The 144,179-nt window shown below is 46.7% G+C and overlaps 1 protein-coding gene across 2 annotated transcripts; it reads left to right on the top strand.

Annotated features, from left to right (window-relative positions):
• The first annotated feature begins 3,532 nt into the window (after positions 1 to 3,532).
• Positions 3,533 to 119,870, top strand: SPTLC3 (serine palmitoyltransferase long chain base subunit 3). 2 transcript variants are annotated; one of them, XM_077316120.1, is made up of 12 exons: positions 3,533 to 3,984; positions 71,523 to 71,714; positions 74,345 to 74,499; positions 78,893 to 79,041; positions 85,496 to 85,620; positions 88,773 to 88,866; positions 92,884 to 92,989; positions 94,405 to 94,624; positions 96,280 to 96,406; positions 115,717 to 115,852; positions 116,339 to 116,468; positions 118,057 to 119,870. In XM_077316120.1, the coding sequence occupies exons 1-12, from the start codon at positions 3,874 to 3,876 to the stop codon at positions 118,168 to 118,170; spliced, it is 1,659 nt and encodes a 552-aa protein (XP_077172235.1). In that variant the 5' UTR covers positions 3,533 to 3,873; the 3' UTR covers positions 118,171 to 119,870. The 2 variants fall into 2 exon arrangements, with proteins under 2 accessions (XP_077172235.1, XP_077172227.1); XM_077316112.1 differs by lacking the exon at positions 3,533 to 3,984 and adding an exon at positions 25,069 to 25,567.
• Positions 119,871 to 144,179: the final 24,309 nt, after the last annotated feature.

The following is a 144,179-nucleotide window of genomic DNA, read 5'->3' on the forward strand; positions in this document are numbered from 1 at the left end:
TACACAATCAGCAACACTCCTGCAACACTCCCGCAAAAACCGCTAGACTCTTGAGAACAACCTGCAACACATCCGGAAAAGACATGTGCGTTCACAATGTAGCGGTAGAAAGAATGTCCCTCCCAAATTGCTCACACTGCGCTTCCGGTGTCGCGATCGCCATTTTTCTCCCCTTAAACCAGCAAAAGCAACGAATAAGCGTTGCTTCTTTGGCTGAAATCACTCCACAAGCAATTGTCTGTAAAGTTTCCAAACACAATACAGCCCACCCGCCACCCCCCTTCGACACTGCCCATAATTTCAGCCAGGAATAGCAGGGGGGGGGGGATTTTTTTCTTCTTTAAAAGCGTGCAAACTATTAAGGGCCAGCTCCTATGCCAGCGGAAAAGGTCTCTCTGATACATGGAATTAACGAATATGCGTTGCTACCGGTGTTTTGGAGTTTTTAAAAAAAGAGTTCTTAAAGGTAAACACGAACACAACAGTTAATTGGCTGTTCTGGTTGATTGATGGCCAGGGGCGGGAGGAAGCACGAAAAAATATAGCCTCCTCTGTTGTGATTTCAGCAAGACCGGAAACTTGTGTGTTAGGAGAACAGTGCTAATGGGAGAGCCTTTTTTTCAATAGAAACGGCTGTGTGCATTACCGTGACCTGCCGCTTTTGCCTGAAGTGCTTTTCAATAGCGCTCAGACTTAGCGACATTGCCCTTTGTGTGGAATTGCCCTCAGAATTACAGACATGGGGATCCCCTGGAATTTCCAGACAACAGAGATCAGTTTCCCTGGATGGGGGGTAGGGGGATAGGCGCTTTGAAGGGGGACCCTGTGACACTGTATCCCTCTGAGGTCCACCCCTAAATCTACAAGAGCTTCTCAACCTGGACCTGGCAACACCATGCATATTCCTTATTTCTCAGATTCAAAATCCATTGAGTTGCCAGCCCCCAGATGGGGCCTGGAGATCTCCTGGAAAAACAACTGGTCTCCAGCCAAAATACAACAGTTTCTCTGGATAAGATGGCTGCTTTGGAGGGTAAACTTTACAGCAATTTGTCTTTCCCTACTCCAAAAGCATGCCCTCCCTAGGCTCCACCCCAAAACTTCCAGGAATTTCCAAAACCAGAGTTGGCAACCCTAATGATGATAACTTTGATTAAAACCAAGCTGAAAGAACACAACAAAGGCTTTTGGAGATCTCAAAACTGTGTCCCCTCCTCTGTGGAACAGTCTTAATAAACAGGCCTGGGAATCTTTTACTGCCTAGGTCACCAACCTCCAGGTGGGGCCTGGAGATCTTCTCGAATTACAGCTGATCTCTAGACAACATAGATTAGGGAAAATGGAGTCTAGTGGCACTTTTATGACCAACCAAGTGTAATTTGGGGTACCGCCCATTTTCTGCACCATTTTCGGCACCCGCCTGGACATCGTAGTGCACTAAACTGATTATTTTGAGGGGCTTTAATGTCCACATGCACAAGCATGCCTCAGGGCACAGTTCAGATCTGGTGTCAGCCATGGTGACACTGGGGCTCTCCACCCATCAAGCAGGCCACACCCTGGACCCGATCTTTGTGGTGGCCTTGGAAGTGCATCTGATAGCAATTAATGCTGTGCGATGGTCAGACCACTAAGTCCTGAGGGCCCAACTCAGGGTCCCACCCCACTTATATCCCCCCTTATATAGCCAGGGGGTGCTGTAGGCCTACAGAGACTTATGGATCCGAATGGATTCCTGAATGCTCCATGGGATCCGAAACCTCCTAGCGATTCACTAGACGAGATGGTTGCCTGAAAGTGAACCCTTCAAAGATGGAGGTCCTGTGTCTAGGTAGGAAGGGACCAGCCGAGGAAGTACGTCTGCTCAGTCTGGACAGTGTGAAGCTTAGTTGTGCAGATGGCCGGGAATCTGGTAGCGATAACTAATGCTTTCCTTTCCATGGAGGTTCAAGTCCCTAGAATAGCTCAGTGGGTGTTTTCTGTCTGTGCCAGGCTAAGCTACTAGTGCCCTCCCTGGCCCCAGATCCTTTAGCCACAGTCATCAATGCAACCATCACCTCCAGATTGGACTCATGTAACTCGCTCCATGCAGGCCTTTTCTTGTCCCTTCTCCAGAGTCCTCACCAGAACACCCCGGAGGGCTCATATATGCCCTGTGCTCAGGCAGCTGCATTGGCTTCCAGTGGAGTTCTGGATTACATTCAAGGTGCTGGTTTTGACCCTTAAGGTCATTTCCGATCTGGGCTCTGTTTACCTCTCGGAATATATCCCCCAAAGATCACTATACTCTGTCACTTCCAACATGTTAGTGGTTCCTGCCCCAAGGCAGGTCCACCTAGCCTCGACCAGTGCTAGGGTCTTCTTGGTCCTGGCTCCCAGAGGTGGAATGCGCTCCCAGAGGAGAGATGGGCCCTGTTGGAACTCATCAACTTCAGCAGAGCCTACAAATCAGAGCTCTTCCGCCGAGTAAAACCAGGGATTCTGGTTGGGGGGGGGCATCATATGGGCATGGGATTGGGCTGATCCTGCGTTGAGCAGCGGGTTGGACTAGATGGCCTGTGTGGCCCCTTCCAACTCTGTGATTCTGTGATTCTGGGATCACTATGGTTGTCAATTTCCTTCATTCTGCAAGGGGTGGGACTAGATGGCCCTGGAGGTCCCTTCCAACTTTATGATTCTATGATTCAATGAGGCCAGGTGACAGGGAACATCTAGAAGTCCCCCCCGCCCCCAAAATGAAAAGGATGTCTGTTGTTTGTACCTAGGCAGGATCAAACGGAGCAATGTTAGTGGCCAATGTGCAGCTAGATCCCATCTGCTGGATCCAGCCAGTTTAAAGTGAAACTGACCAATAGCACACATCCGTGTCCCTGGCTGTATATAAATTGGGCTTGTTGGTTCTTGCGCCCTACCTCTTGTGCCCTGCTGGGGTCCTCTAGAGCAGGGGTAGTCAACCTGTGGTCCTCCAGATGTTCGTGGACTACAATTCCCATGAGCCCCTGCCAGCGTTTGCTGGCAGGGGCTCATGGGAATTGTAGTCCATGAACATCTGGAGGACCACAGGTTGACTACCCCTGCTCTAGAGAGTGCAGATGCTTCTAGGGTAACAGCGCCTCTAGCTCCCTCTAACAGTTGCTAGTTATATGATTATATCTTATATCTATGGCTGATTTTATCGCGGGCAACGCTGCCCCATTATCCCAATGCATAATGTAATAGTAATAATCCGCTTTCATCCCACACACACTTCTTCCGATGCCCGCGCGATTTGGAAGTGGAGCCCAGGGAGGCCAGGCACCGCGGTGGGATCCGAGGCCCTAGAGTCCACCCCCGAAGCCAGAATCGTGTTAGTGATGTCTGCATGAGCTGCCATCCCGGGGGGTGGCCAGGGCCTCCCTGGAGCATGGCACCTTTCCCTCCAGGGACCCCCCAGCGCCAGGATGGCCACCAAGACGCCGGGGCAAGCGCAGCAGATGCAGCCGCAGCCGCAGCCGCCAGCGCGCCCGCCGCTCGGTGGGTCGTTCGGTCGGCGTCCCTCCCCGCTGGCGCGGGGCCAGGCTGCCGACGGAGGCGTTGGGCCGGGATGGTGCCCCGAGGGCTCCCCGCCTCCTCCTCCTCCGCCGCCTTTTATCGCGCGGCTGCCGGGCCGGCTTTGCACTGGCACCAGCGGCAGGAGCAGCGGCGGCAGCGGCAGCGGCAGCATCAGGAGCAGCAGCAGCAGCGGGCCCGCGCCGGCTCCCAGCAGCAGGCGAGCGGTCCTCGGGGTGCGAGGCGCGCGTGGCTCCCTTCCCAGGGCAGGAGGGGCGCGGCTGTGGCTCGGCGGAGGGACTGCGACGCTGCTCCGCATCGGGGGCCTCGCGGCCGGCCAGGCCAATGGCTCACTCCACCGCCCTCCCGAACGGGCACCTGAGCAGGCGGCAGAAGCACCAGCGCTCCGTCCAGCGCGACGGCCGCAAGCGGAACGGGCTTTGCAAGGAAGTCAAGGTGAGCGGCGCCGGCTTCCTGCCTTCCAGCGCGGACCTCCGCGGGCGGCCAGCAGAAGCACTCGGCTTGGGCGTTCACGCGTGCCGCGGCTCGTGGGAACGGGGGTTTGCCCGCCGTTGCACCGCTTAGCCTTGCAACCGGTTCAGGCGAGATCCTCGGCTCGGACCAGCCTGAAGGGAAGCCCTTCAAGTTGCCTGGGATATCCCCCCCCACACACACACACACACCATACCCCACGTGGGTTACATCTGGAGGCCTCCGAATTTTGCTCAAGAGCAGGCAGTGACTTCTTTGCTGTGCCCCCCCCATGCCCAAATAAGGCCGTGGCCCTTCAGAGCCAACTTCCAGAAGTCGCACATGTTTGAGAAGATGCCTTTGGGTTTTGAAATGGTTTCGCTGGCTCAGAGGGAAAGGTGATGGGCTGCTGGAAAAATAAAAGCTCTCCATTTCGCTGCCAGATGATGGAGGGCTGGCTACAGTCCCAGGGTGCCATTAAGACCAACAAAGGTTACATCTCACACCTGAAATAAATCTTTGTTGGCTTTAAAGGTGCCACTGGACTCGAGGTTTTCGCCTGGGTAGGTACCTTTCTCCAGAGACGTGTACACCCAGAATTAAAGCGTGTTGTCTGGAGGGGCCCCTGGACGCAGTCTTGGTTGATTCGGACCAGCAGGGTGACCCACCTGAATCAACCTTCCGGTTGGCAGGGTTTACGAAGGGGAGCTAGAGAAACTGCGCTGGGCATTCTGAACAGTGATTCCGTTTTGCTTTTTTAATAAATGATGATTCGGTCCAAATGGAAAAGTTCCCAAAGGTGAATATGAAATGAAAGAGGGAGGGATTGCCCATGACTTTGGAGGCCGGCTGATTCCTCCTGCTTCCTCTGACGTATGAGACAGCTTGTGCTGGGATAAAAAATTACAACTTCAGGTGCATCTAGATATGGCCCAACATGGTTATCCATCTGATCGTTAGAAAGGTTTCTCATTCAGCCTCCTCCAATGTATCCTCTTCCTCCGGCTTATCTGCTTCTCGACCATCCTGTTTCTCTTCTGTCACCTGGCAAAACAGGTCTTTGTTAAACTTTGAAAAACAGGCTATGTCGGGGGGGGGGGGGAGCTTATAATTCTCTAGAAACAAAATTCTGCTTCCCTTTTCTTCCTCACTGGAGAGAGAGAATGGAGTAGCCCTAGCACTCTTGTCTTAAAATGACGATGTTGTTGTTTTCTAAGTCGGCGCGGTTGGTTTGGTGGAGTGACTTTCATTCATTAACTGGGGCTCAGACAGCATCTGGCACTTTTGCTTTCCCAACCCTCCGCGAAGGCCAGTGGGATGATGCACTGTGGTTGAGTTGGAGAAGCTCCAGACATCAGAGGCTTCCTCAGCCTCTTCCTATTAGGCCTGCATGCTTGGCTGTGCTTGCTCAGGAGCCACTCCCTTTGCCGGGCCCAAGGGGTGTCTTAAGGGCGGTTCTTCCTCGCTCGGCGGCGTGAAAATCAGGGAGGAGAGAGGGCTTGTGCAACTGGAGGAAAGATGCGCACAGGGGAACCTGATGTGGCTTAATCTGCTGCTCTACTGACAAAGTAGATTGATGGGGCAGTGGAAACATAAACTGGGCTTGTAGTGGTTAAGAGCGGCGGCATTGTCTGATCTGGAGAGCCACTCCTCATGCAGCAAGCTGGGTGACCTAGGGCAAGTCACAGTTCTCTCAGAGCTCTCTCACCCTTGCCCATAGGTCACAGGGCATCTGTTGTGGGGCGTGGAATGGGTGGTGATTGTCAGTTGCTTTGAGACTCCTTTTGGGTAGTTAAAAACAGAGTACAAAAAAAACCCCAGCTCTCTTTCAAATGGGACTCTGCTGGCGTCTCACAAAGGGAGTTTTGGCTCTTGAAGAACTCCCCCCCCCCAGAAAAAAAACATGTTAGTTTCTAAAAGAGCGGTCCCCAACCCCCGGTCCATGGACTGGTACCGGTCCGTGGATTAGTTGGTACCGGGGCGCGGCTCCTCCTCATCCTCCTCCCCGGCTGCTGCCTTGGGGGGCTGCCCTGCCATTCTGCTGCCGACTCGCCTTTGGTGCTCTCCAGCAGCTCCCCCTCAGCGTGGCACTGCGCAGCTGCTGCTGGCAGTGCCCCCCAGCGAGTGCCGGGAAGTCAGGGCGGGAAAGCAAGTGGAGCAGGGGCTCGGGTGGCGGCGTCCCTAGGCAGGACTACCCCCCCCCCCCGGGCCTCAGTAAAATTCTCAAGCATTGATCGGTCTCCGGTGATAAAAAGGGTGGGGACCACTGCCCTAAAGTACTTCTGAACTTGAATCAAGCTACTCAGTGGGGCTGCTCCCCATTTAATCTAAAGTGAGCTCCTTTTGTTTGTACACTGTCTAAAATCTCCAGCACATTTTTATACAAGGGTTATCCCATTTCCCTACTTATTTCTGCTTGGCATGAGACCTGTATATTTGGATCAACTTTTTGTTTGCAAAGGGAGTCTTGGTCTTTGTTTTTCCTTCTCCGTCCCCAGTAGTCTTAAATGAATCTCAAATCCTGTTTTGAATCCAGCACTGTGTAATCCAATTGGGAAGATTTTCACATTACTATTCTAAACTGAATGTTATTTGTTGTTGGCCAGATTGTGAGTAAAATGAAACAAGGATGGGGCGTTCATGCAGCAATTTTTCTACAATTAATTTGGCATCTCTGCAGCACTAGGGTTCTTCCAAACAGTGCCCCTCCCCCCTGCCTTTTTTGCAATCTTCTTTATAGGGTTTTTTTAATGTTCTAAGTAGAAGAAGAGTTGTTTTTAATATCCTGCTTTTCACTACGCAAAGCAGCTTACAATCCCTTTCCCTTCCTTTTCCCACAACAAGCACCCTGTGTGGTAGGTGAGGCTGAGAGAACTCTGACAGAACGGCTCTGTGATAACACTTCTAACAGGACTGTGATGAGCCCAAGGTCACCCAGCTGGCTGCATTTGGAGATGGGAGGAATCAAACCCGGCTCTCAAGATTAAAACCCTTAACCATTAATTAATTAATTAGCCATTAAAACTCTTAATCATTACACCACACTGGCTCAGAGCACTATAAGCTCTAAATCAATATACCTGTAGTGGCACCCTTGAGATGCTGTGACTTCACTGACTTAACTTGAGTGACAGCATCTCAAGGGTGCCGCTATAGCACTAAAGTGCTACACTGGTTTAGCGTTATAGAGTTCAGAAGGGATAGAAAATGGAAGAAAGCTTTTCCCTCAGAAGTGACTCAACCACCCTTTGCTAACCCAACGGATGTGTGTGTGTATGAACAGGCAAATAAATTGCTCCAGGCACTAAAATTGGTCTATCTATCATGGCAGAGACCCTCTTGTGGCGCAATGTGTTAAGGCATCAGAAATGTTGTCTGAAAGCTTTGCCCATGAGGCTGGGAGTTCAATTCCAGCAGCCGGCTCAAGGTTGACTCAGCCTTCCATCCTTCCGAGGTCGGTAAAATGAGTACCCAGCTTGCTGGGGAGGCTGGGGGGTAAACAGTAATGACTGGGGAAGGCACTGGCAAACCACCCCGTATTGAGTCGCTAGAGGGCATCACCCCAAGGGTCAGACATGACTCGGTGCTTGCACAGGAGATACCTTTACCTTTTTATCATGGCAGAAGAAATCCATTAGCAGCCGGTTACAAAAATGGAATGCCAGGGCAGTTTGAAAATGGGAGGAAATACTTCACTGGTTGGCAATTAACTTTGGAATTTGGCGTGACGTGAAGCCGTGATGCCCACTGCTTTAATTGGCTTTAAAAGGGAGTTAGTTCAATTCAAGCAGGATTAGCGGCTATAAACCAGGCTGACTCAGTAGATCTTCCATGGCTGGAGGCAGGAACCCTTTGAAGGCCAGTGCCAGCAGGGGCCAATGGGAGATAGCTCTGCCTTCCCTCTCCTGTCTCTACGCCTTCTAGTGGTAACCACGGTGTGAAAGAACATACTGCATAGGGCCTATACTAAAAGGCACTGCATAACTGGTGGGAAGAAAGGCAGACTTTGAGTGTTTGGGACCTCCGATAAGTTTGTGTTGCTCCAAAATGGAATTAAAAAAAAAATCTTCTACTTGTTGCATTTTCCCCTGTCTGGATACCTTGAGAACAGCTTCAAACATGGGGTTGTCAGCTCTAGGTAGGAAAAAGCTGCAGTTTTGGGAGGTGGTGCCTGAAGAGGGCAAGGCTTGGGGAGGAGAAGGAACTTCAATGGGTCTGAATCCATAGAGCAGGGGTAGTCAAACTGCGGCCCTCCAGATGTCCATGGACTACAATTCCCAGGAGCCCCCTGCCAGCGCTGGCAGGGGCTCATGGGAATTGTAGTCCATGGACATCTGGAGGGCCGCAGTTTGACTACCCCTGCCATAGAGTCTACCTTCCAAGGCAGCCCTTTTCTCCTGGTGAACTAATCTCTGTGGCTTGATGGTTGTAGTTGTAGTCCCAGGAGAGCACCAGCCACCCCCTGGAGGCTGGCAAACCCCATACATGGCCTGGCGTGGACTAGGAAGGATGCACAGGCCCCTCATCATGACATGCACATAAATGAGGGATAGAATTTGTAAGCAAATATTAGGTAGTAGAAAATTCAGAATAAAATATAATGCAAACATTTCGTTGTGTGCAATAGCCATACAGCAGAAAATAGACTTAACAGTCTAGGTTAAAACAATGTTAAAATTAAACAGCATGTAAAACAAAAGATCCCCCTGTAAGTCACCTTTTATAGATCCTTAAGTGAGCATTTTGAACACTGTATACTTGGACACGATATTTGGCAACTCGTGTAACAGTTTAGGCTTTTACTTTCCCATAGGAGAAGTTTAATTTCCCCCCTCTTCTGTACAGCTGAGAATGTTTTCAAGTAGAGGCAGAATTTGCCTAATTGCAAGAGCAGAGTCTTTCTGTTCTTGACACTTTCTTATAACATCTCTCCAGGACCGCAAAGCGTAGAACTAATCCCCTTGCTAATGAGAAGGCCCTCCTAAGATGTTTGGCTTCTAATAAGGAAAGATACATTCAAGTCCCGTTTTTTGGCTGACCAGCAAGGTCTGTTTGGCACTCAGAGCCTTCTATCCCTTGCTTTACCACAATTTTGGCCCGATCTATTGCCAGTGTGTGGAGTGAGAATAAAAGGGGAACATGAACATTTGTTGCACAAACAACTCTTGGACAATGAATTTTTGGGCTAAAACTAGCTCCCGAGGAAAGCAGGATTAGGTAGAGGATAACTTCAGAAGAAAAATGGGAAGGGGGAATGAGTGCTTAACTGACATTATCTTGTTTCCTTTGACTCCCTGGTTACTACCCCACACATTTGATGCCTCACAATCAGTTCTTTACCTCAGGGATAGTCACCCTGTGGTCCTCCAGATGTCCATGGACTACAATTCCCATGAGCCCTTGCCAGCATTTGCTGGCAGGGGCTCATGGGAATTGCAGTCCATGGACACCTGGAGGACCACAGGTTGAGTACCCCTGCTTTACCTGGCTAGTTGCTATGGAGCTCTAGCTATCTCCAATTCAGAAGGGGAGAACTTGTGTGAACCTTAAACCCATATTCCATCTGCCTACCATTACTGTTGGCTAAGGGCTGTTTCTATCCAATCACTCGTGTGGGTTAAGGATAGTCCACATCTCTCATTCAAGCCGGTGCACCCCTGGTAGGCCTGTCTCATTTCCTGAGTCAGAGTCTGAACCTGAGAGGACAACATTAATGCCTCTGAATGCCATTACGCAGGCTGAGTAAGTACGTGGTTGAACATGGGCCGTGACTGTCTGTTGTAGAGGCCCCCAGCCTTGTCAAGCTTGTGGGTAGTTTTGGAACTTTGTGGGTAGTTTTGGAACTTACAGTCCCGGACAGGAATTTCCAGGTCCTGACGGCTCATGGCTGTGATGCACTTGCCTGGAGAAAGATCAGCATTTACCGCTGAAATTAGCTGGTAAGAAATGACCCAAAGGTCTTTCAGATGAGTAGCTGTGTTGGTCTGAAGCGTGGGCAGAATTACACATACAAAGAGTGTGAAACACAAAGCTGCTCAAAGAATGAAATAGTTTTATTATGAAGAGAAATCACTTTGTAAAGCAAGGGAAGAGAGAGAGGCCCGACTAATTATTCTGTTATCTTTCAGTCTGTGGTGGAGTCAAGCAGGGAGGAAATATGCTCAAAGGAGCAGGAAGTCCACAGTGAGCCTGCCAGGACATAGGAGGAGAGTATTTGAACAATATCAGGAAGTTTCTAATCTGTATTAAATACATCTCTCTTTTAATGCCCTTAGTAGGATATTCTTCCTATGTTTTTGAATCATGTACTCTAAAGATCTTGCATATTCTAACATGAAGCAATAGAACAAAGTTTGTGTCCGGTTTAATTCTGGACATAAACTTTTGTGTACATGAACATGTCTTCAGCTATCCAAAGTACGTGCACGTGAAAAGCCTATACTCAGAATTAAACTTTGTTGGTCTTAAAGGTGCCACTGGACTGACTGCATTCTAAAACTCTTTGTTTTCTGTTGTCCTGCACTTGAGAATTCCTTCCATGCTTGGGATCACAAAGCTGCTGGATGTTCCCTTTGATCCTGCTAGTCATGGGCAAGTCTCTGTCTGCCACTCACCCTTCTTATCAGTCAGAAGAAGAATAAGAATTGGTTCTTATATGCCGCTTTTCCCTACCCGAAGGAGGTTCAAAGCAGCTTACATTCTCCTTCCCATTCCTCTCCCCACAACAGACACCCTGTGGGGTGGGTGAGGTTGAGAGAGTCCTGATATTCCTGCTCGGTCAGAACAGTTTTATCAGTGCCGTGGCGAGCCCAAGGTCACCCAGCTGGCTGCATGTGGGGGGAGCGCAGAATCGAACCCGGCATGCCAGATTAGAAGTCCGCACTCCTAACCACTACACCTAACTGGCTCGTCGTTTTGTAAATCTTCAGAATTCCTTGGAGTCTGTGCTGTCTTAGAGTGACTGACATCATGTCACTCTTGGGATCACTGGAAAATCTGTGGGTTTTTCATAGAATTTCTGGTCAGTTCTAGAGCAATGTGATGTCCTGTCCAGTTTTTCCCAGAAGTGACGTCAAAGCTCAGGCACTACCAGAACTCCACACATCCCCACACCCAAAGCACCCTGATTTTCAGGTTGTGGGTATTCAGCAGGTGGATAATATAACCAATGGCAGGGTGAGAAGAAAGATTACAATTATTCACGTTTTTTTGAATTTGCAGCAATAATAGAAGGTGAATGTAGAGAAAAGAGTTTGATTCCAGTGGCACCTTTAAGACCAACAACGTTTAATTCTGAGTAAAAGCTTTCATGCTCATGTACACAAAAGCTTCTACCCAGAATTAACCTTTGTTGGTCTTAAAGGTGCCACTGGACACAGGCTTAGTTCTGTCGCTTCTAACGCGGCTCCCCACTTGAAGCTACTTGAAGTTAGCAAGCTACTTGAAGTTGAGAGCCAGTTTGGTGTAGTGGTTAGGAGTGCGGACTTCTAATCTGGCATGCCGGGTTCGATTCTGCGCTCCCCCACATGCAACCAGCTGGGTGACCTTGGGCTCGCCACGGCACTGATAAAACTGTTCTGACCGAGCAGTGATATCAGGGCTCTCTCAGCCTCACCCACCCCACAGGGTGTCTGTTGTGGGAAGAGGAATGGGAAGGCGACTGTAAGCTGCTTTGAGCCTCCTTCGGGTAGAGAAAAGCGGCATATAAGAACCAACTCTTCTTCTTCTTCTTCTTCTTCTTCTTCTTCTTCTTCTTCTTCTTCTTCTTTCATAGTTCCAGAGTGTTTAGAGCAGTGGTTCTCAACCTGGGGGTTGGGACCCCTTTGGGGGTCGAACAATCCTTTCACAGGAGTCGCGGCAGGGCGAGCAGCCCTTCTCTGCAAGGGGATCCCAAAGTGGCCAACATTGCCCCTCTTCCATTTCATCCACACAACAGCCTTGCGGGGTAGATTGAGATAGAGTGTTCATCTGTCTGGAGCAGTGAAAAAGATGGGCATGGTGGGCGAAGAACTGAGGAACCCTGGGGGGAAACCAATTTATATATAGTCATGAACAATGGATCTTCACGCCATTGGTCAGTTTAATTTCTGTGAAAGAACACTTGCATAATTTCATGGTTGGGGCTCACTACAACCTGAGGAACTGTATTAGGAAGGTTGAGAACCACTGGTTTAGAGGCTATACACGTTGGGAAACAGAGAGGTTCATAAGGATGGCATATTTTAATGCCATCACACTCTGGTTTGTGGTATGAGTTTTCCCTCCTCCACTTACATACTTGGTAAAGAAGTTTCCCCAATTCCTTGATTGAGTACACAGGGTCCAGTTGCTGATTCCCTCTCCCCGCCCTCCCGCAGTAAGTAGCTTCCTGGGCCGCAAGCTTGCAGCCTGGGAAGTTTTTTACTGCGGGGGGGGGGCGGGGAGAGGGAACCGCGGCCCGGCGCCATGGCCTTCGCGGCTCGGCACCGGGCCGCGGCCCGCAGGCTGGGAACCACTGCTCCAAAGTATCTGGAAGAACTGGTCTCCATAGTCTGGAGATGAACTGAAATTCCAGGGAATCACCAGGCCCCGCCTGAAGTCTTGATTTCTTGGACGTCTTTGTTCTATGCCATTGCAAAGTAAAATGTTGGCGTCCCTCATCCTTGGAGGCTTGGCAAAATGTAAAGAAAAGTCAGGTATTTAGATGGATAGATGGGAAAAATCTGTGTATTTTTTGCAACCATTTTTTCCTGATCTTTGGAAGCCCAGTGCTGGGCCACGGCTCTCTCTCCCCCCCCCCCCCCCAACTCGCAGTGAGAAATCTCCCAGGCCGCAAACTTGCGGCCCAGCAAGCTTCTTTTTGCGGGACAGGGGGAGCAGGAAGTGTGGCTGCCAGCGCAAACGCGCATGTCAAGTCAAGTCAGATTTTATTGCATGTAGCCATAGGCCATTACAATACAAAAGGAAAATATAAAAGGATTTAAAACATTTCAAATCAGTAATAAAAAGAATGTGCAATCTCAGACAACAATCACTTAACATCATAAAAACATTTCCAGACTACATATGTCCACCTATCCTAAAGCTCCTCTAGGTACTTGCTCTCTGCAGCACCACTCTGGCCCTTATTTTCTTTGCTGCAAGGGCAAATAATGACATTTTGTTAGAAACAAATAAATTAGTATCAGCTAACAAAAACACAAGTTTTTCCTGTTCGGATTTATCATTTAGCCCATCTAGTAGGCCAGCTAGAAATTTGGCCCTAGGATCTATATACAATGGGCAAGTGAGAATGTAATGTGGGAGATCCTCCAGGACTAAAGCTCCACAAATACAGAAGCATTGATCTTTTGGTGTTTTATGGTATCGCCCACTCAGTACAGCTGTTGGCATTGTTTGAAATCGCATGGAGGTAAAAGCTACTCTGAGACTATGAGTTGAAAGATAGACTAGATAGGAAGATCTCAAATGGTTTGTTTTGAATAATTTGTACCAGGGTGAACTTTTAGATTGCAGGATTAATGATCTATCAATCAAGGCATCTGAGATAAATACCCAGTCTCTGAGTTGGTTATTATCTCCTGAAGAGTTTAACAGGTCATCTGGGATGGAATAACGTGACAAAATGTTATTTAAAAATCTGGAGCGAGAAGGATCTTTGGCCAACAGAAGCTTAAAAGATTGTTCACTAAGTGAATTTGAACTTGATGTTCCATGCTTCCATTTCTTCCATACTTTTACAATGGCCAAATGTATGCGAGCCCTAATTGAGGGCAGGCCAGTTTCTGCTCTGATAAGAGCTGCTGATGTTCCCTTTGGAAGGACTAAGATGCGCCTGAGAAAAAGATTTTGAATAGTTTCTAAGCTGGTAATAATATCTTCCTTCCAACCCCAGATTTCAGCAGCGTACAAGAGGTGAGGGACGACCTTGCTAGTAAATAGTTTCAAGGCTGGGTCTATAAGATGTCCTCCCTTTGTGTAGTAGAATCTCAGAATAGACCCAACTAACCTCAGTGCAGAGGACTTGATGGTTTCTAGGTGTGCATTCCAATTCAGGGTATCTTTAAATGTGACTCCCAGATATTTGAAAGAGCTACATTGTACAATAGGGTGCCCGTGTATACTCCAGTGTGATTTTTTGGGTCTTTTTCTAAATACAATTACTTTTGTCTTCTCATAATTAATGTTGAGTGACTCCTCCTTGCAGTATGCACCTAGTTCTTGCAACAGCCTTCTTAGTCCCATTTTAGTAAAAGAAATTAGGGCCATGTCATCAGCATACAATAAAATGGAGATTTTTTGTTGGCCAAGAGATGGTGGAAAAAAATGGGGACCGGAAAGCCTCTTAACTATGTTGTTTATATACAGATTGAATAGGAGGGGAGCCAAAACACAACCCTGTTTGACTCCTTTATTTGTTGGGATTCTGTTAGTTAAAGATCCTGATGTTCCTATCCTGATTTGGGCAAGTGTATCTGTATGTAACTCACGTAATAAAGAGAGTAGCCGTCTGTCAATGTTTGTTCCTTCTAACTTTGACCATAAGCGGTTTCTATCAATGGAGTCAAAAGCTGCCGCCAGGTCAACGAATGCTACATATAATGATTTTGTTGGGCCATTTATACCAGAAAAGGCTAGTTGATATAAGGTTTGGCAGTGATTGACTGTGCTAAGACCTTTTCTAAATCCTGCTTGTTGGGGATGTATAACCTGATTTTCATTCACCCAGTCTTCCAGTTTATGTAGCAAAAACTTGCTATACAATTTTGCTGATATATCCAACAGGCTTATTGGTCTGTAGTTTTGTGGATCCGTTCTGTCACCTTTCTTAAAAATAGGGACAATAATACTCAACTTCCATCTAGATGGCATTAGACCTGATTCATTTATTTGTGTAAAAACTTTGGCTAGGATAGGTGCCCACCATTCTGAAAAGGCTTTAAACAAATCTGGGGGAATCAGATCTTCCCCAGGCGCTTTTCCAGAGGTCAGTGAGAAAATTAATCCCCTAATTTCTACCTCTGTTACTGGGGGCCAAACTGGAAGGTCTAAGATGTCAAGGAAAGTATTTTGCATCTGTGACATGTTCGGTGTAGATGAATTAACTCCAAAAACCTTGCTAAAATACTCAAACCAAACTTTCCCTGGAATTTGTGCTTCAAATTGACGCAGTGAACTACTTAAACCATTAGAGACCAGTTCCCAGAACCGAGGGTCATTCTTTTCATAGACTGCCAATTCCAACTCATTCCATAACTGTCTAGCATGATCCATTTTCTTTTGTTTAAGTAGGCGTTTATATTGAGATCTGAGTTGAAGAAGATGGGGCATTAAAACACCAGAGTTACTACGCCTAACCTGTCTCATGCAAGAGATCAAGGCTTTTTTGAATGCTTTGCATTCTTGATCAAACCATCCATTGCTTGTATAAGGTATAGCTTTTACTGGTCTATTGTTTATTAACAGTGGTTTGAGGCGATTGACTATAGTCTCATAGCATTTAATAGCGTCATTACTAGGATGTAAAAGAGTTAATCGCAGGGACTCCCATTCTAAATTTTTAAAGGTTTGAAGTAATTTGTTGTTTAGTTGTTCAGACCATTTAACTCTTCTGAATCCTGGAATGGTATCTTCTGCAAAACCTTGTACTGGTTTCAGTAGGATATTATCACTAGTATACAACAATAGTCTCAGAGGACAATGATCACTCCAAGGGCAATTACCGACCTCAAAATAAGATACTAAATTCAATAAACTAGGCGCACATGCAGGTCCGCACATGCACGGCAGGTCCATGCAGGTCCATGCATGCACGTTTGCGGCCGCGCATGGCGCAAATGCGCAGGTGCGGACCTGCCACACATGCATGTTTGCGCATGGGCTGCCACGCATGCGCTGCAGCCGGATTGCCCTCCCCCCTACCGGACCACAGTGTAATAAAGGTTGCGGAGCACTGCAGTATATGACTAAGAAATGGCCTGGCCTATGGAGATAAGGTGAAAAACGGAAGGTAAAGGTCACTATGCACAGCAGCAGCTACACCAGGCTGCTGCTGGGTCCATAAGCTGGGGTGGAATGCCCCACCGCTCCCCGTGTACGCATGGGGGAGGGAATCCCCCGGCATACGTGGACTGCCCTGGCGTAGCACACACACGCACTACGGCAGGGCTGGAAAGCCCAGTGCACTGCCCGGTGGTGGCAGTGGGGGGGGGGTAGGAGCCGGGGGGCATGGGGCCCCTAGTGCATGATGGCGGGGAGCATGCTGCTCTCCCGCAAAGGTGGGGGTGGTGGGATGCCCTGGCCGGCTCCACATAGCTGATGGGTATGTGGTGTCTTCCGATTATGCACAACACTGGCCTGACCTAGCCCCCGAAGGCACCCACGGCATCTCAGGGAATGCGGAATCCACGTACCCTTACTGCGGGCCATTCGAGGGTCTGAGTCGGGACAGGGCTGGACACCGCCCAGTATGGCAGCAACATCAGGCATAATCGGGGATTAGCCCCGCAGCCCTGTCGCTGCCAGCCCAGGCATTCCACCCCGTGCATAATGGGTATTAAAGGTAAAGGTATCCTCTGTGCAAGCACCGAGTCATGTCTGACCCTTGGGGTGACGCCCTCTAGCGTTTTCATGGCAGACTCAATACGGGGTGGTTTGCCAGTGCCTTCCCCAGTCATTACCGTTTACCCCCCAGCAAGCTGGGTACTCATTTTACCGACCTCGGAAGGATGGAAGGCTGAGTCGACCTTGAGCCGGCTGCTGGGATTGAACTCCCAACCTCATGGGCAGACAGCTTCAGACAGCATATCGCTGCCTTACCACTCTGCGCCACAAGAGGCTCTTTATAATGGGTATTAGGACCACTGTTATCACAACTTGGAACAGAATGTAGACGCAGCACTTTGCATTAGGAGACTTACAGTGCCATCCTAATAGATACAGGTGGATCTCCATGTTGGTCTGAAGCACTAGAATAAAAATTGAATCCTGGGGCATCTTTAAGACCAACAAGGTTTTATTTGGGGTATGAGCTTTCATGTAGGTAGCTGGAGAAGTGTGAATGCACATGAAAGCTTATACCCAGAATTTAGGGATGCTGGTCTCCAGGTGGGACCTGGGGACCCGCTGGAATTACAGCTCTTCTCCAGGTGACAGAGGAGAGGTCTCCAGGTTCCCTGGGAGAAAATTGCTGATTTGGAGGGTAGACTCCATAGAATTGTACACCACTGAGGTCCTTTCCTGCACCAAATCCTCCCTACTTCTGACTCCACCCCCAAAGTCTCCCAAGTATTTCCCAACCCAGAGCTGGCAACCCTACCAGAGTTAAACTGTTGTTCTTAGACACACTTTGCTCCAGTACCATCCTAAACAGGTCTCCTCGTAATCCTACCATGGTATGCTTAATGGGGCTTACTTCTAGGAAAGTCATTGCACAAGGGGAAGGGGCTGTGACTCCATGCTTTGCATGCAGAAGGCCCCAGGTTCAATCCCTGGCTTCTCCAGTTAAACTAGGACTAGGCAGTAGGTGATGTGGAGGCTCTTGATCGGCTTGAGCCCATGGAGAGCTGCTGCCAGCCTGAGTTGACAGTACCGAATAGGATGGACTGCTGGTCTGATTCATATAATGCATCTTCCTATATGTCCATGTGTACCCTGTTAAATAGATTAGGGTATCCATCTATTGAATCTAGAGTTGTTTTGCTTGCTCATATATTGGCTTCTCTTCTGTCGGTCCTCTTTCAATACCTACATCTAGCCACGATGGTACAGCAGTTCCAAGGAAGGAGTAATGCTTTATAAGCTGTGGGAAAATGCACCTCTTGTTTTCATGGAATCACAGACGGAAGGACCAAACTACTTTGGATTCCCCCTGCTGCCAGAGAAGCCAATCTCTGGCTTCTGGGCAGTAAGGTCCCTTGGAAAGCCTATGGGAAGCTACCTATGAGCAAATACTCATGCAGGGCAAACATTTATTTTGTTTTACATTCTTTCTACCTCGCCTTTCACCCTAATGGCTACCTAAAGCAGCTTATGTAATTTCCCTCTCCTCTATTTTATCCCCACAACAACCCTGTGAGGTAGACAACACTGGCCCGGTAGGCTGTCATTCCCCAACCCAGCTCAGTAACAAAATGACAGCAGTGCTGAGGTATTTGGCTTTGCAGGGAGCAAATGTCAGGCATGAAATAATCAAGCAGCGATCTCCTTCTACACCCTCTGGAACAGTTCAGCAATGACCTGTATATAGTGGGGGGAAAGGAGGCAGCCTGATCCAAGCATCAACAAAGTTCCTGGTTCCTCATTATTCCTTGAACTTGTTCCTCGTTATTCCTTGAACAGCCCCTTAGAACTCTGAACAGCAATCAAATTGTCGAAGTTAAATCTGACAGCGGCTTGAATTTTACCCCCCTGAAAATGAGTGTTTGAAGCTGTCAGTCGCCTGACTGCATCAGACATGTTGTGCAGATTTAATTCCTGAGAACTTGCACAGAGCATGCAAAACTGGGCTGGTAATCCAATTTTCAGCTAGTGGTTGTTGTTGTTTTTTTTTTAAGTAGCTTGAGCAGTCTGTTAGTCAACCGTTGGGCAAACTTCTCTGGGCTGCAGATGTGCTGTGAAGACTAAGGAAGCGCTGGTCCCTGTGCTTCTATTAACACATATATGCGTTGCATCAGCCTTCCATAGCTAACCTTCCGATAACAGGTGTGGGTGTTCTGAGCTGTTCCAGGGAGGTGTCAGAAGCTACTGGGTAATGTTGAGCTTAAGGCAGAGAACTACTTTTGAGTAGCAAAGGAGAGCATCTCCTCCCAAAACAATGCACTTCTCTAGAGGTGACTGTCGTTCCATGGCGATTACACAATTGTCACTGAGCTGCAGAAGGGAGGTTGCTCCATCAGCTTAGTCAGGGGGAGGGGATGGGACAGCTGTTCTCCATTACTGTGGGAATAACCAAGTAATAGCAATGCTATTAATATTAATAGTATTAATATTAATATTAATAGTGGGAGTCTTCAGATTGCCGAGATCCTCGCAGGAGAGAAAGGAAGCTCTGGAGTGTGGACTCTATGGCAGTGGTAGTCAACCTGTGGTCCTCCAGATGTTCATGGACTACAATTCCCATGAGCCCCTACCAGCAAACGCTGGCAGGGGCTCATGGGAATTGTAGTCCATGAACATCTGGAGGACCACAGGTTGACTACCCCTGCTCTATGGCATCATGCCCCACTGAGGTCCTTGTCTTCCCCAGGCCCTTTGAAAGGCTGTCCCTTAGAGTAGTGATCCCCAACCTGTGGGCGGCGGACCACATGTGGTCCGTCGACTAATTGGAGGCGGGCCGCAAAGGATGCCTTCTTCTCCCCCCCCCCGTCCCTTTACTTCATCCCCCCAGCCCTTTACAACACACTTTGGGTGTCATTGTCTCCCATCACTCCCAGATGGGACTATCTCGTTGCAGAGAAACAAGCTCAGGGTTCCCATTGATTTTTCATTGTCATGAGTTAAAATTTCCATGAAAATAAAATGTTCCTTATGTTCATTGTTGTGGCATGTCTGTATCTTATTTTGAAGGGATGTTTAAACATTACCATAGCGATTAGAGAGCATTAGGGCAGTGGTTGAGAGTAGAGGAGTAAACTACCCCCCCCCACCGGGCCTCAGTAAAATTGAGTGGTCCCCGGTGATAAAAAGGTTGGGGACCACTGCCTTAGAGAGCCAGCTTGGTGTAATGGTTAGCAATGCCAGCTTCTAATCTGGTGTGCTGGGTTTGATTCTGCGCTCCTCCTCCATGTGTATCCAGCTGGATACCTTGGGTTCGCCACAGCACTGATGAAGCTGTTCTGACTGAGCGGTAATATCAGGGCTCTCTCAGCCTCCCCTCCCTCACAGGGTGTCTGTTGTGGGGAGAGGGAAGGGAAAGCGAATGGAAGCCATTTTGAGACTCCTTCGGGTAGAGAAAAGCGGCACATAAAAACCAACTCTTCTTCTTCTTCAGTAATATCAGGGCTCTCTCAGCCTCACCTCCCTCACAGGGCTTCTGTGGTAGGGAGAGGAAAAGGAAGGCGATTGGAAGCCTTAAATATCTGCAAGCAAATCAGACCTCCAGTAGCCAATCAGGAGCCTTGCTGGGCAAAAGCCGCCCCTGGCCCCACCCAGGCATCTGGAAAGGGCCCTCTGGTACCCACAGACACCATATTGGGGACCTCTTCCTTTAGAGCAGTGGTCCCCAACCCCTAGTCCGGGGACTGGTACCGGTCCGTAGATCAGTCAGTACCGGGCAGTGGCTCCTCCTCGTCCTCCTTCCCGACTGCTGCCACGGGGACTGCCCTACCACTCTGCCGCCAGCTCACCTTTGGTGCTCTCCAGCGGCCACCATGGCTGGGGCTCCCCCTCGACATGGCACTGCACAGCTGCTGCTGGCAGCGCCCCCCAGCGGGTGGCGGGAAGTCAGGGGTGCCAATGGGAAAGCAAGTGGAGCAGGGGCTCAGGCAGCAGCGATGTCCCTTGGCAAAGACTACCCCCCCCCCGGGCCTCAGTTAAATTGTCAAGCGTTGACTGGTCCCCAGTGATAAACAGGTTGGGGACCACTGCTTTAGAGGAGTTGCTCTTATCCCTCACTAGACCAGAGCAACACTTCTTTAAAATATATTCTTTCAGTTTTCAAGTTCTGCAGAACCAGCAATAGAACTGAAATTTTGTTCTTATTGTGGGTTACAGTGGAGCCTGCACTATCTGGTTTCAAATTCCAGTCATGGTAAGCAAAATTGCTAGAGAAACCATCTTTTTATTTCAATTGCAAGTAAGCAAACCTTGCTTTTTAAATCGAAATCTGTGTCTAAAAGTATGGGTTCCAGCCTTTATTAGTGACTGATAGCAGACTTGGGGTGTTAAAAACAGAACTCCCACAAGCAGTCCCTTGGTACCATGCAGGAGACCATGTCTCTTCCCTTACATAAATGCCCCTAATGAAACAAAAATAATTTCTTGGCCTTCAGGATGCGACAAGACTCCTTTGCGTGTTGAAGCACAGTGACCTGGGAAACTACAGGCTGGTGAGTCTTGTTGCAGGGAAGATAATGAGCAGATTGTAAAATGGGTGATCTACACACAATTTGTTGTCTGGAGGACAATTTGTTGATCCAGAGAAACAGGTCCCGCCAGATCGATCTGGTTTCCTCCTTTGACCGAGTGACAGATTTACTAGATTGTGGAAACTGAGTTGATGTTGGTAATCTGAATTGTTGACAAGGTTTTCCATGCTGTTCTGATGGACAAACTGGAGGACTGCAGACTAGATTTTTGGATGGCTAGGTAGATAGGGAATTGGTTAGAAAACCACACCCAAAGATTAGTTGTCAATGCTTTTTCATCGGATTGGAAGGAGGTGAGCAGTGGGGTGCCACAGGGATTGGTGCTGGGTCTGGGACTTTTCAACACTTTAATCAATGATCTTGATGGGGTGGTGGTGGAGGGGTTACTCATTAAATTTGCAGCTGACACCAAATTGGGAGGAATAACTAACACCCCAGAAGATAGAGATAAAGTTCAATGAGATCTGAACATGCTGTAAAAATGAGCAAATGAGAACAAGGTGCAATTCAATAAAGAGAAGTACAGAGTTCTACATCTGGATCACAAAAATGAGAAGCGTGCATATTGGATGGGAGATACACTTCTGGGTAGCAGTGTGTGTGAATGAGATCTTGGGGTACTTGTGGATTATAAGTTAAATATGAGAGGACAATATGGTTCAGCTGTAAAGAAGGCAAATGCAGTCTTGGGCTGTGTCAACAGGGGCATCACACTGAAATAGCAAGATGTCACAGTCCCACTATATACTACATTGGTCAGACCGTACCAGGAGTACTGTGTGCAGTTCTGGAGGCCTTACTCCAGAAAGGATGTGGACAAAACTGAGAGGGTATGGTGGGGAGTGACAAGGATGATCTAGGGCCTGGGGCTGAGGGACTTGAGAATGTTCAGCCTGGGGAAGAGGAGGTAGAGAGGGGAAATTATTTGAAAGGTTGTCACTTAGAGAATGGCAGAGAGTAGTTCCTGTTGGCAGCAGAGGATAGGACCCACAGTAATGGGTTTAAACTATGTGTGGAACAATATTGGCTAGGTATCAGGAAAAAAGGTTCAGCGGTGGAATTGGCTGCCTAAGGAGGTAGTGAGGTTTTCAAGCAGCAGCTGGATAGGCACTTTTCATGGATGCTTGAGGCTGATCCTGCATTAAGCAGGAGGTGGACTGGATGGCCTGTATGAACCCTTGCAACTTTGTTGGCCATTCCGCACTTGAAAAATATAGTGAAATGATTATCTTTTGCAGACACCATATTTTTGGCGTTTCTCACAATGTCGTCAATATCCAGCGTCCCAGCAGCAAAGTGGTAGCGACATCCTCCATTTTAAATCATTAGTTGGTGAATCGCATAAATTGGCGTGAGCAAGATGAGAGTAACCAGCATGCCACACGCCAAGGAAATGTAAAAAGCAAAGCAAAATAAAAAAATTCCCTCACCAGTTAATACACAAAGCATACCTCTCTAAAGTCCCCCCCAAAAAAATCGTGGTCGAGATTAATTTTTAAAAGGTTCAAGGCGCATGATTGCAAAAGAAAAAAAGCACTATGCATCTATGATTAGAGGAAAGCGAGAGAGCCAGAAGGTAAGGAATGGCCGGAGGTGTGTAATTTTTTGGTGTTATGCCATTTCGCTGGCGTAACACTTTTTTTAAATGTGTGGAATGGCCCTGTGATTCTATGATTCTCAGGGAAGTTGAGCCATGGAGTGGGATTCCTAGGGAGGTGGTGAGACCCTCCTCACTGGCAGTTTTCAAGCAGCAGCTACTAACTAGACCCATCGTCGTGCCTCTGCAGTTGGCCTATTCATCCCTTCGCAGCATCAAGGAATGCATCGTTGTTAGTTGTTGTTCAGATGATACTCCATTGAGCAGTGGTTTTGCAGTACATGGCCTGTATGACCCCGTCCATGAATCTATTTAGACATGAAATGTCCTGCTTGGCAATAGACTGCAATGGAGCTGGAGATTTTTGCATGCTCTGCTTTCATTTCCTAGTCGGTTGCACAGGCTGAAGATGCTGGAGGGACCTGTAACATCACTGTGGTCAGGATCTTTTCATCAGCCAAGCCCGAAGGCCATGTCATCAAGAACACTGAAGTCACCTGTGGCTGACTTTGCCGTGCAGATGTGCAGGAATGTTGAAAGGCTGCTTCGGCTTTCATCTTTTGGCAAAGATCGCTCAATACTGTATTACAACACACAGTATTGTGTGACTAGCTTTGAGACTTGACTCCCAGATGGCATCTGTGGCCGGGAGTGTCTTTTCCCTGGTTCACTGGATGCCCCAGCTGCATTCTCTGGTAACCTCCAGGTTGGCCTCTCTTAACCCCCAGATTCAGTGAGAAAGTTGCTCTCAGTGCATTTGGCATGTGTGGATGCTCCAGAGGGCAAGGTTGAGGCTGTTGACTGGTACCTGTTCTAGAGAAGCTGACCTGACTACTAATTGGTTTTTAGGCTGAATTGTTAGTACTGAGTCTGAGCTGTACATGCAGTATAGCCAACCTCCAGGTGGGGCCTGGAGATTGTCTAGAATCTTTCTCTATATAAGGTAAAGGTAAAGGTATCTCCTGTGCAAGCACCGGGTCATGTCTGACCCTTGGGGTGACACCCTCCAGTGTTTTCATGGCAGACTCAATACGGGGTGGTTTGCCAGTGCCTTCCCCAGTCATTACCGTTTACCCCCCAGCAAGCTGGGTACTCATTTTACCGACCTCGGAAGGATGGAAGGCTGAGTCAACCTTGAGCCGGCTGCTGGGATCGAACTCCCAACCTCATGGGCAGACAGCTTCAGACAGCATTTCTGCTGCCTTACCACCCTGCGCCACAAGAGGCTCTTGTCTTTATATATGGAGACCATAAAAATCAGTTTCTCCTGGAGAAAATGGCCACTTTGGAGGGTAAACTGTATGGAATGATAGATACCCCCCTGAGGCCCCTCCCTTCCCCTCCCCACACCCCACATTCTCTACGCATGACCTCCAAATCTCCAATTTCTCAACCCAGAGTTGGCAACGTTACTTAAACGCTCTGGGCCCCAGATATCTGGAGTGTGCTAGCTTCTATCTATTTCCCATATTTGTATGGAATACCCCAAACCTGTATGGAGATGTCGCCATTTCACAGATATCTCCCCAAACCTCTCTGAGCACTTCCTCTGGAGTGGCAGGTAATACATTAATGGCATCAGCAGCCTGTCCGGTGGATCTTTCTCTTGTCTTCTCATTCCACCGAATGAAACATAAAGCCTTCCAACCTACTAAGGTGCCTTCCTTCAATTTAGGTGCCTCTTCTAAGACCCCTTTGAAGCAGGGTACTTTAAAAACAAAATTCCTTCCTTTTAGACTTTTCAACATGGTTGTGAAGAAGGGTTAGGCTGGGAGAAAGTAATCGGGTTCAAAGGTTACATAGATGACCAGCAGCTTGATCTAAGCTTGCCTTCCTCCAGGCGGGACCTGGAGAAAATGGTTGCTTTGAAATTTGGCTTCTATGGCATCGTACACCACTGCGGTCCTTGTCCTCCCCAGGCTTGACCCCCAACATGGATCCCTCCTGCCCTGCTGGTGGCCCATGGGGTGGGACTTGACAACCTGCACCTCCGCCTGCATCGCCCCAGTCTGGGGGGGGGGGGGGCATTATACTGACCGCGTGTATTACAGCTCATCAGCAGACTATAGCTAGCAGTTCTTCTGGAGAAAGAGTGGACTTTGTACCACTCCAAATCTCCAGGACTGTCTCAACCTGGATCTGGGAATGTTTAACCTAGAGGGACCGGACCACCCTCCCCCCTGCATCCCCTCCCCCATCTTTAGGAATGTTCCCATCCTAAGAAGGCACTGGGCCAAAGTTCTAGGCCAACGGGTCTTTTCTCTGTGCAAGCTTGGATTGTAGCATTCATTGTTCCTGGCTGGCAACTGCAGGGCCCTGTTACTATGGGAACTCCTCAAGGCCTTGCTGTGGGCCTGGCAGGCTTCCCTCCAAAGGGGGTGTCGCCAGTCACCCCCCTGCAGGGTGGCCAAAGAGGCGAGGGGAAGCCTCAGTCTCCTCTCATTGTGTGGAGGTGGGACCAAGAGGAACTCTTCCTCCATTTTGCACAAGGAGGGAAATTACGTAGGGGAAATTACGCAGGAGACTCGCCTGCAGAGGAGGCAGGCCTAAGCAGAACAGCCACCAAAGCCTTCTGACTTTATCAAAAAAACAGATGGGGGTGAGAGAATTAGAAAAATGGGGCGCTCCAGACCCGAAGGGCGAGGCGCCTCCTCCTCCCCCCCCCGGGGAACCGTGGAAGGAAGGGCTTGCACGCGTGGGAAGAGGCGGCGTGGCTTCCGCGCTGGGCGGGAAAGAAGGCAGAGAAGTCGCGACCAGGCGGCCGAGGGGAGGCCGCGGGAAGAATGGGCCGAGGAGAGGGAACGGAGAGCAGAAGCGATCCGAGCAGATGGGAGCAAAGTGGGAGGGGTCCTTTGACGGCAGAAGTGGAAGAGCTCTGTTGCATCAGCAGGAAGCGGCAAAGCAGGTAATGGCAAGGGAGTAATGACCCTCAGGGATGACCAGTGGCTGGCCCTTGGAGACACACTGCCCAGAAGGGATTTCCAACTCGGGTGTAGTGTTGGTGCCGTTTTAAAGATGAAAGTTAGCTCACTGGGGGACCTTGGGCCAGTCCCGCTCCCTCAGCTTTAACCCGCCTTGCAGGATTGCTGTTAGGGCGAAATAGAGGAGAATGGCTTGAACTGCTTGCAGTCCCATGGCGGAAAAAATGCAGGGTCTAACAAGAAGATGTGAGAATGCAGTTGCATGCTTTTATGGGTGCCCCTTGGAGAGAAGAACTGGATAGCTAAGCAAATGCTTATATCGGTGGTAAATTCACCCAGAGTAGTTATTTCCCTTCTCCATCCCAGTTACTAAGCTAAATTTGGTCTTTTAAAGGTGTTACTGAGTTCAAACTTTTATTTAATGAGTTTGTGGTACCCTGCTTTTCCTCCAATGGGAACCCAAAGGGCCTTGGAAATTTTCCAAAGCAGCCATTTTCTCCAGGGGAACTGACCTCTGTGCCCCAGAGCTCACTCATAATTCTGGAAGGTCTCCAGCCACCACCTGGAGGTTGGCAGCCTTATGTGCAGGTTAGTTTACTCCCAAAAAATCCATTTCCTCCACTTGTAAGGCCACTGACAGGGGAAATAGCCTGCTGTGACATGCTGTTCCTTGAAATGCAAAGCTGGAAAACAATTTGAGTGTATACTTGCCAGACAACATGGTCTTCACTTTTTGGTAAGAATTAATCGCAGCATCCCGTGAAGAACCGGGCGGGGAAAGTTGTGTGCCTGCTACCAGAGTTCTGTAATAAATAGCCCCATAATTGTTGCCTTTTGGGGATTTCTGTCCGTTGTTAATTACTAGTATCTGATCTGTAGGCTTCAGGCCTGCTGCCCAGGTTGTTTCCAGGCTGAATTCTTAGGCCAGGCTACCTGGAGGACTGTCTCCTCCAGCAAGGGAGAGGGCTCTTTCAGGGTGGATCCTTGCCTGTGGAAGGACACTTTCTCTGAGGCTTGCTGGAGCCGAAAATGCAATCTATTCATTGCCAGACTAAGACATTTCTTCTTACCCAGGTTTTAATTAAAGGGCTGATTTAAAAAAAATTGTTTTCATGATCTGCTTCTCATTCTAGCCTGAGAAAAGTTTTATGAGCCTCGTATAAATCTCTATGTGTTTTATGGTCTGTTGTTATGGAAGTTTATTTGTTAGAATATTTATGTTGTTCTATATTCTTCGGATTTCACTTTGTAAACCACCTCCAGCGTGTTGCATTGAGAGAGATCACAGAAATAATCTCAAGGAAATTAAAATGTTTAGGAACTGTCTGCATGCCTCTAGATAGGAAGCCAGATTCCTAGGTGTCTACTAGCCTTGTTGATCAAGATGTCATGATGCCTTCAGGAAAATCTGCTTAATGCTAGCTTCTGACAGATTTTTACAGATACAGGGAGTGCTCCAACAACTGCATGCATAGGAACAACCAAATCTGTAAAACCCAAAACAAGTGGATCTTGCTTGTGTACCTCATGATGGAATTCTTGGTATTTTGCTTTCCTCCTAAGGTTGCCAGGTACCCCTGGGCCACTGGCAGGGTCGGGGTAGAGCTGCCAGATTCAGGTTGGGAAACTCCTAGAGATTTTGGGAGGAAGGCTGCAGAGGGAAGGAAGGACAGTTCTGCTGTCGAACTCAGGGGAACTGAGCTTCACAGTCTGGAGATGAGCTGTAAATCCAGGAGATCCCCAGGTCCTGTCTGGAGGCTGGCATCCCTATTTCCGCCATATACTTTTCACTGTTACTATTATTATTTACAAAATTTGTACCTCATCTTTATGTCCTTTTGAAGGGCTACTTAGGCGGTAAACAGTTTAGAACTTACATCATTAAAAGTCGCATTAAAACCAACCCCTCTCCAAATACACATAATTAAAACAATTAAAACACAGAATTGAAATACATAAGAAACAATCAAACAGTGATTAAAACACAGGATGGCGGGATGATTGAGGGAATGCCAGATGAAGCGGACAGCAACAGATGAGGACAGCCGAATCTCACTGGGAAAAGCATTCCAGCATTTTGCTGCCAGGGCTGAGAAGGCTCTCTCCCCGGTTGATATCTCCCCAGTGTCAGAAGGCAGAGGCAATCAAAGCAGGGACACCAAGAAGAACTGTAGTGGCCTTGCTTAAAACGTTTCTTCATTTGCTGCAGGGGTTGGTAGCCTTTCTAAGGCTGCAGCCACGTTTGGAATTCTTTTTTTTTTTCATAAGCTTTTATTTTATTTTATAATACCCGAGAGAGAGAGAGAGAAGGGGAAAATGTGGGACATCATAGAATCATAGAGTTGGAATGGACCTCCTGGGCCATCTAGTCCAACCCCCTGCACTATGCGGGACACAACCCTCTAGCTCATCCACTCTAACCTGCCACCCCCTTGAACCTTCACAGAATCAGCCTCTCTGTCAGATAGCTATCCCAATTTGGTTGGATGTAGATGAGAAGGCATATTGTGCCAACTAACCATCTAACAAAAAAGAATGCTGAGCAGTACATTTTGATCAACTGACCTTACAAAATAGGCTATTAGCCCTCTGCCCAGTGTTGGCTTGTACTTTGAGGCTGCGGTAACAAACCATGACACACAACAAAAGCTTCCAACAAGCTCTTCTCACATTTTACAGATGTCCCTCTTCCTTTAAAATAAAAGATTTATTTTTATTATATGAAAAGTGGAATAGAAAAAGAAGAAAATGAAATAACATATTACAATAAAATCACTGCCAAAATTCAATGTTTTTTTTCATTTCCTTAGTTTATACATTTGTATACTATTTTTATATAGTCTATGTAATGATGCTACTGCTCTTGGAATTCTTCTGTGGGTCTGCTGATTACACTTGTCAGCTTGGCCATAGGACATAGCTCTCCGGGTTTATCTAACCAGGCCGTAATCTTAGGCATCTCCTGTTGTTCCCGGAGCTTTGCCGTTACAATTCTTACTGTAGTGGTTGCATGGGGGAAAAAATCTTCAGCCTGACATTTGGAATTCTGATGCTACCCAGTGGGCGCAGTTACAGCTTAATTTAAGTAACACAGGGTAGAGCCTTGCGTTTTGGCTCCAAGTGCTGCCAAAGTAGTTTTTAAAAATCTGCACAGCCAATCAAGTCTCCAGTAGTCGACCTCACTAGCCAAAAAAGAAGAGCTGGGCTTTTTGCAAAAAGGTCAAAAGGTCCTTGCAAAAAGGTCTTGGCATTTCTAGTTAAAAGGCTCAGGTAGAAAATGATTTGAAAGACCTCAACTTGAAACAATGGAAAACTGTTGCAAGTTTGAATAGAATGGCCTTTCTGAACTTTTTATCATTAAGAAACCCCTGAACCATTCTTCAGGCTTCGAGAAACCCCCATAGTGGCACGATTGTGCAGAATATGGTTCAGAAGCAGTGCTGTGGACATGCCCACCCAGGGCCCCTCCCCTTCCCACCCCCTCCAGGCCCATCATTGGCCATGGAGAGGGCAGGTTGACCTGACCATATAAGGTCATATCACCCAATAAAGGTTTAACAAATTAAAAAATACATTAAAATTAATTAACTTCTACCTATTCAGGAAACCCTTCCAGGGCCACCAAGAAACCCCAGGGCTTCACGAAACCCTGGTTGAAAAAGCCAGGTCTAGGGAATAGTGACATTGACATGTGTCCATGTAACTTTTTGTAGGGCCAAGCCCAATAAGACCATGCTACAGAAATTAGTGGTAGATCTTATCTGCAGAGGTTAGTAGGGCTGCAGAAACATCTATGCCAGCTCTTGTGAAACTATACCAAATTTCTCATTCTGATCCAAATGACTGGGGCTGTGTGACCTAGTTTTGTACTGCAAATTTGTACTGGTGCATTTTAAAACCCTGACTGGCATGTTAGACTAACATTAAAAGCCACTATCACAATATGAATATTGTTAATTTAGACTGGAGAAACCTGAGTAAGAAGCTTGCTGGGCAACTTTGGACGACAGCTGTGTCTCAATCTAATCTAGCTCAAAGTTAATTAAAGGTAAAACATTGTAGCCTCTTGAAAATTCCCTGGAGGGGAGGACAGGATACCAATATTTAAAAAGTGGCATAAGCTTTTTATAGGCCTATGCCTACTGTGACAGGTCTCTGCAGTGCTGTAGTACAAATTAATTTTTTGGCTGTTGCCTTATTTATTTAATGTTTATATCAAGGAAGCTTACAGAAATCAGGGTCTACCATGCCACATAAAACACATTTGAAAAAACATAACAAGACTACAGTTAGTATGTCAAATACATACTCAATTATATCAATATATCTAATTCTCAACATGGCAAAATTTGTGAATACTTAAATCTAGAGATTAGGACCATGAACAGACAAGGCATAACCAGGCCCAACATAGCTAAGAGACGCCTATCTGAATATGTTCCTCCGAGGGCACTGGATTCAGAGTCTGCAAATTGTCTGGTAGTTCCTGGCTCCAAAGAAGTCTGACTGGCCTCAACCAGGGCCAGGGCCAGAGAACATCATGGCCCTAACAGAAATATCACAGTTCTGTAGGGCCTATAAGATGGAGCTCTTCTGTCAGGCCTATGGTTGAGTCACCAACATAAATTGAAAGCAAATTAGATAGCTCTGACCTTCTTCCCCCCAAAGAAGAACATCAATGAAGACACCACCAGTTGTTGTTTCATTATTTTGTTAATGCTTTTAATGCTTTTAAATTTTTACTGTATTCTTGTATTTATCCATATTGTGAACCGCAGGTCCGATAAAGACAGTTGATAAATGTGTTTAATAAACAAACAAACAAAGGTGGGTGAGGCTGAGAGAGCCCTGACATTCCTGCTTGTTCACAGAACAGTTTTATCAGTGCCGTGGCGAGCCCAAGGTCACCCAGCTGGCTGCATGTGGAGGAGTGCAGAATCGAACCCAGCATGCCAGCATGTCTGCACTCCTAACCACTACACCAAACTGGCTCTCAACAGAGTCTCAATAGAGGAGAACTGATTGTTTAAAGTATAAAGATATATTAATTACTATGGGCAACTAAAAAGCTGGGACTTATTCAAAAATGAAGGGAAGAGTATTGCCTGGTTTGAATGTCTGCAAATAATGGCAAAACTGAAATCAGAGCTAGAGGGTTTGAGAAGCCTTATTGGTGAAATGACAGCATTTGAAACTATTTTATTTCAAGCTAAATCCCACATCCAAGGACAAATACATACTCTCTTGTTGAAATATGAGACTGAGACTGAGCAGATAAAAAATTGTATGATTAAGTGGATGCAGAATTTAAACCATAATCTCTCTCTCGAGGAATGGGAGCAGCTTTGGAGGGAAAACGTCAAATTTATGAAACATCAATTATTGAGGGAAAATTTGTATAAAATGTCTTATAGATGGCTTATAATGCCAAGTGATCAGCAAAATGTCCAAGCAACATGATGGTAAATGTTGGAAGTGTTATAAAAAGTTGGTTCTTTTTATCATATGTGGTGGAATTGTAAGATGGTTCGGAAATTGTGGATTAAAACTCATGCTATATTAGAAAAAACGTTCAGCATTAAATTCCCTATGTACACTCATTATATGTTTTAAGCTTTATTCCTGCGAATTTCCCTCGTAATGCTGAAGAACATTTTCCTAGGCAACAATCGTGGCGAGAATTGTAATAGCCCAGCATTAGAAACATTATGAGTTACCTGAGGTGACAGATTGGCTCAACAAATTTGGAGAACTAACCTGATGAGCGTAGTAAACAGGAGACCTGAAGAATTTCAGGATCATTGGCACTTCTGTGTAGATTACATGGATAAGTAGGTTTGAAATTTGTATTAGGTTAGAGAAGCAACAGAAGAGTATAATCATTTTTGTAATATCTCTTTCTGTACTTTTTCTTTCTCTTTTCTATATGTTTAATCTGAAATTAATAACTATGGGGCAGAAAGAATCTCTACTTCCTATTTGAAAAAAAACACATCCAGCATGAAATTATCCAATCAGGAGGGATCAAACATGCCACGCCTGCACAAGCACACACACATGCAGTAATTTCAGTGCTGTAACACTACCTGGTTTTTTCTCAATGGTAGGTAGAATATCCCCCTTCAAGGATCGCTGCCTTGCCGTGGCAAGGGGGCTTGCGTAGCTCAGTGAAGCTATGAGCTATGCCGTGCAGGGCCACCCAAGACGGACAGGTCATAGCTGAGAGCTCTGACAAAAGGTGATCCACTGGAGAAGGAAATGGCAAACCACTCCAGTATCTTTGCCATGAAAACCCAATGGACAAGTTCAAAAGGCAAAACGATATGATGCCAGAAGATGAGCCCCTCAGGTCGGAAGGTGTCCAATATGCCACTGGGGATGAGCAGACGGCTAGTACGAGTAGCGCCAGAAGCGGCTGGGCCAAAGCCGAAAGGACGCTCAGTTGTGGAAGTAACTGGTGGTGAAAAGACAGTCTGATGCTGTAAAGATTTTTATTCCATAGGAACCTGGAACGTCAGATCCATGAATCAAGGCAAGCTGGACGTGGTCAAACAAGATATGACAAGACTGAACATTGACATTTTAGGAATCAGTGAACTAAAATGGACAGGAATGGGTGAATTTAATTCAGATGACCATCAGGTATACTACTGTGGACAAGAATCTCGCAGAAGAATGGAGTAGCCTTCATAATCAATAAGAGAATAGGAAAAGCAGTCTTGGGATACAATCCCCAAAATGACAGAATGATCTCAGTTCGAATCCAAGGCAAACCATTCAACATCACAGTAATCCAGGTCTATGCCCCAACCACTGCTGCTGAAGAGGATGAAGTTGATCAGTTCTATGAAGCCCACAACACCTTCTAGAAGCAATGCCAAAAAATGTTGTGCTTATCATCATGGGGGATTGGAATGCTAAAGTAGGAAACCAAAAGATAACCGGGATAACAGGCAAGTTTGGCCTTGGAGTACAAAATGAAGCAGGCCACAGGGTGGTAGAATTTTGTCAAGAGAATATAATGGTCATAGCAAACACTCTTTTCCAACAACCCAAGAGACGACTCTACACGTGGACATCACCAGACGGTCAATACAGAAATCAGATTGACTATGTGCTCTGCAGCCAAAGATGGAGATGTTCTATACGGTCAGTAAAAACAAGACCAGGAGCTGATTGTGGTTCAGATCATCAGCTTCTTGTTGCAAAATTTAGGCTTAAATTGAAGAAAGTAGGGAAAAGCACTAGGCCCCTCAGGTATGAACTAAATCATATCCCCGACGAATATACAGTAGAGGTGACAAATAGATTTAAGGAATTAGATCTGATAGAGTGTCTGAAGAACTATGGACGGAGGTTCGCAACATTGTACAAGAGGTAGCAACTAAAACCATCCCAAAGAAAAAGAAATGCAGGAAATCAAAATGGCTGTCTGAAGAAGCTTTACAAATAGCTAAGGAGAGAAGGGAAGTGAAAGGCAAGGGAGAAAGAGAAAGATAAACCCAATTGAATGCAGAATTCCAGAGAAAAGCTAGAAGAGATAAGAATGTCTTCTTAAATGAACAGTGCAAACAAATAGAAGAAAACAATAGAATGGGGAGGACCAGAGATCTTTTCAAGAAAATTGGAGATATGAAGAGAACATTTCATGAAAAGATGGGTAGGATAAGGGACCACAATGGTAGGGACCTCACAGAAGCAGAAGAGATTTAAAAAAGGTGGCAAAATTATACAGAAGAACTATACAAGAGCGAGCTTAACATCCCTGATGACCACAATGGGGTAGTTACTGACCTGGAGCCAGACATCCTGGCCTTAGGAAGTCTGAGCAACAATAAAGCTGCTGGTGGTGACAGCATTCCAACATTCCAGTTGAACTATTCAACTATTCAAAATCTTAAAAGACGATGCAGTAAAAGTGCTACACTCAATATGCCAGCAAATTTGGAAAACTCAACAATGGCCACAGGATTGGAAAAGGTCAGTTTACATTCCAATCCCAAAGAAGGGCAATGCCAAAGAATGTTCAAACTACCGCACCATTGCACTCATTTCTCATGCTAGCAAAGTTATGCTCAAAATCCTACAAGCTAGGCTCCAGCAATATGTGGACCGAGAACTTCCAGAAGTACAGGCAGGATTTCGAAGAGGCAGAGGAACTAGAGATCAAATTGCCAACATACGCTGGATCATGAAGAAAGCTAGGGAGTTCCAGAAGAACATCTACTTCTGCTTCATTGACTATGCTAAAGCCTTTGATTGTGTGGAGCACAACAAATTGTGGCAAGTTCTTAAAGAGATGGGAATACCAAAGCATCTTATTTGTCTCTTGAGAGACTTATATGCAGGTCAAGAAGCAACAGTGAGAACTGAACATGGAATCACTGATTGGTTCAAAATTGAGAAAGTATACAGCAAGGCTGTATACTGTCGCCTTGCCTATTTAACTTGTATGCGGAGCACATCATGAGAAAGGCAGGATTAGAGGAGTCACAAATTGGGATCAAGATTGCAGGGAGAAATATCAACAACCTCAGATATGCAGATGATACCACTCTAATGGCAGAAAGTGAAGAGGAATTAAAGAGCTTGTTGATGCGGGTGAAGGAGGAGAGTGCAAAAGTTGGCTTGAAACTCAACATCAAGAAAACAAAGATTATGGCATCCGGCCCTCTGGATTCCTGGCAAACAGATGGGGAAGAAATGGAGATAGTGACAGATTTTATTTTCCTGGGCTCCAAGATCACCGCAGATGGGGACTGCAGCAAAGAAATTAAAAGACGCTTGCTCCTGGGGAGGAAAGCTATGGCAAATCTAGACACAACCCTAAAAAGCAGAGACATCACCCTGCTAACCAAAGTGCGTTTAGTCAAGGCTATGGTATTCCCAGTTGCTATGTACGGCTGCGAAAGTTGGACCATAAGGAAGGCCGAGCGTCAAAGAATTGAGGCTTTTGAACTCTGGTGCTGGAGAAGACTCTTGCGAGTCCCTTGGACTGCAAGGCGAACAAACCGGTCAGTCCTCGAGGAGATCAGCCCTGACTGCTCTTTAGAAGGCCAGATCCTGAAGATGAAACTCAAATATTTTGGCCACCTCATGAGAAGGAAGGACTCCCTGGAGAAGAGCCTAATGCTGGGAGCGAATGAGGGCAAAAGAAGAAGGGGACGACAGAGAATGAGGTGGCTGGATGGAGTTACTGAAGCAGTAGGTGCAAACTTAAATGGACTCTGGGGAATGGTAGAGGACAGGAAGGCCTGGAGGATTATTGTCCATGGGGCCGCGATGGGTCGGACATGACTTCGCACCTTACAACAACAAAAGGTAGAATATATACTCTGCAATTCCCAAGAGAAAATCAGGGGGGGGGGAAATGTGCAGAGGCACAGGATTCACAAAAAAGCCACACCAATTTGAATTCATTGACAAACAGAGCTTTCTGGTTTTCCAACTCATAAGCTGTGTGTTCAGAAAAGGTCTAAATTAAGAGTTTATTCCTGGGTATAAACAAGAACTGAGAGAGACCCAGCAAGTTTAGATGCACAATTCTTCAAATAGATTGAAACACTTTCATTTTTATGCTAATTTACTGCTTATGCCGTTTGATTCTAACTAGCCCTTCCTGGCAACTAAACCTCCCCTCCCCAACGGGCATGTCCTTTTCAGATACTCACTTTATGTGGGAATTTGAAATAAAATCATAGCCCCCCCTCTCTGGGGGAAATACTGAGGTTACCAATAGGGTTGTGTGTGTCCTGCATAGTGCAGGGGGTTGGACTAGATAACCCAGGAGATCCCATCCAACTCTATGATTCTATGATTCAATCAAATAACCAAATATTGTGGCATAGCATGCAAAGTATGACAAAATTGAGTCATTGGAAATTGGCCCTAGGTAATCCTGATACGTTTTTATAGTTTTATAATGTTTTAAATGTTTGATTTATAAGAGTTTTTACTGTTGAGCATTTGTGCATTGCCATGATTTGCTAGATCATGGTTTTGAAAGTTGTGTGGGTTTTTGTAGCTGTCGTGGAGGAAGCCGTATTACATAAATCTAAATCTAGCCTCTGTGTAAGGTTTTAGGAAGTCTTTTGCAATGCATCTGAAGAAGTGTGGTAGGGTTGGGCGCGGTGGTGTCCAAATCGGACGTTCCAGGCCGACTTTGTTGATCTTAAAGGAGCTGGCAGACTCAGACTTAGTTCTCCAAAGTTTAATCCTGAATATATGTTTTCGTGTGCCTGCACTCTAGGGTTTTACGCGGCAGTGTCTGAATCGGCCGTTCCATGCTGATGCAGCCAGTGCCACGCCGCAGGAGGGAAGGGGAAGCGTGAGCACTGGTACGCAACTTGATGGAGCTCCACGGCTGCATGTGTGCGCCGAGTTGCATGCTGGCACTGGAACGTCCCCCCCTCCCCCCATGGTGCAGCACTGGCTGAGTCGGCCTGGAACGTCCGATTTGGACGCTGTCGCGCAAAACCCTAGTGTGCAGGCACACAAAAACTTATATTCAGGATTAAACTTTGTTGATCTTAAAGGAGCTGGCAGACTCATACTTTAGTTCTCCTGTGTGTAGCGTCCTGTACATTATTGGCGGGTGCTGCCACTGAAGAATAGTATTCCAATATTGAGCAAGGTTGAAAAACTCTGGCCTTTGTGGGGAGGATGGTCCAAATGCCCAACCCACATGGTTTGACATATGACTTGGCTCAGGCAACTGGAGCATCATCTGCAGGGGAAACAGGCTGAACAGTTGCTTTAACACCTATCCTCTCTGCCATCATGATTGCAGTAGCATAGCAGAAAATAGTTGCTTTGATCTTTATGGCATTACTAGAATTAAAGCCATTGTAGCTGATACAACAAGCGCTAGCGGGGGGGGGGGGGGAGGAAAATCGCAAAGAGAGAGGCAGGTAGAAAGGAAGACAGTAATTAAGATAGAGAGAGCTTGGCATTGGGAAGAGTAAGGGGAGGGGTTGTTCAGTCTGTAAGGGCATGAGGTTGAATATGTGCGTTGTGTGGGGGGCTGTGGTGGTGTGGTGACAAATGAGATCGTGGGTGTGGAGAGATGGGTGTCAAGAACCTGTGGGTTGGAATGTCCGTTGAGTGTGGGAGAGGACTGACCTTTGGGAATTGTGGCATAATGGTTAGAGATGAGCTTTCCAGAGCCATGTCTTCAGATATGTGAAGGGAAAATCAGACTGGAGACTCTTCTTAGGGGAAGATTACATGGAGACCCATTCCTCCCAGTTCTGCGTTCAACCTCATTTCCCTTCTTGTGTGAATTAGGCTACACACACTGAAATGTCCCCCTGCCCTAATCCACATGGGGTAGTCACAGTATACAGGTGTCTACCCTGCTCCTTCTTTCTGCATTTTTTTACTGTTGATATAATGTTATGTGCCCATATACTTCTTTCACGTTTGCTCCTTAGAAGAAAAAGAGCTGGATATTTTTGTACCTTGCTGTTTACTACCCAAGGGAGTCTCAAAGCTGTTTACAAACACCTTTTCCCTCCCTCGCCCTACAATAGACAACCTGTGAGGGATGTGGGGTTGTGAGAAGTCCCCACTTCCAGACTTCAAGGAATATGTTTAGACCATGGACAGCCAACCTCCAAGTGGGGCCTGGAGATCTCCTGGAAATGCTGTTCATCTCCAGACTTTAAAGATCAACTCCCCAGGCAAAAATAGCTGCTTTGGTGGGGTGACTGTGTAGCATTGTATCCCACTGAAATTTAGGGATACCAACCTCCAGGTGGGGTATAAGAATCCCCTGGAAGTACAGCTCATCTCCAGGCGGATAGGATGAAGGGAAAGGTCTCTCCCCTCACATGCATCCCTTCAAAAGGTATGCCCACAGCCTCAGACACAGTCTGTTGCTTGGCTGGTGATGTCTGCCCTTCTGAAGCCTGAGGCCTACTGCTGGCAACTGCAGTATCTTTTGTTGTCCACAGGGACAAGTTGTTGCCTAATGGAAGTGGATTACCTAGTTTTCCCTAGTCTACTTTCCTGTAAAGCTAACTCCACTTGAAATTCTGGGCCACTTATGCCTTTGACCTTACAGGACCTTCCTGGCAAATACTGGTTTTTATTTACCATGCCAAGCTTGAGAAAAGTCACTTCAGTTCCCATGTCTCTTCAGCCATTTACTTGTTCACTATTTATAGTTTCAGGCTGTAAATATTCTATATTTAGATCTTCCTGCACTTTCCAGACTCGCAGGACTGATGCTCTGTCTGAGCCCCAAAATACAAATATTTGCTGGTAAGGGCTTGCTGAAGCCCAAAGCCCAGGAGGGACACACCTGCACCACTCGACTCGAACACCAGTCTGCATCATCTCCAGATCGCTGCTTATCTCTAGATTATAATTATAATGATCAGCTCTGCAGGCAAAAATGGCTACTTTGGACTCTGATACTAAACCAAAAAAGGAACAAAATCCAACCTTAACAGGTAGGAACTCAAAAGTTGAGCTGAACAATAAAAATAATGTAAAACTTGTTAATTATTTATTATAGTGCACAGTTAAATATAGAATAAAAACATCTTAAAAACTATACCGAACTAACAACACATAGGACCAAACGCGTTTCGACCCTTCCGGGTCTTCCTCAGTGGTCAAAATTATAATAATACACTATATAGCACTCTCTATAATGCGTAGCTGAATGGTTGAGTGGGGACTGTAACTTATGGCTCCAACCAATATGTATAAATCATATCCTTTTTGGAGACCAAGTCCTATGTTATGTTCCTAAAGTCACCACTCTTCGCTATCATTAAGTTCTGTACTCAGAGTATATTCTCATGTGCATCAGAAAAAGCTATGGACTTTGGACTCTGAGACATTGTACCATTTTGCAGTCCCACCTCCAAACCACCACGAATATTTCCCACTCTAGCCAACCTCCAGGTGGGTCCTGGAAAGCTCTTGGAATTACAGCTCATCTGCAGACTATAAAGATCTACTCTGCAGGCAGAAATTGCTGCTTCGGAGGATGGACTCTGAGGTATTGTAATGTTTTGAGTCCCCACCTCCTGTCCTCAAGGAATTTTTCCAACCCTGGGTAGCCAGCCTCCAGGTGGGGTCTGGAGATCTCCTGGAATTACTGCTCATCTTCAAACTGTAATGATCAGCTCTCAAGCCATAATGACTGATTTGGAGGGTGGACAGGGCTGTTGTGCAAAAGAAACATTTGAGGCCCCCTACACAGGATGTTGTGGAGATGAAACACTTGAGGCCTACTGCACAGGGTGGTTGTCCAGATGACACAGGAGGCAAAAGAACTTCCACAACAGCATCCAGTTCCATCTGCACAACAACCCTGTGCAGTAGGATTCAAATCTACAGAGAGTTGCTTGGCTGCCTCTTCCCTCCAGCAGCGAGGTCGGTCAGAACAATATTATAAGTGATTAAAATGATTTGGATGAGGGAATACTTATTAAATTTGCAGATGATACTAAACTGGGAGGGGTAGCAAACACAACTGAAGACAGCAACAGAATACAGGATGATCTTGATAGGCTCGAGAAGTGGGCTAAACTGAATAAAATGAAGTTCAACAGGGACAAATGTAAAGTTCTGCTTTTAGGTAGGAAAAACCAAATACACCAATATAAGATGGGGGAGACTTGTCTTGCCAGTAGCACGTGCGAAAAGGATCTAGGTGTCTTAGTAGGCCATACATTGAACATGAGTCAGCAGTGTGACTCAGTGGCTAAAAAGGAAAATGGGATTTTGGGCTGTATCAAACCGAGTATCGTGTCCAGATCACGGGAGGTGATGGTACCGCTTTACTTTGCTCAAGTTTGGCCTCACTTGGAGTACTGTGTTCAGTTTTGCGCACCCCAATTGAAGAGGGATGTTGACAAACTGGAATGTGTCCAGAGGAGGACAACAAAGATGGTGAGGGGTTTGGAGACCAAGACATATGAAGAAACGTTGGGGGAGCTTGGTCTGTTTAGCCTAGAGAGGAGACAACTGAGAGGAGACCTGATAACCATCTTCAAGTATTTAAAAGGGTGCCATATGGAGGATGGAGCAGAATTGTTCTCTCTTTCCCCAGAGGGACAGACCAGAACGAATGGGATGAAATTAATTCAAAAGAAATTCTATCCGGAAGAAGTTAGAGCGATTGACAGTTAGAGCGATTTCTCAGTGGAACAGGCTTCCTCGGGAGGTGGTGGGTTCTCCATCCTTGGAGATTTTTAAACAGAGGCTGGAGAGCCATCTGACAGGGAGGCTGATTCTGTGAAGGCTCAAGGGGGTGGCAGGTTACAGGAGATGAGTGATAGGGATGTGAGTGTCCTGCATAGTGCAGGGGGTTGGACTAGATGACCCATGAGGTCCCTTCCAACTCTGTGATTCTGTGATTCTATGATTAAGTGAGAAGGGGCTCTTCTGTGGCCTCCCTGCCAGCCAACTGTTTGGCAGAAGGGAAAGCTTTCCCCCCACCGTTAAAAGGAAAGCACAAGTCCCCCCACAGACTCCTCTGCATTGCTCTCGGAAATGCCTCCCTCGCCTCAGTCAGGAGCTGTTAGAGGCGCCTTCCCAGCAGGCCTGAAGGGAGGGGGAAAGAGTGCACTCACCAGCCACCTGCCACAGGTAAGAAAATAAATAAATATTGACCATGACTGGTAGAAGAATCAATGAGGGTGGAAGAATATTTAACTACCTTCAAAGGATCCTATTCTATCTACCCTAACCTGAACAGAGTCAAAGTGAGCAGAGTTGTTGGATGTGACAGGTAGGGGCGGGAGATGCAGCCTGATTGGGCTAGTTTGGCTGTTGGGTTCGAGTGCCAGTGGGGCCTGGTCTATCCGGACATGGACAGGGCCCAGACAGGTCCCAGACAGTCTCCGCCCAGGAGGGCTTTTCACAATTATATAATAGAGCAAAGATACTCGTCTAAGGTCACTTCCCTCCTGAGGCTCCACAGCTCATGTTTCCAGAAGTTTCCCAACTCAGACTAATTTTTGTTCGTTTATGCTGGGATTTGTACCCTGCCCCTTTTAGCGTCTGTATAGCTAGATTTTCCAGTTTCATCTGTCAATGCTGCAGAATAATTTGGTCTTATAGTAATGCTCAGTGAATATCCATGGTTGGTATCATGCCTACTGAACAAGCCCAGCACCAGGTTTTAATTGACCCCAGGCAGAGTGTTCCCAGGGCTCTGGCAGCTGCACCACCTTAGGGCACTCTTGCACTTGTCATCATTTTAACAAGTTCGCTGTTCAGTGCTGCACAAACTTTAATTCCTTGTGTACGGCTAGTTCCATCAACACTGCTGTTAGAATTCCCTAGATTGGAGTCACTCAGCCCTAGTAGAAGAGGGTTAATATCAGGGTAGATTATCTCGGAATGCTTTAAATTAAATCAGAGAACCCTAACCTTTTTTTACCCTGTGGGCATCCTTGGAAGTCTGACTCTATATGGTGGGTGCAGCTGCAAAATGGCTGCCATTGGAGACAGCCAACTCAAAAATGGCTGCCCTGGCTTACCTTCATTGTGTTTCAGTGCTAGAGCCACTGCTTGTCGTGCAGAAGGTCTCAGGTTCAACCCCTGGCATCTTCAGTTTAAAAAGATCTGACAGGTGATGTGAAGGATCTTTGCCTGGAGAGCTGCTGCCATTCTGAGTAGACAATGCTGACTGATGGACCAAGGGGAGGGGTCTGATTCTGCATACGGCAGCTTCCTGTGCATATGCAATGATGATTCTTGTGTTTGGGGTTGTTATTGTTGTTATGTGCAAAGGTGTGTCCGACCCATCGCGACCCCATGGACAATGATCCTCCAGGCCTTCCTGTCCTCTACCATTCCCCGGAGTCCATTTAAGTTTGCAGAGTGTTTGGGGTATCTGCAGCCAAAGCAACATCTAAGGGATTGCCTGTCTGATTAGATCCCCCAAAGAATGCTATGGTTGGCTATGGCCAACCAATTGGTTGTCTCTAGCCCCAAAGAAGTGTGACTGGCCTAGACCAGGGCCAGGGCCTTTTCAGAACAGGCTCCTGGAGAACATCAAACCCCTGATAGAGCTAGTGCAGCTCTGCAGGGCCTGCAAGATGGAGCTCTTCCACCAGGGATATGGTTGAGGCCAGCATGCCTAGAAGAGCAGAACACCAGATGGGCCTCCCCCAGCAGCTCAGGGGCTCCTATGGGGATTCAACAAGCAATGACTCAGTGCAGGATATCTGTTGTTTTTGTAGTGTTGTATAATGCTGTACGCAGCCCCAAGATGACAGATTCAAGAGGGGCAGCCTGTAGATCAGCGGTTGTCAGCCTGGGGGTCGCAATCCCCCAAGGGGTCATTTGACCTTTCCCGGGGGTCATGGCGGTGGTGGAGGCGGCATGGCACTGGTCTCCTTTGTGCTGCCTTGGAGCTCACCGAGGTGGCGCCGAAGAGGCCAGCGCAATGCCGCTGCTGCCGCCACCTTTCCTGTCACGGCACCTTCTCGGCACCACCTTGATAAGCTCCAAGGTAGCACGGAAGAGGCACCATGCCGCCGCCACTCTGGCTGCCTCTGCTGCTGCTTTGCGACCCCTATAGCGGGCGCAATGGCACCGTGTGCGCGCACATGTGAGTGCACACTGCCGCTGCCACCCTTGCTGTAGGTGTCACTGTGCGGTGGTGGTTGAGAACCGTTGAGAACCGTTGCAGTAGATAATCAATCAATCAATCAGTTTCGTTAGTTGGTCAGTTATACAGACAATTATCCACCAATTTTCTAAAAACACATGCAATACTCCACATAAGGTATTGACAGTCACTAGAGCCTCTTGTGGTGCATGGTGGTAAGGCAGCTGACATGCTGTCTGAAGCTCTGACCATGAGGCTTGGAGTTCGATCCCAGCAGCCGGCTCAAGGCTGACTCAGCCATCCAAGGTTGGTAAAATGAGTACCCAGCTTGCTGGGGGGCAAAACGGTAATGACTGGGGAAGGGAATGGCAAACCACCCTGTATTGAGTCTGCCAAGAAAACGCTATCAGAAACATCTTATAGATTGAGTTGAAATTAATTGATAGCCATAGGCCATTTCAAACAGATTAAAAGGAATGTACAAAACAGATCAAGATTTGAATATAAAACACATGAGACAAAAGAAAATTTAAACATTGTCAAATAAATGTCTTACAAAATATTGTATTATTAACCATATAATAATGATAGGATTGGGGCCCCCCTCTTGGAAATAATCAACCTCTCTCTCTCAACATCCATTGCTGAAGAAACCATCTCTGGATCCATGGGAACCTGCCAACTACCACCCCATCTTGCATGGAGTGTTTATGAGGGAAATGGTAGAAAGGACTGCCACGGACCAAATATCAGCATTCCTGGATGAAGCTTCAGCCCTAGATCCATCCCAATCTAGTTTCTAGCCTGGCCATGGGGTCGAAACAGTACTGGTTGCCCTTATGGATGACCTCCATTGCCAGCTGGACTGAGGTGGGTCAACACTGCTCATATTACTCAACTTCACAGCAGCATTTGACTTAGTTGACCATCTGCTCCTAGCTTGCCTCCTCACCAATGTTGGGATATGTGGAACTGATCTCCAGTGGCTGATCTCCTTTCTCCAGGGTTGTGGACAGAGGGGAACAGTTGGAGAGAAACAATCAAACCGCTGCAAACTCACATGTAGATTTAACATCTTTATGCACCCTCTTGGCCATCTGGTATGGAGGTTTGGACTTGGGTGCCATCAATATACAGATGATACCCAGCTCATCCTCCTGATGGATAGTCACCCTAATGTCTTTAGCCAGATGTCTGGAAGCTATGACAGTATAACTCAAGTAGAGCCATTTTCCAAGATGGAATGCCTTGCTACAGTGATCCATACAATGGTCACTTCTAGGCTGGCTTTCTGAAACTCACTCTATGCAGGCCTACCTTTATCCTTGACCTGGAAACTACAAATGGTCCAGAACATACCCGCCAGTGTTCTCACAGGAACACCTTGGAGGGCCTATATCCAGCTCATGCTCCAACAGCAATAATGGTGACCAGTTGAATCCCATTCAGATATGCTCACTCCACAGGGTTGTGGTTGTGATGTTACTGTAAATTTTTTTTCAGAGAATCAGATTTTTGCAAATCATAGAATCATAGAGTTGGAAGGGGCCATACAGGCCATCTAGTCCAACCCCCTGCTCAACGCAGGGTCAGCCTAAAGCATCCAAGAAAAGTGTGCATCCAACCTTTGCTTGAAGACTGCCAGTGAGGGGGAGCTCACCACCTCCTTAGGCAGCCTATTCCACTGCTGAACTACTCTGACTGTGAAAAACTTTTTCCTGATATCTAGCCTATATCGTTGTACTTGTAGTTTAAACCCATTACTGCGTGTCCTCTCCTCTGCAGTCAATGGGAACAGCATCCTGCCCTCCTCCAAGTGACAACCTTTCAAATACTTAGAGGGCTATTATGTAGAAACATAATCTGCTGCTGCCTCCCACCTTAAACAGCCGCAGGAGAAATGGGTGCGGTGGTGGATGGTGAGAGCGAGCACTGAGTCCCATCCACTGTGCTGCTGCCACCAACTTTGCCACCCATCTTCCAAGGCTGGCCCCGCACTCCTGATGGGCAGCGGAGGCGGCACAACGATCGGGGCTCAGCGCCAGGCTTGGCCCAGCTGCTGCCTCCACCACCCATCTACTGTGGCCAGCCCCACCATCTACAGTGCGAGTTTAACAGGAAAAGATGTGGCAGCTGGCCAAGCATGCACTGAGCCCTGCTTGCTGCACTACCGCCGCATGTCTTGCAAGGCCAGCCCCATACTCCTGACATCTTCCTTTCCATCTACTGGTCTACTTGCTGGAGTGGGACAAATGGATGTCAGGTCTATAGTTATTTCCATTTCAGGGAGCACACCATTAGATGTGTTTCCACATCAACAAATGTTGGCCTATGTTATAATTACTGTAGACGATGCCATATTATTGATGACACAGCTTATATTGTATTCTGTTACAAAACTCACATTCTCTGTAAACCACCCTGATCTGCAAGGGAGGGTTGTGTGTAAATCTAAATAAGATTTTTTAGAATCATAGAATCATAGAGTTGGAAGGGGCCATACCGGCCATCTAGTCCAACCCCCTGCTCAAGGCAGGATCAGCCCAGAGCATCCTAAAGCATCCAAGAAAAAAAATTTTTCCTGATATCTTCTGGAGTATTTGCCAGTCCTCCCAATTTGGTGTCATCTGCAAACTTGATGAGTGGTCCCTCCACCCCCTCATCTAGATCATTAATAAATCTGTTAAAAAGTACTGGACCGAGCCCTGAGGTACCCCGCTACTCACCTCCCTCCAGTCTGATGAAACACCATTGACAACAACTTGTTGAGTGCGGTTCTCTAACCAATTCCCTATCTACCTAACTATCTGAAAATCCAGATTGCAGTCCTTCAATTTATCCATCAGAACATCATGGAGAACCTTATCAAAAGCTTTACTAAAATCCAAGTTAACATCAACCAAATTTCCACGATCCAGCAAACCTGTCACTTGGTCAAAAAAGGAAACCAGGTTGGTCTGACAGGACCTGTTCGAGACAAATCCATGCTGTCTTCCTTGGGTCACCACATTGTCCTCCAGATGTTTGCAGATCGCTCCCTTTAATATCTGCTTCATTATCTTCCCCACAACAGAGGTCAGACTCACTGGTCTGTAGTTTGCCAGGTCATCCTTCCTCCCTTTTTTGAAGATCGGAATAACGTTTGCTCTCTTCCAGTCCTCCGGGACATCTCCAGTCCTTAAAGAGGTCCTGAAGATGATGGACAAGGGTTGTGCAAGTTCTCTGGAAAGTTCTTTGAGCACTCTCGGGTGCATTTCATCCGGCCCAGGGGATTTGAACTCATCCAGTGCAGCTAAATGCCTCTCGACAACCTCTCTATCCATGTTAACCTGCCACCCAGACACTGTCCTTTGGCTATGGCCATCTCTAGATGTGCCTAAACACTTTGACCTGTGGAAAAAAACAGATGTAAAATAGGCACTAAGCCTTTCTGCTTTCTCTGCATCTTCCATTAGAGTTTGTCCATCCGCACCCAACAGTGGGCCTATTGCCTCCTTTACTTTACGTTTGCTCCTCCCATAACTGAAAAATCTTTTCTTGTTACAATGGGCTTCCCTGGCCAATTTTAGCTCACTCTCAGCTTTGGCCTTTCTGATGATTGATCTACAGTGCCTAGTAACCTGTAGGTACTCTTCTTTAGAGCTCTGTCCTTCCCTCCATTTCCTGAACATTTCCCTTTTCTTTCTTAGTTCCTCTTGAAGTTCTCTGTTCTTCCAAATAGGCTTCTTAGAGCTCCTGCAGTGTTTTCATCTTTCTGGGATAGTCGTTGATTGAGCGTGCAATAGCTCTTGTTTGAGTAGCACCCACCCTTCACATGCTCCCTTCCCTTCCAGCATTCTCGTCCATGGTATGACACTCATCATATCTCTGAGTTTATTAAAGTTTGCCCTACGAAAATCCAACATCCGCGTCTGGCTACAAGCTTCCTTGGCTCCCCATCTCAAAAGGAATTCTATGAGGACATGGTCATGGACATGTTGGTATCTAAATACTGGAGCGCCTACCCCTTTCCTTTCTTTTGATTTGACTGTTATGGAATTTTACCTTTCCATGATTTATCCTTGTCAATTGCCTCACTTTTCACAGAGCTGTCTGGTTGTCCAGCCCCTCATTGTATGTATGTATGTATGTATGTATGTATGTATGTATGTATGTATGTATGTATGTATGTATGTATGTATGTATGTATACACACACACACACAGATAGAATATAATCAACATTTTAAAAACTCTGTGCAGCCAATCAAGTTGCCAGTGGCCAGTTATAATCCTTGTGGGCAAAAGCGTCATTTTCTAAAACCGCTTGACGAGTACTAAGAAAGGTACTGGCAGGCACCGTGGAGCCCATGGGTACCATGTCGGGGACTCCGACGTGCCACGAGAGAGTGATAAGCATATTTGCTGTGGCTGTTGCTATCCAAAGCCAGCTAATTTGCTAATGCTCAAGAAGGCACAATTTGTATCTTTTGCTCTGGCCAAAGATGTTCTGGGATTTGTTGTTTATCTAGAACAGGCTTTCTTTTTATTATTATTATTATATTTTTATTTTCATCATCTTATATATGATAGAAATAATTGGGATTGCGCGATTCGGCAGCCAAAGTGGCAATTTCCACCCATAACAGCCAGCGCCGCACCGCCCTGGCTGCTACGGGTGGGAACGGTCTCTTTGGATGCCGAATCGCCCAACCCTAGAAAGAATACTAAAACAGTAGTAAAATAAATCATTTTACAAAAAACAGGGAAAAAAGGAATGCTCCACAACCCCCAGGCCAGGGACAGGTACCAGTCCGTAGATCAGTCGGTACCGGGCCTCCTCGTCCTCCCCGGCTGATGCCTCGGGGGCTGCCCAGTGGTCGCCATGGCTGGGGCTCCCCCTCAGCGTGGCACTGCGCAGCTGGCAGCGCCCCAGCGGGCGGTGGGAAGTCAGGGGCGCCAGCAGTAAAACAAGTGGAGCAGGGGCTCAGGCAGCGGCGGTGACGTCCCTTGGCAAAAGACTACCACCCCCCACCCAGGCCTCAGTAAAATTGTCAAGCATTGACTGGTCCCCAGTGATAAAATGGTTGGGGAACACTGCTCTAAAACAGTGGTCCCCAACCTTTTTATCACCGGGGACCACTCAACGCCAGAGACCACTCACCGGGGACCACTCAACGCCTTTTACTGAGGCCCAGTGGGGGGGGGGGCTAGTTTACTCCTCTACTCTCAACCACTGCCCTAACGCTCTCTGATCGCTATGGTAATGTTTAAACATCCCTTCAAAATAAGATACAGACACGCCACAACAATGAACATAAGGAACATTTTATTTTCATGGAAATTTTAACTCATGACAATGACAAATCAATGGGAACCCTGAGCTTGTTTCTCTGCAACGAGAGACAATGACACCTGAAGTGTGTTGTAAAGGGCCGGGGGGGGATGAAGTAAAGGGCTGGGGGGAGAAGAAGGCATCCTTCGGGGCCCACCTCCAATTAGTCGAAGGACCACATGTGGTCCACGGCCCACAGGTTGGGGTAAAAAGGTAAAGGTAAAGGTATCCCCTGTGCAAGCACCGAGTCATGTCTGAACCTTGGGGTGACGCCCTCTAGCGTTTTCATGGCAGACTCAATACGGGGTGGTTTGCCAGTGCCTTCCCCAGTCATCACCGTTTACCCCCCAGCAAGCTGGGTACTCATTTTACCGACCTCGGAAGGATGGAAGGCTGAGTCAACCTTGAGCCAGCTGCTGGGATCGAACTCCCAACCTCATGGGCAGACAGATTCAGACAGCATATCGCTGCCTTACCACTCTGCGCCACAAGAGGCTCTTTTTACAGGTTGGGGATCGCTACTCTAAAACACAGCTACTTGTTAGACTTAAGATTTCTGGAAATTATACAATACAGTAAAGTGTGCTCTCCCCCCACCATGTGATGACTCTTCATGTTTTATTTAAGAAGTTCAAATAAGGGCCCCATTGTTCTCGAAAGACATCTTGTTTTCCCATTCACAATCAGTGTTAGTTTTGCCATTTTGGCTAGGTCTTCCAGTTTATCTAGCCAATCGTCTATTGAAGGTAATACTTGCGACTTCCAGTTCTTGGACAGTACCAGTCTTGCTGCCGTTGTCACGTAGAAAAAAAATGTTCTAGTCTGAGTTGGAAGGCACTGTGATGGTAAACTTAGCAACATAGATTCAGGTTTTAAAGGGAATTTTTTAGCCAGGATTTTCTTCAGGATAGTATGAACCTTAGCCCAAAATTTATAAACTCTTTCACATTTCTACCACATATGAAGAAAGGAACCTGCTTGATCTAGACATTTCCAACATTTATTATCAGAACCTTTTGCCATATTTGCAATTACCTTGGGAGTCACATGCCACCTATAAAACATTTTATACCAATTTTCTTTACGAATGTTGCTATTTGTAAGCTTGGGAATTCTAGACCAGACACGGAACAGGCTTTCTTAACTAGGGTTAAACATTTATCGGGTTATATGACCATATATTGTCATGCTGACTCACACACCCCCATCCCAAAATAGTCAATGATAGGCCGGGGGAGAGATAGGAAGGGAAAGGGCTGATCTAGAACTTACTTTTCCTGTGGCTCAAGCTCTTCCTAGCATTCCTGTGTTTTGTGTCATTAGGAATAGAAAGTTACCAATGGCATGTAATTTGAGAGACCTTTTCTTTTTGCATGTGCCAGATCTACTAATTGTTCAGTTGACTGCTTACCCATTTGAATTGAGTTCCTCCCAGTTTATCTTGATTCTATATAATTATCCTTCTAGATGATGTTCCTTTTCTTTGTTGTTAATATTATACATGCTGCCCGTACTCCTGTAACAACTACATCCATTTTCGATGCCTGTGGCAATCGCCCAACAGTTAGTTACTTGCTTTGGTTGGCAAGTCTGCTTCTTAAGACAAGAACATCTGGACCTCAAAGAAAACTTATTGCAGGTCTTATTAGAAGAAGAAGAAGAGTTGGTTCTTATTTGCCGCTTTTCTCTACCCGAAGGAGGCTCAAAGCGGCTTACAGTCGCCTTACCTTTCCTCTCCCCACAACAGACACCCTGTGGGGTGGGTGAGGCTGAGAGAGCCCTGATATCACTGCTCGGTCAGAACAGCTTTGTCAGTGCCATGGCGAGCCCAAGGTCACCCAGCTGACTATGTGGGGGAGTGCAAAATCAAATCCGCATGCCAGATTAGAAGGCCGAACTCCTAACCACTACACCAAACTGGCTCTTTCATTACTGTAATTTCTGTTGATATCTCTCATTACTGTGATATCTTTTGATATCTTTAATTTTGGATTTGGAGGCAATCTTCCTGCCTGGTTAGTTGTTGTTGTTGTTTTTTTACAGGGATGGCCAAAGTGTAGCTCTCCAGATATCCATGGACTATAATTCCCATGAGCCACTATCAGCATATGTTTCGAGAAGATAGTTTCAGAGATTAGTTGCATTGGTCTACAATAGAACAGCTGGGTCTGAGTCCAAGAGCATCTTAGGAGCCAACAAGATGAGGGTGTTTGAGGGGGAGGGTGTATTTTTGAGAGTCAGTGCTTTGTCAGACAAAGGAAGCTTTGACTCCTGAAAGCTTATAACCTTGAAAAACTTGCTGGTTCCAAATGTGCTTGTTCCGAATTTGCAAAAGTTCCACCTGCTCCTGCAAAAACCAATGGAGTCGCTACGTCATTGTTGTCAGCAGTTTTGAATGGCCCATATGTACAAGACTTCAAGAAATCATAGAATAATAGAGTTGGAAGGGACTTCATGGGTCATCTAGTCCAACACTATGCAGGACACTCACATCCCTATCGCTCATCTACTGTAACCTGCCACCCCTTTGCCTTCACAGAATCAGCCTCTCTGTCAGATAGCTATCTAGCCTCTGTTTACTAATTTCCAAAGATGGAGAAACCACCACCTCCCGAGGAAGCCTGTTCCACTGAGAAACCGCTTTAACTGTCAGGAACTTCTTCTGGATGTTTAGATGGAATTTCTTTTGAATTAATTTCATCCCATTGGTTCTGGTCTGTCCCTCTGGGGAAAGAGAGAGCAACTCTGTTCCATCCTCTATATGGCACCCTTTTAAATACTTGAAGATGGTTATCAGATCCCCTCTCAGTCGTCTCCTCTCCAGGCTAAACAGACCAAGCTCCCCCAACCTTACTTCATACGTGTTGGTCTCCAAACCACTCACCATCTTTGTTGCCCTCCTCTGGACACGTTCCAGTTTGTCAACATCCCTCTTCAACTGGGGTGCCAGTTGAAATGTTGCAAATCATCTGGTGTGGGTTTTCTGGAAAGGCAATCTTTTTTTGATTGTGTGCATTGGCAAACAACACTAAATGGTGCTTATTTTTTCTTGTAATAGGTTTGTATGCACTTTACGCAGAAGCTTGGTTTGCTTCTTAATTTGGAACAGAAATCGGGCAGAGTTGCTAATATTGAATTCCATGGTGTTTGTTTGGTACAGAAACTTAAATACCTACAAGGACTTATGGGGGTCATCTCATTTTTGTCTGTATCTCCTTCCCTCCTGTTTCCTATTTTTATCCTCTTTTGCCATGTCCTCCCCCCTTTCCCAGCATACATCTCCTTGCATCATTCCTCTCCCCTCCATTTTATCCTCACAAAAATCCTTGTATGGTAGGTTGTGCTGGGAGTGTGCGACAGGTTCAAGGACATTCAGTAAGCTTCCATCGCAGAGTGGAGATTTCAACCTGAGTCTTCTAGATTTGAATCTCTAACCTTTATATTACACTGGTTTTCATGTAGTTGAATAGTAGCAAACTGCAAGGCCTACTAGTACTACTGCCACTTTTCTCCCCAGAGTGTTCTCCTGCAAAGGCTGAATCAGATGTGGGAAAGGCTATGCCCTTCCCACTGCCTTTTACTGATAGAAACCAAGGCTTGAAGGCTGTAAATATTGCTGTGATTCCCTAGCATCCTCCACAATGGCCACAACAGATGACATTCATTTTTTTAAGTGCTGCTTCTATTATTTTGAGCGGGTTAACGCTCCCCCCCCAATATTATTCTGAGTTTTTTTCTGAAACTTTTGTTACACATGTAGAAAGATCTGTCTTGTCTGTTTGTCGCTCCGATCTCCAGATTTAAGTACCCACAGAGAGACCCATGTTGAGGATTAGATACATGCTGTTGGGACGGCTAGAGCCGTTTAGTTCAGACAGTTTTCTCTGTTTATGCTCAGATGCATTCCTTATATTCCTGAGTCAACTGATGATTTTGGACATGGGCTTCTCACACTAGTCTGTTTTCTTTACAATTTACCCCAGACAAGTAAACATCTCCTCCTACTTATAGAACCTAACAGGGAGAAAATGCTAGTAATCTTTTTTTTTTTCATTTGGAAGTAGAGGGAAATTATAGATTTATTGAACGCTTGTGGCTGCCAGAGGATGGTGTTTTTGTATATTTCAACAGTACAATACAATATAATATGACCTATCAGCCAAGGGTAAGGTGACCAGATTGTCCCACTTTTGGAGGCAAATTGTACTTATGCTGAAATTTAAAATATATATTACAGTACTATTTTTGCATTCTATGCGTTCTATGAAAAATTTTGTTGCTCCATATAGATCAAATTTTTAATCAAGACCCCCCCCCCCCCGGTCAATGGTGTCCCGCTTTACCAATGTTAAAATCTGGTCACCTTAGCAAGGTGTCCCCAGCCTTTTTGAGCCTGTGGGCAAATTTGGAATTATGACAGTCTGGTGGGCACGGTTACAAAATAGCTGCCGCAGGAGGCAGAACCAACCCCAAAATGTTAGGGACCAAGATTGCATATAAAGCTACCATTACCTCTTCAACATTTCAGGCAGAAGCGCTTTATTGACTCTGCACAGCTAATTATTTATTTTATTCATTCAGCTTCCATACTGCCATACTTGGTGTCTAAAGGTTGCTTACATATGTTGTAAACCACCCTGAGCCCAAGGAGAAGTGTGATATTAAAAAATCAGTCAATCAATAGCCATGACAACTTTCTAAAAGCACTTGGTGACACCACGACGCTCACAGGCCGTGAGGACCCCTGCTCTAAGCTACCTTGTTTAGTATTCCAATCAAAACTGGAAGTGTTGTATCTTTAGATGATTTATGCACGTATAAAATGCCTCATTAAGTGAACTGAGAATCATTGAACGGTGCTTGCTTTTGCTCACTGCAAAAAGAGAACTGAGGTTTCACTTTCACTCAGGCCTTGCGGGGTTTGTGGAATTCTTGGGAGCAATTTTTTTGTTCTCTTTGACGCCTATTGGGCTACTGTAATGAACAATCTTGAAACCACCTGTTCCCAAGTCATCCGTTTTGATTCAGAACTTAGTCCTGACTGAACTTCATGTCAACCCAATCTATTGAGCGCAAGAGTGACGTGTAACTGACTGCCTTTTTTGGCAGGCACCTCCCGCGTTTCCTTCTCCCTGAAAAACCGGTCTTTGGGGTGTCGTTGCCTTCCGGTGTCTGGTCATGATTTTCCACATGGTAAAGCCTGCTAGTCCTTCCCTGTCCCATCCCACAAGTTAGCAACTAATACTTGTTCCGTTGTGCAATGCTATACCCTCAAAGGCAAATAAAGGAATGTTTTGAATTTAATTTCCAGGAGGATTTGACACCTTCCACTTTGTTTCAGCAACCAGAAGCATTTGGTGCTTGAATCCAAAATACTCAGCCCTGGAATCCAGCCAGAACGGGCTTGAGGTTGAAGGGAACTCTTTATTATTTGCCTATCATCTGCCTGTTATAGACTTGCGGCAATGCACATTTTAATAATTCCCCAAAGACACAGTATTAGTCTCTTAATTCTCTCAAAAGCCTCCCTGTGTCTGATTGGGAGTATGGTCACTTTTGTTCCACCCAGTCATGATTGATGTATTTTCCTGAGTACCTGGAGTACATGATGTATTTTCCTGAGTACCTGGAGTACATGATGTATTTTCCTGAGTACCTGGAGTCACTATTCAGACCATTTTATATATATCCCAGCCATTTGATTCACCTAAAATGGCCATACTCCCAATCAGACAGCTTCCTTCCTTCCTTCCTTCCTTCCTTCCTTCCTTCCTTCCTTCCTTCCTTCCTTCCTTCCTTCCTCTCACACCCCATCTTCCTGCCAACAATGTAGTTCCCCCCTTCCCGTGTATGCATTGTTTCTACACCTTTGTCACTTAGGAGAGGTGTTGGCAGAGATTACGCAGATATGCTTGCTGGATCCAACCCCAAATCTAAAAATATAAGAGCTCTGCTGGATCTCCCTATCTAGTTCTGTGTCCTGTCTCACACAGAGGCCAACCAGTTGCTCTGGGCAGCCAACAACAGGGAAAAGAGGCTGAGTCCTTCATAAAAATGTTAGAAGAGTCCTGGTGGATCAGACCAGTGGTCTATCCAGTCCAACCTCCTGTCTCATGCAGTGGCCAACTAGTTCATTGGGAGGGTTAACAACAGGGCAGAGAGGCCAAGGCCTTCATAAGGACATCAGAAGAGCCCTGCTGGATCACATCCGTGGTCCATCTAGTCCAGCATCCCATCTCACAAGGTGGCCAACCATTTCCTTCGGATGGCCAACAACAGGTCATAGAAGCGGAGGCCATCCCCTGATGTTGCCTCCTGACTCTGGAATTTGAGGATTAATGTTTCTGAATGTGGAGGTTCCTCTCAGTCACCATGGCTAGTAGCCATTAATAGATTTTATCTTCCATTAATCCATCTAGAGAACGTAAGAAGAACCCCACTGCAGGGGTAGTCAACCTGTGATCCTCCAGATGTCCATGGACTACAATTCCCATGAGCCCTGCTGGCAGGGGCTCATGGGAATTGTAGTCCATGGACATCTGGAGGACCACAGGTTGAATACCCCTGCCCTACTAGATCAAACCAGTAGTGTATCTAGTCCATCATCCTGACTCACAAAGCAGCCATCCAGTTCTTCTGGATGGCTAAAATCAATCTGTCTAATCCCCATTTAAAGCTGTTTATTCCTGCGGCCATCACTACAGCCTCTGGCAGTGAATTTCACATTTTAATCGTTATGTGTAAAGTACTATTTCCTTTTGTCCATCCTGAACCTACTGCCCATCAGTTTCACTGGATAGCCCTGAGCATTTTTCATTGCATGCATGGACTCCGGGGAATGGACAGGAAGGCCTGGAGGATCATTGTCCATGGGGTTGCGATGGGTCGGACACGACTTCACACCTAACAACAACAACAATGTAACTTTATACCATTCAGTAGCAGTATATATAATTTTAGTTCTTCAGCAGTTGCTTTCTATACTGGTTCCGACACTGAATTAAAGGGCTCTTTTGATAACGGTAATGGGATTATAAGAACCTAGAGGCAAAGCCCGTTATATCCAAGAATACAACGGCGCTAGAGTTTGGCAGTGGGAACAGGAAGGGGAGGAGTTGTCCAGTCTGTAAGGGCATGGGGTTGAATGTGTGTGTTGTGTGGAAGGTTGTGGTGGCATGGTGGCAAATGAGAGCATGGGTGTGGAGATATGGGTGTCAAGAACCTGTGGTGTGGAATGTTCGTTGAATGTGGGAGAGGACTGACCTTTGGGAATTGCGGCATAGTGGCTACAGATGAGCTGTCCAGAGCCATGTCTTCAGATATGTGAAGGCTCAGACAACTGAGAGCACGTGGAGAGAGCTACTGGGGAGAGTTGCTGCTGACCAGGTGAGGCTATTGTGCTGCCTGGACGAGGTGATTGCTGGGTAATTGTTGGGAGGCTTAAAAAGGGCTGCTCCTCGCCAGAGGCGCGAGCCTTTGGCGCGAGCCGAAGGGCGAGAGACAAAGGGGTTCTTGGCTGAGCAATTAGAATCAGTAGATTATATTTCCCTAGTACTTGCACTGCCTAGACATTACAATGGAACTCCAGGACACTCATCCCATCATCTGCAATGAGTGTGACATGATTGCCTTCCTCCCAGAAGACAAGATGGACTACAGCTGCCCCAAGTGTAAGCTGGTAAGACTTTTGGAGGAAAAGATTAGGGGATTAGAAAACAGAATTATTACTCTGACCCAAAGTAAGGAAGGGGAGGAGTTCATAGACCAGAGCCCTCCAACTCGGAATAAAGACAATACAACTAGTCCTGAAGAGGATAAGGAGATTGACCACAATAGGGAGCCTCTGCAGACAGTTCGGAAAAAGACTCAACGGCAAAGAGCGAGACAGTTCTCAGGGCCTTTGGAGCTCCAGAATAGATTTCAGGCCCTTGCAGAGGAGGTGCAAGGGTCAACGATGGAAGACGTCCCAAAACAAAGTCCAAGACAAAGGGAAGAGGCCACGGGGACAGAAGGAAATGGAGTTGAGAAATAAAAAAAAAAGGAGAGTACTGGTAATTGGAGACTCCCTGCTAAGAGGAATGGATCGCCATGTGGCTGGGCCCGACCCCCTAACCCGAGAGGTGTGTTGCTTGCCAGGGGCGAAAATTAAAGATGTTTCAGAACGGCTGCCCAAACTCCTCAAATCTATGGATCGCTACCCATTTGTGATGGTCCATGTGGGAACGAATGACATGTCCCTGAATACCATCGCTCCTATTAAAAAAGACTATCAAGATCTGGGGAGGAAGCTCAAGCAAATGGGGGCACAAGTGGTATTCTCTTCAATCTTGCCTGTCAAGGGAAGAGGAATGCGTTGGGAGAGGAAGATAATGGAGGTGAATCACTGTCTGCGTAGTTGGTGCCGGCATGAGAGATTTGGTTTCTGGGACCATGGGATAGGCTTTCTTGAGGAAGGCCTACTAGCACCTGATGGACTGCACTTATCAACACTGGGGAAGAATGTGTTTGGCAGGAACCTGGGGAGATTCATCAGGAGAGCTTTAAACTAAAGCCACTAGGGGAAGGAGACGATCAACATAGGGAGTGTATGGAAGGAAAACGATCGGAGGCAGCCCAACCAGCAAGGCCAGCTCATAGGGAACCAAAAGTTAAAGGATTCAGATGTCTTTATACTAACGCCTGAAGCATGGGCAATAAAAAGGAAGAGCTGGAACTTCTCATGCTGATGGAAAGGTATGATCTAGTAGGCATCACAGAAACTTGGTGGAATGATTCTCCTGACTGGAATGTAATGGTGGATGGATATGAACTGTTCAGAAAAAAACAGAATAGATCGAAGAGGTGGAGGAGTGGCACTGTATGTGAGGAAAGGGCTTACCTATCAGGAAATTCTAGTGGAGGAGAGCATATCTACAGTGGAAAGCATCTGGGTGAAAATAAGCGAGGGGAAAACAAACAGTGTGGTGGTTGGTGTCTGCTACCGACCACCTGACCAACGAGAGGATGTGGATGCTGCACTTTGTGAGCAGCTTGAGAAAATATCCAAGCGGCAGGACCTTGTCATCATGGGTGACTTCAATTTCCCAGATGTGTGCTGGGAAACAAACTCTGCGAAGCGTCCTCAGTCATGCAACTTTCTGACCTGCCTGGCTGACAATTTCATTTATCAAATGGTAGATGAACCCACAAGAGGTTCAGCCATACTGGACTTAATACTGACCAACAGGCAAGAGTTGGTGGATGAGATGAAGGAGGTGGGGACCCTAGGGGGAAGTGACCATGTCCTCATAGAATTCCTTTTGAGATGGGGAGCCAAGGAAGCTTGTAGCCAGACGCGGATGTTGGATTTTCGTAGGGCAAACTTTAATAAACTCAGAGACATGATGTCATACCATGGACAAGAATGCTGGGAGCATGTGAAGGGTGGGCGCTACTCAAACAGGAGCTATTGCATGCTCAATCAATGACTATCCCAGAAAGACGAAAACACTGCAGGAGCTCTAAGAAGCCTATTTGGATGAACAGAGAACTTCAAGAGGAACTAAGAAAGAAAAGGAAAATGTTCAGGAAATGGAGGGAAGGACAGAGCTCTAAAGAAGAGTACCTACAGGTTACTAGGCACTGTAGATCAATCATCAGAAAGACCAAAGCTGAGAGTGAGCTAAGATTGGCCAGGGAAGCCCATTGTAACAAGAAAAGATTTTTCAGTTATGTGAGGAGCAAACGTAAAGTAAAGGAGGCAATAGGCCCACTGTCGGGTGCGGATGGACAAACTCTAATGGCAGATGCAGAGAAAGCAGAAAGGCTTAGTGCCTATTTTACATCTGTTTTTTCCCACAGGTCAAAGTGTTTAGGCACATCTAGAGATGGCCATAGCCAAAGGACAGTGTCTGGGTGGCAGGTTAACATGGATAGAGAGGTTGTCAAGAGGCATTTAGCTGCACTGGATGAGTTCAAATTCCCTGGTCCGGATGAAATGCACCCGAGAGTACTCAAAGAACTTTCCAGAGAACTTGCACAGCCCTTGTCCATCACCTTCGGAACCTCTTTAAGGACTGGAGATGTCCCGGAGGACTGGAAGAGAGCAAATGTTATTCCGATCTTCAAAAAAGGGAGGAAGGATGACCCGGGAAACTACAGACCAGTGAGTCTGACCTCTGTTGTGGGGAAGATAATGGAGCAGATATTAAAGGGAGCGATCTGCAAACATCTGGAGGACAATTTGGTGATCCAAGGAAGTCAGCATGGATTTGTCCCCAACAGGTCCTGCCAGACCAACCTGGTTTCCTTTTTTGACCAAGTAACAGGTTTGCTGGATCGGGGAAATTCGGTTGATGTCATTTACTTGGATTTTAGTAAAGCTTTTGACAAGGTTCCCCATGAGGTTCTGATGGATAAATTGAAGGACTGCAATCTGGATTTTCAGATAGTCAGGTGGATAGGGAATTGGTTAGAGAACCGCACTCAAAGAGTTGTTGTCAATGGTGTTTCATCAGACTGGAGAGAGGTGAGTAGCGGGGTACCTTAGGGCTCGGTGCTTGGCCAGGTACTTTTTAACATATTTATTAATGATCTAGATGAGGGGGTGGAGGGACTACTCATCAAGTTTGCAGATGACACCAAATTGGGAGGACTGGCAAATACTCTGTTCAGTTGAATTGTTTTATAAAATAATTTCTAGGAAACTGTTGGCCCCTCTTTGCAGGGCAAGAGGCAGTGATTTTCCATTACTTGTCTCTTCAAAATGGCCTGCACTTCTTTGGTGGCCTCCCATCCAAATAATAGCCAGGGCGGACTCTGCTTAGAATCTCAGACAAGATTCAGTAGCCTAGGCTATCTAGGTCCAGGCCAAATGTTGGTAATGTATCAATAATACACTAATTTAGAATAACATAAGAAGAGCCCTGCTGGATCAGACCTATGTCCATCTGGATCAGCATCCTGTCTCGGTAGCCAAGCAGGAAGTCTGGATGAAAGATGACCCATGGAAATAATCTAACTGTAATGTATACTGGATACAGCAGAAATCTGTCCATAAAAGGACAAACATGTTTGTCTGTATTAAAAGCCAGATAAGGGGACCAAGGTGTCATAGGAAGTTGAAACAGTGTCTGTCCACCAGTGGAGATGTGAGGACATTTCAGCAAAATCATGTAGTGATTGGAGGGGTTTTTCAGCAAAATCATAGAATCATAGAGTTGGAAGGGGCCATACAGGCCATCTAGTCCAACCCCCTGCTCAACACAGGATCAGCCCTAAGCATCCTAAAGCATCATGTAGTGATTGGAGTGTGCTTTTCATTGTAGTCCTAGATGAAAGTATCTTGGAGAAGGATTTCCGTCAGCAGAACATGGCTTTCTTGCCTCCTGCTGCCTCCAAAGACTCCTGAAATGCTACTTCTGGAGTATGGGGAGGACCCCCTCCCACTGAGTAACACTATGATGAGGCATCCCTTCCACTCACAGAAGTCTTAGGCTGTTCTGATCGCCTAAAAATGATTCTATGGCATGGGAAAAGGTGTGGAAAGGAGCAATTAAAATGATTAAGGGAATGGAACACTTTCCCTATGAGGAATGGTTAAAGTAAGCTAGGGAGTAAACTGCACGGAGCTTTTATTCCAATCCCAGTCTATTCAGTCCCTGCCCTCTACACAGAACGCAATTTCCGTTTGGATTTGGGGTGATCTAAATTTTCCTACCTTTATTGTGTGATATCTTAGAGTGCTTTTAACGCTCAATATTTTTCAAATCCGGATTGGGAAAGAAAGCTCCGTGGTAGAGAACCTCTGATCATGTGACAAGCTTGCCTGGTCATGTGACAAGCTTGCCTTAAAGGAGAAGCCCCTAATTTCTCTCAACTTCTGTCGGTCCTGGATTGTTTCTCCCTTCTCTGCCTTCTTCGATCCTCTCCACCACCACCCCTCCAAGAAATAAATAATGTCTCTTACCAGCTTTCTGAAGAGGTATAGTTTGTTTTAGAGCCTCTTGTGGCGCAGAGTGATAAGGCAGCAGACATGCAGTCTGAAAGCTCTGCCCATAAGGCTGGGAGTTCAATGTCAGCAGCCAGCTCCAGGTTGACTCAGCCTTCCATCCTTCCGAGGTCGGTAAAATGAGTACCCAGCTTGCTGGGGGGTAAACGGTAATGACTGGGGAAGGCACTGGCAAACCACCCCGTATTGAGTCTGCCATGAAAACGCTAGAGGGCATCACCCCAATGGTCAGACATGACCCGGTGCCTGCACAGGGGATGCCTTTACCTTTTTTATAGTCTGTTTTATATATATATAAAATATATATATACTAGAGGCAAAGTCCGTTGCACCCAGGAATACAACTGGTGCTAGCCATTAGGATGGGAGAGTGGAGTGGAGTGGTGTTCTTTGCGTGACTGCAGATGTTAGCAGGGGTATTTTGTGCTGTTTGTGGTGGCATGCGTGTGATTTAGGGTGTATGCGGCCAAATCATTGCTTAATGAAACTTGAAAACCTACTTCCCCCCCAAAGTCTCACTGTTTAGTTTCCTGTAAACTCTTTGTATGCGAACTCCCAAGCTAACGCCACTTGAACTTCTGGAAAACGTATGCCTTTGATTTCATAGGACTATCCTGGCAAATACTGATTTTTATTTATCAGGCCAGGCTTGAGCAAAGTCAGCCCCAATATCTCTTGTTTAGTTGCTTGTTTATCATTTATGGGTAAAGGGCTTACATATTCCTTATTTAGAACACCCTGCAGTTTCTGGACTTGCAAGACCCTTGCTGCTCTGTTTGCACAAAAAAATAATGTCTGTTGCCAGTAAGGGCTGGCCAGACCCCACAGCCCAGATTGGACACAACTGTGCCACCCCACCCCACCCTCAGCCTGCAAGCCTGTCTTGTCTCTACTATCACTGTTTATCTCTAGACTATAAAGATCTACTCTGCAGGCAGAAACTGCTGCTTTGGAGGATGGACTCTGAGGCATTGTAATGTTTTGAGGCCCCACCTCCTGTCCTCAAGGAATTTCTCCAACCCTGGGTAACCAGCCTCCAGGTGGGGTCTGGAGATCTCCTGGAATTACTGCTCATCTTCAAACTCTAATGATCAGCTCTCAAGCCATAATGACTGATTTGGAGGGTGGACAGGGCTGTTGTGCAAAAGAAACATTTGAGGCCACCAACACAGGATGTTGTGGAGATGAAACACTTGAGGCCTACTACACAGGGTTGTTGTGCAGATGAAACAGGAGGTCAAAGAACTCTTGCAACAGTTTAATCTGCACAAGAGCCTTGTGCGGTTGGCCTCAAATGTTCAGAGAGTGGTGGAGAAGAGAAAGTCGTGGCTTGGCTGCGTCTGCCCTCCAGCAGTGAGGCCGGCCACAGCAGTACTTTAAGTGAGAAGGGGCTTTTCCGTGGCCTCCCTGTCAGCCAACTGTTAAGCAGGAGAGCTCTCCCCCCCCCCCCTCCAAAGGAAAGCACACAGATTCCCCTGTGTTGCTCTTGGAAACGCCTCCCTCGCCTCAGTCAGGAGTTCTTAGAGTGGGGTTCGGGATCCTGAGCAAGAGCTGTGTTTGGCCCTAAGTGGGGGATAATGCACCAGTATGAGTATGGAACTAGGGTTTTGTGTGGTGGCGTCCGAATCTGCTGTTCTAGGCCGATTTGGGCGCTGCCACACACAACCCCATTTGGAACAGATCTTTAAAAGCTCCATCCTATAGTTATACCCCTTTGTCCATGGGAGTCCATGCAGTTAGGTTTGTCATTTGCCCTGGTCACAACAGATAAACCCCCCATCCGTGGTGCCAATCCCTCACCCTTGAGAAATTAAGGGATGAAAGAAAAAATGGACAGGAAATAGCCTCCACGGTGATGTTCTAGGGATTTCCCCATATCTCTGTCATAGAATCATAGAGTTGGAAGGGGCCACACAGGCCATCTAGTCCAACCCCCTGCTCAACGCAGGATCAGCCCTGAGCATCCTAAAGCATCCAAGAAAAGTGTGTATCCAACCTTTGCTTGAAGACTGCCAGTGAGGGGGAGCTCACCACCTCCTTAGGCAGCCTATTCCACTGCTGAACTACTCTGACTGTGAAATTTTTTTCCTGATATCTAGCCTATATCGTTGTAGTTTAAACCCATTACTATGTGTCCTTTCCTCTGCAGCCAATAGGAACAGCATCCTGCCCTCTTCTAAGTGACAACCTTTCAAATACTTAAAGAAGGCTATCACGTCCCCTCTCAACCTCCTTTTCTCCAGGCTGAACATTCCCAAGTCCCTCAACCTATCTTCATAGGCCCCAGATCATCCTTGGCCCCAGATCATCCTTGTCGCTCTCCTCTGTACTCTTTCAATTTTATCCACGTCCTTCTTGAAGTGAGGCCTCCAGAAGTGCACACAGTACACCAAGTGTGGTCTGACCAGTGCCGTATACAATGGGACTATGACATCTTGTGATTTTGATGTGATGCCCCTGTTGATACAGCCCAAAATGGCATTTGCCTTTTTTACTGTTGCATCACACTGCCTGCTCATGTTTAGTTTACAATCCACAAGTACCCCAAAATCTCGTTCACACACAGTGTTACCTAGAAGCATATCCCCCACCCAGTAGGCATGCTTTTCATTTTTCTGACCCAGATGCAGAACTTTACACTTCTTTATTAAATTGCATCTTGTTCTCATTTGCCCATTTTTCCATTGTGTTCAGATCTTGTTGAACTCTATCTCTGTCTTCTGGAGTATTTGCCAGTCCTCCCAATTTGGTGTCATCTGCAAACTTGATGCGTAGTCCCTCCACCCCCTCATCTAGATCATTAATAAATATTTTTAAAAGTACCGGGCCGAGCATCAAGCCCTGAGGTAACCCGCTACTCACCTCCCTCCAGTCTGATGAAACATCATTGACAACAACTCTTTGAGTGCGGTTCTCTAACCTAGCGATCCCCAACCTGTGGGCCGCGGACCACATGTGGTCCTTCAACTAATTGGAGGTGGGCCCCGAAGGCCCACCCAACTAATTGGAGGTGGGCCCCTTCTCCCCACTCCCCAGCCCTTTACTTCATCCCCCCCAGCCCTTTACGACAGACTTCATTGTTGTGGCATATCTGTATCTTATTTTGAAGGGATGTTTAAACATTATCACAGCAATCAGAGAGCGTTAGGGCAGTGGTTGAGAGTAGAGGAGTAAACTACCCCCCCCCCCATCGGGCCTCAGTAAAAGGCGTTGAGTGGTCCCTGGTGAGTGGTCCCCAGCCTTGAGTGGTCCCCGGTGATAAAAAGGTTGGGGACCACTGCTCTAACCAATTCCGTTACCCATCTAACTATCTGAAAATCCAGATTGCAGTCCTTCCATTTATCCTTCAGAACATCATGAGGAATTTCCCCTAATCTCTATGGTCTTTACCATAGATTAGGGGAAATTCCTCGAACACCACCAGAAAGTGATGTCAGATCTTCCACAAACTCCAGGCTTTCTAGGCACCACCCTCAAAATCTCCTAGCATTTAAGAAGGCAGCCCTGGCAACTCTTGGGTGTAACTCTGCTTAGAATGGCACTGTGACTCATATAAGTATATATATTGAGTATATATACTAAGTAGCCTATTGGAACTGTCCATAGAGTTTTCATGGCAAAGATACTGGAGTGGTTTGCCATTGCCTTCTCCAGTGGATCACCTTTTGTCAGAGCTCTCAGCTATGACCTGTCCGTCTTGGGTGGCCCTGCACGGCATAGCTCATAGCTTCACTGAGCTACGCAAGCCCCCTTGCCACAACAAGGCAGCGATCCTTCTATGAAGCCCTACAACACCTTCTAGAAGCAACGCCAAAAAATGATGTGCTTATCATCATGGGGGATTGGAATGCTAAAGTAGGAAGCCAAAAGATAACTGGGATAACAGGCAAGTTTGGCCTTGGAGTACAAAATGAAGCAGGGCACAGGCTGGTAGAATTTTGTCAAGAGAATACAATGGTCATAGCAAACACTCTTTTCCAACAACCCAAGAGACGACTCTACACGTGGTCATCACCAGACGGTCAACACAGAAATCAGATTGACTATGTACTCTGCAGCCAAAGATGGAAAAGTTCTATACAGGCAATAAAAACAAGACCAGGAGCTGATTGTGGTTCAGATCATGAGCTTCTTGTTGCAAAATTTAGGCTTAAATTGAAGAAAGTAGGGAAAAGCACTAGGCCACTCAGGTACGAACTAAATCATATCCCCGACGAATATACAGTAGAGGTGACAAATAGATTTAAGGAATTAGATCTGATAGACAGAGTGCCTGAAGAACTATGGATGGAGGTTCGCGACATTGTACAAGAGGTAGCAACTAAAACCATCCCAAAGAAAAAGAAATGCCAGAAATCAAAATGGCTGTCTGAGGAAGCTTTACAAATAGCTAAGGAGAGAAGGGAAGTGAAAGGCAAGGGAGAAAGAGAAAGATACACCCAATTGAATGCAGAATTCCAGAGAAAAGCTAGAAGAGATAAGAATGCCTTCTTAAATGAACAGTGCAAACAAATAGAAGAAAACAATAGAATGGGGAGGACCAGAGATCTTTTCAAGAAAATTGGAGATATGAAGAGAACGTTTCATGCAAAGATGGGTATGATAAGGGACCAAAATGGTAGGGACCTCACAGAAGCAGAAGAGATTAAGCAAAGGTGGCAAAATTATACAGAAGAACTATACAAGAGCGAGCTTAACATCCCTGATGACCACAGTGGGGTAGTTACTGACCTGGAGCCAGACATCCTGGAATGTGAAGTCAAATGGGCCTTAGGAAGTCTGAGCAACAATAAAGCTAGTGGTGGTGACAGCATTCCAGTTGAACTATTCAAAATCTTAAAGGACGATGCAGTAAAAGTGCTACACTCAATATGCCAGCAAATTTGGAAAACTCAGCAATGGCCACAGGATTGGAAAAGGTCAGTTTACATTCCAATCCCAAAGAAGGGCAATGCCAAAGAATGTTCAAACTACCGCACCATTGCACTCATTTCTCATGCTAGCAAAGTTATGCTCAAAATCCTACAAGCTAGGCTCCAGCAATATGTGGACCGAGAACTTCCAGAAGTACAGGCAGGATTTCGGAGAGGTAGAGGAACTAGAGATCAAATTGCCAACATACGCTGGATCATGGAAAAAGCTAGGGAGTTCCAGAAGAACATCTACTTCTGCTTCATTGACTATGCTAAAGCCTTTGATTGTGTGGAGCACAACAAATTGTGGCAAGTTCTTAAAGAGATGGGAATACCAGAGCATCTTATTTGTCTCTTGAGAAATTTATATGCAGGTCAAGAAGCAACAGTGAGAACTGAACATGGAATCACGGATTGGTTCAAAATTGAGAAAGGAGTTCGGCAAGGCTGTATACTGTCGCCTTGCCTATTTAACTTGTATGCGGAGCACATCATGAGAAAGGCGGGATTAGAGGAGTCACAAATTGGGATCAAGATTGCAGGGAGAAATATCAACAACCTCAGATATGCAGATGATACCACTCTAATGGCAGAAAGTGAAGAGGAACTAAAGAGCCTGTTGATGCGGGTGAAGGAGGAGAGTGCAAAAGTTGGCTTGAAACTCAACATCAAGAAAACAAAGATCATGGCAGCCGGCCCTCTCAATTCCTGGCAAATAGATGGGGAAGAAATGGAGATAGTGACAGATTTTATTTTCCTCGGCTCCAAGATCACTGCAGATGGGGACTGCAGCAAAGAAATTAAAAGACGCTTGCTCCTAGGGAGGAAAGCTATGGCAAATCTAGACAGCATCCTAAAAAGCAGAGACATCACCCTACCAACAAAAGTGCATTTAGTCAAGGCTATGGTATTCCCAGTTGCAATGTATGGCTGCGAAAGTTGGACCATAAGGAAGGCCGAGCGTCAAAGAATTGAGGCTTTTGAACTCTGGTGCTGGAGAAGACTCTTGCGAGTCCCTTGGACTGCAAGGCGAACAAACCGGTCAGTCCTAGAGGAGATCAGCCCTGACTGCTCTTTAGAAGGCCAGATCCTGAAGATGAAACTCAAATACTTTGGCCACCTCATGAGAAGGAAGGACTCCCTGGAGAAGAGCCTAATGCTGGGAGTGATCGAGGGCAAAAGAAGAAGGGGACGACAGAGAATGAGGTGGATGGATGGAGTCACTGAAGCAGTAGGTGCAAACTTAAAAGGACTCCAGGGAATGGTAGAGGACAGGAAGGCCTGGAGGATCATTGTCCATGGGGTCGCGATGGGTCGGACACGACTTCGCACATAACAACAACAACTAAGTAGAGTTTGGGAGACAGTTGTTGTGAGATGGAAATAACATACTGAATGGTGGAGGCCTGGGTTCAGGTTCCTCCTTTACTGTGTAGTCTCCTTTATTGTGTAGGATGTACCAAGTTTGCAATATCTAAGCAAGGATTTGCTGGTAATACTGCATTCCTTTTCTTACTCTAATATTACAAATCTCAGGGATTTCAGATTTACTTAAAAAACCCTTAAAAGTCATAGGTATAAATCCTTGCTTTTCCAGACATCATTTTAACCACATGGCTTGAGGGAATATCTCATCTACCCTGTTGAGCAAGATTCCTGTCTGAATTCCACTCACATCCCCCCCCCCCAAATTGCTGCTATTGAATATTTTGTCTTTGATGACTTTGTTTTGTGAGTTGCTCAAAGGGATCATTCATTTCACACTTCTGTTTAACTGTGTGTGTGAGTTAAGTGCCATCGGGGTGCTTCCAATTTATGGCAGCCCTGTGAATTAGCATCCAAATCGTCCTGTCCTTAATAGCCTTGCTCGGGTCTTTCAAACGGCTTCCTTGATGGGGTCAGTCCATCTCATGCTGGGCCTTCATCTTTCTCTTATGCTTTTAAATTGTCTTCTCGTGATTAAAGCAGTTACTCCAGTTTGGCCAGATCCAGGTCTGGTCTGAAGTAGAACAAAGTAGCACATTGAAGACCAACAAAATAAATGTTATTCAAGGTACAAGCATTTGTGTGCATCAATTAATTAAATGAGGACTGTTTTTAAATGTTATGGTTATGTATTATTATGATTTATTGTTTAGGAACTGTTTTACTGTTATGAGGAAGTGTCTGTTGAAAGCTGCCACGAGTTGGCAGGCCAGGAACAACAGCATATAAATTCAATAAACAAATAAATAAATTCAGACATAAACGAATACACACGAAAGCTTATATCTTGAATAAGACTTTGTTGCTCTTAGAGGTGCAGGTACAGCAGCAAAGCCCTGACCTCCACAGTCCAGGCTATCCTGATCTCAAAAACTAAGCAGGGTTGACCCTTATTAGTATTTGGATGGGAGACCTCCAAAGAAGTCCAGGGTTGGTATGCAGAGGCAGGGAATGACAAACCACTTCCATTGGTCTTTTGTCATGAAAATGATACAGGGTTGGTTATGAAAATGATACAGGCCAAACTGTGGCTCTCAAGATCTCCATGGACCACAATTACCATGAGCCCCTGCCAGCATGGACATCTGGAGAGCCACAGTTTGGTCACTTCTGCTGCAGACCAAGATGGGTGGCTGACTTTGTCTGCAGCAGCAGAAAAGAGCAAGAGTCCAGGAACAGCTTAAAGACTTTTCACATAAACAAGGTAAGTTTAATGAACAAGCTGTAAATCCATGTATCTGCAGTAAGATGGTATAATGCTCGAACTTCTTCTAACCTTCGTCCCATCCCTCGGATCACTGGAGTAGAAGCTAGGGTGAAAAAACCTCCTCCAACGCTGATGTCTATCAATAACAAAACCCCAACTCTGCAAGTGTATTTCGCAGAGCACAGAGTAGACCTGGCATGTGTGATGGAAACCTGGGTCAGGGAGGGCAAAAAAAGGGAGTCTTTTAAAGAAGGGTTCTCCATCCTCCATCAGTCATAGACTGCAGGGCGGGGAAGAGGGATGGCAATCGTAATCCGGGAGGATTACTCCTTCAGGGCTCTCCCTGCGTTGACAGTACCAGGAGTTGAATATGCTCGACTTTGGTGGGGCACATCTTGCTTGGCCATCTGGATGGTATACTGCCCACCCAATGCTTCACCAGATGTCCTGCCAGCACTGCTGGAGGTGGTTGTGGCCTGGGCACTATATTTCCCAGACTATTAATCCTGGAGGACTTTAATGTCCATGCCAAGCGGCCGTCCTCTGGAAATGGACCGGATCTTGTGTTGGCAGTAGAGACACTAGGGCTCTTGCAATTTTTCACCAGCCATACCCATCAGGTAGATCACACCCTGGACCTCATATTCGGCATGAGGCTGGATATGGAACTGATGGTGGTTAACACTGGTGAGACCACTACGCCCTGAAAGCCCAGCTGCGACTACCACTTTTTCATTTGAATGGCAAGCACATTTTAGCTCGCCGGCAGTTACTTATGGATCCAGTTGGATTCCAGAATGCTCTGCAGGACCCAGTTCCTCCTGGTACTTCTCTAAATGGACTGGTCAATGACTGGCATGACCAGTTGCTGGCTGCCATTGATGAAATTGCCCCCCAATGTCCTCTCCGTCACCGTCCTAAGCATGTTCCCTGGTATATGAAGGAGCTCTGCAAGAAGAAACAGAAACTGAGATGATTAGAGCAAGTTTGGAGGAAGACTCGTGACGAAGCTTTGAGAACATCTTACAGCGGTCCCCAACCCCCAGCCCTGGGATTGAGACCGGTCTGTGGATCAGTTGGTACTGGCTGCGTCTCCTCCTTGTCCTCCTCCCCAGCTGCTGCCTCAGGGGCTGCCCTGCCACTCTGCCATCGGCTCACCTTTGGTGCTTTCTGGCGGTCACCATGGCTGGAGCTCCCCCTCAGCAAGGAACTGCGCAGCTGCTGCTGGCAGCGCCCCCCAGCAGGAAGCAGGGGCACCGGCAGGAAAACAACTGGAGCAGGGGTTCAGGCGGCGGCGACATCCCTCAGCAAAAGACTATTTATTTTATTTTATTTTTAGATTTATATACCGCCCTCCCCGAAGGCCTCACTGAAGACTACCCCCGCCCCCGGCCTCATTAAAATTGTCAAGTGTTGACCGGTCCCCAGTGATAGAAAGGTTGGGGACCACTGTTCTAGGATGTTTATGAAAGCCAATGAGACGGTGGTGAAATCAGTAAAACTTAACTTTTACTAAATTTTCATTACATCTGTGATCTCGCGCCCAGAACAATTGTTTAGGGTAGTTTGGTCACTGACTGCCTTAGAGGAAGAGCACCAAAACAATAATCAATTGGAAATCAGCTATGAGGCATTTGCAAGCTACTTTGCAGATAAAAATCTCAACTCTCCACCATCACCTTCCATCAACCTTAGACACTGAAAATGAACTAGTGGCCCCTTGGCCACCTTTTGAGAGAAACTTGAATGACTTCAGACAGCTCTCACTGACTGAAGTGGTCAGGTTTCTAACTTCAGCACGGCCAACCACATGGCCACTAGATTCTTGTCCCTCCTGGCTACTCAAAAAAGCCGACGAGAGGATAAGAATCCCCCTCCAGGAGATAATCAACCTTTCCCTCTCAACAGAAATGGAAATGATCAAAAAAATGGGCTGCCACGGTTGATCATTTTACTGCCTTCTTTAATGTTTCAGCAGTCTCCGGAAATCTGCTGGGTCTTCCAACTAGTGTTCCTCGATGGCCCCCGGTATTGGCTGACTAAGTAGAGGAATTAATTTTGAACCTCAAGATAGGCCAAGCCCTGGGTTTGTAAGGTTTAACACGAGGCCTGACTTTCTCCCTCAGAGGCTTGTTGCATATGGTTGGCAGAAAAGAGGACTGGGTTTTTCATTTCTCCTCTGCTCAAAAGGAGTCACTTTCATGTTTGTAAACTGAAAACGTGTGGCTTCCCTTGGAGTTGCATTTGTTATTCAAAAACATCATAGGTCTACTTCATGCCCTAAGATCTCGATGACCATTGGTGTCAAGCAGGGCTGTATTCTAGCTCCCTTATTATGTAACTTGTTCATTAAAGATCTAGCGCTAAAGTTAGATCCTATTTACAGTCATCATCCAAAGCTCGAAAGCTCATTCCTTGAGTAAATCCTTGTTGGTCTTAAAGGTGCTACTGGACTCTGATTTTATTGTGCTTCTTCAGATCAACACAGCTACCCATTTGAATCTATCCTTATTCTATAACATCAATAGGTCAGAAATCATCTATTATTGCTGCTAACTGTACTTCATCTATCATTTAAATGTTAAACTATTTTTATCATTTTATTGTTTGTTGTAATGAACGTTAGAACTTGATTCTGTTGTTCACTTTCTCAAGATGGGGAGTGCAGGGGGGGGTATACAAATCAAACAAGCAAGCAAAGCATATTTTGTTTATTTCTGCCAATTTTCAATCCCGCATTACTAACCTCATTAAAAAAAAGTGCTGATGGGCATCATTGTTGGGCTGTGTTTAGGGCATCCATTGGCCTTAATCTAGCCCTGCCAACTACAGGGCTTTTGTAGGGATAAAGTGGGGAGGGGAAGAGGACAATGATGAAACCTACTTTGGGGGCCCCTTGGGGAGGAAGGGGGAATATATAGAGCAATCCTGAGCAGATATATAGTGGTGTAAAGCAGTGGTCCCCAACCTTCTTATCACTGGGGACCACTCAACGCTTGACAATTTTACTGAGGCCTGGTGGGGGGGGGGTAGTTTACTCCTCTACTCTCAACCACTGCCCTAACGCTCTCTGATCGCTATGGTAATGTTTAAACATCCCTTCAAAATAAGATACAGACACGCCACAGCAATGAACATAAGGAACATTTTATTTTCATGGAAATTTTAACTCATGACAATGACAAATCAGTGGGAACCCTGAGCTTGTTTCTCTGCAACGAGATAGTCCCATCTGGGAGTGATGGGAGACAATGACACCCGAAGTGTGTTGTAAAGGGCCGGGGGGGATGAAGTAAAGGGCCGGGGGGGGGGGGGGGGAGAAGGCGTCCTTCACGGCCCACCTCCAATTAGTCGAAGGACCACATGTGGTCCGCAGCCCACAGTTTTGGGGATCGCTAGTGTAAAGTGTCATCAATTTGCAGCTGAACCCCTTTAGCTTTCCAAGGCAAGAGATTAACAGAGGTGGTCTGCTATTTCTTGCCTCCTCAATGACCTTAGATTTCCTTGGTAGTCTCCAAGGGCCTAACTCTGGTTAGGATTCAACTATAAGTCATGTGTGTATGCTTAACAGTTGAAAATCACTGTCTGAATAGGTGGGGGGTTGAGTCTAGTGGCACCTTTGAGACCAACCAAGTTTAATTCTGGGTGTAAGCTTGTATATGCATGCATATTTCATGTGTCTTCAGGCATTTGACACAAAATCTGATACCCAGAATGAAACTTTGTTGGTCGTCAAGGTGCCCCTGGGCTCAGACTTTGTTCTCCTTCTTCAGAACTGCACAGCTACCCACCTGAATCTATCCCAGTAGAACAAATGTTAAGTCCAGTGACGCCTTAAGACCAACAAAGTTTAATTCTGGGTATAAGCTTTTGTGTGCATGCACACTTCTTCAGATTCAGAATCTTGTGGGTCTGTTACAAAACAGCTAGCCTGTGCATAGAATCATAGAGTTGGAAGGGACCTCCTGGATCACCTAGTCCAACCCCCTGCACAATGCAGGACACTCACTTTAGAATCACAGAATCATAGAGTTGGAAGGGACCTCCAGGGTCACCTAGTCCAACCCCCTGCACACTCGCAACCCTATTGCTCATCCCCTGTAACCTGCCACCCCCTTGAGACTTGAGACCAAAATGGAGAAGCCACCATCTCCTGAGGAAGCCTGTTCCACTGAGAAACCTCTCTAACTGTCAGGAACTTCTTCCGGATGTTTAGATGGAATTTCTTTTGAATTAATTTCATCCCATTGGTTCTGGTCTGTCCCTCCAGGGCAAGAGAGAACAACTCTGCTCCATCCTCCATATGGCACCCTTTTAAATACTTGAAGATGGTTGTCAGATCCCCTCTTAGTCATCTCCTCTCTAGGCTAAACACACCAAGGGTTTCTGCACTGTGTAATTCTTTGTGTGCAAGGATTCTCGCCGTGACTCTTTTTCCCCTTTTCTTTTTCAGGAGAATGGTGTAGCAAATGGCGGCTTCTACAAAAGACCATTTAAAGAATCCTTTGAACAAGCGCCCATGTACGTTAATGTCCTTACATTCATTGGCTTTACAGTAGGGACTTTATTCGGCTACTTCCGTGACTTCTTGAGAGGCTTTGGACTTCAAAGATGCAACTTCGCTACAGAACGAGAAGAACAGAAAGTACGTAGGATTGAAACGGCCAGGGCATTTCCTTCCTTTTGCAGGGAAGGGCATGATGTGTGCCGTGGACTCAGTTGCTCCCTCTGGGCTGTCACAGGGAGTAGGAGGTTGGAAGGGGTGGGGGTGGGGGGGGGGTTAGGGCTGAGTGTGCATTCCTCAGCTAGCAGTGGGGGTTCTAGAGCGGGGGGTCCCCAGTGCGCTACATAGGTTGTTTTTTTTTTCTGGAGGCCACCAAATGTTTTTTTTTTTTTAAAGTAGGTGAAGCCATGTAGAGCCCTTACCCAGCAAGGCTCATGATAGGTCAAGGGAAATTTAATGTTCACATTTAAAAAAAAAAAAAGCTGCTTTGGCTGCTGCAGCTGCTGCCACAAAGCACAGAGATCTTCACTGAGTGACCAAAAGTAAGCTGCAGTAGCCATTTTGTGGGAAACATTTTGTAGCTGCCCCCCCCCCCCCAATGCTACATCAGAATTCCAAGGTGCCCTGGGGCTCAGAAAGGTTGGGGGGGGTGGCCTAATTATATGTGCTTTTTAAGTTTAGCCTTCCTGTTTCTTCTTATAAGGAACTGTTTGGAATGAGACTTCGTTACCTGAAACATCACCTTTCCTGACCACTGGGACCGCCCCCAAGCATAGTGAAAAGTGGCTGGGTTAGAATATCAACTGGAAAAAGAACATTAACTGAGTTATATATAGTTTATGCAAAAATGGCACACACTGCCTGGTAAACTAATATTCTGCAGAGTTCTCCTCTTCAGGTAGAGGAAGTTAAGCCTAGAAGTGGTTATACTATGGCTGCTTTCACGTGCAGTGGCTAATGTACTTTCAGTACAATTTAGCAGTGGTTTGCAACGGGATTTTTCCAGGGCAAAAAGGAAAATCGACTTGCAAAGGGTCACTGAAGTGTATTGACAGCTTCAGTGTGTGTGGAAGCAACTTATTTGTTGTTTCCCTCAGCCAGGGAAAGGTGGCAGGGTGTTGCATCTACACATGTACTAGCCAGTGAAGTAGGGGAGAAGGTGGGGCACTACAACAACCTGACCTGATGTTTCTCCCCCAGATATTAAATAAGAAACAGTTTACTTGCAAGTTTCCAGATCCAAGCCTGGGCCTTCCCTGAGTCACCAGCCCACAGACCTTTGGGTACTTCAAGGTTATATGCACACAAGAAATCAGACCTTCATAAAAATAGATAATGGTTTATTAAATATTTTAAGAAATAAGATATCACTTATTGCACCACAGACTCTGCAGTTCAGTAGGAAGAAAACAACAAGGCTAACTTTCTGCCTAATACGTTCAATGACTTGTATTAGATGGCACACTTTCTTAGAAGAGAAGAAGAAGAGTTGGTTTTTACACCCTGCGTTTCCCTGCCTGAAGGAGTCTGAACGGGGCTTACAGTCACCTTCCCTTTCTCTCCCCACAACAAACATCCTGTAAGCCCAAAGTTACCCAGCTGGCTGCATGTGGAAGACCAGGGAATCAAACCCAGCTCGCCAGATGAGAAGTTGCCACTCTTAACCACGACACCAAACTGGCTGTTCAAGGCTGAATCTGTACTTACCTTGTTTATTCCGTTGTGGATCCTGCTGAATCCAGATCAATTTGAACTCGGGTCTTCCCCCCCCCCCTATTGAAACAGAAAAGTGTTCTGTACGTGGTTAGGGAAGCTCAGAAGGGGAGGGGAGAGCCAAGCACAGCAGGAGCCTCTTTTCTTGAACGAGGCAGGCAGGGGATTGGAGACAGCAGAGGAGGGAGAAAAAAACCAAGAGGCAAATCTCTGCTGAGAGAAGTTTAGGCTTCTGGAGCTTCTGCTGAGAAAAGTTAGGGCTTCCCCTTTAAGCCTGGAAATCAGGAACGGACGCCCTGGCTAATTAGGGCTTCTCTACCACGTTGCTCAGCAGCAAATTCAGAACGCGCAGAGCTCTGCATGCTTTCTCATGCTTTCTCAATCCAATTCTTCAAATATTGAGGGTTATATCCACTATAGGATATTGCAGGATAAAGGTAGGGTCACTCCAGATCAATCATGCTTGTTGCAGAGGGAAAATTTAAATCGGACAAAATAAAAATGGAAATCGCATTCAGTAGAGATGGCAGGGACTGAATCGACCTGGGATTGGAATAAAAGCTCCATGCAGATTCAGCCCAAGAGTCCAAGCTACATGCTTAAATGTTCCTTCGCAGTTGGACTTTGCGATGTAGCAAAACATAGCAAGACCATTGTACAATCATAACATTAACATGATTTCCCCATGGCCTAGTTATAGTCTATGGCCATCTGCAACCAGGTGGTCTCCCAAACGCAGTCAAGGAGCTCGCTTGATGGAACTTTCCAGAACATGTCAGCACCCACTCCTGCTTCCCCCTCTCAACCAGTTACAGAACTGAACACAGGTTATCTGGACTGGCCAATGACTATATTCTTGAATCTGGCCTAGAAGAAGGTAAGGACGTTGACGGCAAGGAGTTACAAATACGGAGCAGGCCAGCTCATATTGACACGAACCCTTGGGGGGAAATCAGGGTGCCCTGCTTTGCAACATTTCTTTTTTATATATATACTGTAAGTCTGTGCAATATGAATGTCAGACAAACAGAACTATCTTCTTCTTTTTCAAAATCTAGGACTTTGTTCCACTTTATCAAGATTTTGAAAACTTTTATAAAAGAAACCTCTATATGAGAATAAGAGACAACTGGGACCGGCCTATCTGCAGTGTTCCTGGACCACAGTTTGATATGATGGAACGTGTTTCTGATAATTACAACTGGACATTTAGGTGAGCCTGGAACCACTTTCTCTGTAATGGTGCTAGATCAAGCTGTGTTAGACTTGTTTGTAGCAGTAGAAAAGAGCAAGCGTCATAGAGCAATATATAAACGAACAGAATTCTTGGCAGAGTAGGAGCTTTCATGACTTACTGCTCACATCTTCAGATAGATCAATATGGGCAGGTATTTTAGCCTGTCTGTAGCAGCAGAAAAAAGCAAGAATCCAGGAGTACCTTAAATTTGTGACAGGGGAGGAACTTTTGCTCACTTCTCAGAAATTTTGTTAGTCTTTAAGGTGCTGCTGTATACTTGCTCTTTTTTACTAGAGAATCTTTTTTTTCCCTTTGCCTACTGAAACACAACATTTGCTGGTGAATATACTAGGGTGCTAAGCAGATGCACACATGACCAAGCAGATGCTGTGCCACTGAACTAGGCCATAAAAGGCGTGGAGATGTGAGCTGGCCATAGAAGAGGAGAAGAAGAAGAAGAGCTGGTTCTTATATGCCACTTTTCCCTACCTGAAGGAGGCTCAAAGCGGCTTACAATTGCCTTCCCGAGGAGTGGTGGCGGTAATAATGCCGTGTGGTCTTCAGAGCGGGGATATCATCGCAGGTGCTACTGGCAGCCTCCTCGTTCCCTGAGCAGCCAAGCTACAGCTGTACTGCTGTGCTGTACCAACCGGTAGGCAAACTAGCAAGGTTGCCGAGGCTAGAGCCATTTGAAGAATACACAGGTCAACTTCAGCTCTAGCTAATTTCAGCTATTGTGCAAAAAAGTTAACGTGCAAAGCAGGGTGTAGTAAAGTGGGTAAGAGGGTAAGGGGAGAAATTGAGGGAAAAGAGGAGGGGGAAAGGGGTGATGTGATAGCTGTGTTGAATTCCGTCGTAGGTAGCCATGTTGAAGAGTGGGCCAACGTGTTTCCTGCAGCTTTAGACAAGGACTAGAGCAGTGAGCAGTGAGAAGGGGACGACAGAGAATGAGGTGGCTGGATGGAGTCACTGAAGCAGTAGGTGCAAACTTAAATGGACTCCGGGGAATGGTAGAGGACAGGGAGGCCTGGAGGATCATTGTCCATGGGGTCGCGATGGGTCGGACACGACTTCGCACATAACAACAACAAGAGCAGTGAGTTCAAATGACAGGAGAGGAAGATCCACTTAAATTCTAGAAAGCGTTTTCTGATGGTGAGGGCTGCTCATAAATGTATTCTATGAATATGCTGCCTCGAAGGGTGATGGAGACTTCTTTGTTGGATGTTTTGACAAGGAGATTGGATGAGCACCTGTCAGGAGCGTGTCTTTTTTAAGTACCCGAGAAGGTGGAGGGCTGGACTGGATGTCTCTTTGTGGCCTCTTCCAGCTCTGTGTGATTCTGAGATGTCTAGCAAATTATGTGGGAACGAAGTTCAATAAGCAGAACTGTTGAAGTAATGTGAAAGGGGAACTCTTTCTGCAAGGCTTGTTTTTGGCAAGTCTACAGAAAGCCATAAATATTTCACATGACAGCAAAGTATATTTATACTTGTCAACATGTGCTTTTACAGATACGAAGTATCAATGCAGTAATCAAAAGACATCTGCCCATGTCTAAAAGTTGTTTGTCACATTGAATAAAAGGTTATTCTTAGTGCCTTAACAACAGAACAACAGAACCCTCTGGTCTTTGCCACTGAGCTCCCCTTTATTGCAGTCAAGTCCTGCCTGCTTCTGGAATCTCCCTGTTGTGTCCTTCATTGAGAACTGTGACTAGCACACCAGGCAAACAAGCCTATTTGGGTAACAAAAATTATGCTGGCTGCACCCAAAAATGGTCAAAAGAAGGTAGGCAAAACATTTATTGCAATAGAAGAGAACTCCTAGAACTCGGGCCAGAAATGAGTTTGACACGTGTGTTCATACTTTATACCTTTTGAGTAATTATTCTCAATTGCATATGCATATGTCATATAACCACATCATTGTTTGTCCATATAACATCCCTTACATGTATACAATCTATGCAGTACACAAGTTTTGCTTAAGACAATTTTTTTATTAGTGACCGCATCAGCTGAGCTTTGTGGTCACCTTTTTGAAAGCAGGCCTTCTCTAACTTCCCTTTTCATACTCTGCTCTGTCTGTTCTCACCCTCACCTGTCTTCTGACACAAGCTTTGACCACTTCCTATTTCCCCATTTTGCCACTAAAATAAGCTCAGAGCATGAAATAACAGTTCGCAACTGGGCAGGAAGATTACTATATTAGCTCTTTGCAACTTGGCCTTAGCCAGGTTAGCCTGAATCTTTACCTGCATTGACCCTTCAGTAACACAGCCCTTGGAGCCAGAAGTTGCTGGAACATCCTGGGAAGGAGGCCATGAGGAGTCCTGGGGGATGACATCAGTGCAGAAGGCCTTGGCAGTGTGCGGTTGGCTTGGCCTGGCTCAGCTACTTCCCCACTTAGGAGGCAGAGCAAAGAGGTTACTGCATTTGGCCCACCTGACAGAAAAAAGAGTTGGTTTTTATAACTCACTTTTCTTTACCGGAAAGTGTTTCAAAGCGGCTTCCAATCGTCCTCCCTTTCTTCTCCCCATAGCAGACACCCTGTGAGGGAGGTGAAGCTGAGAGAGCCCTGAGATTACTGAAGGAGAGTTGGTTCTTATATGCTGCTTTTCTCTACCTGAAGAATCATAGAATCAAAGAAACATAGAGTTGGAAGGGACCATACAGGCCATCTAGTCCAACCCCCTGCTCAACGCAGGATCAGCCCAAAGCTTCCTAAAGCATCCAAGAAAAGTGTGTATCCAACCTTTGCCTGAAGACTGCCAGTGAGGGGGAGCTCACCACCTCCTTAGGCAGCCTATTCCACTGCTGAACTACTCTGACTGTGAATTTTCCCCCCTGATATCTAGCCTCAAAGAAGTCTCAAAGTGGCTTCCAATCGCCTTCCCTTCCCTTTCCTCTCCCCACAAGAGGCACCCTGTGAGGGAAGTGAGGCTGAGAGAGCCCTGAGATTCCTGCTTGATCAGATCAGCTTTATAAGTACTGTGGCGAGCCCAAGGTCACCCAGCAGGCTGCATGTGGAGGAGTGGGGAATCAAACCTGGCTCGCCAGATTAGAAGCCACCATACTTAATCGCCAAGCTGGGAGAGTTTTGTAACTCATGGTGGCATTTGCTGTGACTGACGTTTGACCAGGCAGTTGGGCTGTGACATGTTTCTATCAATTCTGCTTCCAGGATTATTATTATTACTAGGGGCCAAGCCCATTGCATTCAGGAGTACAACAGGTGCTAGATTAGGGGAGTGGAGTGGAAGAACTCTGTGGACGGCCTCCCCTTCCCCCCAGCACCTGGAAAGGCTGCAGGCAACTGTTAGGGAACTCACTGGCAGGGGCAGCTCTCACACAGCAGGGATCAGCAGCCTCCGAGCCTCAGAAGGAAGTGGAAGGAGGAGGGGTGGTCAGGGTGAGGGACAGAAGGCGATTGGCTGGTCACTGGACAGACAGGCAAGCCGGTTGGAGGAGGAGGCACTCAGGTGTGGGACAGCCACCCTGAGTGGGTATTAAGTGCTGAGTGGCGTTTAAGCCATGAGACATGCTCCTCCTCCAAGGCCTTACCAGAAATATTAAGTGGAATAGATTATTTATTGAATTTCTGTACCACATTCCAAAGCCTAGAGCTGACAAGTGTTCCAACCAAGCACAGGGAGTATCTCTTCTCTCTCCCCTGCCCCCGCTGATCTTGATTTTTCTTTTGCATAACCTAGGAGGAAAGGAGGCATGTTCATACCCTTGAAAACAACTGCTTTTATTGAACGATAATATATTTCCATTCATGAGGATAAAGCATTTAACCTAAAAAAGAAGTGAGAAATAGCACCCACTGTGGGTTTTCTAAGGAATGCGTTGATAGTATTTGGGATTCTGTTCTTAAGAAGCACTAATTGCTTTCTATTGTCTCGTTTTAATTCCGGGAACCCCTATGCGGTGCCCATGAGTGCCAAAGTGCCTACTTTCTTGGTACCTACGAAGTGTTTTAGAAAGTGAATGGGGCCAACAAGGCTTCTTAGAACCTACTGGAGATTTGATTGCCTGTGCAGATTTTTAAAAAAATTTCCTGTTGCCTTGGCCCAAGGATCTCTGCAATGTGACTGAAGGTTAGGTGTGGCAGTCATCTTATGGCTGCCTCCATCTCCTGCAGCAGCCATTTAGTGGCAGTCACCATGCCGCATCTGAATTCCAAAAGCTCCTGCAGACTCCGAAAGCCTTGAGACCCCAACTAACATACGTTTGTTTGCATAAAATTGGAAGTCCAGAATGCATTCATGTCCCAGAACATTTGTTCATATAAAAAAACCCAATAAAATTAATTGGGCATCATTACCACTATCATGTTTACCTTCGTTTTTCCTTCTCTACAGGTTCACAGGAAGGACAATCAAGAATGTAATCAACATGGGCTCCTATAACTATCTCGGCTTTGCAGAGACCGATGCTAACGCTTTAAGAACTGTGTGTGCTGTGTTAAATGACTATGGGGCCGGAGTATGCAGCACAAGACAAGAAATGGGTAAGAAGAATGTCCTCTTCTAGCACAGGCATACTCCTTTGCAGTAGAGGAAAGTGGGGTATAAAACAAAGTCAGTAAATAAAGGAATCAGCACAATGGAAGCTAAAACAATCCATTTTGGCTGTTGCCAGTCAGTTCTCTTTTCCCAACAGGTTATCTTCTTCGTAAACATTGCCCATTATCCTCTGAGTAACATGTTTGGTTGTTGTGGGTATAAAAGCCCTAAGTAGGTAGGAGCACAAAGCTGGAGAGTGCTTTATTTCCTGCCTTTTGTTTCCCAGCGATATAGCCAGAGCAAGCCAGGGGAGGGGCAACCAGGAACAAGTTTTCCTGCAGCCTTTGAATTGACGCCCTGACCAATCAGCGACAGACTGCTTCACTACTTAAGAGTTGGTGGTCCAGAGAAGGGGAAAGAAGTTAATCCCGCAGAACGCTGACATCTACACTTGCTGTTGGAGCGCTTTTCTCAGATGTAGTGGGTTATATCCACTTCTGGATATTGCAGAGAATTGCAGAGGGAAAATTTAAAGCATCCGAAATCAAAATGGAAATTGAATGAAGTGTGAGTGAAGTATTCATTGAATACTTCAATGAATGAAGTATTCATCGTGGGAGAGGATAAAAAGCGAAGTGCAGACTCGACCTTTGGAAGGAAAGATAAGAATATGTAATGGCATGCCTCTATCCACACAGGGATGCCATAGAACATCTGGAAAATGACCTTGATGTTAAAAATTGTAATGGCTGCTGGAAGGTACTGTCCACCAGATGTTCGAAAATAATTCACAACTGAACAAGAAGGTGCTCCTGGACTCTTGTTCTTTTCTACTGCTACAGAGAGTAACACAGCTACTCATTTTAATATGCTACAGCGGATTTCAATAAATGATGCAATCCAAGCTGAGTCCTAGAGCATAAGGCTGCATCATGAACATAAAGTAGTCTGGGTATGAAGCAGTTAACTAGAGGAAGTGCACGGACTTCAACTTCCCTAAGAAAGGGGGCCATATCGCTAACATATATATCAGGGGTAGTCAAACTGCGGCCCTCCAGAGGTCAATGGCTCCTGTTCACTGGCAGGAGTTCATGGGAATTGTAGTCCATGGGAATTGTGTTCTGGGGGTGTGGCTGGGGATGTGACCAACTGACAACACTTCCGGGGCTTCTCGAACTCTGTAAGATTATTTCAAGGGCTCCTCCATGGTCAAAGGGTTGAAAAATGCTGCTCTAGATTGTTGAATTTGCTTGTGGCCTAGTTAGGGATGTGCATTTGGATCTGTCCAGTCCAAATATATATCAGAAAAATACTCTCGTCAGTCTTTTCCAGATACATTGGGTCTCCAGATGGCATCCTGGGAAATGGATCCCCCAAGATGCTGGAAATATGAGGATCAGCTGGGAATGTCAGGAGCTAACCTCTGAAGGCTTTTCTTTTTTTCTGTTTGTGCATCTTCCTCGGCTTGTTATCACGTTGTTATGTTGGTTTCACTTTGTGTCCTATTTAATTGGTGTTGTTAGTCTTGCAGCATTGTATTTTTGCATTCCTCTGCTTATGTTGGATTTTCAGATAGGAGTGTATTCCTTGAGGAAGCTAGACCTCATTAAAGGTTTTTAACGCAATTGATTAAATAACAGAAAAAAGAAGATTAGCATTAAACAACACAGTCTGTTGACTCAAACACTAATGTTCTTGTCTAGACTTAAATCCCTGAGTTCAGAAAATGCAGTAACGGAGCTGCAGAGACAAAGCATTGAGTTCCATGTACATTCCATGCTTGAGCTTCTTTCGCTTGTTGGGTCATCAAATCTTGCCCCCGTCCAAGAAACACTAACTTACTTATTCTTGTGACCCTATAGCATCAGGTGACATTCCAATCCAATCAGGGGCCAAATCTACAGGAATCTTCTAGAATGGTGGTCCCCAACCACCGGGCCGCGAAGACCCTGGCACTGGGCCGCTGCTCCCTGCCTCTGCAGGCCCGTGCCGGCCCGCGCATACGCATGTTCCACTGACAAAGCCTGTTCCATTGACAAACCGCTCTGTCAGGAACTACTTCCGGATGTTTAGATGGAATTTCATTGGTTCTGGTCCGTCCCTCTGGGGCATGAGAGAACAACTCTGCTCCATCCTCTACATGGCAGCCTTTAAAATACTTTAAGATGGTTATCAGATCCCCTCTCAGTCGTCTCCTCTCCAGGCTAAACAGACTAAGCTCCCCCAAAGTTTCTTCATATGTCTTGGTCTCCAAACCCCTCACCATCTTTGTTGCCCTCCTCTGGACACGCTCCAGTTTGTCTACATCCCTCTTCAACTGGGGTGCCCAAAACTGAACACAGGACTCCAAGTGAGGCCGAACCAGAGCAGAGCAAAGCGGTACCATCACCTCCCAAGTAGGGTACCTTTTTAATTCTCAAAGCCACTGCTTTGTGCAGTTATAGCCAAGTCTGCTAGCAACAGTTTAATACTTTCTTCAGGCCATTCTGTATTTAATAGTTGCCACCATGCTTTTGTGGTTCCTGTTTAAATAGCTGAAATGCTACTAGGATGACCAGTGCAGTTAATGATGTCATGCTGCTCTTTGACCACAAGAATAATGCTGCTTTGACCAAGTTCCCAAAATGTTGTTAGCTAACATGGCAACCACCTCTGCCACTGTTCACAGAGGCTGCACAACCTTCTTCATTATTGATGTTTGATATAAAAGGGCAACCAGACACAGTCTTCTGTCTATTCTCAGTCAGACCTTAAATATAAGAACTTAAGAGGCCATATTGAATCAGACCCCTGGTCCATCCAGTCCAAAACTCACCCAGTGACCAAACCCCAGGTGCCATCAGAAGGTCCACCAGCAGATTCAGAACTCCAGAAGCCCTCCCACTGTTGCCCCCCTCCCTAGCACCAAGTATACAGCATCACTGTGCCAGACAGAAATGGCTAATAGCATTTCATGAACCAAATTTAGCAGCCAAGACAGGGATCCAAGTACCGGTTTCTCATTGAAAAGTGAGCAGAACATTAACAGGCAGGAAAACAAGGCTCTGCCACTAAGCCACACCTCCTCTCCTACATATAATATTGAAAAGCAGGTCTATAAATGCACTGATGGCATATGTTAATTGCAAAACAAAGAACATCCCCCACCTCTGAAGTCCTCTTCAAGGTCACTTCTTTGGATGTCCTTGCCGTCTGAGGCTAGAGACGGAGCCCTCTCAGTTGTGGCACCAAAATTATGGAATTCTCTCCCCAAGGTGATTCATTTATCCTCCCATGTTCACTATCTCCCACCATGGCAGAAAAACGTAACTGGTTTCTTTTGGTGATCCCTCACTGACACTCTATTGAGAGCCACTTTGGTGTGATGGTTAAGACCAGTGGCTTCTAATCGGGAGAACCAATTGGATCCCCCCACTCCCTCTCCCCATGCAGACAGCTGGGGGACCTTGGGCCAGTCACAGTTTTCTCAGAGCTCTCTCAGCCTCACCTGCACCTCTGGGTGTTTGTTGTGGGGAGAGGAAGGATTAGGCAGTTGTAAGCCATTGAGACTCCTTCAGTAGTACAAAGTGGGGCACAAAAAGCAGCTCTTCTTTCTCCTCCTTCCTGTTAGGAGTGCGGACTTCTAATCTGGCAAGCTGGGTTTGAGTCCGCGCTCCCCCACATGCAGCCAGCTGGGTGACCTTGGGCCCATCACAGCACTGATAAAGCTGTTCTGACCGAGCAGTAATATCAGGGCTCTCTCAGCTGCACCTCCCTCACAGGGTGTCTGTTGTGGGGAGAGGAAAGGGAAGGCGACTGTAAGCCACTTTGAGACTCCTTCAGGTAGAGAAAAGTGACATAAGAACCAACTCTTTCTTTCTTTCTTTCTTTCTTTCTTTCTTTCTTTCTTTCTTTCTTTCTTTCTTTCTTTCTTTCTTTCTTTCTTTTTCAGACCTGTTTACATGGTTTTCATTGTTTGCTGCCTCAGGAGCCCCAAGTTGGATAGAAAGGCAACATTAAAAATGTTTTAGATAAAATAAGTAATGAGCAGAAGTCAATTCAGAGTAGTTTATAAATTCCAGGTGCTCTGGAGAGCTTCCAGCCTAAGTAACCTCACCCTGATTCTGCTTGATGCTTCCTTAATGGCAACAGCTGTGTCAGGAGCAAGGAGACAAGACACTCCTGTTGAAGACCTTGATAAACCATTGAGGTGGTTTTGGGCTGGCAAGCAGTACTGCATTCATGCTGATGCACACAACATTGTTTATGGAGACTGCAGGCCACCTTAAGGATGTGACATCTGGCTGTGGCAAAACCATGGGATTGAGCTGTGAACCATTCAGCTTTTAGCTTCCTTTTAATGCTCTGTAATCAGAAGGAACAGCTGGATGGGCCTGAACGGGGCTTGTCATCCCCACCCAGCCAGGCTTGGTCACAAGTCTCCCCATGATAAGATCTGGCAATGCTTCATAGTTTTGCTCGAACACCTCACCTACCTCCCACAGAAGTGCCAATCTAATTAGAATGTACAAAGGAAAGAAAGAGCTGGCGGTGTTGCACATTCTTGTCAGTCAGGTTTTGCTTTTGCAAAGCTTAAATCAGGAGTTGGCGCTTGCTGTGAACCAGGACCCGTTGTCATGCTGATGGGGCTGTGTACTCATGCAGCTGGAAACACACGTTCTTGGGAAACAGGACTGTTGTGGTGAAGATTGTTCTTCCAGCTGTCCATAGCAAAGCATCGGACGTGAACACTGTGTTTCCATAAGCTCCTGGAGGCAGTAAAGGAAAAGCATCCAGTGCTATTTCATGCAGTTGGTATTTAAGTGTCAGGTTATATATCCAACTGTCAAGTAATAATGAACACATGAAGCTGCCTTTATACTAAATCAGGCCATTGGTCTGTCAAGTTCAGTAGTGTCTACTCATAGGAACGTAAGAGAAGCCATGTTGAATCAGGCCAATGACCCATCTAGTCCGACACTCTGTATCCCACAGTGGCTAAAACACAGATGCCATCATGAGGTCCATCAGTGGGGCCAGAACTCCAGAAGTCCCCAGGAACCAAGAAGATAGAAAATCACTTCCCCAGACATAAGAACGTAAGAGAAGTCATGATGGATCTGGCCAGCCCAACACTCTCTGTCACACTGGTGCCATCAGGAGGTCCACGAGTGGGGCTAGAACTCCATAACTCTAGAGTTTCCATGTATGTAGTGTAGCCAGGAGATCCCACAATAGTTCCAGCTCTTTAGCGTTATCCAGGATGCACCATGAGTAGGTGAGCTAAAATTACACCCCAATTAGATGTTAGTATGTAGGGAGGATTGCCCAATCTGTCTGCTGAACCTCGTACCTACTTGCCTGCATATTTTATATTATGTATTTATTTTATTTATATACCACCACTCTCAAATCAGCTGTCTTGGGTCGATGTATAGTCTTAAATACATAATTACAATTGTAAACCTGTAAAGACTTAGCCAGTAAAACCACATGCATCCTGTGTAGAACTCGGCCATATATGATAAATAAAATAATAACTACCTGAGTTTTTAGCTGAAAATGCTAGGGCCCCCAATCTGCCCCTGACTGCCGCCAGGAGAGGAGATCAGTGGGGCTGGCCGTGGGGGGGGGGGAGAGAGAAAGGAGAAAGGAGTTCCCTGCCCGCTTAGGCTTAGAGAGGGTGCAGCAGGCCTTTTAGGGGAAGGGTGGAGTACTGGCAGGAGGGCTGCCAGGGGGGGAGGAACCGAGTTCCCGCCAGGACTCCCCCCTGCCCTGAAAAGGCCTGCTGCTCCCTCTCCAAGCCTCATTGGGGCTTTTCGGGGCAGAGGGGGGGCCAGGCAGGAACTCCCAGTCCCAAAAAGGTCTACCGAGGCTTGGAGAGGCCGCGACAGGCCTCTTTGGGGCAGTGGTGGGGGCTGGCGGGGGGGCTGCCTGGGGAAGGGGAGCGAGAAACAGGGATTTACAGTTGCAATGGGCTTTAAATCTATCTAGTATGCAGAATAAAATGTTGTTGGTCTTAAAGGTGCCCCTGTACACAAACTTTGTTCTGCTGCTTCAGACCTACGTGGGCATCATGCTGAATATGTTGTTTCCTTGTTAGAGATGTAACATTTCGAGGGATTTTGAAAGTATATATTGTCAGTAACAACCATGGACCTTCATTGTGTGGTTAAAAGTACATATTTTAAACAGTTTTTTTCATTTCAAAAGGTGTCCTGCTAAGCGGAGCTTCTTCCTGAAATGTTTACTATTAGGATTATGCATAACCTCACTTTCCTGATATTTTCTGGCCCCTGCAGCAGCCATGTTGTTGGTTGCTCCACTTTCTGTAGTAATGGTTTTGTAGCTGCCCTCACCACCCTGCATTCACATGCTCAAAAAGGCTGGGGGCTCCAGCTGTTGGTACTCTGCGTTTCTTGTCGTTTTTCAGCTTCTGCAGAAACTTTCAAAACTACCTTTTTAATTTATTTAAAACAGGCAACCTGGATAAACATGTGGAGCTTGAAAATCTGGTGGCACGATTCCTGGGCGTTGAAGCAGCCATGGCATTTGGTATGGGCTTCGCTACGAATTCTATGAATATCCCAGCACTAGTTGGAAAGGTGAGAAAACCTCTTGTGGTCAGTGGTATGGCTTTCTCCAAACTCGTGGACACTCTTGGTGGTGGGGGGGGGGGAGGATCTAACATATTTACTTAGCACTGCTGATCATTTGGTTAAATGAGCTGGGGGTTGTACACTGTTCTCCAGAGCTGATTCTGCACTTACTTTGATTTTTCCGTTGTGGATCCTGCTGAATTTAGATTGATTTGAACTGTATTCAATAGAGGTCTTCCTCTATTCCCCCCGCCCAATTGAAACACAAAGTGTTCTGCACTTGACTGGGGAAGCTCAGAGCAGGGGGGGAGCCAAGTGCAGCAGGAGACTCTTTCTTTTCTTGAACGTGGGTGGGTGGAAGAGGATTGGAGACATCATTTTACAGTTATCCCGTGACCACCCCTCCCTTACCTGCTGTAGGACAATTCAAGCAAAATTCAACATCTCCCTTCAGCATCCTTCCAATGGATTATGCCCCCAAAAAACCTGTGCTATGATCAATGCGTTTTTCTGTCATCACGGCAACAGATTAACACAGCTGGTTGAATTTGCTCTTTCAGTTAGTATCCCAGTACATTCCTAAATGTTCTAGCACAGTGGTCCTCAACCCCCGGTCCGGAGACCGGTACTGGTTCGTGGATCAGTTGGTACCGGGCCGCAGCTCCTCCTCGTCCTCCTCCCCGGCTGCTGCCTCGGGGGCTGCCCTGCCACTCTGCCGCTGGCTCACCTTTGGTGCTCTCCAGCAGCCACCATGGCTGGGGCTCTCCCTCGGTGTGGCACTGCGCAGCTGCTGCTGGCAGCGCCCCCCAGCGGGTAGCAGGAAGTCAGGGGCGCTGGCGGGAAAGCAAGTGAGGCCAGGGGCTCAGGTGGCGGCGGCGCCATCCCTTGACAAAAGACTATCCCCTCCCCCCAGGCCTCAGTAAAATTGACAAGCGTTGGCCGGTCCCCGGTGATAAAAAGGTTGGGGACCACTGTTCTAGCAGGCACCAAGATGTGATTGGAACCCATACCCTTGCTACTGTATGTAATAACCAAGCCACTGCTTGTCCTCATCCATAGCAAGTTCTCACCCATGGCAAGTTCTCACCCATAGCAAGTTCTCTGTCCTGCAAAGTGCAGGAGGTTGGACTAGATGACCCAGGAGGTCCCTCCCAACTCTATGATTCTAGGAGTAACATGCAGTGTAATGGCAAAGCAGTTTTCATTTTGCCTTCTTCAGTTTATATATACTGTGTAGCATCCCAATAGAATTATTTATTTAGTTTATAATATTTCTATGCCAACCTTACGGCTCAGGGAGGTTTACACAGGAACTTTCAACGTATAATAAAATGTGATAGCAGCCTGAATTGAATATATAACAATAGGCATGAGCACCCAAATGACATCAGGGCCCTGCCAGAGCTAAAACAATTCCTCAGGGCCTGCAAAAGGGAGCTCTTCCACTAGGCTTTTGGCCAAGACAAATGAACAAGCTTCCAAGCAGAGCCCAGGGGCCCCTCCCACCTTTCACTGCACACAGAAAAAAACAGGCACAGTGCAGAAGAGCTGAGTTGACAATTGTTGAGTGTTAAATGTTAAATTATGAACTGTGTTATCCAATAACACTTCCTATTGTTAAAGATGCTATTATATATCTGTTTATTGTATTGCATTGTAATCTGAAAGCTCCTAATGCAAGCCACCCTGAGCCAAAAGGGAGGGCAGTATATAAATATAATATAAATAAATAATAACTATTCAGCTGGGGGAAAATGAAGCAGAGAAAATTGGGGAAGGAATAAATCACAGGATTCTAAAGGGGGTTGGATAGAAATATTTGGTTACTTTAAATGAAATTAAATATCCAGGGCCTGATGAATTACATCTAGGAGTATTGAAAAAATTGGCCAAGGATATCTCAGAAGCTTTAGCAATTATCTGGAAAAAGGCAAATGTGGTACCTGTTTTTTAAAAAGGGGGGGAAAGATTTCGCCCAACACCTACTACCTAGTCAGTTCAACATGGGTAACAAGAAAGATTTTGGAACAGATCCTTAAACAAACAGCGTGTCAGCACTTGGAGAATAACGTGGTACTTAATAAAAGTCAACATGGATTTCTCATGGATAAGACTAATCTTATTTCTTTTTTTGATAGAGTTACTGGTTTAGTAGATGCAGGAAATGCAGTGGATATAGTATATCTTGATTTTAGTGAGGCCTTTGATAAGTTCCCCCCCAAATATCCTCGTGAAGAAGTTAGTAAAAACAGGGTCGCAGTTAAATGGATTTGTAATGGGCTAGCTGATAGAATGAAAAGGGTGCTCATCAGTGGTTCATCTTAATTTTGGGGGGAGGTGACCTACGGTGTACCGCAGGGTTCTTTGCTGGGGCTAATATTATGTAACATTTTCATTAATTATTTGGATGAGACAGTGGAGGGTACACTGATCAGAATTGCCGATGACACTAAATTGGTAGGGTGGCTAACACTCCAAAGGAAAGGACTACTATTTAAGGAGATCTGGATAGATTGGAAAATTAGGCCATAGCCAACAAAATGAATTTTAGTGGGGAGAAATGTAAAGCATTATATTTGGGTAATAATAATGTTATGCATAAATATAAGATGGAGGAAATCTGGCAAATGTAATAGGGACTTAGGAGTTCTGTTGGACAACGTTGAGCCTACAGTTAAGAAGGCTAATGTGACATTAGGCTGCATTGCTAGGAGCATAGAATCTAGTGCAAGGGACGTTATAATATACTCTATTCCGCATTGGTTAGACCTCATTTGGAATATTGTGTCAAAGAAGTTTGTCTAGGATAGCTGAGAGGCTGGGATCCATGCCTCACAAGTAGACATTGAGAGAGTTGGGTGTATGTACCTTGGATGAGGGCAAGACTTGATAGGAAAGCCATGTTCTGCTAACATAATAGAAAGTGTTTCCTGATTCATAGATGGAATATGCTGTCTTGGAGGGCGGTGGAGTCTCCGTTGGAATTTTTAGAAGGAAATTGGATGAGCACCTGTCAGGAGTGTGTGCTTTTTTAAGTCCTGGAGAAGGTAGACGTCTGGACTGGATGACCCTTTGTGGTCTCTTCCAGCTCTGTATGATTCTGTTATTCTGAAGTGGATTAGCATTCTTCTTCTCATTCATTATCCTTGCTCCCACAGGGGTGTCTTATTTTAAGTGATGAGTTAAACCACAGTTCTCTCGTTCTTGGTGCAAGGCTTTCGGGTGCTACAATCAGAGTCTTCAAACACAACAGTGAGTATTAATTGCTGGACATGTCGAACCAGCAAGAATTGCAGCGAAATGTAATTTAACTCATGGGCACATTTAATACATGGCTTTCTTTTACTTATGTTGGAATATATCAGGAGATAACATCTATAAGTTTAAAACATGTACTAGTGGGGAAGATGCTTTTCCATGCTGAATGCTATTGCGGAGGGAGGGGGCTGTCCATGAACTAGTCATGTTGATGTGTGATTGTCCTTGTGTGCAGTCCACAGTGCTTTGGCTGAGGCTTCATTGACTGCTGCATTAGCTAGAGTTTTGGAGGGACTGAATAATGCATTATTATTATCCATGCATTTCATATGGCTATACTCCTGTTACTTCATACTGTTAAATGTCTTTACTAAATCCATTTCATTTGCAAATAGCAGTTACAATTCAGTGCCCCATTATAGCTAGTAGGCCTGCTGAGACCTCCTGATGGCTTTCTTGACCCACATCGTGCCAACTACAGATTTCCATGTAAATTAATAGACCTAACAGTTCCTCTAATATGGATTCTCATGGATTTGAATACTATGATTTATGGTAAAGGTAAAGGTATCCCCTGTGCAAGCACCGAGTCATGTCTGACCCTTGGGGTGACGCCCTCCAGCGTTTTCATGGCAGACTCAATACGGGGTGGTTTGCCAGTGCCTTCCCCAGTCATTACCGTTTACCCCCCAGCAAGCTGGGTACTCATTTTAGCAACCTCAGAAGGATGGAAGGCTGAGTCAACCTTGAGCCGGCTGCTGGGATTGAACTCCCAGCCTCATGGTCAGAGCTTCAGACAGCATGCCGACTGCCTTACCAACCTGCGCCACAAGAGGCTCTTTATGATTTATGGTACATACTCCTAAATGGCTGACGTTTCCCAGTAACTTGGTTAACCAAACAGAAACTGAAGGAAGGCCTTCACCAAATGGTTTTCAATGGGCTCCTGTGCTGGTCCTGGAATTCCTTTTCCTGGCACAATTCAGAACAGGAAGCCTGCATGTGAGTTTGGATCATTGGTGCAGTGGTTAGAAGCGCCGACTTCTAATTTGGTGAGCCGCATTTGATTCCCTGCTCCTCTTCCACATGCAGTCAACTGGATGACCTTGGGCTAGTCACAGGACTGATACCGTTGTTCTGACCGAGCAGTAAACTAAGGGCTCTCTCAGCCTTACTTCCCTCACAAAGTGTCTGTTGTGGAGAGAGGAAAAGGAAGGCAATATGGAAGCCGCTTTAACCCTCCTTCAGGTAGAGAAAAGTGGCTTATAAGAACCATCTCTTCTTCTCCTTCTTCCGTTTTGACCGAGCAGTAATATCAGGGCTCTCTCAGCCTCCCCTCCCTCACGGGTCGTCTGTTGTGGGGAGAGGAAAGGGAAGGAGATTGTAAGCCACTTGGAGACTCCTTTGGGTAGAGAAAAGCGGCATATAAGAACCAACTCTTCTTCCTCTTCTGTTCAGACTGAGCAATAATATCGGAGCTCTCTCAGTCTCACTTCCCTCACAGGATGTCTGTTGTGGGGAGAGGTAGGGAGGTGATTGGAAGCTGCTTTGAGACTACTCCACATAGAGAAAAGTGGCATATAAAAACCAACTCTTCTTCAGTTCTGACCAAGCAGTAGTGATAGTGATACATTTATTTGTATATAGCCATAGGCCTTTACAAAATATAAAATACAGATTTATAAACAGTAAAATAGAATAAAAGAACTGTATAAAAATATAAAATTTAAGACCAACGAACTGAAGCAGCATACATAAGTACAAAGAGCAAGAGTATTAAGAGCTTGCCTTAACAGTGTTGGCCCTTATTTTCCTTGCAGCCAAAGCAAAAGGAGCGGTTTTATATGATACTTTATCAACCTGATCAGATAAAAGAGATTGTCTTTTCAGCAACAGACAGCAGGTTTAAGCCCCTTAAAATCTCGTTGAGGAACTTGGCCCTGGGTTGAGTGTAAAGTAGGCAGTCAAATATGTAATGGGGTAAATCCTCCAGAACTTGTGCACCACAGATACAAAAATGCTGTTTTTTGTCGTACGGTTAAAATGGCCAGCTAAAACCTCTGTGGGCATCGTTTCAAATCGAAGTTATGTGAAAGCTGCTCTGAGTTTGTGGTTAGTAATCTTAATTAGGTGAGAGGATCTACAGTGGTCATATTTAAACCGCTTGAACCATGTTGCTGAGTTGATTTTCAAAATTTGCATTCTGTCTAGCTGGGCATCACTTTTGAAAATCCAGTCTCTAAGGTGAGAGTTATTAGCTGATGGGTTTAGGAGGTCATCGGGGATGGAGTAGCGTGCACCAAGGCTATTAATAAGGCTATGTCGTGCTGGGTCCTTTGATAACATTATATTAAAGGACTGATGACTAAATTTGTTTGAGTTGGCTAACCTAAGGTTTTTCCACAATTTTAGAATTGCAAAATGTACTCAAGCACTAAGAGAGGGCAGGCCCATGTCTGCCCTCATCAAAACAGCCGGAGTTCCCCTAGGTAGGGCTAGAATTTGCCTTAAGAATTTATTTTGAACAGATTCTAGCCTAGGTTGTTTTCCTTCCATCCCCAGACCTCAACTCCATACAATAGATGGGGGATAACCTTACACTTGTATAATTTGAGGGCTGGATCAATGAGGAAGCCTCCTTTTGTATAGTAAAACTTCAGAATAGTGCCCACTAAGCATGTTGCAGAGGCTTTAATGGTGTCCAGATGAAGTTTCCAATTCAGGCTCTCACTAAATGTGATATTTAAATTAATTGCACTGGCTAACAGAATTTCCAGATATGCTCCAAGATAATTTTTTGGCCCTTTTTTAAAAGACCATTACTTTTGTCTTATCATAGTTTATTTTAAGACCTTTGTTGCCAGTGGTGTTCGGGATCACATTTAAGGTCTTGGTTGTAATCTTTAAGTCCATTTGCAGTCTGGGTCCAGCATACCTGAGAGAGTGCCTATCTCCTTATGCCCGTAGCAGGGCATTACACTCACTGTTTGGACCAAGGGGTCCAATCCCAGGGGCTCCCAAAGAAGGTATCCCTATCCACTCCATTGGATATAATGGACAGTTAGATTCTTTGGTTTTAACTTGATTCTCCATAGACTTCTATGGGGAATGGTCTTTGGGAGCCCCTAGGATGGGACCCCCTGTTGCAATTTTCCTGAAACTTTCAGGGTACTCAGGGAAGACCCTCCCTGAGCTCCCTTGTAAGTTTCAAGAAGACTAGACCAGGGGGTCCTGCTCCCAAAGAGGGTGACACCATTTCCCATAGACTTTAATGGTGAGGAACAGGTCAGCAGGTTAACCAGGAAATTGGCAATTAACCTGCTGAAATTATTTTTCCCACTATTAAAGTCTATGGGAAATGGTGTCACCCCCTCTTTGGGAGCCCCTAGGATGGGACCCCTTGGTCCAATCTTCTTGAAACTTGCAGGGGAGCTCAGGGAGGGTCTTCCCCGAGTCCCCTGAAAGTTTCAGGAAAATTGCAACAGGGGGTCCTGCTCCCAAAGAGGGTCTGCCAACATTCCCTCTTCGGGAGCCCCTAGGATGGGACCCGTTGGTCCCATGAATTGGCTAAAAATAATCTTATCTTTAAATATGCATACAAACTGATTCTTATCACATCCCTTCTTTCAGAGAATTTGCTGCGGCATATTTGGTGCTACCCTCTTTACCCACACAACTGGATGGCCCCTTCCAACTCTATGGTTCTGTGGTTCTTTGGGTAGACTGAGAAGATGGTGGGCTGCCAAAGAGCTTCAAGGATCCAATCTAGCATCATTACTTACAGATGACTATGCCCAGTTGATAGACTAAATGTTGGATATTTCTAGAGCAAAAAGGTTCTAGCTTACTTCTGTTCTCAGGTCAAATTCCAGATTGAACATGCAGTTCTAATGGTGATTTTTCTACAGAAACTTGGTTTTGTTTTCATAACCATAATGCACTTGGTTTCAGCTCCAGAAAGAAAAGATTCCGAAACAACTCTTTTAATTTTTTTTCTTTTAAAATATCTAGATACTAAAAGTTTAGAAAAGTTGCTGAGGGAAGCAGTAATACATGGACAGCCTCGAAGCCGGAGAGCATGGAAAAAAATCCTTATTCTTGTTGAGGGCATTTACAGGTATGGGCAGCGATTTCATGAAAGCAGACTCTCGTGTCCTTTGGGATTTTTTTTTGGGGGGGGGGGATGGTCCTAGCCCATTAGCCAGTGATACTATTAGTACAGTATGTATTTGGCTGAAATCCTAGAAAAAGCAGGAAGAAAATAAAAATATCAGGACAGAGCTCATCATATTTCCTTTCTCTTTGGAATGGACCCATATGACCTGTTGTGTCAATTGGCAACTCTCCAGAACCATCAGTTATGAAAAGCTGTGGGAATGACAGCTCAGTTCTTGCACCCTTCCCATCTTTGATTAAGAGTAAGGAGTGATAGAAATTAAAGGTGATGTTTTCACTGGAGAAATCTTATAGCTTGATAGATGCCAGCCTCCTGGTGGGACCTGGAGATGCTGGAATTACAGTTGATCTCCAGAATACGGAGATCAGTTCCTCTGGAGAAAAGGGATGTTTGGGAGGGTGGACTCTGTGGCATTGCACCCCACAGAGGTCCCTGTCCTCCCCAGGCTCCATCCCCAAATCTCCAGGAGTTTCCCAACTTGGAGCTGGCAGCCCTGTTTTATGTTACTCTGGAAACTGCCTGTAAGAACTCTGCTCCTCCTGACTTGCAAAAGAAGCAAGTTGAGATTAAGATGTGAAATAAAAGAAGGCCAGTAGTGTACATAACCGAAATATATATATTGTTATGCAGCCAAAAATCCTCTGTGCATTTTGCCAGCAGGCTTCCTTGGGGAATCTGTTGGTTGTTCTGCATAACCACCCAAAGTACACGAGTCTTGTTGAAGGAAAAACTGTAAGATCAGCAGATCCCCTGGAAGAATTATGTAGTTATTTCTCAGTAAGTGGTGCAGCCCTCTCATTGCCTACAGGATTAAGACGTGCACAATAAAATGCAGAGAGACCAAGAATTAGGGTTGCCAATTCTGGGTTGTCACCTGGAGATAAGTTGTAAGTCCAGGAGATCTCCAGACCCCCACCTGTAGCTTGGCAACCCCATCAAGAATAGTGGGCTTTAGGTTGAAATTACTCCTGGATGGCCCTGAGCCACATGCAGGGAGCAGGGTGCTTTTTGTGCCAAATGGCAATAAACAAGGCATTGAGGGGGAGGGGATCCTTGCATTTCACTCACTGTGGCCCAAGCAGCATGTTCTGGTTCTCTGCAGCCAAAGGACAGCTGCAGAGAGTGGCTTTTAGAAAGTTAAGGAGACCCTGAGCAGGTTGGGAATGTCACTGCAGGGGGATGAAGGGCATGGTCCCCAAAAGGGTGCAGGGAGAAAGGGTCATCGGTTTCAAAAATTGTTCTGTTGCTTCAGATCAACACAGCTGTTCACCTAAACCTGGCCACACTTACAGCTGAACCTAACAAATGAGCCGTTCGCATTCACCTCCTGTTTTGGTTTGGTTGGTTTCCCCTAGCATGGAAGGTTCCATTGTACGCTTGCCAGAGATAGTGGCCTTGAAGAGAAAATACAAAGCCTACCTCTACTTGGATGAAGCCCATAGCATCGGGGCTGTTGGTCCGACAGGCCGAGGGGTTGTGGAGTACTTTGGAATGGACCCTGATGACATCGATGTTCTGATGGGGACATTCACCAAGAGCTTTGGAGCATCTGGAGGGTACATCGCTGGCCGAAAGGTAACCACAATCTTACAAATTCACAAGTGGAGTAAAAACTCAGGGCCATGATAGCCTTTGGCACTTAGTCAGGAACCTTAGAGGTTGAGCTGCAGCAGAATAAGCTAAATATTAAAATTCAAATATTTATTACATCCATGTGCACATTTAAAAAATTTAAAAACATCAATGTTAATCTCACACTATTGCACATATCCAGAACATATTGACACATGGATAAATGACCTGATACAAAAAACAAAACAAGTATTTCAGCCCCTCTTGCGGTCTTCCTGTGGTCTAATATTTAAATACACTCATTTTATTTAGTAAGGTGGACTCTAAGGTGGTAAAACAAATACAGAGAAAGAGGCTCCCACACTTATAAAATGTGTCCAAATATATCTCTCTTGGAGCCCCTGGCACTTAAACATTTGGTTATGGTTGGCTGTAGACATTCAGAATCCAGTTTCCTCTTCTGCCTGGTTCTTAGAAAATCTTGCTAGGGCCCAGGAACTTCGTCCTTCACAACCATTTTTATGAGTCTCTTTCCAAGGAGCAGAGCCCCTCCTTGGGAATCCATCTGCTGGTGCTTGGTGTGAAGGGCTTTGTATGGCTCCAACACACTTCTACTTGGATAGCCTCCCATAGAACATAGAATCATAGAGTTGGAAGGGGCCATACAGGCCATCTAGTCCAACCCCCTGCTCAACGCAGGAGCAGCCCTAAGCATCCTAAAGCAGCCTAAAACATGCTGCACAGCACAGATGAAAACATTCCACTTTGGGCCCCCTTTCTCCTTTCCCAGTGGGCTTCAAGCCATTCATGTATTACTGATTTTAAGTACCATCATAACCATTCAGCTTGGATTTTGCTGGTCATAAGCAATGCTTCTACTACCTTCTGATTTTCAGCAAACTCTGGCATGCTAAATCAGGATTTAATTATACCGGATTGCATGCCAGTTGCTCACAGGACCAGATTTGTTTGCTGATAACTAGCTCCCAAACATTTTGTGGATGCCATTTTAAAAAGTTCTTGAGAAGCCTGTCTGCTGGGGGGCATAAACAGTACCTTCCAAAATCTGCAGGTCTACAGAGGAAATTTCCCTTTATTCACATATGAAACAGGTACCACTGTATGTAACTTACTTGCCATTCATGCCAAAGGACTAGACTAGGAGTGGGCAAACTGTGGACCTCCAGATGTCCATGGACTACAATTCTCATGGGAATTGTAGTCCATGGACATCTGGAGGGCCACAGATTGCCCACCCCTGGATTAGATAAAGTATTAGGGGAGGGGGGTTACATTGGATGCCAAGTGCACTTGGCAGCAGACTATTTGCTCATGAAACTGCCATGAATACCTTTGTTCCAGATTTGAATTATTTATGTCTATAGGAACACACTATTTTGTCTGCATAAAAACATAATAGGGGGTTCCTATCCATAAACAGATTTTCACCAGTGCAATAGGACAATTAGTGGGCTGACTGAATTTATGAAGCCGGCAAATAGCCTCGTTTTGGCAGTTCTGCCTTTCTGTGGGTCTGCAGTAACGTTCAGCTTCTTTGCATCCAATAGGTTCTTACATACCGCATTCTTCTTTGATAGAAAAGGGAGATCGGGGATGAGGAATGATACTGCACTGAACTTTTTGTTCTCTGGTTTAAGGAACTGGTGGACTACATACGGACACACTCCCATAGTGCCACATATGCCGCAGCGATATGTCCACCTGTAGCAGAGCAAATCATCAGGGCAATGAAATCTGTCATGGGACTAGACGGCAACACAGAAGGTAGGACTTTTTATTATTATTATTATTATTATTATTATTATTATTATTATTATTATTATTATTATTATTATTATTATTATTATTATTTAGATTTATTTCCCACCACTCCCCATAGGCTCATGGCAGGTCACAATAGTCTTATCCCCATTAAAATACCCATTAAAAGACTTTGAAAACAATCCCAACATGGCGGACTCAGGCCCTTATTTGCCCTGGGGCCCTGAGCGCTGCTGGGGCATATGTCAGGCCTGGGTCATAGGGAAGGGAAGAGTTGGGGCATCTCCTTCCCACCCACAGCTGTGACTATGACATCTTGGAAGGGACAAAAGTGCCCCAGAAAGCTCCACCGTCCAGGGAATTATTTTTTAACTTTTAAGTATAGGGTATTGAATTGTAACTCAATACCCGGTTCTTAAAAATCAAAATCAGCCACTGCAGTGCGACGGGACCTCCCCGTCGCAGCTGCCTTGTGTGGGGCAGACCAGGTGCAGTGGCAAAAATGCTCCCTCGTCTAGACCTGGGATGAGGTGGGCAACCTGCCCTGGCCCAAACCCCCGTCAGCAGCACAGCAGCACCAGTGCAGAATAGGTCTCTGGGGAAAACCATAGAGGAGAGCAAATTCCTACAGCATAATGACATCACTTCCCAGTACAAACAAAATGTGACATTATGTGTCACTCCATAATTGGAGCAAGAGAAAGAGGGACAAACATTTATTGGATATAATACATTAGTTGTATATTAATTATATATATATATATATATATATATATATATAATATTAAATATATATATTTAGATATATAACTCTGTTAGAAATGAATTCCTCTACCACTACTAAATGGCATAAAGCTGAAGATGCACAAGCAGGTAATGACAAGAGGTTCATGTACATTTATTTTTGTCATCCATTCTGATATGAAATGATAAATAAGCTAGCTTGTCTGCTCAGTGCAGCCAGTTTCTCTCCTAATTACAGGTCCCATCTGATGTGATTTTTATCAGTGCAGGTCCCATGAACTCAAACGCAGCCCTTTGGGTGCTCACCAGTGGAAAAACTGGTTGACTCCGAACCTTTGTACTGAACACGAGGAACTGCGGAGATATATTACCATAAAATCATGGCTAACAATATTTGGCACCACCATGAAACGGCTAGGTCCCACAGCATCCTGGCTTCTGGAATATGTTAAGCCCTGGTTCCCTACCTTAGCGATCCCCAACCTGTGGGCTGCGGACCACATGTGGTCCTTCGACTAATTGGAGGTGGGCCCCGAAGGACGCCTTCTCTCCCCCCCGGCCCTTTACTTCATCCCCCCCAGCCCTTTACAACACACTTCATTGTTGTGGCGTGTCTGTATCTTATTTTGAAGGGATGTTTAAACATTACCATAGTGATCAGAGAGCGCTAGGGCAGTGGTTGAGAGTACAGGAGTAAACTACCCCCCCCCACCGGGCCTCAGTAAAAGGCGTTGAGTGGTCCCCGGTGAGTGGTCCCCAGCGTTGAGTGGTCCCCGGTGATAAAAAGTTTGGGGACCACTGCCCTAGCTGATGTTTGTAATCAACTAATGGTGTAAATTTCAAGGATTCTTTCCCACCAGCCACTAAAGAGGATTCTACACACAGTATTTCCACCACTCCTTTCACCATGGCTAATTTGAGAGCTTTCTGGAATCTATAACCTGAAGCATCACCATTTGTCTTTTGTTTGAGCAAATACAGTTCTCATATCTCTGTGGAAATATTGCTTTTACATGTTATTCTGTAACTTGTTTAGCTATTAGTACCTGCTGTTGACTGATCAGAGATATGTGAGAGTGTGATTTGATACTGGACATGAGTGTTCAGCTAACTCTTTAGTGTGCTGTTATGTAAGCATTTCTGCTGTGCATTCAGATCAGATATCAGATTGAGGGACAGGGTTTACTCATTAACCCAAATGGGTTATTGTACCACGAATGCGCTCCCTACTTGATTGCTGAGCACTGCAAATAATCACAGCTGCTCAAGAGAGTACCTGCAGATTGATAATCACAGGCTGAGTTTGGACGTAACAAACACCTAAAGATGGGCACAATCAGGAAACTGAACCAAGCCATGAAATGAACTGACTACTTTGGGCTGGTTTATTTTGCATCTTCACCAACTGCTGAAATGGCTGCTAGCCATTTAAACTGTTTGCTTAGTTTGATGCAAAGGAACTGGGCCAAATTCATGATGTATTTTGTCTTGTGAACCAGTTTGTGCCCAAACCAAAGTTTAATTCAAATTTTAATTCAATCAGTTGGTCATTCAGGTGTAGAACCCTCCTCGAATTATGTCTACAGTACAAGGATTCGAAACAGACATCTGAAACTAGCTTATTAATCACAGTTCCTCTTACCTCTGGTTCAGAGTTGCATGCCAATGCAGAACCGTGGTTTGTAGCCTACTGCTCCTTCACGCCTTCCTCTGCTACAGAGCTGTCTGGAAAACTGGCCTCAAGTAAACAACCGCCCACACCTTCCTCTGCCTCTCATGAGCAGTCCTGAACTCCTGCCAGGCACAAGATTGGACAAAAGTTACAGAAGAGGAAGAACAACCAGTCAATGGTAGCAGAATTGGTGTCTCTGTGAGGTTTTTCTGTCAGGTGCCATAACCTAACAAAAACCCAAGTATTTGTTGCTGGGGATCTACATGAGGATTTTGTATCACATGTACAGAGGAGGGCAACCAAGATGATGAGTGGGTCAGAACACCTTCCCTTTGAGGAAAAACTGAAGGGTCTAGGACTTTTCAGTTGAGAAAAGAGACAACTGGGAGAAGTACACGGTAGAAGTTTATTGAATTATAGACGTGTTGAAGAGAACAGACAAATAGTTTTTCTTCCATCTCCCAAAATACTAGAACTCAAGGGCAATCAATCAAGCTGATGGGTAGTAGGTTCAGGACAGATAAAAGGAAGTATTACTAGATACGGAGAGTGATTAAAATGTCGATATTGCTGCCAGCAGATGTAGTGATAGCCCCTCTTGGCCATTCAGCTGAACTGATTGGCCACTGTGTGAGATGGGATGCTGGACTAGATGGGCTTTTTAACAGTTGGTCTCTTAGTCTGATCCAGAAGACCCCTTCTTGTGTTCTTGACATCAGTGGAAGGCCTAAGCCGCCATGCCCTGTTGTTGGCCCTCTACAGCAGCAGTTCTCAACCTGGGGGTTGCGACCCCTAGGGAGGTTGACCGACTCTTTTCCCAGGGGTCGCCAAGCCTGCCGCCGCCGCCATGGTGGCGACCCAAAGGAGGTCACAGCATTAGGAAGGTTGAGAACCACTGCTCTACAGGAACAGTTTGACTGCTCTGTGAAACAGGATACTGGACTTGATGGACCATTGGTCCAATCCAGCAGGGCTCTTATGCACAACAGGAGTTTTTGCACCTCGCAACAGCTCTTCTATGTTTTCAATTACAGCACACAAGGAGAAGCAACTATAGCCCCTCCCCACTCCCTTTCTGCATCCTCAAACTGCCCTACGGTAAAAATCGTATTATTTACACGGCTGCATGAAAGTTTCACAACCCATATTGGATCAACCGGTGCCTGTCACTATTCGTTTATTCATTCACTTCATCATGTTCCCCCCCCCTTTATTACCAAGGCAACATAAGACATCCCATAAACGATGCTGTGGGAGTAGGCTTGCAGAACTGGAAAACAATGTAAACAAACCAATACCTGTCTAAGTTGTGACGTGCCGTAATGCAGAATGTGGATTACAAAGGTCCTGGTGAAACGACTGGCAATGAAGTTGTGTAAAAGAAATTCCATTCATACCAACCATCTACAGTAAATACTCAGATGCAAGAAGAGAGTTTTTTTCCCCAGGTCTGCCATCAAAAGGCAGGGGAAAGGGGCCAACGCACATACATTTTTGCCCAATAAATGTTTGTGTATGTTTTTAGAGGGGAGTGATCTTACACACAAAGCAGCTTCAGGCTTGTGGCTGCCTCCTCTCAGCCCAGAATGATAGAGTTGGAAGGGGCCAAACAGTTCCATCTAGCTCAGTGCAGGATTAGCCTAAAGCATCCCAGACAAGTGTTCATCCAGGCCAGTTTGAGTCCAGTGGCATCTTTAAGACCAACAAACATTAATTCTGGATATAAGCTTTTATGTGCATGCATACTTCTTCAGATGCATGTACACAACTGCATCTACCCAGAATAAAACTTTGTTGGTCTTAAAGGTGCCACTGGACGCCAACTTTGTTCTGTTCCTTGAGCCCAACCACTTTATGGAAGTGTTCATCCAGCCACTCTTGGCCAGCCTTTCTCTAAGTTTCCCCCACTGATACTATTCTGGTAGTAGTAGCATTTTTCCCCACTGAGGACTGGATGATGTGAGGGTGAAATTGAGAGATGAGGGGAAGGGCTATGGTTCAGGGGAAGAGCCTTTGCTTTGCATGTTGACCATCCCAGATTCAATCCCTGGCATCTCCAGTTAAAAGACCCAGGCAACAAGTACCGTATATACTCGTATATAAGCCAAGTTTTTCAGCATAGTTATTAGCACTAAAAAGCCCTCCTCGGCTTATATGCAGGTACAGTATATAAGACTACTTTTTCCCCTTGAAAAACATGCCTCCAAGTGGGGGGGTCGTCTTATACGCCGGGTGCACTTCAGTTGGGATAGACATAGCTGCCCATAGTGGCCCATAGTACTGTATTTTGAGTGGAAATGTTGGGGGGTCGTCTTATATGCCCAGTCGTCTTATACGCCGGCAAATACGGTAATTGAAACAATAGCCTGCTCCCAGCCAGCCAATCATAGCATTGCCTTTGCAAGCTGAACTTTTTGCAAGTGAGATAGTTGCTCCCAGCCAACCATTGCCTTCTGCAAAGATCTTGAAAGCTGAGCTTCCTCAGACTGCTTGTAGGACATCAATGGTTTGAGGGATTTTGATATCCCCCCCCCTTCTTTTCCTATTCTTTTGGTTTCTGTGGGTGGGGTGGGTTTCGGGGTGCTTTGGGATTTACTGTTTCTTTCTTCAAGTGTTTTTTTCTTCTTTTATCTGAGGGGCAGCATTGTTTGCTTTTTCTTCTTGGGGTTGTGTTTCTTTTAAAAGTTGATTTTTACAATTCTTTCTTTCAGTTTTCAGTTTTAGAGGTCTTTATTTCAGTGTTTTGTTCTGGGGGGGGCACTGTAGCCCCCAGTTTGGTAGCTGTTGTTGTAGTAAGTTGCCAACTTCGGGTACTGTTGTTCTGCTCTGGTTGGCTGGCCTGGAGCGGGGGGGGGGGCACTGTTTGGTGCTACTGCCAGAGCTGTTCTTGCAGAGCAGTTCTGTCAGTGCTCTCTCAGGGTGTCTGACATCAAGAGAGGAAGGGAAGGCAATTGTAGCCACTTTGAGACTCCTTTGGTTAGATGGTGAAAAGCGAAGTACAAAAGCCAGGAGTTATTCATCCTCTTGACGTTTCTGTATTTGTTGGGGGGGAGGCTGGATGGGAGAGGCTGTGATGATAGATTAAGTGCTTAGGCCACCCTGTAAATTTACCAGTAGCTGCTGCATTTCCCACCCTCGGCTTATATGCGAGTCGATAAGTTTGCCCAGATTTTGTGGTAAAATTAGGTGCCTCGGCTTATTTGCGGGTGGGCTTATATGGTAATATAAAAGAGCCTCTGCCTGGGATGTAGAGAGCAGGTGCCAGTCTGGGTAGGCCGTGATGGCCTGATTCAGTATATCTCTGCTTCATGCCCAACAAAATTTGTGTCCAATGGCACCCTTAAGGCCAACAAAGATATATTCCAGGCATGAGCTTTTGTGTGCATGCACACTTCCTCAGACAATATAGCTTCTTGTGTGTTCATGCATGTTTCCTTCAGAGGGCCTTTTTGATGAGTCAGAGGTCCAGTCACCTTCCTCCTTTCTTTTTCCAAATGCTCCAATCATGGTTATTGTTGTTAGGTGCAAAGTCGTGTCCAACCCATTGCGACCCCATGGACGATGATCCTCCAGGCCTTCCTGTCCTCTACCATTCCCCGGAGTCCATTTATGTTTGCACCGCCTGCTTCAGGGACTCCATCCAGCCACCTCATTCTCTGTCGTCCCCTTCTTCTTTTGCCCTCCATCGCTCCCAGCATTAGGCTCTTCTCCAGGGAGTCCTTCCTTCTCATGAGGTGGCCAAATTATTTGAGTTTCATCTTCAGGATCTGGCCTTCTAAGCAGCAGTTAGGGCTGATCTCTAGGACTGACCGGTTCATTCGCCTTGCACCAGAGTTCAAAAGCCTCTATTCCTTGATGCTCGGCCTTCCTTATGGTCCAGCTTTCACAGCCATACATTGCAACTGGGAATACCATAGCCTTGACTAAACTCAAGGCCCATTTGCTAAGGCCCATTTGACTTCACATTCCAGGATGTCTGGCTCCAGGTCAGTAACTACCCCATCGTGGTTATCAGGGATGTTAAGCTTGCTCTTGTATAGTTCCTCTGTATAATTTCCCCACCTTTTAAAAATCTTTTCTGCTTCTGTGAGGTCCCTACCATTTTGATCGTTTATCATAGCCATCTTTGCATAAAACGTTCTCCTTATATCTCCAATTTTCTTGAAAAGATCTCTGGTCCTCCCCATTCTATTGTTTTCTTCTATTTGTTTGCACTGTTCATTTAAGAAGGCATTCTTATCTCTTCTAGCTTTTCTCTGTAATTCAGCGTTCAGTTGGGTGTATCTTTCTCTTTCTCCCTTGCCTTTCACTTCCCTTCTCTCCTCAGCTATTTGTAAAGCTTCCTCAGACAGCCATTTTGATTTCTTGCATTTCTTTTTCTTTGGGATGGTTTTATTTGCTACCTCTTGTACAATGTTGCAAACCTCTGTCCATTGATCTTCAGGCACTCTGTCTATCAGATCTAATTCCTTAAATCTATTTGTCACCTCTACTGTATATTCGTCAGGGATATGATTTAGTTCATACCTGACTGGCCTAGTGCTTTTCCCTACTTTCTTCAGTTTAAGCTTAAATTTTGTAACAAGAAGCTGATAATCTGAACCACAATCAGCTCCTGATCTTGTTTTTACTGATGGTATAGAACTTCTCCAACTTTGGCTGCAGAGCACATAGTCAATCTGATTTCTGTGTTGACCGTCTGGTGATGGCCATGTGTAGAGTTGTCTCTTGGGTTGTTGGAAAAGAGTGTTTACTATGACCATTGTATTCTCTTGACAAAATTCTACCAGCCTGTGCCCTGCTTCATTTTGTACTCCAAGGCCAAACTTGCCTGTTATCCCGGTTATCTTTTGGCTTCTTACTTTAGCATTCCAATCCCCCATGATGATAAGCACGTCATTTTTTGGTGTTGCTTCTAGAAGGTTGCCTCCTGTCTCTGGGATTCTCTGAATGTGGAGGTTCCCCACAGTCACCATGCCTAGTAGACAGTCACCATGCCTCCATAATCTGTCTAATCCTCTTATTCCAGTGGCCATCACTATATCCTCTGGCAGTAAATCCTACATTTTGTTCACTCTCTGTGTAAATTCGAGTCCATCTGTCCTTATATTTTGGATCTGAAATCACTCCACTCTCCAAAATATAAAGAGACACATCACCTACCACAAATTTTGTTATTCTTTAAGGTGCTAATGAACTCTTTTTCTTCTGTGTAAAGTACTATTTTCTTTTGTCTGGCCTAAACTTGCCCATCAGTATCATCCAGAAACAGTGGTTGGGGCATAGACCTGGATTACTGTGATGCTGAATGGTTTGCCATGGATTCGAACTGAGATCATTCTGTCATTTTGGGGATTGTATCCCAAGACTGCTTTTCCTACTCTTTTATTGATTATGAAGGCTACTCCATTTCTTCTGAGAGATTCTTGCCCACAGTAGTGTACCTGATGGTTATCTGAATTAAATTCACCCATTCCTGTCCATTTTAGTTCACTGATTCCTAAAATGTCGATGTTCAGTCTTGTCATCTCTTGTTTGACCACGTCCAGCTTGCCTTGATTCATGGATCTGACTTCTAGGTTCCTATGGAATAAAAATCTTTACAGCATCGGACTGTCTTTTCGCCACCAGTTACTTCCACAACTCAGCGTCCTTTCGGCTTTGGCCCAGTTGCTTCATTCATTCTGGAGCTACTCGTACTAGCCGTCTGCTTATCCCCAGTAGCATATTGGACACCTTCCGACCTGAGGGGCTCATCTTCCGGCGTCATCTCGTTTTGCCTTTTGGAACTGTCCATAGAGTTTTCATGGCAAAAATACTGGAGTGGTTTGCCATTTCCTTCTCCTGTGGATCACCTTTTGTCAGAGCTCTCTGCTATGATCTGTCAGTCTTGGGGGGCCCTGCACGGCATAGCTCATAGCTTCACTGGGCTACAAGACCCCTTCGCCACGACAAGGCAGCAATCCATGAAGGGGGCTCCAATCATAGTCTTTCTGTTTACTCTGGACAGTATTTTGGGAAGTCACAGCAAGGAGAGAGCAGCTGAAATCCCCTCCCCTTTCCATCATTGTGACTAACCCACCCCAGCTATTTCAGCAGTTTTTGGTTGCGCAGGCTAGGATAGTCTGCGCACTTGGCTGGATGGGAGCATACCACCTCTATCAGCTGTCAGTGCTTCATCTTGAGTCTGATCTCCTCTACTTCTAAACACATACTTCGAGAGACCCCAGAACTGGTGTCATCTTCTCACCAGTCACTTGTCACTAGAATGGGGTCTTGTTCTATATTGTCGGTCATATGCCAGAAGTGGTACTATCTTCTGGCTGGTCATTTTTCAAGTGAATTTCATTAAAAGTTCTAGACTGATTCTGGTGGGAGCTGTGTTGGTCTGAAGCATTAGTTCAAAATTTGAGTCCATATTCGGGGGGGGGGGTAAGCTTTCATGTACATGTACATGTTGTCAGATAGATGCACACCGATGCTTTGTCTTTAACTTCTCAATAACCTTTGCGAATTATCTCACTATTATATGAGAGTCAATAATAGAATTATCATAGCAGGATGCAGTTGGCATAGCATCATAGAACTGGCATGCAACATTGGACTAAATGTGTAATTGCAGCATTTCTTCTATAACAGACCTAGGGCATTGTATAGATTATTGCACTTGGGGCTTTCCGTGCTGGTTTGGTCGGTGGGATGATTACTTTAATTAATTCTTATCTTGAAACTTCCTAGTCCTTTCCCTGATGGCTGGCAGCTCACTTAGCTCGTCCTTCCAGCCTGTGGTTACTCAAACTGCTTGTTCTGTTCACTTCCGGCAATCCTGGATCCTGCTGATTGCACAGCACTCTTCACTATCTTCTCACTAGATGCTCGTTCTTGGCGATTTAGGAGTGATGGGAGGTACTGGCCAGCAGACAGCAGAGTAAGAGTGGACCTACCTCATTGGCAGGTTTTGGGCAAAAACCAAACCTCCAATAACACCCTCCCAACACCTACTGAACTGGAGAACCTGATAGTTTTGGACAAACACTAGACCAGGGGTAGTCAAACTGCAGCCCTCCAGATGTCCATGGACTACAATTCCCATGAGCCCCTGCCAGCGAATGCTGGCAGGGGCTCCTGGGAATTGTAGTCCATGGACATCTGGAGGGCCGCAGTTTGACTACCCCTGCACTAGACTCTGCCAGGGCCTCCCAGGCTGTTTCAGCCCTCAGGCCCCTTTGGAATTCTGACACAGCATGGCGGGCAGAGCCACAAAATGGCTGGCACAGGAGGTGTAGCCAGCCACAGAATGGCCCCCGCAGCTTCCCTTCGGGCGCCAGTGAAGATTCTTCACTGCACAACCAATTGGAAACTGCTCTTGGCAAAAGCCTCACGTGGCTGTACCTGCTTTCCAAAAACACTTGATAGGCACCAGGAAAGGTGTTGGCAAGCACCATGATATCCATAGGAACCACACTGCCCACCAGCCCGTGTGCCCAGGATCCTCCATGCCAGGAGACAGGCCGAGTCTGGTTTCAGAGATAGTGGAGCAGCTTGTGCTCATCAGCAGGCCCCTGTGGGGGTACCTCAAGCTGCCTGATGAAGCAGATGCTGATGCGATTCGAGGGATAGAAGAAGGGTTGGGTTTTATACCTCGCTTTTCACTACCTGAAGGAATCTCAAAGTGGCCTTCCCCTCCCCACCACAGACACCTGTGAGGTAAATGGAGCTGAGAGAGCTCTGAGAGAACTGTTCTGAAAGAACAGCTCTAACAGGACTGTGACTAGCCCATGGTCACCCAACTGGCTGCTTGCAGAGGAGCGGGGAATCAAACTTGCCAGATTAGAAGCTGCTGCTCTTAGCCACTACATCAAGCTGGCATTCAAGAATGCCCTTGTCTCCATCTGTTGGGGCACGCAAGTGCTCTTTTTCAAAGAAAATATTGTTTTTGGAGCTTAGACGAGAGTATTTCTAAATAGTGTTAAAAACAGTACATTGAAGAGAGTCTCTGCCCTTTTTGTGCCATTTTCTGTGCCTGTCTTCCAGGGGATACTGTAACACCTATCCCCCCACAAAGTCATGCCCTGGCATGGTGCACTCCAACATGAGTAACTTTGCCTTGCCTTCCTGCTGCATGCACACTGGCTGTGGGTCATTCTAAAAAGCAGCCAAAAAAGTCAGTGGCTCACACAACCCAGCAAGTGGGGCTATGTCACACATCAAGGGCTTACCATCAGCCAAATGAACTGTATTGATTTAGGAGATGCAAGTAGATGATATAGGGGCAAGAGAGGGTTGTCATTTAGTTTCTGTCTCCTGTAGAATTGTTTGTGCTGTTTCTAGGAGTGTAGCACCAGAGGAAAGAGGGTTGGTTTAGAAGGAGGACAAATGATAACTTGAAAAACATTTTTGTACGCTGAGAAGTCCTAAATCTGTTTCCTTGATCCACCCCAGTGCGTTCTGCCTCACCAGTGAGAGAGTACAGACTCGGTACTTAATTGAAGATAATTATTCTGGTTTATTCAAATACCGTGGCCTGATGCAAAACAAGAAATCCCTGGAATGGTTTTGTTAAACATTATTGCCTAAGGAGGGCAATGTTGCACTGTCTTTCCCAACATTGTTTCTCTAGACCTGAGAGAAGACTTAGAAGCAGTGTCTGCACGAGGAATCTTCTCCACAACGTCTTTTAGAGTTAGCCCTGATTCAAGTGGGTCGCCGTGTTGGTCTGAAGTATCACAACAAAATTAGAGTCCAATAGCACCTTTAAGACCAACAAAGATTGATTCAAGACATGAGACTCACGCCTTGAATAAATCTTTGTTGGTCTTAAAGGTGCTTTTGGACTCTAATTTTTTGGTAGAGTTAGCACTCTAATTCATGCCATGGAACCTGTCCTAGGAAGTTGCACAGAAGGTTGCAGCGTAAGGAGCAATGATGTGAGGGTGAAATGGATCTAATCTGCACACTTCTCCAGTTGCACGCATGCAAAAGTTGATCGGTTTTCCAGGCGTCACTGATCTCAAATTTTATTCTGCTGCTTCAGAACAACATGACCACCCACCAGATTCTTAGCTCTTCCACAGTATTGGTTTTGTTCTCACACAAAACTTTTTAAGGTGTTTCCATCTATGGCTTGTAACGCCAGTTTGATACCAGATGTTTCTCTCCCTGCCTGATGCCCCCGGAGAGTTGTCATGAGATGATGTCGAAGAGCTGCATCATGTAATTGTGTTCAAGCCCTGAGGTTTTTTCCAGAGAACCTGTCACCATAATATCTGTTAGTGTGTGTTAAAATAGCTCAGCAGTATGTAGACGCTTTTGGGGGGGGGGGGAAGCAGGCAGAGCAGAGGGGAGGGGAGGGGAGGAGGCAGACAGGCCAGTGCGTGGTCTCTGGACTGCAAAGAGTAAGGTCAGGAATGAAAGGGGGGGGGCTTGGGGAGGAAGAACCTCCACCCTTTCAGGCAACTACTTGAAGGAGTCCTTCTTGCCTGCCAGACCTCGACCCATTCCGCACACAGAGGATAATGCACTTTCAGTGTGCTTTGGCAGCTAGATTTTCCTGTGCAGAACAGGAAAATCTTCTTCTAAAGTGCAATTAAAGTGCACTATCCATTGTGTGCATTATCTATTATCTCCTTGTGCTGACCTAAAACAAACAATCATGTATTTTTTAATTTGATCTTGTCCAAAGTTCTTTAGCGGTGTAGAGGTGGGAGTCAGTGGCACAGGCTTTAAAAATACCTGTAAGGTATTCATACTTCCATATTTTTAACCTTATGCCCGTAACCCCAGCAGAGGGTCCCATTTCAAGTTTCAGGAGAGGAGAGGGCAATGACTTTGGGTGAAAGGGGTTCTGTGTTAGATGGCAGTGTATGCTGCTGCCTAATTTTATGAGGAGCCCCTCTGCCCCCTCATCCAGATCATTGATACAAATGTTTAAAAGTACCGGACCCAGGACCAAGCCCAGTGGCATATTTCCCTACCAGGGGTCCCCAAATTTTTTGAACCTTTGTGAACACCTTTTGAATTCTGTTACAGGACGGTGAGTGTAGCCCCCCCCCACACACACACACACACATACACACACAGAGGAAGCCCAGGTGCAGGAGAGAAAGGGGTAATTTGACAAAAACATTGGGAAAGAGGAGTGGAAGAGAGTAAAGCCAATCCAATGATGGCAACATTATTTTGCGTGCCCAGCTGATTGGATCTCTGGTGGCCAGTCAGAAGCCATGCTGGGCAGGTGCTCCACCTGGCCTCATCTCCTTTGTAAGAACACTTGGTGGTCACCAGGGAAGGCTCTGGCAGGCATCATGGGGCACCATGTTGGGGAGCCCTGTTCTGCACCATTAACATCTACCAATGAAGCCCCACTCCTGCTGCCATTTTGGGAGCTCCTGTCCTCTGATGCATTCAGCTGCATTCCCTCGCGCGGTTTGTCTCCTGGCCTTGAGCAATGCGAGTAGGCAAGCTCCTTTTTGCTGAAGAGTTCTGCTTGATCAGATGCACATTCTGTTGGGTAAGATGCTTTGTGGGTTGTTAGAATCACTTTTAGGCTTGAAGTGTATGTATTTGTGTGTGTGTGTGTGTGTTTTATTTTAATTACAAACTGCTTTGTGGGCCATTGTATTTTGCAAGTTTGCAGAGGTTTGTTCCCCTGGGTCTGGATGGAAAGATGGGCAGATCACGCATGAGAGACAGCCGGTGACAGTTTGGAAGGTGAAGCCTGACCCTCTTTTGAGCTTCAAGCTGGCTGAATCAGAGCACCCAGGGATGTCCCTGGTGATAGGCTGCAAGGGGACTGTTCTGTTTCCCTCCACTTAAATTCTGCTTGTAGATAAACCCCAGCTTACTAAGAGACCACAAGAACACCCCAACCCTGAGGCTGAAGGAAATGATATGTCTACAGCACTTTTCACTGTGGGGGCAAGAATAGAGTGTGTTAGACATTTCGGAAACTTTTGATGCAAAATATAAATGGCAATGCATATTGAAAGAACTTGTGACTCTTTGGTGCTTTTCAGACACCTGCTGTCTAGGAAACCTCACACAGTGGCCAACCAGTTCCTCTGAAGGTTCAGCAGTAGGTCATAGAGGCCAAGTAGGTCATAGAGGCCCTGATAAGAACATCAGAAAAGCACTGCTAGGTCAGACTAGTGGTTCATTTAGTCCAATATCCTGTCTGACATAGTGGCCAGCCAGTTCCTCTAGACCACCAACAACAGGGCATAGAGGCCGAGGCCTTCCCCTAAGGTTGCCTCCTGTCTCTGGGATTCTCTGAATGTGGAGGTTCCCCACAGTCACCATGCCTAGTAGACTTATCCTCCATTAATCTGTCTAATCCTCTTATTACAGTGGCCATCACTATATCCTCTGGCAGTGAATCGTACGGTTTGTTCACTCTCTGTGTAAATTCGAGTCCATCTGTCCTTATATTTTGTATCTGAAATCACTCCACTCTCCAAAATGTAAAGAGACACATCCCCTACCACAAATTTTGTTATTCTTTAAGGTGCTAATGTGCTTTTTCTTCTGTGTAAAGTACTATTTCCTTTTGTCTGCCCTAAACCTGCCCATCGGTATCATCCAGCAAAGGGCAGAAAGAAGTTGAAGCCATCAGCACTACAAGAAGGGGGGAGAGGAGGGAAGAATAGCAGCCCAGCTAATTGACTTTTTGTAAGCAAAGTGAGGATTGATCTCATCACTCTGTTACTTGAAGGAACTGGCCCCAAGAAGACTTCTTTGGCAGAGGGAGACCTTCCCCCAGATGAAGAATCTTTATCAACCTTTATTCAGTGTCTTGCCGAATTAATGGAAATGGAATGAGATTCTCTAGCATTTAGGTACTCTTTAAGTGCAAATCTGCTCAGGAGGCATCCCAGTCTCCTCCAGGTTTCCTAGTTTCCATGGACAAATCAGCAGCAGTGGGGTCACAAAAAAACTTAACTGTCTCTCCAGTGGTTCTCAAACAAATACCAGCTGCGACAGAGTAACAAACACACAAACACACATTCAAAGCATCTTAATAAAAAGCTTTCCGATTGTTGCTAAAAGCAAGAGTCTGGGGATATTTCCAAAATAGCCTGAGCCCTCGCGCAGGGCAGTATATAAATATAATTACATACATACATACATACATACATACTAGTTTTGGGTAGAACAGTTTTCTGGGAGAAATTGTGGGGGATGTAACAGGCATCTCTGAATAGCTTAGAGCAACCTTTTTCGGGCCGGGGACCGGGGGGAGAGGGAGGCGCAGGCGACAATGCACCGGCGGGCGCAACCGCTCCGGCGTATTTGTGCCTGCCGGCGCCTGCACCTTCCCCACACACAGCGTGGCGCTCATGGAACAGCAAGTGCCACGCCGTGGGGGGGGGGGGACGGAGGCACGCCTGTGCCCACGTCTCCCTCCCCCCTGCCACAGCCCGGTATCGAGGGTTCCACGGCCCAGTACCGGTTCGCGGCCCGGGGGTTGGGGAGCACTGGCTTAGAGGAAGTGAGGACACTTAGTACATTCCTGAGCATTGGAAATATTATGCCTGGGTTGTAAAATTAAAATACACAAGTTTGAGTACATTTGGCTTAGATGAAATGAACTCTGAGGCCTGATTTAGGTGGCCTGGGCTAGCCAGATCTCATCAGATCTTGGAAGTTAAGCAGGGCCAACCCTGGTTAGTCTTTGTATCGGAGACCTAGACTTATAGAATCATAGAATCTTAGAATCAGAGTTGGAAGGGACCTCATGGGTCATCTACTCTAACCCCCTGCACTCACGACCCTCTCGCTCATCCACTGTATCCTGCCATCCTCTTGAGCCTTCACTGAATCAGCCTCTCCGTCAGATGGCTCTCCAGCCTCTGTTTAAAAATTTCCAAAGATGGAGAACCCACCACCTCCCGAGGAAGCCTGTTCCAATGAGAAACCGCTCTGTCAGGAACATCTTCTGGAGGTTTAAACAGAATTACTCCAAGGAAGAGTCAGGCAGGCACTCTTCCTCAGACAGGATAAATGGGCTCTTCACCATCAAACAACACTGAATAGTGAAAGTGTCCATTTCAAAATCTTGTTTACTAGGGAAAGGTTTTGGTGTAGATTGATGATGGTGAACAATGTTCAGATTTGCAGGTACAGCACTCTAGCAGAGACAGTTTGAATGCACAGATGATTACACAGTTTCAGATGTGAATGATGAGTCGTCTCCCGTCATTCATGGTGTCCTCAATACTTTGGGGGAGTACAGCACTTTTTGTAGGGAGGTGAAACTGCTATAATCTATTGCATTTTTATCCTGCCCTTTTCATGGCATAAATTGCTTTCCAATCCTTCCCTTTTCCCAGCACCACTGTGAGGACAACTGGTGGAGAGAAACTGCCTAGGGACATTCATAGCAGGAAAGGATTTGAACCTGGTGCTCCCAGACCTTGTTACATATCCAAGCAAGCTGTCTCGGCAACAAAAGCAAAGACCTATGCAAAGAAATGCTCACCCAACAACAGAGTAAAAAAAAAGAAAGAAAGAAAGAAAAGAGCATTAAGGAAGTGCATTCACATTCCAAGAGGGTCCCGGGACCTCGAGAGGCACGCCTGGCCTCAACCAGAGCCAGGGCCTTTTTGGTCCTGGCCCCTACCTGGTGGAATGAACTCTCAGACAAGCTGCAGGCCCTGCAGGACTCTCTGAGGTCCACAGGGCCTGCAAAGTGGAGTTCTTCTGCCAGGAATTTGACTGAGGTCAGGCAGGGGATCCTGGGGTGTGTGATCAGGTCCTCCCCTCCCCCCGGCTCCTCGGCCTGGTGCTAGACTGTTCCAGGAGCCCTACGAGCACTAAGACCAATGCCCTGGAGTGTGGGGAGAGCTTTTCTTTTTTAGGTCACACTGTATACTGCCATTTTGTATGATGCTGGGCATTGTTTTTAAGGGAATTATTAATATTATTATATATGGTCTCATTGAATAGCATTGTATTTTCTTTTCTGTGAACCGCTGCGAGCCAGCCCACTAGGAGCGGCGGTATAGGAAGGAAGGAAGGAAGGAAGGAAGGAAGGAAGGAAGGAAGGAAGGAAGGAAGGAAGGAAGGAAGGAAGGAAGGAAGGAAGGAAGGAAGGAAGGAAGGAAGGAAGGAAGGAAGGAAGGAAATGAAGGCAAGAGCCAGAGTCCAGCAACACTTTAAAGACTAACAGAATTTGCGCAGGAGAGAAGCTTTTACAAGTGCCTGCTCATTTCTTCAGATACAGCTAGGATCTGAGTCCATCCATCCTTGTATCTGGGATCTGCACGTGCAGAGGTCAACCAATAATCATTTGCTTGCTTATGTAAATCAGCGACATAGCCAAGATGAAAGGCCATTGATTTACAGCCATGTAAATCTATTTATAGCTCCTTTAGTTCCAGTTTGGGGGCAAGCTAAAAGGTCTTATTTCTCAAACCAAAGAGGTAAAGGGATTATGGTAATTACTCTCTTTTTTAAAATAGGGAAATGCTAAATCGGCAGGCTTGAAGTGGTGCGCGGGAGTGCTAATTAGAAAGGACTCTGCAGACACTGCAGAATAATAATAATCCTCAGTGAGGTGGGGCAGGATGTGCTTTGGGTAGTTTCTGTGGAAAGAGTGGCGTATTGTAAAGCCGATTCTGATCAAGGCTTCCTTGAAGAGTGCTGTGATGGCACAGTCAGGTGGTGAACAAATGCCACAAGATGCCGTGTCTTTGCTTCATTTGAGAATATTTCTTTACCAGAGCTTCTGGCATCAAAATCAACTTTACCGCAAGTTGTTAGACTTTTTGCTGGTTTTGTTACATTTATTATAAACAATGTATTTTTAAAACTTTACTTTGGAGGAAGGATTCTCCCGTTTTGAAAAAAATGATTTAAAATACTTCCTGATACATTTTCGGGGAGGTTTTTGTTTGCTTGTCTGTTTTTTGCCCCAGACAGTTTATTCATCATTGCAGCCTGCGTCGTCTGGCCACTCTTTTCACCTAGCTTCCGAGATTGGGCTGTCCTGCTAACCATCTCACAAGCAAATCGCCATGAAAAGCATATGTAGTCCAGCAGCATTGGTGCTTTCTTGCTATTCCACATCATAGGGTTTCTTAGGCTTCTTTGCCGCTTACCTACTTCCCCTTGCATGACACTTCTTTTTCCATTCTGCTCATTCTGAAGAGTGCAGAACTTCAGGCTTGCGTGGAGGCAGATCAGGCTGCCTAGCCCAGATTCACTTAGTGAGGTCATAGCCCCCTGCCCACAGTCCGTCCTTTCAGCCCACAAACCCATGGTCTTTAGCCTTCCCAGACCCAGGTCACACCACAATGGGCTTTAAGCACAAGTCATGAGACTAACCAGGACAGAGAAGGAGGTGCTGTTATGACCCCACTTACTAAGGGGGGGCTCCATTTCTGTTTGAGAAACAATTTGCAACCCCATTTTGAATGCTACTCTGGATGGGTTTGCATGTCAGAACAATCTGTAAACCGCTCCGCAGTATTAAATAAAAGGCTAAGGGCAAGTTGGGAGGAGAAAGGGGTGGGCGACGTCCAGGATAAAAACTCGGAGGGGTGTCACTCACTCCGGGACCAAGTAGGCATTGCCTGATTCCCCGTCATGGACTGCGCCTCGCTGCGGAGAAAGGAACAGGGATGCCGCGTCAAAGACGCGGTGGCCCTGCTCCTTTCCAGCCGCACACCCTCTCAGCTTGCCCGGGGAGCGGGGACGGAATCTCCCACCTCCCGCTATGCCTTGCCGCGGCGACGCCACCAGCACCGGGCTCCTGCACCCGACAGCTGCTGGCTCCGCCGTACCGAGAGGGGCACCTAGCGCCCCTCCACTGCCGAACTGCGCCCTACACCCACCCAGGTAAGCCGCCGCCGCCCGCCACTAAACACCCCCCACCACCCCAAAACTTCCTACCCACCCAACCCCCCCCAGCATCTCACTCTCCGTCCCCCCCACCCTGCACCCGCCACTCCCCACAGCCAATGCACCATCCCACCACTCGCACCCTTCTCCCTCGCCGACCGCCCCAAGGCCCAGCAACTCCACCACGCTTCCCCCCACACACACCCTTCCCCCAACACGAACCTTTGCCCACCCACCCTTCCCCGCGCCCCTACTTACCCTCTCCAAGATCGCCCCGTTCTCCCCCAGGCCGCTCTGCGCCCCCGCACCCCAGCGACGCCACAGACAGGCTACCCACCCGGCTGCTGCCACAGCCACCAACTGAACCATGCATGCGCGGACTACTGCGTATGTGTGGCTTCCTTCCCTCATGCTAGCCTCACCCCCCCACCATGAGACACCACGCATGCGCCGAGTCCCGAGCATGCATGGTTCCCCTACCCCTACCCCCCCCCCCAGCCCCTACTAGCTGTGCGCACTCCGCTGCCCACCGCCGGACCGACCCGTCCCCACCCAGCGCGCTCCCACCACCCCTCCCTCACGGCGCACGGCGCCCTCACCGCCCCTCTACTCCCTTGCCCATTTTTATAAATGGGCTTTATATCTAGTTTAATAATATAATTGAATTCTGCTAAGCAAAGCGGAAGAAAAAACTCTGCTAGTCAATTGTGGGGTTGCTTGTTGTGGGCTAAAATTTCCATTATGCCTTGTTTAGGAGCTATTAACAAGCAGAGCCTGTGCATTTGCTTTGAAAAGGGGAGGGGAAAATGTCATTCCTAGAACATCTGTGTGACTTGGACACCTTATTTGTGAGCTCCATAGAATCCCCCATGTTTTGAATGTGTCAGCTATTATATATAACTTCTATCATCACAGTATTTATTTTTGTGCTCAGAAATCAGTTTGCCGTATAAAAATTCAATTGTGGGGTGACATGCGGGGGGGGGGGGGCTGTTCTGTCTTCAGCCTTCAAATAGAATTGTTTCTGTGGTTATTGACTTCATGGTTCCTGTTTTAGGACTTCTCAGAGTACGGCAGCTAGCAGAAAACACAAGATACTTCAGAAGAAGACTGCATGAACTAGGGTTCATCATTTATGGCAATGAAGACTCTCCTGTTGTCCCCCTGCTTGTGTATGTACCTGGAAAACTTGGGTATGTATCTCTTTGTACCCCAGGTAGTTCGATTAATTTTTCAGAGTTCATAAAATGCTGAATTGCAAGGATTTTTCACACAGTGATATGTCCTTTGAAAATGTAATCACATTTTTTTTATAAAGTTGGTATATCTGGGAATTCTTTCATATGGGATTTTTGCTCTTTGTAGTCTTTTTTAAAGGGAGGGCATTTCCACACATTAGTAAAAATAGCGTCAGACGCTGGATTTGGGCGATGTCATGTGAAGGGGCCGGAATGTAACGCCTACATTCGACTGGCTACATTTAACGGGTGTGGAAACCCCTTGCTCTATTCTTCTGCTACAGACAGACTAACATGGTCACTCATCTTGATGTATCCCAGATCTTAAGTTTTTACATAATATTTGCAGGGAAACAAATTATATTTTGTGCAGTAAAATTTCTATTGGGGAGGTTACCCTCCAGTTTGAGAGAATTAACTTCTTCTCATTTATATACCCAGGGCTTTTTCAAGACGCATGTTATCAAAAAACATTGGAGTGGTTATCGTTGGCTTTCCAGCGACTTCGCTCACAGAATCCAGGGCTCGTTTTTGTGTCTCAGCTGCTCATACTCGAGAGATGTTAGAGAAGGTAAGCACAACCCATGGCCTAGCAGCATAATGTTCTGCACATGTTGTGGAGGTGATTCATAGTACCAATGGCTTCATATTTGTCTCATCATCAATACTTAGCTGGGGGAACTTGGGTTTTTTTTATTTATTTATGTTGCGATTTATATCCTGCCGCTCTCAGTAAACTAGCTTGTGGCCAATAAAATACAGTATTAGTCCATTAAAAACCCCTATGGCAGCGACAAATCAATCCCATGGCGCTAACTAAAAGCTTAAAACTGGTCACAGGGGGAGCCCTGAGCGCCGAACCCTGGCCCCCAGCGATGGCTGGCTAGTGGGGGCATGCAGGCTCGCACTTGGTTCTTTTTTTCCCCCTAAACTACAAAGGGAATAACAATTGCATGCACATGTTGCTGATAAAGAAAACAGAGTGTCAAGGTAGGCTAAGGCCTATTTATCCCCCCTTATTTGGGGGGGGGTCCAAAATGGCGGCTCTGGCCTTGTGAAAGAAAAAGGGTTTTATTTGTTTGTGTTTTTTGTATTTCTACCTTTATTTGGGCAGTTTCACCTGCCTCCTAGAGCCTCTTGTGGCGCAGAGTGGTAAGGCAGCCGTCTGAAAGCTTTGCCCATGAGGCTGGGAGTTCAATCCCAGCAGCCGGCTCAAGGTTGACTCAGCCTTCCATCCTTCCGAGGTCGGTAAAATGAGTACCCAGCTTGCTGGGGGGTAAACGGTAATGACTGGGGAAGGCACTGGCAAACCACCCCGTATTGAGTCTGCCATGAAAACGCTGGAGGGCGTCACCCCAAGGGTCAGACATGACTCGGTGCTTGCACAGGGGATACCTTTACCTTTTACTTTACCTGCCTCCTCCCAAAGTGACCAATGATGGGCCTGAAGGGTGTGGGGAAGGGAGGGCCCCCAGCCATTTAATCCTTTGCCACCCGAGCTCCTCCCACTTCCTGGGAAAGGCATGTGGCGGGGAGGTGTGGCTAGCTGGCATAATTTCCTGGTAACCTGACACCTGAACAATATTTCCGCAGACACTCCATGGTCAAAAGGTTCAAAAAGGCTGCACTAGCTCCTATTTTTATGGAGATATATGATTTCCCCCTTATCTCTGTACAAAAAGGATACTACTTATTTCAGAAAATGAAAGCTAGGGATTCAGAGAACATGCTATGCCTCATATATTCCGATAGTCAAGAATGTCCCCATCTGTGGATACTTAAATCCATTTTGGGACCCCTGCAGACACCTTTAGAAATCTAACACCACAGATGGGCTGCTGCCAGAGGTGGAGATAGCCACAAAATGACCCCCACAGTGAACATCCTTGTGATGGCAGCAGCTGCCAAAGCCATATTATTTTTTAAAATCTGCACAGCCAGTCAAATCTCCAGTGGCCAAACCGAAGCCGTGCTAATCAGAAGTCCCACCTTGCCCCACCCACTTTTTGAAAACTCTTGGTGGGCATCAGGAAATGTGTTAGTACGTACTGTGGTGCCCGTGAACACCATGTTGGAGTCCTCTGCTCAAGTTATTAAGTAGAAACGAGGGAAATTGTCATCCTTTTGAATATTTCTAACAGAGTGCAATTGTGTTGCAGGTCCTGCAAGCTCTGGATGAACTGGGTGACTTTTTGAATCTGAAATACTCCCGGAATTCCAGGCGATCTCATCGCGAACTGTCCAACGAGACAAGCTTTGAACTTGAAGATTAAGGCCCCACCCCTTGAAGAAAACACGTTACTGGGGAAATGACAGATTTTGCTTCTCTGTTAACACAGTCAAGGGAAGCACTGGATGTATATTACTGGATCAAATTCTGTGGGCAAGAGACTGGAATGTTGCCACAGGCTTATCCCCACTGAGAAATATGTGTTTTATTATTATTAATAATATTAATATTATTATTTTTGATGCAAAAAAAGAGACTTTGTTCTGCTAAGTTTGTTACTACTGTGCAGCCATTATGTGCCTTTTAACAGGCAGGTTTTGGATAGTTCTTAATAATGGTTACAATAATTTTTTAAAAAAAGGAATTACTTGCCAAATAGAATATTGAAGTAAAATGTCATTTGATGAATTGACTTTCACCCGTGAAGGGGCCATGGCATCTATGTTATGAACATGAATTCGGAAGAAATGTCAGGCAAACATCTCTCAACCTGACTCCAAGATGACCAGTGTTTGCAGGTGAGAGAATGGTTGTTTGGGACCCAATGCTAACTGTTCCCAATAGACAGGCCAAGGAAGGGTAAGCCTAGGGATATCTACATTGCAGTTTTGATCCTTCACATTTAACCCACTGAATTATTATAAATAATAATTGAAATTCTTTTTTATTAATGTGCTTGACCTTTCACGCAGGGCCATAGGCTTTTGATGTGCCTTTTTCGTATCCACACATTTTTGCAAGCACACAAAGCAAAACTGACACTTGCAAGCTTGTTCGTATTCTTGAATAACTTGTCAGTTTGATAAGCACAATAGTGAATTAAATACTATTTAACTGTTCGTTACATAGAATATAATACTCAGGGAGCATGCTGTTTTGTGTCCCCCTCAACTGTTGACTGTAAAGGGCTTGGGCTCCTTGTTATATGTTTATTTTTTTAAAACGGTTACTTCACACAGGTTGATGGTCAAGGTTCTTGTTTTGCTTTGAGGTTAATATAGCAATACAGTTTGTGGCAGGTCTTCTAAATGTTGCAACTGTTAAAAGTGCACGAGCAACCTGAATAGGACATGTCCCTGTGCCCCTTGCCATTGCCCCAGACGAACCAGGAGAGACTGCCTCAGAAGGCTCCATGCAAAACAAGGGTCTCAGCACCTGAGCTTTCATTGTCTACAATTCTTTCTGTTTCGTTTTAAATAATAATGGGTTGAAAGTCATTTCTGTAGCACTGAGGGAATGGCAAGCCGTTCTGCAATCTCGGATGGCACCATAAACACATCCACTCTAGAGATGGTGGGCTTCCTGCTGCACAGATGTACTCCGCTTTCATGTCCTTAAAAGCTGCAGTATCCACTTAACCCACAGCTGCAAAATTAGAGTTAAGAACAGAACAATGAAATTGTGGGATAGCAATTAGAGTATATGGGCTCCCCTGCTTGTTAAAGCAGCTTTGAGGATAAAGCGAGGCTGATTACTTTTAAGGTCCTTGTTGTTGTTGTTGTTGTTCACGTTAATAAAATTCAATGCTGCTATAATGTTAAGAATGGACCACAACACATTCCAGAATATCAGACATCTGATTTATTATTTGGGGGGGGGGGGGTGGAATTGTTCAGTGTTGTATGATTGTTCACTTCAGCACATGAACTTGAGGAACACTAAAGGAGAGATGAAAGAGAGCCGTGTTTGTGCACTATAGTTAAACTACTGTATGAAGATTAAATAATGTTTTTGTGTTTTTTATGTTTTTGAATTGGGCTCTTTTTTCTGCTCAGGTTTGTAACTTGAATTGCTATGCATGAGGGGGTGTCTTGTCTATGCCATATCTGAACGAACTTTTTGCTAACAGATGCCCAATGGCATTCAGGATCCCCGAGTCAGAGAAAAGAGCTTGCTTTGCCATCATGGAATAACCATAATCACTCTAAGGAGGGAGACTGTGAGGGGCAGGGCTTACTAAACCAGCAGCTTCCTCAGTTCCTGCCACATAACGTGAAGTTGCATGACTGTGTCATTCCAGGGTTTTACTGCAGGGTTTCTGGTGATTTCTACAGCATCCCACAATCCAGTGATCTGAGGGCATCAACAGACTCTGTCTTGCCCCACCCCATGGAGCTCCACCAGGGAAATCAGCATGCTGGCAGAAGCTCTTCTGCTGTCAGGGGGGGAAATAGCAAGCCTGGGTCTGATCCGTGCTTGGTTGCATTCACTTCAAAATTTCCTCCCCTTGTGCTCTTTCCACCCAACCATTCCCTTGTCCCGTTCTCCTTGATAAACCAAGAGGCACTCTGTGGGGCAGGAGCAGGAGCTCTGGAGCAGTGGTGATGGCCGCCTGAGTCATCTCTGCATTGCACAGATCAACCACGGTTTCGACAAGTGTGCAACTTTCTTGGCCCGAAAACCCCAAAGAGATGTAAAATCCTCCAGAGCACTCAGGGCCATTTCGCACGGCTTCAAAATAGCACAATGGTTGCTATTTGGAAACGCTACTAATTTGCCATAACCCACGACGTCGTAGACAATCTGCAACAATCCTGAAACCGACCCGCAAAAAGCGCTTCGTTGTAGCGCTTTCAGGGGAATCCAGAAAAGTGGATTCACCCTCCGGATAGCGATACACTCCTGCAACCAATTTGCAACAGTAGCGCTAAAGACCTGTGCGTTACCATTGTTGCTGGTTCTTCAAAGTCCCTCCCCCTGGCTCTCTCCTCCAAACTTCCGGCGAAGCGATCGCCATTTTTTTTCTCCGAGCGAGCGGGGATAAACGCACCAGCGAGCCTCTTTCTGTTTAGAGGCTTCCCTGGCTTCAGTCCTTCACCTTTAGTCACTAAGCACAAACCACATAAAAGCCCGTTTGCTGAAATAAAGTCCCTTTATTTTTTACACATAAATTCAGCCGAAAATCGGGCCCGTGAGGGGGGGGGGCGGATTTTTTTTTTATCACTCGAGGCAGCGTGCAAACGATCATACAATCAAATGACAGCTCACATTAGGCAGCTGGATGGGTCTCTCCGTAGCAACGAATCTACCTAGATTCGTTGCTATGGGTCGTTTTTTTTTTTTAAAAAAACCTTTCTTAAAGGGAAAGGGGCTGTTTGGGAGCATGCTAACGGCTGCCCATTGGCTGCTTGACGGCCAGGGGCGGGACGAGCTTGGCAATAGCGCTTCCTTTCTAGCGATTTCTGCCGAGACCGGAAGCCTGTGGGAAACGCTAAAAAACGCAACTGATTCCACTACAAAGGCAGGTATGCATAACGACGAATTCCACTATTTTAAATGGCGATTTTTCATTCCGCAAACAATTTGCAACAAAGATCCCCGTGCGAAAAGGCCCTCAGTGTCGTCCTGGGTCAGAGTATCCGAAGCAGGCACATGAAATTACCTTATATTGAATCACACCACTGATCTATCACTGTCAGAATGGCCTGCTCAGACTGGCAGGGCTTCAGGCTGAGGTCTTCCACCAGACCTGCTGTTACACCAAATGCGTGTCTGTAAGGACATGTGTCTAAATTTAGTTGTGGGGAATCAGCTAGTAGAGCCAGCAAGAGGCAGTGTGGCGTAACGTGGGACCTTGTATTGCAGAGTCTACTGGGCTATTATGTCACTGAGATAGAATCTACCTGTCTTCTGGGTGGAGCAGAGTTCCGGAGGTCCAGGGAAGCAATTTGGGGTGACGGACGAGGGACCAAGATGAACATCGGACAGAGTTTCTGTAGCCTGGAAACTGACGGCACTTTGTGGCTGTGGGAGCTCAATATTTAAAGGAAATTTGTGACCTGAGGTGATAGGGGGCTGATCCTACCTTGTCCAGGGCTTGGACAAAGAGTTTGATGGCTGGGGCTGGGTCCCAACAAAGACACGGGTTGCTGAGACAAAGAAACTAGCTGCTGGGAATATGAAGAAATATTTCCTCTCTAGAAGGGCTGATGGCCCATTTCTGGCAAATCCTGGATGATTGCTTGTGCCTGGGGATAGTGGTAAGGGGAAAGACAAAGGCCAAATCTTGGATTAGATTTGGTGTTGAAAGAGAGTGGCCAGTTCCCTTTACAAGACAATGTGCTTGGCTGGCTGGAGGGGAGTCTTGGGTGGGGTGCCTTTGTCTCTCTGTACTTGCCAGGGGTGCTGACAAACTCCTCTTTGTTTGCAGGCAAGTGGGTTGGGGGAAGCCTAACTCCAAGTCCTGCTTGAGAGCAAGCTCTCATGGTCAAGCTTGAGAGCTCTCCCATTATGCTTTGCAAGGCTTGACCTGGCTTTTCTCTCTCTGGTGCCAGGGTCTGCGCAGGGGTGTCAGGAAGGGTTGACATGGGTGTGCCAGCCTGCGATGGAGGGGTGGCAGCCCACATAACTCTGCTACCTGATCCTTTTACCTGGAGAGGCCCAGGGTTGGATTGGGGACCTCTCGTGTGACAAGCAGATGCTCTGCCAGTGAGCCATGGGCCCTGTCCAAGGCCATTCCTCATGGTAGACATTCCAAATGCCTCTGGTCAATCCAAGACAACTGAGTGGATTGCCAAACTCCCCACTCTTTCCAGAGAGAACAAAATTGAGCATATATCCCATTGGTATTCCCAGGGACCAGAATGACCAGGGCAGGACCATGAGTGCCACAGCAGCCTTAAAATCCTGAGCCACTCCCAACAAGCCTTATGTCTGACAATTTTCTCACCTAGGGATTCCTACTCAGAAAGAAACCCTCCTAGACTTAATCGCTTTAGCCTATGTGGATAGGACTGTATTTCAACAACTGAGGAAAAGCGCCTGGGATTCATTGGTGGGAAACACTCATTGGGTTATCAACTGAAGAGATAATATGTCTTGAGGCTCTCCAGTGGGACTTTGATCTCACTCCATAAAGCAGAGGCTTGCAGGAGGAGGAGGAAAGAGCAGTGGAAGTTTCTGTCCCCATATGTTTATGGAGAGGATAAGCCGCCTATAGAGAGATGAAGGGAAAGCATTCTTCTTGTCAGAATTCCAGACTTGTAGATCAGAAAACATCTTTGTGGAAAGTTTCTTTATTCTCAAGCTGCAGCATCTAACATGGCAATAGACAGAACTGGAATTTACAGGAAAAACATTTATTTATCTATCATTTATTTAGATTTCTATACCGCCCATTTCTTTGTAGCTCTGGGCGGTTTACATTGAACATTCTATAACTTACATGGAACGTTATACAGACTGTAACATCAAAGCAACTTTCAATAAAGCATCAAAAGATTACAATACCACATTTATAATATAAACTAGAAATTAAGCATGCTGTACAAAAAATACAGCGGGCGCTAGTGGGGTGGGTGTGTGGATGGATAGAAGGAAGGAAGGAAGGAAGGAAGGAAGGAAGGAAGGAAGGAAGGAAGGAAGGAAGGAAGGAAGGAAGGAAGGAAGGAAGGAAGGAAGGAAGGAAGGAAGGAAGGAAGGAAGGAGAAATTGAATTCTGGGAGGAAGGCAGGCAGGCACGCAGGTAGGTGCCATGAAAAGGGACAGGGCAGGGGTGGAAGGAAGGGGGGAAGGGTCCGTTGGGGGGGCAAGTTGCGAGGGGGGAAGGGTTGGGGGTTGAGAAGGGTTGGTGGCTGGGTGTTTGGGAGTGGGGAACCAGCGGTGGCGGAGTTGAGTGGCGAGGGGGGTGGGGGGAAGAGTTGGGGGTTGAGAAGGGTGGGTGGCTGGATGTTTGGGGGCAGGGAAGTGGCGGCGGCGGAGCTGAGTTGTGGGGGGAGCGGGGGGAAGAGTTGGGGGTCCCGTGGAGCGGTGTAAAGATAAGAATTAACAGTAACATTGGGAGGTTAATCATTTCAGTCGGGGGGGGGGGCGTCTGGGGGGACCAGTATAAAACCCAATCACCCCTCCCTTGGGCAGCTGGTAACTTGGGTGTCAGGGTGACATAACATGGAGCTGTCTCCGTGTCAGGTACGACTTCCTGGAATAATGCCATAGTGCAATGTTTTGAGAAGCAGAGACACTACAGACAGGGCCTTGAAGCTGTTAGCAGTACCTAAAAACAAGAAGCTGGTTAAGCAGGGAAAAGGAATGACTGATGCAAGTCAGACCAAAGTGAACAAACATAATTCATAGCAGAAGACACAGGATTGTCCAGTTGGGAGGCTGAAAGAGCAAGGGGCTAGTAGCACCTAAAAGACATTATTTTTAGAGGGGATGAGCTTTCATGAGTCGCTGTTCTAGCTTCTACACAACTAGAATGTGAGTCCCTCTGTCCTTCTATCTTGAAGAGCAGAGGAATTTCAGCTGGTGAATGGCAACAGTAGGCGAATGACAATAGGAAGTGAAGGACAAATAGTCCTGAATTTAGGGATGTGCATGGAAGAAAAATTCAGTTGAGTTTAGATTTGGCAGGAAACCCTAGTTATCAGTACAGGGATTTGAGTTTGGGTGATTCGAGTACAGCTGAATCAATATGAACTCAGAGGAATTTAATGGGACCCAGATGTCCCTTGAAATGCTTGGGAGTCACCAAACAGCTGATCCCACTGAGAGAAGTCTCTGCAGGATCCACTGTTTGTTGGGCTGGGGGGGGCTGTTCAAACAACCCCAACTCAGTCATTCCGGGCCAATTCGGACGCCGCTGCACACAACCCTGACCCTAACACCCAGCTGATCTCTTGTCTGTATCCAGACTGCTACTCTCAGGGCAACTTCCCCCTTCCTCTCAGAAGTGCAACACCCCCTCTCTTCACTAGAGGTGTCGTTAGGAATCTGTCTATCCTTTTTCTTATAAAATATATTAATCTTTTCCCTCTTAATAAAACAGTAAGAAGTGTTGGGGTGGGCTCAGTCCGTGTAGGGGGGCCAACAATTGGCCCCTTGGCCCCAGACTTACAAACGGAGGGGCAAAGTGCCTTCCGATTGGCCCCTCACCAGGACAGACCAAAATTCCATTCACCCAGCCCAGTCTGGCTGCCAGTCTGCTCCTGACCACCAAAGGGAGAGGAGGTCAGCAGGGCTGCCGAGGGGGATGAGAACAGAGGCTGCGCCAGCCCTTTTCACCCCAAGGCTGTCCTAACTGACAAGTCCAACTGCAAATGGCTCAGAACCCTGACAGAGCTGGCAGGAGGCTGCAGAGTGCTCCCCCTCCCTCCCTCCCTCCAGGCCTGCTGCGAAGGAGCCTCTGACAGCCCCTGACTGAGGGGAGGGAGGCATTTTCCTTCAGAGAGCAACACAGGGGAGTCTGTGGGGGTACTTGTGCTTTCCTTTTGAGGGGGGAACTTTCCCCTTCTGCCAAACGGTTGGCTGACAGGGAGGCCACAGAAAAGCCCCTTCTCACTTAAAATACTGCTCTGGACGGGGGTTGGACACAGCCAAGCCACATGTCTTTTCAACACTCTTCAGATCTGCGGCCACTGCACAGCGTTATTCTGCAGAAACTGTCAGAAACTGGCTCTTTTGTCTCCTGTTTCATCTGCACAACAATCCTGTGCAATAGGCCTCGTCTTTCAATTCAACAACAACCTGTGTGGGAGGCCTTTAATGTTTCTCCTCTACCACAACCCTGTCCAAAGTAGCCCTTTCTGCCTGGGGAACTGATCTTTATACTCTGCAGGTGAGCTGTAATTCCAGGAGCTCTCCAGGCCCCACCTGGATGTTGGCTACCCCTGGGTTGGAAATATTCCTGGAGGTTTGGAGGTGGCACTTCAAAATCGTACAATACCTCGGAGTCCAGCCTTCAAAGGAGCCATTTTTGCCTGCAGTTGGGAGGGAGTGGTGCAGGTGTGTCCCTCCTGGGCTATGGGCTATGGCCAGCCCTTACCAGCAACTGTTTTTATTCTGGGGCGCAGACAGGCAGGATCAGTCCTGTGAGTCTGGAAAGTGCAGGAAGATCTAAATAAATATTTACAGCCTGAAACTTTAAATAGAGAACAAGTAAATGGCTGGAGACACATGGTAACTAAAATGACTTTTTTGGCCTGGCAAATAAAAAAACAGTATAAAAACCTTAGTAAGGTCAAGACTGCTCTGCACATAGAGTCTTCCTCTTAAGATTGCCACCTTCCATGTGAGTCTCTACCCCACCTCCCTCATGGGGAGTCTGCTATGGGGAGAGAAAGGGAAGACAATTGGAAAATGCTTTGAGACACCTGAGGCCTGCTGGGTCACTGCGGCCCATTCCCAGTTCTCTCAGACCTCTCACAACCCCACATACCTCACAGGTTGACTATTGTGGAGAGACGAATGGAAAAGGTGTTTGTAAACCACTTTGAGACTCCTTTGGGTAGTAAGCAATAGGGTACAAAAATCCGTTCTTCTAAGGAGCAACCATGAAAGAAGCATGTGGGCACATAACATTTTATCAACAGTGAAAAAATGGAGAATACGGAACAGGGTGGACACCTGTGTACTGTGACTACCCCATGTGTATTAGGGCAGAGGGGCATTTCAGTGTCTGTGGCCTAATTCACACAAGAAGGGAAATGACGCAGAACTGGGAAGAATTGGTTGCCATGTACTCTTCCCCTAAGAAGAGTCTCCAGTCTGATTTTCCCTTCACATATCTGAGGACATGGCGCTGGAAAGCTTATCTGTATCCACTATGCCACAATTCCCAAAGGTCAGTCCTCTCCCACACTCAACAAACATTCCACACCACAGGTTCTTGACACCCATATCTCCACACCCATGCCCTCATCTGCCACCATGCCACCACAACCTCCCACACAACACACACATTCAACCCCATGCCCATACAGACTGGACAACTCCTCCCCTTCCTCTTCCCACTGCCAAGCTCTAGTGCCCATTGAATTATTGGATACAACGGGCTTTATTTAGGAACTTTATTTAGTTCCTAAATAAACCTTTATCTACTCTCTATTCAGGTTGTGCTCCATTGCTATGTCAATTACTCTGCCAGTATAGGGAACTTACAATGTGCTGCCATGAGCCATCAGTTCCTTTGAACTCCCAAATGATGTTTTTAAAGTATCTTAGCCATTTTATTGTAGATATACTTTGTCCCTCTGCAAGGCCCTTCAGGGACATGGCCAGGGGGAAAGATGACTTGACAGAGAAAAATGAACCCAAATGTTTCATCTGGATGCTGTGTTGGCCTTGTGTAAGGACTGTGTAACAGTGACTGGGAGAGTACACTCTCCTTGCTGCAGGGCTACAGCTCATGAAGTAGAAATAGCAGATTTTTTGCACTGTAATTTCATTAGGAGAAGACAAGCAGTTTATAGGTTCTTTGGCTAAATGGCCTTTCCAATCTTCTAGAGCAGGTCTGCCAAATACACAGATATGACCTGGGAGCCATAACCAGCCAGTCTTACTCGGACTGTGATCAACTGGGAGGGGATTGGAGAGTGGATTTGAAGGGCCTAGATTAGGGTATAAGAGCCCTCCTGAGATCCCTCCCTTCCCCAAATACTGGCCCTCCTCAGAGTCTTCCCCCAAATTTCCAGAGACTGGCCAGCCTGGAGGCCCCAAGCTCTGCACAGCCAGTCCCTTTGGCTGAGGCTTTGGGTCCCCTAGTGGCCATGGGTTGGTGCCTCGGCCTCCGCCCCAGCCCCCAGAGGCCTCCCCAGTACCCAGACTCCCTGCTCCTTCCCCCTCCCCCCACCCAGGCTCCCAACTCCCACTCCTCACCTTCATGGAGGCACTGGCCCACCCGACCTCTGCACCAGCTCACAATGTCCCCTGGCCTTGTATGTATGTCATTTCAGAGTAAAAAAGAGAGAGAGAGAAAAAAAAAACAGGTATGATATAGCTGAGCTCCAGACTACACAGATTAGTTACCCTGGAGAAAATGGGAGCTTTGAAGGCCATAGAGTCTAGGAGAAATGGGTGTCCTAGAGCAACATCACATCCCCACAGACCCTCCTGTCTGTCAAACGTACAGGAAACTCACAACAAACTTCTTAATAGAAAAGAGTTTATTGATTAGCACTACACGTAAGCGACTGAGAAGTCAAATCTGACCAGAGGCCAGATTTGCCCCAGCTTATCAATACATTTCTCCCGCCCAAAACTTGACAGTTCCCAAGGGAGGGGGCAGAAGAGAAAAGACATATGTGTAACATAAACAGGATTTCACTCTCACAGCCTTGAGGAGGTGACAACAACCCCGTGAGCCCACAACAAGATAAGGTTAGCATAACAACACTATTCATTTTTATAGCTAACAAACTACAAGGCCTGGGCTAGCAGGCGCCAGGTCCAATCAAGCAATATAACTGACATGGAGGAACTCAAGCTAATTTATGACAGAGATTCTACAATCCTGACATCCCTCCGCACTAAAAATAACTCTCCCCCTAGCCTGCATCAACCGGGCGAGGGCAGTCAGGGAATGCTCGATGGAAAGCCCGGAGAAGGCGGGGCGCCTTCACGTTCCCAGCCTCAACCCACTCCTTGTCTCCTGAGGGGAAATCCTTCCAATCAACCAAATACTGGAGGCGACCCTTGTGTATACGAGAGTCCAAAATTTGGTTGACTTCATAGTGGGTGTCTTTATCGATGTAAATTGGCACAGGCGTATCTGGAGGGGGGTGCCACGCATCCGGGCCAGGAGCTCTTCGCAGCAGGCTGGAATGAAAAACCGGATGCACATTTCTGTAAGTTTTTGGCAAAGCCAGCTCCACAGTCACAGCATTAATCAGTTTCACAACCTTGAATGGCCCCACGTACTTTGGCCCAAGTTTCTTTGACTTCTGTTGGCACCGCAGGTTTTTTGTGGACAAATAGGCCAGATCTCCTATTGTCCATACGGGCGCAGGTGCCCGTTTCTTATCTGCCTGGGTCTTTTATAGGCCTGTTTCGCCTCTTTGAGGCTAGTAACGATTACTGGCCATCCTGCTCTAATAGTCTCTGCCCATTTACTGACCTCAGGACTATCGGAGGAAGCAAACTCCCAGGTGGGCGCTGCAACTAAGTCAGTACCGTACACAACCTTAAAGGGAGACACACCCGTTGAGGCATGGGCCCCATTATTATAGGCAAATTCAGCGAGTGGCAGGAGTGCAACCCAATCATCCTGCTGATGGTTAATAAAACAGCGTAAATATTGTTCCAGGATTTGATTAACCCTTTCGGTCTGGCCATTCGACTCCGGGTGATAGCCCGAGGTGAGGGCTTGCTCCACACCCAGCAGCCTCAAAAGCTCCCGCCAGAACTTGGCAACGAACTGGGGGCCCCGATCCATCAGGACACGCCCCGGGATCCCATGTAGCCGTAGTATGTGGTTTACGAATAAGGAAGCCAATTTGGCTGCTGAAGGCAGGCTTGCACAAGGGATGAAGTGAGCCTGCTTGGAAAAGGCGTCAACTACCACCCAAATGACGGTTTTCCCCTGGCTAGGAGGCAGGTCCGTAATAAAGTCCATGGTGATATCAGTCCATGGGCGGGAGGGGGTGGGCTGGGGCTGCAATAATCCCTTCTTCTTTCCCCCCGCCGGTTTGGAAGCGATGCAAATGGGGCACCCCTGTACGTATTGTTCCACATCCTTGCGCAGGGTTGGCCACGAGTAATGTCTCCTGATCAGGTGCAGGGTTTTCACAAACCCGAAATGCCCAGCGGTCTTTGCATCGTGACAGAGTTTTAAAACGTCCCCGCGCACCGCTGCTGGGACAAAAAGCCGCTCGCCTTTGAAAAATAACCCCCCTTTCTCAGTAAGATCTGGGCGGAGGGAGTGGAATTCAGAGTCCTGTGCCACCCCCTTCTGGACCCAACCCCCTGGGATGGACATTCCAGACTTTGTTTGGCTGCGCGTCACCGCGGCCATCCCCAGTTGGGCGGGGGTAAACACTGTGTCCACCAATGGGTCGCGTTTGCTGTTGTACTGGGGCAGGCGCGACAGGGCATCCGCCAAAAAGTTCATTTTGCCCGGCAGATGCTTGAGGGAGAAGTTGAAACGGGCGAAAAACTCCGCCCACCTCATCTGTTTCGCTGAGAGCGAGCGGGGCTGCTTGAGCGCCTGGAGGTTTTTATGGTCTGTCCAGACTACAAAGGGGACTGCGGACCCTTCCAACCAATGCCTCCAGGTGGATAAAGCTAATTTCACCGCAGCCGCCTCTTTTTCCCAAATGGCCCAGTTTCTTTCGGCCCCGGAGAACTTTTTTGACAAATAGGCCAGAGGGTGTAACTTCCCATCCTCCCCCTCTTGTAGGATCACGGCCCCCATTGCCACATCCGATGAATCTACTTGCACCGTGAATTGCTTAGTGGGGTCGGCATGGGCCAGCACCGGTTCAGAAGTAAACAGCAGTTTTAGCCTCTCGAATGCGCCCTGACATTGGGGGGTCCACTGGAGCGGCGCACCAGGGCGGCTTGCGGCTTTTCCCCCCTGTTTAGTTTTTAACAGGTCAGTCAGAGGCAGTGCTACCTTGGCGAAACTGGGGATGAACGTTCTGTAGAAGTTAGCGAATCCCAAGAAACTTTGCAATTGCCTCCTAGTGCGGGGAGGTTCCCAAGCTAACAGATCCCGCACTTTGCCCGGGTCCATTTCAATTCCTGCCTGGGAAACTCTGAAACCCAGAAACTCTACCGCCTCTCGGTGGAACTCACATTTTGACAGTTTGGCGAACAATTGGTGCTTCCGCAGACGGCGGAGCACCTCACAGACCAATTTTGAATGACTCTCAACATTTTCAGAATACACCAAAATATCATCAATGTACACCAACACCCCCTGATACAATAAATCGTGCATAATTTCATTGATCATATTCATGAACACGCCCGGAGCGCCGGCGAGGCCGAACGGCATTACGGTGTACTCAAATTGCCCCAAGGGGGTGTTAAAAGCAGTCAGATACTCATGTCCTTTTTTTATCCGGACCCGGTAATAGGCCTCCCTTAGATCAAGTTTCGTGAAAACCCGCACCTTCCCCAAATGACCCAGTAACTCCTTTATCAAAGGCAGCGGGTAGGCGTTGCAAGTAGAGACAGCATTCAGACCCCGGTAGTCCGTGCAAAGGCGCAGCGAACCGTCTTTCTTTTTCACGAAAAGAACCGGGGCCGCCAAAGGCGAGGTGGCCGGTCTGATGAAGCCCCGTGCCAGGTTTTTATCCAAGAACTCCCTGAGTTCGGCCATTTCCCTCGGACTCATGGAATAGAGTTTGGCTTTGGGGAGGGGCTCCCCTTTCTTTAGCTCAATTGCACAGTCAGTCTTACGGTGCGGAGGAAGTTGGTTGCACTCAGCCTCCGCAAACACGTCCGCAAACCCCCGGTACTCCGGAGGGAGAGCCCCCCCCCTACGGGCCCCAACGCCGCCACTACCCCTTTGCCCGGGAGAGGCTGCGGCCGAGCATGTTGCTTGCACTCAGGGGAGGTGAACTCCACAGTCCCTTCTTTCCACTTCACCGTGGGGTCATGGTCCCTCAGCCAGTCCAGTCCCAACACGCATGGAAAAGCGGAGTGGGGTGCTACCAGGGGCTGGATCTGCTCCCAATGTTTTTTTATGTCCAAGTCCATGGGGCGCGTCTTCACTGTGGCTTCCCCTCCAGGAGCGCACTTCCCATCTAGTTGGGTGATCGGCAAAGGCTCCCCCAACGGGACCTTCCCCACCCCCAGAGTCTCGGCCAGCGCTGGGCTCACTAAGGATTGGGTGCACCCCGAATCTACAATGCAACGGATTCCCACCGTTTTCCCGGATTTGGGATTGGAGAGGGTGGCCGGTAGGAGTAGCAAGGGGGAATCACTCACCGCGCTCTTGCCCCTTTCAGCGGCCTGCTGGCGGGGCGCCTTTACAGCAGACCGTCTTCGTTTCCCGACAGCTCCTCTGCTTGATCCTCGTCCTCCTGGCCGCTGCCTTCCTCAGAGTCGTCCACTGCCGTCACGGCGCCCACCGGCACCAGTAGAGACTTGGCGCTTTTCTTCGGGGTGGCTTTCTTGGCAGGCTGGGCTTTAGACGGAGGGCTGCTAGTAGTTTTCACCACGGTCACCGCTTTCGATGGGCATTGTGCGAGGAAATGACCAGCTTGGCCACAACCCAAACACAGCCCCTTTTCCATGCGGCGAGTGCGTTCCGTCGGCTCTAGCTTCGTTTTCGGCTTGGCTTTTACCGGGGTGGAGGTTTTCGCTCCCGCCTTTCCTGCAAGCACCTGGACCATTGCGGCCCTCTCCAGGCGATTCTCCATCTCCCCAGCCAGTTGGACCCATCCGTCGACCGTAAGCGGGTCGTCCAAAAGGAGGCATTTGTTGGCCAGGTCTGGCGAGAGACCCCCCACGAACGCAAGCACGCGTTGGGGCTCGGTCCAGTCTGGTACCGAGGAGGACAGCTCCTTAAATTCCCTGGCGTACTCAACCACCGACAATTTCCCTTGGCGGTGGGCTCTGAGTTTCTTCTCCGCGGTTTCCCTCTCAAATGGTTCCACGTACATCTGGCGCATGGAACGCAGGAAGTGATTGTAGTTGCGGCTGGCTCGTGGGTTGTAACGGTACAAGTCCAGGAACCACTTTGCAGCCTTGCCCTCCAGGGCTTCTCCCACAAAACGCACGCGCTCGGCGTCATCATGAAAAGTGAACCCCATGTCCATCATGTAAGCCTGGAGATGCACCAGGAACGTAGGGAAAGCTGCGGGGTCCCCCGAAAACTTTGCCTTGAATTTGTAGGCGTTCCGCATTTCCACTCCCCTGAGGTGGGGAGGCAAGCGCCCCTGGCCCCAATCCGCCGGGGCCGGGATCCTTCCCCCACGGCCGCCACCTCGCCCCATTCCTGCCGCCGCTCTCGCATCCGCTGCCACTCTTGCCGCCTCCGCCGCTCGCGCGGCCGCCGCCGCCGCCTCTCGCGCTGCCGCCGCTGCCGCTGCTTCGGCCCCCGCCACGTTTGCCGCCGCTGCCGCTGCTCCGTCCTCTCCTCCTGCGCCGTCAGCTCCGGCTCCTTCTCCGTCTCCGTCGCCTCCGGCGTCCTCGCGTTCCTCGTCCGCGTTCTCCCTTTGCGCTCTCGCCCGGGCCGCCGCCTCGGCCTCGATCTCCCTCTGCGCTCTTTCTCGGGCCATCGCCTCGGCCTCCGCAGCTGCTTGCATCGTGGTCATCTCACGTTCCCGCAGGTTGAGCAGACCACCCGACCTCCGTCCGCTGGTGTCGTGCGCACCTCCACCGAGCACCTCCCTCAGAAGGCGTTGTGTTCTGCGCTGCTCCTCCGGGTCCAACCGACCCGAGAGGTCCTGCAGCCTGTTGGTCACCCTGTCCAACATGTACTGCAAGTCCTGTGTCTCACCGACGGGCTCCAGCCCGTAGCTAGGCATTCCAAGATGATCCGGCCACTGCTCGTCCCCAGTTGGCCGGTCATACTTCGACAATCGCCTGCGTTCGGTGACATGCCGTTCCAAAAAGTCCTCGGGCCCAGGAGTTGCTCCTGACACGGCCCTGAGCATGCCCGAGCTGTACGGCCCCACACTGGCACTGTCGCCCTGGGAGAGGTCCCAATCCAGGCCCTCACCTTGCTCTGTGAAAGTATGTCCTTCGCCCTGCATGTTGGCAGGTGAAAGGAGTTGTGAGATTTGACTTAATGTCAAACGTACAGGAAACTCACAACAAACTTCTTAATAGAAAAGAGTTTATTGATTAGCACTACACGTAAGCGACTGAGAAGTCAAATCTGACCAGAGGCCAGATTTGCCCCAGCTTATCAATACATTTCTCCCGCCCAAAACTTGACAGTTCCCAAGGGAGGGGGCAGAAGAGAAAAGACATATGTGTAACATAAACAGGATTTCACTCTCACAGCCTTGAGGAGGTGACAACAACCCCGTGAGCCCACAACAAGATAAGGTTAGCATAACAACACTATTCATTTTTATAGCTAACAAACTACAAGGCCTGGGCTAGCAGGCGCCAGGTCCAATCAAGCAATATAACTGACATGGAGGAACTCAAGCTAATTTATGACAGAGATTCTACAATCCTGACACTGTCCCCCCAAACCCCTCTCTCTCTCCAGGCACCAACACCACCACATCTCCAGGAATTTTCCAAGCCAGAGTTGGTAACGCAGGAAGCTAAAAATGATGTAGATAGAGAATGGTTTCATTTATGTGGACCCCTTCAAGTCGGGAACAGCCGACCGGAAGGCAACATCGATGCCAGTTAAGCCTTCCCTGTCCGTTATCAGGAAGTCCCCCTAAAGGAGTCCCCCTGTCTCTGTCCTTGTCTTCCCGGGGCAATATAGGCGTGCATTTCCTTTCTTCCTGTGATTCACATCAGCTAGTATCCAGTCAAGATGAAAGAATCTCAGGCTGTGCTCGGCTAGTTTCTTTTGAGAGAGAGAATGTCTCTCTTTTCAAAGAGCCTCAGCTGGGCTTTCATTTCCTGTGTGCACAGTAGCTTTGTCTCCAGGATAATAATTAAGCTGTTGACCTATTGGGGGGTCAGTTTGAGCTTCCTCTGGGAGAAAAAGGATAAAATAATGGGCCTAAAAAAGGGCCTTTTTGGAGTACAGATGTTGTCCTAGGGTTGAGCGCTTCGGCCGCTTCGGCCAAGTCACCCTCTGAGTTCATACTGATTCGAATCACCCCAACTGAAATCCCTGTACTGATAACTAGGGTTTCCTGCCAAATCTAAAGTTGACTGGATTTTTCTTCCATGCACATCCCTAACAGGACCGCTTGTCCTTCACTTCCTATTGCCATTCGCCTGCTGTTGTCATTCACCAGCTGACCCTAGTGCTGAAGATATCCTCTTAGGACAGCTAAGCAGATTGGTCAACAGGGTTTGTGAGTGGACAGACAGAGTCTCCATAACAGATAAAAATCTTCATTCTTTGTACAAACAAACTCGTCCCTTCTTTCAAAAAAGGAACGGGTTAGTCGGCTGCTCAGAGTTCAGGCTTCTTCCCTGCAATCTGATAATCTAAATGGCATAGACTGTGTAAATCGGATTCACTCCAAGAACGGAGGCCTGCCTTTATGTACTGTAATAATCCTAATCCCATTGCATATTAGATGTCTCCTCCCACTGGTTGCCTTGATTTACCCTGAGGCGTCCGTGTGGATTCTCAGCAAGAATGGCAGATGATAAATAATCAATCATCAGAAAGGCCAAAGCTGAGAGTGAGCTAAGATTGGCCAGGGAAGCCCACTGTAACAAGAAAAGATTTTTCAGTTGTGAGTAGCAAACGTAAAGTAAAGGAGGCAATAGGCCCACTGTTGGGTGCAGATGGACAAAATCTAACGGAGGATGCAGAGAAAGCAGAAAGGCTCAGCAACTATTTTACATCTGTTTTTCCCACAGGTCAAAGGGTTTGGGCACATCTAGAGATGGCAGTAGCCAAGGGATAGTGTCTGAGTGGCAGGTTGACATGGACAGAGAGATTGTCAAGAGGCATTTAACTGCACTGGATGAGTTCAAATTCCCTGGGCCAGATGAAATGCACCCAAGAGTGCTCAAAGTACTTTCCGGAGAACTTGCAGAACCCTTGTCCATCATCTTCGGAACCTCTTTAAGGACTGGAGATGTCCCGGAGGACTGGAAGAGAGCAAACGTTATTCCGATCTTCAAAAAAGGGAGGAAGGATGACCCGGGAAACTACAGACCAGTGAGTCTGACCTCTGTTGTGGGGAAGTTAATGGAGCAGATATTAAAGGGAGCGATCTGCAAACATCTGGAGGACAATTTGGTGATCCAAGGAAGTCTCCAACAGGATTTGTCTCCAACAGGTCCTGTCAGACCAATCTGGTTTCTTTTTTTGACCAAGTAACAGGTTTGCTGGATTGTGGAAATTCAGTTGATGTCGTTTACTGGGATTTTAGTAAAGGTTTTGATAAGGTTCCCCATGATGTTCTGATGGATAAATTGAAGGACTGCAATCTGGATTTTCAGATAGTTAGGTGGATAGGGAATTGGTTAGAGAACCACACTCAGAGTTGTTGTCAATGGTGTTTCATCAGACTGGAGGGTTTAGGCACATCTTGGGCTGATCCTGCATTGAGCAGGGGGTTGGACTAGATGGCCTGAATGGCCCCTTCCAACTCTATGATTCTATCTGACTCTGGGATTGAGGACTGAGACCATGGCTCACTGGCAGGACATCTGCTTCGCATGCGGAAGACCCCAGGTTCGATTCTCGAAATTTCCAACTGAAAGAATTTGGTAGGAGGTGATGTGAAAGACGTCAGCCTGAGATGCTAGAGACGAGCTGCTGCTTGCCCCGTCGGCCCCTGCTCCTCAAGGCTCTTTAAATCAGGCAATGGAAAAATTGGAAGGCCACACTGAGAAATAATAAATCTGTCCCTGTCCCTGCCCACAGGGACATTCTGAGGGAAGCTGAAGAAGCCATCTTTGGATCAGAAGGACCCAGCCAGTGACCAGCTGTCTCACACCTGGAGTTCCTGGGGAAGGTGGTTGAGCATCCCTAAGCATGTGAGACAAGAAACATATGAGTCTCAGTTTGATCCTGAACTCACAAAAGCCCTAACATAAGAATTCATTTTCTATGTCGCAGGCCAACATGTAGCGAACTAACATTTGGCCACATGTAGAAGCTGAAGGGGCTCCCTGATCACTAACTAGCAACAATGAACTCAAACCACATATAAGCTTGCTGGTACTGAAGAAAAAGACTTACCAGAGCTAACATTATTCAGAAAATCAGGTAATAAAATGAAAACAGGCAAGTGGACTTTCATTTACCACTCATAGAATCATAGAATTATAGAATCATAGAGTTGGAAGGGGCCATACAGGCCATCTAGTCCAACCCCCTGCTCAACGCAGGATCAGCCCTAACCATCCTAAAGCATCCAAGAAAAGTGTGTATCCAACCTTTGCTTGAAGACTGCCAGTGAGGGGGAGCTCACCACCTCCTTAGGCAGCCTATTCCACTGCTGAACTACTCTGACTGTGAAAAACATTTTCCTGATATCTAGCCTATATCGTTGTACTTGAAGTTTAAACCCATTACTGCGTGTCCTCTCCTCTGCAGCCAACAGAAACAGCATCCTGCCCTCCTCCAAGTGACAACCTTTCAAATACTTAAAGAGGGCTATCATGTCCCCTCTCAACCTCCTTTTCTCCAGGCTGAACATTCCCAAGTCCCTCAACCTATCTTCACTGATGATGCAATGCTGGGCATGTTTATGCAGAGGCAGGTCCCGCTATAATCAATACAGTTTACTCTCAAGCAAGTTCTGCTGCCCCAGAGGGTAGGACTAGGATCAACGGGATGAAATTAATTCAAAAGAATTTTTGGCTAAACCTCCAGAAGAAGTTCTTGGCAGTTAGAGTGGTTCCTCAGTGGAACAGGCTTCCTTCGGAAGTGGTGAGTTCTTCTTCTTTGGAAGTTTTGAAGCAGAGGCTAGATTGTCATCTCACAGAAATGCTGATTTTATGAACTTAGGCAGATTGGGAGTGGGTGGGCAGGAAGGGATGTGCCAGTGTTTGTCTCTTGTGGCCCTTCCTTGTGGCCCTAGGGATTACTGATCACCACCATGGGATGGTAGGTGAATTTTTCCAGGCCAGGATGGATTCTGGAGATTTTTGGTGTGTGTGTGGGGGGGGGGTCACCTGGGCATGAAATTGGGGTCACTGTGGGTGAGCAGCTAGTTGTGAGTTCCTGCATTGTGTGTGGGATGGACTAAATCAGGGGTAGTCAACCTGTGGTCCTCCAGATGTCCATGGACTACAATTCCCATGCGTTTGCTGGCAGGGGCTCATGGGAATTATAGTCCATGGACATCTGGAGGACCACAGGTTGACTACCCCTGGACTAGATGACCCTGGAGAACCCTTATATCAGTGGTCCCCAACCCCCGGTCCTGGGACCGGTAGCGGTCCATGGATCAGTTGGTACCGGGCCGTGGCTCCTCCTCGTCCTCCTCCCTGGCTGCTGCCTCAGGGGCTGCCCTGCCACTCTGCCACCAGCTCACCTTTAGTGCTCTCCGGCAGCCACCATGGCTGGGGCTCCCCCTCAGCGTTGCACTGTGAAGCTGCTGCTGGCAGCGCCCCTCAGTGAGCAGTGGGAAGTCAGTGGTGCCGGCGGGAAAGCAAGCGGAGCAGGGGCTTAGGCGGTGGTGGCAACGTCCCTTGGCAAAAGACTACCCCCCCCCCCGAGCCTCAGTAAAATTGTCAAACATTGACCGGTCCCCAGAGATAAAATGTTGGGGACCACTGCCTTATATGATTCTATGATTCTAACATCCATTGAGTTTCCACAACCTAATAAGCCTATCAATCAGTCAAAGAAGGGAACCAGGCTGGTCTGGCAGGACCTGTTGGAGATAAATTCATGCTGACTTCCCCGGATCAACATACCTATCAGCGGAGACAACCCTGTCAACATACCTATCAGTCTTTAGGCCAAAGATTAGCTTCTGCTCTTGTAAATCTCTCTGTCTCTGTGGATCCCTGGTGGTAAAAAAGGTCGCTTCAGTTGGGTTCCCACACTGATATATTCCATTCCTTAGTGTTGTTTTTGGCCTCCTCATAGCAAATGTATGAGTGCCTTTCACTCTGGGGGAATTAAATTAGTTTTGGAGCGGGAGGAAGTAGTGGCCTAGTCTGGAAAGATCCACCATTTAGTCTGGAAGGACTCGCCAGCACAGAAGGCAAATGTCGTTCCCGGCCTCCAGCTCTGCAGTCAACTCAACAGTCCAGTCTGCTCTGGCTCCCTCTTTGAGGAAAGGCCCACCTTCTTCTACCTAGAGCTGCATTGTGCTTTGAAGGGCATCTGTGGCTGGAGATGCCACATACAGAAACAATGCAGCCCTTCTCCCCTGTGGCTGCAAACCACCTTATTGGGCAAGTTCCACAGCTCCATTTCTAATCTATCCCACACCTTAGGTACATAAACAGGATCTGACAGAAACACAAATATGCCCAGAACACTGAGCCATTATGAGTCTCAACATTTGCACAACTTAAACCTGGCCTCAATTACTCCCTTGGAAGCTCAGTTGAAACAATGAAACCCCCTGAACAATGGTGCTGTGTGCTGTTTGCAGGCTTCTCTGGGATTTCTGTCAGAGTTGATTGAGCAACTAAAAATCTTCTGTTTCCAATAAAGCTTTAAACTATTTCTGAATGATCCTTTGTGTATTTTTTCAAGTCCATGGCATTAAGCTTGAAGAATGTGGCCAAGGAGAATAGCCAATAATGGCCTGTCAAATATTCCACTGTTTTAAATATCTTTCTACCCTTAAATCTACCACAGTAGGCAAAAAGAGGGGATCCTGATAGGCCAGCAGGCATTCTTTACTGATAGGTATGATTTTGCTAAAACTTGGTAGACAAAGCAGATTTTGATTATTGTACAATGTGGCGGGGCTTCGAGGTCAAGTATTAACTATGAACAAAATCAGGGGTGAGAGGAAGATGTGGGGAAAGGATTATTTCTCTCTCCTATGGCAGCGTTACACACAGAAAGCAGATTGCATTAGAAAACATGCAGTCAAGTAGTTGGCAGATTTGGATGCTGTCCTCCTCTACCTTTTGTCAAAGGGTGCAATTCTAGTTCGCCTCTTCAGGGTGCATCCCGGATAACGCTAAAGAACTAGAACTTCTGGCTGCCAGGCAATCATAGGCCACTAGGCTATGAGAGACACATGGGGGGGAAGGATATAGGATTGGGCGTTTCGGTGCCCATAGCGGCCGTTTGCTCCTGCCGCAGCCAGCAGCGCCCAACCCTAGATGCATGTGCCAACCAAAGAGGGGAAGATGTTTATAAATATTGCTGTATTGCTATGTTTTGCCACTCTGTATCAGAGGTGATTTGCCATGGCCTTCCTCCTCATAGCTCTCATAGAATTCCTAGCTGGTCCCCCATCCAAGCACGATGCAGAGCCAGCTCTGCTTAACTACTGTGATCTAATGAGATCAAGCTAGCTTGGAGCCATCACTCAAAAATTATTGGCCACCTCTATTTCCCAGTCCCAAGCTGCCAACCATTTCTGGGTAGGAGGCCTCTGGAGTTCCTCAAGGGAAAGCCATAGAGAAGGCAGACTTCAGACTTGCTTAAATTAATTTTGGTAATCATCTTCAAGGCCATACACGCTCTGGGCCCAGTGTACCTGAGAGACCGTCTCTCGACCTGCTCCCCCCAAAGAGGTAAGTTCTGCTACCTCCAACTGGCTGGTGACCCCTGGCCCCAAAGAAGCACGTCAGACCTCAACCAGGACCAGAGATTTCTCTGTCCTTGCCTCCACCTGGTGGAACGAGCCCCCTGAAGAGATCAGGGCCCTGCCTAAACTCCCACAGTTCCGCAGGGCCTGCAAAAGGGAGCTCTTCTGCCAGGCATTTGGTTGAGGCCCCCAGAAAATCCCCATCCATATACTGAACCCCACACCGGTCTCCCTACTGAACCATTTTTCAAGTTAATTGGACGTTATAGACTCCGTTGTTACCAGTTATAATCTCTGCTACTATTGTTTACTTGCATTTATGAATCACCTGGTACTTCTTGTTCTATGTAAACTGCCCTGAGCCAAAAGGGAGGGCAGTATAGAAATATAAGAAATAAATAAATAAATTACTCCTAATATTGGGAAATAGGACTTGTGGTGTAATCCTCAAAGTTTCACAGTGGGGCAAACCTAATGGGAGCACATTCACGGCAGCACCCAAAGGTCTGGATCCTTGGGGCTGGGAGCCATGAAGAGGGTCCACGATACACACTGCAAACACAAATCAGCAATCCATTAGCACACAAAGGGGAAAATTAATTTCCCAATTCATATGTTCCAATAATGCCCCTTCCCCACTACTAGCATTCCTCTTTGCAAAAAGCAGAGCATTATTAACCAGGCATTTCCAGGCCATGTGACAATTTCAAAATGGAAAGGCTTATGCCAGCAATACTCACTCAGACAAGCCGCATTGAACTCTTTGACATGGCACTCATGACTCTTTTGAGCACCAGCTACCAATATGGCAACCTCCAGGTGGGGCCTCGGGATCTCCCAAGAATTATAACTGGTCTCCAGCTGACTGGCCTCAGCTCCCATGGAGAAAACAGCACTTTTGGAAGGTGGTTAGCTGAACCCAAAGGGCTCTCATCAATGGATCTGCTTCCCCTTGGAGGGAGGTGACCAGCACTGCACCGCAGGCAATAGAGGGTCCCTTGATCAAATTTGCAGGTGACACTAAACTGGGTGGGGTGGCAAGAATACTAGTCAAGGATAGATAAACGACTGTTCTGGATAGATGGGGAAATTAGGTCACAGTCAATACAATTAATTTTAGTGGGGAGAAACATAAAACCTTACATTTGGGTAACATTTGGGGGTGGATGGCCCTTGGTGGTTCTGACACTGGTGGTTCTGTGATTCGGTGTGATTCTGATTCTGAGGCAGTGGGTGGACCCCTGTACTCCCCAGGCTTCCTTTCCAGGAGATAGCAATCCTTTGTGACCCACCCCCCAACTTCCAGAAAAGTGGCAAAGGCCAGGGCCCAGGATGGCTTGGGAGGGGCGTGGGGGAGGGGTGTTGCACGTCCACAGGGAATGGGGGGGGGAGGAAGTACGCTTCAAGCCTCCCTGAGCTGTGGGCCAGGGATGGATATCAAGGGTCCACAGCCTCTGTGCTGTCAGCCCAGCACCCAGGAGGCTTCCATAAGGAGAGCAGGCAGGCCACAGAGGAAGAGACAGGAAAGCCACCCCTCTGCCAATTTCCTGCAATACTGCCAGACATCCGCTGATTGGACAGCAGCTGCAAAAGCCCCATGGTTGCTTCTCTGCTTTAAATGCTTGAGGGGCTCTTCTTGCCCACAGTATTCAGCCTCTTCTACTCCTGCTTCAAACATCTCTCTGGTGCTCTGGCTCCAGGTAAAACTTAGGGCCCAGCCACAGGAGGGACATGTGGAAGTGCAAGCCCATGTAATAGTTTATTACCAAATACACACTATATTCCCTGAGCTTGCCTCGGCCCTCTGTAATTCCTACCGTTGACAGCTCCTCCCTCCTAGCCCGGAGGGATCCTGCGGGAACTCCCATATTCTCGGTTCCTAACAGAATCACAGAATCCTAGAGTTGGAAGGGGCCATACAGGCCATCTAGTCCAACCCCCTGCTCAACGCAGGATCAGCCCAAAGCAACCTTATCAAAAGCTTTACTAAAATCCAAGTAAACAACAAGATGAGTCCCTCAGTTATCACCATCCATACACCAGGGAAGCAGGCAAACTGGCCACAGTGGAGTGACGCTAATTTGAGTTCCTTTTCTGCATAGCCTGCTAGCTCTCCCTCTGGACACCTGAACTACTGTGGGAAGGAAGAGAGATTGGGTTGCCACTGAGGTCCCCTGCTCCCTGAATCCCACATCCTCCAGCCCCTCTCCTCCCTCCAGAGACACAAAAACCACCTACGTTTCCACAGCTGTTGAGGGGAGACAACCCTTTACACCCAGAGGAACATTGGGAATTGAAAAGTTTATCGATACATATATTGGTTGATGGAAGACGTGTCTCTCCATCAACCACGGGATGAATAAAACTGATTTAATGAGCTGCTGCCAAAATGAAGTCATTTTAAACAGCAGTTCTATTATTTCATTGAATCGGTTTCCTTCCAGCTTTGTGGGCTACCAAAGCAACGCCAGTTGGTGCGGATTCTTTCCCAGGGAACCGATCTAGAATCCATTGTGATGTCAGCACAGAACCTGGCCTACCTGGTCCGTTGTGAGTCCAGTCCAGGTTCAACAGTCAACTGGCAGTTGGGCTGTAGTCCAACAGCCAGGGAAATCAGTATTACCGATTATTAAATAATAAATGGCACTACTTTAATAACGCAACTGGGAGAAAGAGTCTGGAGCTGAGCCCAGATGAAAGGTAAATAAGATTTTCACTCTATTTCTACAGACTGGGAGGCTGGCAGGGGCGGCACACATAACAAGGCCATTCGCATACACTGAAAGGTAGGGAGAAGGCTGCCCAAAGGGGAAGAAATCTAAAATGGCTCACCCTGGGTGGTAAAAATCAGTTATAGAGAGTAGCTGTGCTAAGTACAGTTCCAACCTGGTTTGTCTCAAGTGACCAAAAAGAGTGAATGGGTCTCTGTTTGATCCTGTCCCAGTCTACATCTCTGGAATATTTCCTGCAAGTGGCTTGCTTATTCAACAGACTTCCCTTCCCTTCCTTCCCTTCCCTCACAAAGATTTGAACAGAACAAAATATAAAGGCACAATTCTGATTTGGCCCCAGTATTTTGTCACGTGTCTCTGCACATGATGCTGATGGAGCCTTCTTAGTTACAAGGCTTACATATTTACGTCATTTACCCCACGGGGGCCTAAGGCAGCATACATCGTTCTTCTCCATTCCATCCTCACAACAGCCCTAGAAGGAAGGTGAGTGTGTGAGTGCCCAAGGTTCCCTAATAATCTCCCATCGCAGAGTGAGGAGACGGACTGGGAATGCCTGATTCCTAGCCCACACTGGATTAGTAAGACTATCTACCATGCATTTTAGCTAACCCTTTAAAAGTACCTCAGAAGAACCATGCTGGATCGTACCAAGAAGCATATCTAGTTCAACATCCTGTTTCTAAAAATGAGGAGGCCGCAGGTGGGACACAGCAAGGCTCTTTCTCCCTAGCAGGGAGTATTTGAGAGCAGAATCCCACCGACCATGGAGGCAACCCTGAGGAGTACTTGCCTCCAACAGCTGCAACACAAAGGTTCTCTTGCTGGGCAAAATCAAAAGGTCCTCCCAAGCATTCACAGGCAGACTATCTCTAAACACATTTGTCAACTAGCCCATCTGGCTGCAGCCTTATGACCCCCGTTCTGGGGGGGAGGGGGTCCTTCTGAACTGCAGCAGGAAGGGGGAGTCAGGTAGGCCTCACTCCATGGATGGCCACAGAAATCACGAGCACCTCCAAGCCAGTGGGCCTGTCTTCCCTCCTTGTGTTCCCTTTAGAAGCCTTCTAAGCCAAGTGGCTCACTTTGCATCATGTAGGGCCAAACTCTGTACTAATTCCAGGGAGATAAGAGGAGGGTGTAACTCTAACACCGCATGGTGGGTGCAACCCCAAAATGGCAGCCACAGGAGGCGGGGCCAACCACAAAACAGCTGCCTGAGCTCCTCTTCACTCATACTGTGACACTCCTCATGGTGTGTCAGCAGCTGCTGCCAAAGCAATTCCCCCCCCCCAAAAAAATTGTACAGCCTATAGAGTTTC

This window comes from Paroedura picta, chromosome 1 (genome assembly GCF_049243985.1).
Source record: "Paroedura picta isolate Pp20150507F chromosome 1, Ppicta_v3.0, whole genome shotgun sequence".
Taxonomy (NCBI): Eukaryota; Metazoa; Chordata; class Lepidosauria; order Squamata; family Gekkonidae; genus Paroedura; species Paroedura picta.

What these genes read in the sequence shown, in the direction of transcription:
- SPTLC3 (XM_077316112.1), top strand. Translation starts at nt 25,256, where the DNA reads ATGGGGGTGAGAGAATTAGAAAAATGGGGCGCTCCAGACCCGAAGGGC. An exon ending in AGCAGGAAGCGGCAAAGCAG is followed by an intron (nt 25,568 to 71,522) that starts GTAATGGCAAGG and finishes TTTCTTTTTCAG; the next exon opens with GAGAATGGTGTAGCAAATGG. An exon ending in TCCCAGCACTAGTTGGAAAG is followed by an intron (nt 85,621 to 88,772) that starts GTGAGAAAACCT and finishes TTGCTCCCACAG; the next exon opens with GGGTGTCTTATTTTAAGTGA.